Raw genomic sequence first — 121896 nt, 5'->3', positions numbered from 1 at the left:
AAGTAGATCGAAAAGAAAATCTATAAATGTTACATAATAGTCAGTTCAGCCAAACCTGATCGAATGTAATAAGAAGATATACAGTAGATCCGCCAGTACCCAGTACCATAATAATCGTAATGGTTGTACTTTGGTTTTTGTAAAACTCCCTAATAGATCCTACATTAGTAACTTTGTACTAAATTTCACACATAATTTATTCCTCTACAAAGTGTGTTCTCCATCGTTGTGAATAAAAATAATGGAACCCTTTAAATGTAGATATGTAATCCTTTTGAATAAACCCAACTCTTCGATCTGAATACAGTATGGAAAGCCTCGCTTTGTCAATATTCTATGATTTGCAGAGCACGAGTTCGTACTTTTCGTTCTCTTGATCTCAATTAACATTTTTCAACATTGTTTTAGATACACATCCACGCTTGAATCAATTATACCTTATCAAGAAGTATGTCTAGGTTAGAAGATATTTCAAATTACCTAACCATCAAATATTTCAAAATGTTTAATTCTTTTGATTAAAAACCTACTGGTCGATTTCAATATAGTATGGCAAGTCTCGCTTATTCAATATACAGTCGAGTGTACGTACTATCCGAGAGCTATCATGTTTTAATCTTCATTAACATTTTCGAGAAACAATGTTTTTGATAACGTACTAGGTAAGGGACTCGCCTGAGGGTTTGTGCCAGTGTTTCACCAGCCAATGGTGTTGAAGTAATTGATTGACAACTTTAGAATACTCCGCCATAAGCTTATTGTATTATGATGAGGGAAAAATCTGGAAATCGTACGGTAGAGAGACTGGGTTTTAATCATAATCCCTCATCCACCGTTGTCATTCTAGGATACGGTTACCGAGATGATATCACCCAAACGAAATTGTAATAAGGGTATCCATTCACTTCATTATCTGAAAAGTTGTTGGTGACCACATAATTCAAATATTTGTAGTAAAAAATATTAACCAATATTTCTTCCATCCCCGCGACTCTCACTCTCGATACCCAGGGGGTCTGTCTCAGCCATAATAAGGACCTTTGAGGAAAGTTGGGGGAAAATCAGCAGACGCCAACTTACAGTGATACAGACTGATTTTAACAGATATCAGCTTCACATTTGTTTTCTTTGCTTCACGATAGCATGCTGGTACCACCGGTATCCCAGTGACACTTAATTCACCTTTACCCTAAACCAGTTCTGATTCTGTTAATTTTCAATTCTCTTTAACTCAAGTCGATGAGGAGAAATCAATTTAGGCATTGGGTTGACAAAATAAAAGTAGTGAATGAAGTAGAAGGGTACGCAATAGTATAATCAGATCGCTGAGTTGGTTTTATTTTAAAGTGATGAAAGTATATATTTGAACGGTACCATCATATTTATTTAAAACTACGTAGAACACACTTTTGAAGGAATAAATTGTGTTTTAAATGTAGGACAAAGTTACTAGTGTAAACTTTATCGCTAACTTTTACAATAACCAAAGTATACAAAGTATGATTATTATCAGTGTTAGTGTAAGGATTAGCCGCTGTACAATTCTAAGTACTCGTTTGTAGTAAGTGTGGATTTTATCAGTTTATTATGAAATCCAAGAAGGAATGAATATACAGAACAGCGGAACACACATTAACTCCATTTACTTTAGATACAAGGAAACCCGATATTTGAAATCTGATAAATGGTCCTCAATTTGATGGGAGGTTAGGAATAATCACCAAAACACTTATACCTCATCAATCCATAAGGAAAACCTTGAACCTAACATGATGTTTAGTGTACAGTTAACAGACAAAAAGAAAATTCCCGCAAAACGCTGTTATATTTTAAACAAGAACGCATTATATTAACATTTTGTGGAATCCGTGATTATTCAATTTTGTTTTGTGTGAAGTATGGTATATTTATACAAGCTAAATATTGAAGAAATAATATTTGTCATTAGATGAAATACTGACAGAGGCACACAGAATAATTGGATTTTACTATAGTACTACTTCATCTTTAATAAACAAAATAATGGATAACATCTTTCTTGAAGAGTAACTAAGTCCTAAATGTAACACAATATCTCAAATTGTGACTTTATTTAGTATGTATCAACAACATTTTTAGAAATATTGTCAGTAAACATTAAATATATCAAAAATAACTATCAATTATTACTCCTTTGTAGTTTATTGTAACGATTATTCCTAACCTCCCATCAAATTGTGGACCATTTATCAGATTTCAAATATCGGGTTTCCTTGTAACTAAAGTAAATAGAGTTAATCTGTGTTCCGCTGTCCTGTATATTCATTCCTTATTGGATCTCATAATAAACTGATAAAATCCACACTTACTACTAACGAGTACCTAGATTTGTACAACGGCTAATCCTTATACTAACACTGATAATAATCATAAAAACATTACTTACAACGTGACTAGATAAATCTAAGTATCATCAAAAAGTTAGATTGTTATGTGAAATCATTATCATCATAAATTTTATGAGGATTTGAGTAAGGCTTTTTTCCGTACAGTATTTGAGTACGGTTTACTGTAAATTCATATTCAGGCACGGGTTCTGTCTTGGCTTTTTAAATGATTTGGATATGTTCACGGAAACACGATATGAAGTTTCTACCCTGTTGAAGTCATCTCTATCTTCTTCTTCATTTCCGTTGGGCTTCTGATATGAGTTAAGGTTCAGTCCTGTGGAAAAACCTCTTTCCCGAGATAGCTATTACACCCTTTGCTTGGTTGAGGTATATCAGTATTAGACGCATTTTCCTACCTACCATAAGATACCCACTCCTGTAGGATTGCTTAGGAACTGTAGTACCTTTTTTAGAAGAAACTGATGATCCCTTTGATGTGGTCACTTTCATTAGGAAAATAGACAGGTAGGGTTTTCCTCGACTATGCAACCATCACTTTTGGAGTAAACCTTACTATTTCGGATTTGTTAGGAACTTTGGAATCTACTTCTGCATCTTCCACTTCCTTAACTGGGAAACCCTTATGTTTCCTTTTCTTTCTGTTCTGGATTATCAGGATTGCTAGGGACATATTTTTATGTTACTAATCTCTTTACATTTCTTGAACCTTTGTCCATGTTTAAGACCTACCCAGAGTTAGTTTTTCTGTTTTATTTTCCATTTCTACTCAAATGTTTCAAAGAGTACGGGGATCTAAAAATCAACACAAGCAGCGTTCCGGGTACCTGAAGAAAATAACCAAAAGCAGCCTTCCGGTTACCTGAAGAAAATCACCAAAAGCAGCGATCCAGGTAACTGAAGAAAATCACAAAAAGCAATGTTCCGGGTACCTGAAGAAAATCACCAAAAGCAGCGATCCAAGTAACTGAAGAAAATCACCAAAGGCAGCGTTCCAGGTACCTGAAGAAGTTACATACGCTCCGGCTACGCAGGCTTCAACTAGTAACCAGAGTTAACATATTAGCAATCAAGCTCTCCTTTCTCCATGCACCCCTCGGTATATGCTATTCCAGATTAGCTTGGAAATCATGGGAAGGGTTTCCCAATAGATGAAAGTAGATCGAAAAGAAAATCTATAAATGTTACATAATAGTCAGTTCAGCCAAACCTGATCGAATGTAATAAGAAGATATACAGTAGATCCGCCAGTACCCAGTACCATAATAATCGTAATGGTTGTACTTTGGTTTTTGTAAAACTCCCTAATAGATCCTACATTAGTAACTTTGCACTAAATTTCACACATAATTTATTCCTCTACAAAGTGTGTTCTCCATCGTTGTGAATAAAAATAATGGAACCCTTTAAATGTAGATATGTAATCCTTTTGAATAAACCCAACTCTTCGATCTGAATACAGTATGGAAAGCCTCGCTTTGTCAATATTCTATGATTTGCAGAGCACGAGTTCGTACTTTTCGTTCTCTTGATCTCAATTAACATTTTTCAACATTGTTTTAGATACACATCCACGCTTGAATCAATTATACCTTATCAAGAAGTATGTCTAGGTTAGAAGATATTTCAAATTACCTAACCATCAAATATTTCAAAATGTTTAATTCTTTTGATTAAAAACCTACTGGTCGATTTCAATATAGTATGGCAAGTCTCGCTTATTCAATATACAGTCGAGTGTACGTACTATCCGAGAGCTATCATGTTTTAATCTTCATTAACATTTTCGAGAAACAATGTTTTTGATAACGTACTAGGTAAGGGACTCGCCTGAGGGTTTGTGCCAGTGTTTCACCAGCCAATGGTGTTGAAGTAATTGATTGACAACTTTAGAATACTCCGCCATAAGCTTATTGTATTATGATGAGGGAAAAATCTGGAAATCGTACGGTAGAGAGACTGGGTTTTAATCATAATCCCTCATCCACCGTTGTCATTCTAGGATACGGTTACCGAGATGATATCACCCAAACGAAATTGTAATAAGGGTATCCATTCACTTCATTATCTGAAAAGTTGTTGGTGACCACATAATTCAAATATTTGTAGTAAAAAATATTAACCAATATTTCTTCCATCCCCGCGACTCTCACTCTCGATACCCAGGGGGTCTGTCTCAGCCATAATAAGGACCTTTGAGGAAAGTTGGGGGAAAAATCAGCAGACGCCTAACTTACAGTGATACAGACTGATTTTAACAGATATCAGCTTCACATTTGTTTTCTTTGCTTCACGATAGCATGCTGGTACCACCGGTATCCCAGTGACACTTAATTCACCTTTACCCTAAACCAGTTCTGATTCTGTTAATTTTCAATTCTCTTTAACTCAAGTCGATGAGGAGAAATCAATTTAGGCATTGGGTTGACAAAATAAAAGTAGTGAATGAAGTAGAAGGGTACGCAATAGTATAATCAGATCGCTGAGTTGGTTTTATTTTAAAGTGATGAAAGTATATATTTGAACGGTACCATCATATTTATTTAAAACTACGTAGAACACACTTTTGAAGGAATAAATTGTGTTTTAAATGTAGGACAAAGTTACTAGTGTAAACTTTATCGCTAACTTTTACAATAACCAAAGTATACAAAGTATGATTATTATCAGTGTTAGTGTAAGGATTAGCCGCTGTACAATTCTAAGTACTCGTTTGTAGTAAGTGTGGATTTTATCAGTTTATTATGAAATCCAAGAAGGAATGAATATACAGAACAGCGGAACACACATTAACTCCATTTACTTTAGATACAAGGAAACCCGATATTTGAAATCTGATAAATGGTCCTCAATTTGATGGGAGGTTAGGAATAATCACCAAAACACTTATACCTCATCAATCCATAAGGAAAACCTTGAACCTAACATGATGTTTAGTGTACAGTTAACAGACAAAAAGAAAATTCCCGCAAAACGCTGTTATATTTTAAACAAGAACGCATTATATTAACATTTTGTGGAATCCGTGATTATTCAATTTTGTTTTGTGTGAAGTATGGTATATTTATACAAGCTAAATATTGAAGAAATAATATTTGTCATTAGATGAAATACTGACAGAGGCACACAGAATAATTGGATTTTACTATAGTACTACTTCATCTTTAATAAACAAAATAATGGATAACATCTTTCTTGAAGAGTAACTAAGTCCTAAATGTAACACAATATCTCAAATTGTGACTTTATTTAGTATGTATCAACAACATTTTTAGAAATATTGTCAGTAAACATTAAATATATCAAAAATAACTATCAATTATTACTCCTTTGTAGTTTATTGTAACGATGTATGGAAACCCAAAAGTAAGACCGAGCAGAATAATGCCTAGAAGATTTCCAATCACTATCAGATGAGGGAATATACTTTTGTTTTTTTGGGCCTAGAATCAGTACGTCACCTACGGACAAACCGCAAGGAGTACTGAAACCTAAACAGCTGCTACACGAAAGTAATTGGTCAGAAATGTTAATGTCAGAAACTACTATTTAATCAATCTGGTTGTAGTTGAAGACTCGCCCCAGGCCCCTAATTACGGTGTTAGCAAATTCTAGGATAAGCGTATTTCGGGAACATGTTATGTCCGAGCAGTCGATGAGGAATTTGGGCGACCTTCTAAAAGAAATAATTATCTTTCCGGAATTTTGTTCCTTAATTATTTTTGATACGATTATGTCATAACTATCTAGGGAATGAATAACGTCCAAAAATTTCATTTCCACAGGTCAATCAGTTCTCGAGATATCGTGCGGGCACTTAGTTTCAAGGGTTAACACAGATTAAGTCAATAAAGGGACAAGATTTTGCTCTGTTTTTTGTAGTTTTATGAATAAAGGAAATAAAGTTGATCTGAAGAAAAAATTACCAAAAAAATTGTAAATCAAGAAACTAAGATAAAGTGCCATTTGCACAGCAAGGGTTAACTTGACCAGATGTTTATTACTGTGTTCTAAATTGAGGCAAAAGATATATTGCATATTGATTAACATTATTAAAAAAATAGTTTGCCATATATAACTTAGTATAAGAGAAATTGTCTTGTAAGGCTATTGCAGTTTTAAAAACTAGGTAAGTATGAGCATATATAGTTCAACATCAAGTACACACGTTACTGAGACTTTCCTAGAGATACACATGTATCTAATTATTGAATAACATGTGCGTGGTTGTAAGGTTCATTCTTAATAACTGTAGGTCAGAAAACTTATTTGTACGTTGGTTAGCGGATGATGTATTTAATGTCACACGAGGTTGGCAGCTTATTAGGAATTTGTGATAAAATTATTCTATTTGAGCGTTGGTAAAAAACACACCTTTACTTTAGTATCCTCTATTTGTTATCGTCACAGATAAGCAGGCAAATATAAAATAAGTAAATTAGAAGTAAGGCAATGCTGAGAAAGCTGGAAATAATAGATGGTTTATCATGTCTCGCCTCAAGTTAAAAATGTGGGCAATTAAAGAGAAACATATAGGCCGTTGGAATAAAAAAAATCAGATAAATAGCAATTTGAGGCAAAACTTTGTTTTTGCACCGTGGTTTTCCAATGCTTCATACTATAGTGTATAGCCGGTCTCAATACAGAGAGTCCGAATAATACTTCAAAATATTTAGAAAATTCGGTGGTTAAAGTTGATACCTCTTAGTGGAACAATTTTTTTGGCAATTAGAAATATTTACTGGTCTATTATTGTGTATGGATTGGTATTAAAAGTTGTTATACTTTTTATTGCGTGTTAGTTCTCCAATGGTTTCAATTTTTGTGTGGTTTATTCAGTCTCATTGAGACAATGTATTATCACCACATTAACTAATATTGTTCTCGTATAACGTGTGCAAGTTCGGAGATTTAGGGGTACATATACTTGTGTCAAATTATTTGCTAGCTACTTATAGTCGATAAAACTGTTGTTTGCCCGTTAGTTTGTCAATGCTTGAAATGCAAGCATAACGTATCCAGTCTCGCCACGAGGAGGCCGGCAAACACGGAGACCATATACTATTAACAGAATTATAGGTATCGTTGATTAATGATGTTCACTCATATCGTGTACAAATTTGCATATTTAGTTGTGTAGTATATACTTGTGACAAATGGTTTGGTAATAACTTATTGTTATTGAAACTGTTGTTTGCCCGTTAGTTTGTCAATGCTTTAAATGTAAGCATGACATATCCAGTCTCGCCACGGGGAGGCCGGCAAACATGGAGACCATATATTTACATATTTACAGGAAACTTATTTACATCGACGAGGAGTTTTGTTTTGGCAGACCTTCTAGCCTACTGCCTTAGGAATCAGAACGGAAAGTTTTGTTTTGGCAGATCCCCTTGCCTACTGCCTAGTCAAGTACGACGGGGAGTTTTGGTTTAGGCAGGCCCCCTAGCCTACTGCCAGAATCAATCACAACGGGGAGTTTTGTTTCGGACAGGCCCCCTAGCCTACTGCCAATGTCAATTACGACGAGGAGTTTTGTTTGGGCAGGTCCCCTAGCCTACTGCCAGTGCCAATCGGGTTTTACTGTAGAAGTTCGCCGTACACGATGTTCTTCACGTAGGCGACTTCATCGCATACCCTATCAGGACGGACAAGGACAACGATGTCTTCTGGGCGTCGAACTCTACTTAACAGGACGTACAACTGGCCGTGGGTAAAACAGTCAGTGCGAAGGTCGACTCCGACAAGATCGATTGTCTGACCTTGGCTCTTGCGACCAGTCATCGAGTATGCCAGCATCAGAGGAAACTGACGTCGACGGACAAGTAACGGCGAACCTTCAACGATCGCGAACCTAAAGATTATTCTGGGAATGCCGATAGGTTGCGCGTCGTGAGGGCGTCTGACGGTAATCAACCGGTTGGTTATAGCCGTCACAATGACCTTAGTGCCATTAACGAGTCCGTCGGCGATGTTAAGATTTCTCATGATGAGACACACTGAACCGGTCTTGAGTCGCAGCACGTGATCTGGAATACCCTTGCCTGTAGCCTGGTTTAGCAGATTAAATTCGACGCCAAGATGATCATCGTTCTGTGTCCACAGAATCGGCGCTTCTCAACTCATGAAGGCGACTATCAACAGAGTCCAGGATGATGTCGTTGATTTCCTTGACATTCACATTCATGGTAGAGAGGATCGCGCGACGAGCACACTGATCGGGATCCTGGAGGACTTCGACAGGAAAGACTTTGGAGATTAGGGCTTGTAGAGAAGTAACGAAATTTACTCCGGTCAGAGGAATAAGAGCGCCACTCTCTTTGCCCTCCCCGAAAGTTGTGGACGGAACAGTGCCGTTGCCTACTACGAGATGGAAGTCGGAGTAGTCAACGGAACTGCTCGTCCTGTGTGGTGTGGTCAGAGAGAAGATGCGGAACAGTCGCCACAGACGCGAGGCCCGAAGAGAAACGCACGCAACGGCAGCTGCCGTCCGCGCTTTTACAACGACAGGCGCGATCTGCCGGAAGTCTCCAGAGCACAGAAAGATCTTGCCACCGAATGGCTCATCGCGGTTCATAAGATCTCGAAGCGAGCGGTCGAGGATCTCGAAGATGTAGCGATGGGCCATCGGGGCCTCGTCAAAGACGATGAGCTGTGCGGCTCTAATCAGTTCTGCGCGCTGGGACCCGTTGGTTATGTTCCACACGCCAGTTCCGTCGCCGAGATCGAGTGGAAGCCGAAACATGCTATGGGCTGTTGAGCCACCCGGCATATTCCCGGCAGCGATGCCCGAACTGGCGACGGCTAGTGCAACCTGCCGACCACTACGCACGTGTGCCAGTATGACACGAATTAGGGAAGTTTCGCCATAACCCCCAGGACCGTCAAGGAAGATGGCCCTAGAGAATCGGCGGTCGCCGGGGTTGTCGAGAAGGGAATGAACATGATGTAAAACGCGTCTCTGATCTTCTGAGAGCTTGGGTTCCCATTCCTCGACAATGGCCTGCTGTTGGTTCTCGCCGTACTCCAACAGTTCCCTTCCCAATTCAGTCGTATCATCCTGCACGTCGGGGAGACCACAATCCACCAAAGACAGTCCCTGTCGTCGTAGACATCGGTCAATTTCAACCAAGGACAGTTTATATGCTTTTTCTGGGTCAAGAGGGTTTCTTTCTAAGTGGTCCTCGCATAGGGTGTCGCGGAATGCGTCCCACAGAATAGCTGCAGGAGCACCCATGTTGCAAAGAAGCACAAAGAAGGAACGCAGCCTTGTAGCAATCATGAATTCAGAGGCTTCGCGCATAGCAGCACGGTACTCGTCTTCGTGTTCTACCAGGCCGAGCTGACGACAAACCTCCTGGAACGTGCGACAATCAGGACCACCGCGCGACAGGAGGTCAGAGTAGCCTCGACAAGGTATCGACATCAGAAGCATACGTAGGTGGTAGAGCTCTCCACGGTTGGGGGAGATCCAAAAGAGTCTACATACTTTCTCTCCACGCTGGCGAGCTGTGACGAAGTGCTTGCCGTCTGGAAAAAGACAGGTACGTTAGGTAGTTGAAGATTGAATTGAGTGGTCTATTGAAGTACAATATTAACTTTGAGCTTGCTCTATTAATCGCGTCTGCAAGGTCACCGGGGCGGAAAAAGACGTGTTGCCGCCCTTCAAGATGGACCGGTAGACACTCACTGTGGGCTCAGATTTAGAGATTGGAAAGTCTAAGAGACGCCAACATGCATCGCTTGCACCTACCATTCTCTTCGTCACGTAGTGTTCTACCTCGTCCTCTTGTTTTCCCAAAGATGTGACGGTGACATTTGAAGAAATCCACCCTTCATCAGATATTTAAATAAGTATTTGATGACACGACGAGTAGACGCAAGCTCCAAGTTAATATGTGCCTCGTATTTAAGCAACAGAGCTGCATTATACGGTACCACCCAACCGTCATGCACCGGTATCGATTTGTTACGAGATGTAATAGTACCTTTGTTTTTATAATCCCGTCTTTATTGCACGTAGCCTATGTCGTCAACGTGTGTGGTCTGGCAGGAAGGCTTTGGAAAATGTTTAGTGCAGTGACCTTTCGTGGAATCCCAGCAGGGGAAGTCGGTGCGATATTCTGTACCACAAGGGCCGTGAATCATGTGTTGCAGCACCAACTTCCTGAGTCTCCCACCGGCTTCTTCAATCAAAGGAATGTCTGCGCGAATAACGGAATCGATCTCGGGTGCCTGAACGGGACCGTCTCCGTCAATCTTGAATACAATGTGGGCGTGGGGAAGGCCCCTCATTTGCATCTCGATGACGTAGACGATATAGATCGTTCGGCCAAACATCGCTCCGCTGCGCAGATCCCGCAGAAGCTCGAGGAGTTTGATCTGGAAGACTCTGCAGGCTGTGCTTGGGTCACTGCGCCCACTGCCGTGGGAGTCTCTTATTTTCCTCCCAAGTCGCGCTGTAAGTGAATGTGAGAAAATACGTCGGTGAGCCCAGACGTGTTACGAGAGCCATTGCATTCTCGTAATGAATCTTCATGTATCTGGGCCCACCGGTAAACGAACTTGGGAGGTAAATTTTTCCAGGCTTTGCGCCACCCTCGCCTTGTACGGTTTCATCACGTGTGATGTCTTCCCTAACCTGTCTTCCTGCCGGAGCATTGCGTTGAGCTTCAAGAATCTCGTTTAGTTGGCCTATCCGCATGGCATTTTGGACTGACGACATTGACTGTGAGAATTTAATAAACCGCAGTCGCTCTTCTTCATACCTCGCAAACATCTCGACCTGCCAGGCCTGCGAGAGATGGCCGATATATGAAAAGCGAGGACTGGACAACAAGAGACAACGCTTGTAGTTGTACTGCGAAAGCTTATCCCGTTGTTATCAAGAAGGCCAATTTGCCAACCCAAAGTGCGATGTGGATAGAGCAGTGGGTACTGGAAGGGCTCCATCAGAGGACTGAACAGATCAATCGTTGACGGCCTTCCAGCTTTCACTTTCCAGACGGTGAGTCGTCGTGGTTCAGTAACTGCTTCGTCAGTGCTGAGCACAGCGTGCACCTCAACACCCCTATTCCTGTCGCCAAGAACATTACCATGAGTAGCACGACTTGTTACCTGGAACTCCAAATGAGCGTTTACCGATGGCTCATTACCTAATCGCCAGGAATCACCGAGAAAGGATTGATCGAATCCAAGTAATTGGCAATGGTGTCAATAGTTCCAATATCAAGTGATCTACCCATGGCAATGTTCCTGCGCTCTTCGCCGTCGTCAATGTATAGGCGGCACCGGTGAACAAATTGGACGTCCCCCACCTTAGTAGCAAACCGTTGGACGGGGGCGTCCAAACTGTACACCTGATGGTACATTCTTCCTTCGATCTTGAAGAAAGAAAGTCCATTAGGGTGCCGATACCCACCAGAAATTTCGAAGGCGCAAAAAGAAAATAGGTCGTTGTAGGCGCGCGCTCTGTTGAGGAAATGTCGATCTGAATAAAATGGTGCACTGAGAGGGGGCAAACGTGTTAAGGCGGCTCCACACGCTACGGAAAATCCGAAGGCCTGCCTCAAGGCGTCCGGCCTCCAGGCGAACCTAGAAGTAAAGGGGTATCCACACGCTGCGGAATATACGAAGGCCAGCATTGAGGCTTGCCAGTTAGTTCGCGAAATGGCGTCAAACAGATGATGACGATGCTCTTGCTGTTGTTGATTGCTCTTAGCTGTCAAAAGTAGTGAAAGTAAAGTGAAGCGAAAGTTGTGGACTAAAGACTGGTTACAGAAGAGATAAGTTTATTCCTACGTAAATTTATTAAAAGAGCTGAGGTTCAGCCCGAAAGATTGGCACAATTATTTACGGATGGATGAGGACACATAACTTAGATTAGTTGATGCAAACTATAAGTTTATGCTATGTGATTTTGGGACCAACGGTAGAATCTCAGATGGAGGAGTGCTCCAAAATACAAGTTTCTTTGAAAAACTTTAACTACATGAACTAAATATTCCGGTTGAAGAGACTGTCCGAAACGCCGCTACAGTTTTGCCTTATGTTTTTGTAGCCGATGATGCGTTTCCTCTGAGACAAGATATGTTAAAACCCTTTCGATTAGCAGATACAACCATCGATGATAGAAAAATATTTAAACTATCGTACATCAAGAGCAAGTAGTATAGTTGAGAACGCATTTTGGGATTTTGGCATCCCGATTCCGTATATTTCATACAGCAATAATTTTGGAACTGCAAAACATTGATTCGGTAGTCATGGCGTGTTGTTGTTTACATTATTTCTTACTGCAATATGTGCCAAATCGGTATGCCCCTCCTGAATGTTTTGATCGTGAGAATAGTGACGAAGGAACTGTGATTACGGGGTTTGGGACAGGTGGTTGTATGGAACGCTTGGAACGCAGGAACTGTGGAAATACTGAGAACTGCTAAAGAAATCAGAGAAGCTTTTATGGCTTACTTCACCAACGAGGGTGCAGTTCCTTGGCAAATAAACTACATTAACGGAAATCAAGAAAACTCGGATGACTGAAATAACATGAACGTATGTTTTTATGTAATGCTGAGTAATACTATTTTATTACATATGTTTAAAATCGATACTCACATGTGGAATTTCTTAAATGATTTTGATCTTAAATGTTTGGCATCTAAAGGTTGAAATTAAAAACTGAACTAACAAGTATAATTTATGAGTCTCTTATAGTAGAGAATTATAGCATGACCGGTGACTTCGAGATGCGCCGTAGGCAAAGACGGAAAACTAAAGTGGTGGGGGGGTGGAGCGGCTCAGTCTGTTGCCGTATTCAGCCTTGTGAACTTCGGTCTCCAGTCTTCTATACGTGCCGCCCTAAAAACATTCGCTTGTGCCAATTCACGAGTTGTAATACAATTTGTGAAATAATTGCGTTGCGCTCATTACGTTTTTAAGTAAAGAGTTTGAGATGGATCATAATGTTAAAAATAGTAAAAATTGGAGGTAGAAAAAGTTATACACGGCCCAAGCAAGAGAAGTGCTTCCCATTTTATGAAACGGGAAGCAGAAACCAACGCACTTATAAATTTGAAGAAAGTTCAACAGCGTGTCGTAGAGGCAACTGGAATTTCTGGAAGTACGCTGAGACGAATTTTTGAAGGAGGAAAAAAAATAAGTCCAATTGGGCAATTTCTTTTAGTACGCTTAACAAAGTAAGAAAACGCAAAACAAACTAAAAGTAATCTGGACAATTTTGATTTGGGTGTAGTTCGAAGAACAATAAATAATTTTTCATCGACAACGGGGTTTTGTTATGTTAACTACTGCGTGTGGATCGTTGGCGGTTATTGTTATTTTAAAGTATTCATCATTAAATTAACTTGATTACAAGTTGGTAGATAAAACTGAGTTTTTTCTTATTTCTACTGTGTTTATATGACAAATTAGTTTACCACCAGTTTTATATTAATTTTAATTTAGCAGCTAGGCTATGTCCAGTTGAAAATTTTGTAGTGTATAATTGTATCTACTATCGTAAATCCTGAAGCTTACACGGTTAGTATATGATAAATTGAATTTTAATGGCTAACCAAAGCGTAACAATTACAATTCTGAAACTGTTGTCGTCGTTGGAGATCAAGAATAATATAAATTCCTACCCCTTTCCCAATTTATGAGAACCCTTTCTTACCACCAGGTATCTCTACTGCGAACTTATTAAGAAGGGTGAGCTATGAACAACAGCACAGCAGGGTGAATTTCGGCAGAGACATGAGTCATTGTTAAGATCACGTACATCCGGTCCCAATATTTCCAAGGCTTCCTGTATTGAATTCCCCATCATTAAAAGTCTCCGTCGCCGTAACTTTCAAAAGAGTCTAGAAATGTTCAACTATTCTCAAGGTCTCCTATACAAAATTGCTCATCATTAAAAGACCACCGTGGTAAGAACCATAAGGGTCTAGAAATGTTGGCAAAAACACTACAATATTCCGGCTCCCGCCACCACTATGAGCCGGGAGCAGAAAACTCTCAGTAGGGTTAGTAGCACCGTATTTCACTCCCCTACTTTAGGATTGTGCCCCCCACGCGCTCAACTCCTCCACTCCTCACGCGCATCCCACCGGTCATGCTATAACTTCCCTAGAGTAACTTACCTCATTCTCAGAGTCATGATTATCTATATTGGAGATAGACTGACGAGGTGTTTCTTGGTCATTCAAGAAACGTAAGCTTTCAAAATACCACAACTTAGGCTTGTATACTTCGTATGCACCACTGCAGGTTTTCATGGACTCTTTAATTTTTTTAACCTCTTTTCGAAAACTACGCATATTATTAATTGTTTTTAATTACAGTCTTTGTTTGCTAGAGGTTCCACTTCTTTCATTTTTTCCAGTAAAGTGTGGTATGCAGCTTCCCTTTTCGGCCGGTCATGATATTCCTTCGAAGTAGTTTGCGACAAGCACGGCAAATCTCTGAAGAGAGCTATAAATTCCTCTTGATTTTGTTTTGCACGGGCCATGATCATCAAAACAACCAGACACGACACACTACGTACATGAACGACACACCCACTTTGTATGTAATGTTCACAAAAAAAAACTTATAACGTATAGGCCTACGTAGAGTGAAAACAAACTTCACGCGTTTGGACACAAACACTTGAACTGACTGCACTGGGGCGCCTCAAGGCCAACCTCCTTCCCCCTCCACACGTTCCGATACGGCCTTGAGATGCAAGGAATGAGAGGCAAACCAAATGAAATTTCGAATTGGGATTTCTGGCCCCCAGGCGTCGGAGTCACAGGTTTACCTCAACAGAATTCTCCATGAACACGTTGGGATTTCCCTCGAGGCCGGGCGCCTTGAGGCAGGCCTTCGGATTTTCCGTAGCGTGTGGAGCCGCCTTTACGTTGTACGCACCTTCACCACAACACCATTTTTTCCTATCCTTTTCTTCCTCGAACAGACGTGCTTCGCAGTGTGAACATACAAATATATCATCTTCAAAAAGGCAGGTTTTTTTCAAATTTGTAATGCATTTATGTCGCATAAAACAACTTTCCGCTCCAGTGTGCCATAGGCCCTTTTGCAACAATGTTTTCGAGCAAGTGAGTTAGGTAAATGTCAAAATTCGCTGATCTTTGGTTTCATCAGACGAAATACCTGAACCCTGTCCTGACCTGCGCCGGCATGTCGATCTTCGTAGCGCCGAACTGCGGCTCTCTTAACCTCGGGATGTTTCTCGGTATAACGACGAACAGCGTCACGATTGGTTTTCAGGATTTTGCTGAGAGTATCGCTTTTTCGCCTCTCTCACTTGCTCTTCTCTAGTATTTTTCAGTATTTTCTGGCGTCCAGGTTTTAATTTTCTTGAGTCCTTCCAAAATCTTTAGATTTTATTGCAGAATTGTTAGCAGTTTCGTGCATTTTGAGGTTCTGTATATTTTCACTGAATGTTGATTATCTAAATGTGAGCCTAGTAATAGAGTACTGTCTTACAGATCCATCAAGAGCAGCGTTGGACAACAACAACGAGGCCAAAGCAGGGAAAAGTAAAGCATCACACTGAAAGAGCCGTGCCAGGTTTGTTGATATCATTTTCCAAATCATGTGTTCGATTTTCGTTTACTGGATGTGGATCAAATAGGTTACAGTTGTTTGGGGGGGGGTGGGGGGGGGGGGGGGTGGGGGGGGGGGGGGGTGGGGGGGGGGGGGGGTGGGGGGGGGGGGGGGTGGGGGGGGGGGGGGGTGGGGGGGGGACTAGCCAGTTTTCCTGTCATTTTAAATTAATAATGTGTCATTTATTTTAGGTACCCTCTTCCAATGAAGAATGGTTAGCTGTAGCGAAGGAATTCGAAGAAAAGTGGAACTTCCCTCATGTAATAGGTGCAATGGGCGGGAAACATGTCCAGCTTCAAGAACCATGGAATAGTGGCACTGAGTATTATAATTATAAGGGTTTTTTTTTAGTATTGTGCTCTTTGCATTAGTTGACGCCAACTACAATTTTTTGTATGTTGATGTTTGCTGCCCCGGTAGATTTTCAGATGGAGGTGTGTACAAAAATACTAATTGTATAAACAGTTAGAAAACAAAGAACTGAACATACCAAAGACCAATTGCTAAAGGCCACAACGGATCACCCAATTCAGCTTCAGCGCATAATTATGCACTAGAAATATTACGAAAGATGATGGTAGCAACTGAAAAGATTTCAAAAACCGGAAGAAGATGAAACAACCACAAAGAAAGGACAACATAATAGTTATTAGACAGGAAGGAAAGTCATACTCTGAAGTCTTGAAATCCGTGAAAGAAGGCGTAAATCCAGCTGGTGAAAGGGTTACTTCTATTCATCGTTCAAAAAAGAAGATTTACTGATCAGAGTGAAGGGCAATGGTACAGCAGCGGACCCTTTCTAAAGCAGTGAAGGAGAAACTGCCTGGTTTTCAGACAAGCGTTAAAAGGGAGAGGAAGGCAACCCTCCACATCAGCGATCTTGACGAAGAAACAACCAGTGATGACATTAAACAGGGATCAAGCTAGAGCTTGCGCTTACGGATACAGATCTGAAGGAAGTAGAAGGAACATCCCTTCGACCAGCATTTGTAGACACCCAGAAGGCAACTGTTAAACTTCCCCCAAGAGCTGCTAACATGCTTGTTAGGAATAAAATAATTGTAATTGGATGGATCTCATGCAGAGTGAAGTTGCGGGAGGAGTTTATTACATTTTTGTTTTGAAAAGTTAATAGTTTCATATTATTTTATGTTTGTTTATAAAAGATTAATAAATAACTAAAGGAATTTATACCACATATGTACACACACACACAGGAATCCATACAAGAAGAACATGCACCCATACAATTTTGATAACTTACAATAAACATATATAAGTCAATAATTTTAAAATTAAGATAAACTAGAAACCTATTTTAGAGTTAAAATTAACATAAAACAAATTATCATACATATAAGATAAAAATACATAAACTGTTGTAAAATTGAATCATCAGATAAAATAAAGTAATTTCTTTAGACAAACACCACAGAATACATTAAATCTTAATATCCAAAACAAGGAGATTGTTATGCAAAGTAATTTTACAACACCTGGAGTTATAAAGTGAATTTAGATCAACTAGTGACTTTACAATAATGGAATTTAGTCTTTTGAATGAGGACAGAATAGGAGACTGAGAAGAACCTTTTTTCATCAAGAAATTTATTTAAAAACACAAAGTTAATCAACATTTGAGTTATTAAATAGAGTCATACATTTTATTATTTGTGTTAAACTGGTGAATCTCGATTTTAGTAAAAGAACAGAATAGACATTTACTAGATGATGACCATCCGAATATTGGATGGCAACCAGAATTCTCAAATCTTCAAGGATCAACATTGCCAGTATTAAATCTACACTAAACCGACAAGGATGATTGGAAGATGAATAACATGGAACACAATGGAACACACAAAGTAAAACTGGAATTGTACTCAAGTAAGATCTACCCAATTTATGATTCCAAATCTTTCAAAATTCAAACCTAACATGCACCAAAACCTTTTCTATGTTGGATATAATTTGTTTATGTGCCCATGGCAGTATAATTCACAAACCCTGCATCTTACATGTGACAAATAAACTCAATAATAATTTTAAATCAAACGTTTATTTATTGATATTAATAGCTAGTTAAGCAAGGGCAAAGAACGGGTTAATAAATAAATAAATCAGAAGACAAATTAATAAGTTCCAGCGTTGTTACAGATGCTGGGAAGCAGGGCATACAGCTTCAGCTTGCAAGGGCCCGGACAGGTCAGTACTTTGTTTCAGCTGCGGAAAACCAGGCCACCAGAAAGCTGCTTGCAAGAGCTTTCAAGACTAGGACTAAATTCAAGAGAATAGTCTAAATGAAGTTGCTTCAACTCAACGTCAACCAAGGCAAAGCATCTCACAGCCTTTTTTACGCTAACGCAGTCAAAGCTCAGACACACGTGTTAGTTGTGAGCGAGCCACTATTGTCGGGGATGACTGGATAGCTGACACAGAGGGAGACTGTGCTCTTATACTACTCAACAGAAGAAAAGCTACCCTTCAAAGTGAGACAGGCCAAGACATTGTCTGGCTAGAGCTCAAAAATATCTGGATTTTCAGTTGCTACTTCACCCCTAACAAACCATTGGAAGAGATAGCACAAGCTTTAGACGAGCTGGTGGACGTTGTCAGAGAGAGTAGGAAAGGGGCAATAATCGCTGGAGATTTCAATGCAAAATCCGCCAAAGTAGGGATAGCACAGAGATGCTCGTGGACGGCATGTGGCAGAATGGGCGGCTAGGCTTACCTTAACCTGCCTGAATAGTAGTACAGAACAAACATTCGTGAGGGGAGTAATCGTCAAGGCTGGATGTGACTTTCTGCACTGAAGGAATTAAAAGGAGACTGGAGGAATCAATGTATCGAAATAAAACCCATACACGAAGAAAGGAGGGCACCCCATCACTCCAAAGAATGGAAGGTAGACAAACCTGGTTGCAGCAGACTCAAGGGATAGAATCCAAAACGGTGGGTAGGATGGCTGAGGGTGACCTAAAATCACTAATCGAAACGCTAGTAGGTTTGTCCGAAGAGAGTTTACAATCTAAGAGTTCTTATCCAAAATGAAACCAGCTTATTAGTGGATATCGGAGATAGGAAAACTTAGAAGAAATTTCCTATTAGCAAGAAGACGTCTAGTAAGAGAAAACCGGCAGACTATGGGAATGGTTCCTAACCACCTCAAGGTAGCTCTGACTGACGCACGCAGGAGTTCTTCAGTCAATGGTGCTTCGTTGGAAGGAGGTTCATGACAATGTAGATGAGAACATACGGTTCGGCAGGGCCCCAACGGTACTAACTGGTGACATACTGCAACAGGTGGTTGACACGTTGTTTCCTATACACCCAGTTGTCAGATACGAGGATCTGGCCGTTATCGAAATTTCTCTTCACAGAAGCAGAACTAGAGAAAGCGTGGAAAAGACTGAAAACTAGAAAATGCTCAGGTTTGGATGGAATATCACCAGAAGCGGTTAGGACCAGCAGAGGTCCAGCCAATGACAGTGCTGCAGGTAATCAATTCTGCCCTTGTCAACGAGGACTTCCAGTAGAATGGAAAAGAGCAAGATTGATCCTTCTGAAGACAGAAAATAAGCCAGACAATCTGCTTTCATCATATAGGCCTTTGTGCCTGCTGGATAAGCTCGGTAAACTTCTTGAACGCCTTGAAGGCTGAATGAACAGGTTATATTTTATAGCGTTATATTTTAAGTAAACACCGTATCACATGTAGTGATATAGTGTAATGAAAACCCACATAGTGACACTCATTGATTTAAACAGGTTACCGATTTGAATACTTTAGTGTTCGGTGAGTGTTTGTTATGTTGAAGTATGCTTGAGTATTGCAACATATTTGTTTGGTTGAAAACATTTTTCCTGTATTTCTGTTAGTATTAACATCTTTGTCTTTTCGATCATTTCCTTGTTTTGATCCAAGTATTAAATGGAACACAAACAAGGTGGCACCCTTGAACAAAAATAATCAGGCTTCCACCCACGCCCCTTCAAACTGAGCAAATCAAAAACCGCTATTAAAAGCTGTGGAAACTTCACGTTAATCTTTTTTAAGTAAGAAAAAATAAATGTTTTAAATTATTGTTACAAATTCTAATGAACATTGTTGTGTCTCCAACTGGAATGTTATATTCTAAGCAGTGTCCCTCTGTAATCTCTTTAAAGAATAGCTTTGTGTTTTACTCCTTCCATGTGCTTTCGAGATGACTTATCTTATATAGTGCCTTTCACCTCTAGGTAGATTAGAAAAGAAATAACGTATTTCTTATTTGATAATAGGGTCCACTCTATCATGGTTCTTATGTTTGCCACTCTCGTCCAGCTCAATAAAACCATCTTTACTTTATTTCTATTACACTTTTAATGACTGTCATTGATATTTAAGGTAGATGTAAAGAATTGTTTGCAAACACGAATCTTTTTATCTTCAACAGATACATAAAAGCATGGTTCAAGTCTGGATTACTACCGTCTCTTTGATAGCCATAATCAGTTTTAATGGTTCAATATCGACAAATTAGCAATAGAGTCAAACAACTTCTACGAAATTCCAGACTGAGATACACACGTAAACTGTTTTAAAAGAAACAGTCATCTAGCGATTTGTGGCGCAATGTTAGGAAACTTGATTTGGGCAAATACCGCGCTTCTCCTCTGATCCAATTACCCTTAAATGATCTTAATAACTATTTTGTTTCATGTTCTCAGACTGTCAATACAAACCAAGTTACGGATTATGTTAATGAACTTCTAAATATGCTATCAATCGGCACGAACATGAAAAATTTATTTGCAAACCTTTAACACAATCAGATGTTTTGAAAGCTATTCGCTGTATTGGCAGTAATGCTGAGGGATCTGACGGCATTAAAATCCAATTAATAAAAAACATTCTTTTTGCAACTCTCCCAATAATCACATACATTTTCAACATGTCACTGAGACAGGGTATTTTCCCTTCACTTTGGAAGTCTGCTATTGTCCGCCCATTGAACAAGACCTCAGTTCCAAATCTTGCCAAGACTTCAGACCCATTAGTATTCTGCCTGCTCTATCCAAACACCTCGAAAAAATTGTGCACTGCCAGATTACTGATTACTTAACACGAAATAACACTCTATTTACAATCAGGATTTCGACCAAGACATAGTACTGAAACTGCTTTACTAAAAGTCACTGACGATATACGATTTGCAATGGACCAAAAACTAAGCACAATACTGACACTCTTTGATTTCTCAAAGGCTTTTGATTGTGTAAACTACAGACTACTATTGGAAAAATTGAAAATCATTGGTTTTTCAGAAAATGTCCTGCAATGGCTGAGGTCTTATCTGTCTGGCAGAAGGCAGTGTGTACAGGTAGGTGACGTAACATCCGACTGGCTGAGTGTTGAGTGTGGTGTTCCTCAGGGTTCCATACTTGGTCCTCTTTTGTTTGTGTTGTACGTTAATGACTTGAGCACTGTACTGGTACAATGCAAATCCCACATGTATGCTAATGACCTCCAGATATATGTCCACGTTAACACACACAGAATCGATGATGGCATTACCATGATCAACTCTGATATAAAGAATGTGCTGGACTGAACTAGTAAACATGGACTTAAACTAAAGCACGAAAAAACTAAACAAATTGTGATATCTCATTACCGCTCTTGATCTTTGATCAATTTTACATCTATACGTAACATTACTGTAAATGGAACTGTACTATGTTATTACAATAAAGTTAAGAACTTAGGACTGACAATAAATTGTTGTCTTAGCTGGACTGATGCAGTGACAGGGACTTGTAAGAAAGTTTTTGCATCAATATATTTCCTGAAAAAACTACATTTCCTGAGGTTTTAGCCGCTTCAAATAAAACTGTTGTTGGTTAAAGTACTCATACTGCCTCATTTTTCTTACTGTAACAGTGTGATGAACGACATGACTGTGGCTTTGGGTGAAAAACTCCAGAGAACCCAAAATTATTGTATGAGATATGCGTTTGATCTCAGGAGAGATGAGCATATAACCCTATTATATTAATTCAAATATCTTGAAGTTAAATGACCTCAGATCAATAAAAATCTCAACATTGGTCCATTCAATTTTAAATTCTGGCTTTCCAAATTATTTCTTAAACGATTTCCAATTTGTCTCTCAAAGTGGTGTGGATAGAACTCGTTCTGGTTTGTCTGTGCTCCGCATGCCGCTGCACAGAACTGCTGTATATGACAAGTCTTTTGTAGTAACACCATGTCGTCTGTGGAATTCCCTTCCTCGTAGCATAACATCCTTAGAGAGTCGTCCTCGGTTCGTGGCGTCGCTGAGGGAGCACTATTTGGGGCAGATGGTTGGGGCGGGGTCGGCATAGGTCTCTTTCGCTGCGGTTCCACTGGCATGAGTAGTGTGTGTGAGTGAGAGTATTGTGTTTCTAATATTCATTATATACAAGTATATGTTATTATTTTGTGTGAGTATGTGTTTATAAATATGTTTATATACCTTTTTAATCATTATACATTTTTGTTAGTTTATATTCTTCAATAAAGTTGTACTTTTTGTTATTCATATTAAAAATGTTTACAGAAAATATTTAGTTTTATTATTATTTAAAAATAAGAATATTTGTTCTAGCTTCTATATAAGGTTAAATGTAAGAAAGGGCCATGAGGCCCTAATTTCGCCTCAAATAAAGAAATATTTCATTTCAATCAGGTTTGACCTCAGACATCAAGCGTACTATGAATTCACGTTACTTATATAAATCACTTCTATTTTCCAATACTTCTTAAAAATAAGTTTTCTGTTATCTTCCAACATTTTTGAAGAGAATTTAAGTTTACATTATTTGTTACAAGATGGTTGGATAGATATTACTTCAATTTCTCATGGGTCTTTTGAATTGCTATTAATGTAGCTCTCTCTCCTTGGTTTCTTTTCTATTTTGCAACATTTTTTTCAGTTTCATGGATCAGCCTTTTTTGTCTTATTTATTTTTTTGTTTTAAACCACTTCGTGTTGTTTCTTCATCAGATGGTAAGTCTATATTTCTTTCTTCTTCTTCCCAACTTGAATTAATTAGAGAGGCTTTGTTTTGTGTTAATAGCTTGTTTATTGGAACACAAAAAAGTGCACTGACTAACTACACCACCCATTAGACCCAAAACAAAACATGAATTATACATCAATTAATTTCAAACAATGAATTTATGTATTCAGAATTAAACCTGAAGGTAAACAGTTCCAAAATCAAACAAAATAAATGTTTTCCTCTGGCAACTAGAACATGAGAGCTTCGTAGCCTTGATAGTCCTCCTAGAGGAAACTGATTCAACCAGGTTCCTAGGGATGCACCCAGAACGAGGGCAGACATTGGATAATCACATAGATAGCATCTGCTCTAAGGTTTCTTCAGGCATTTGTCTTACGAAACCTTGCCTGATTCTGCTCTGTCAATATAATACGAATGGCCTACTTATCCTTGTGTATCCTCATACGGCTTGAGGCTGTGAGGCAGCAAGAACAGCTGCCTCACAGCCTCAAGCCGAGTTTGTATTAACTCGAAAGGGTATTTTGAAGTCAAAATAAAGCTGTCAGAATCATTTCAAAATTGAACTTGAGATTCTTGTGCAGAGTGGATTTCTGACTTTGCCCTGCCTCTTTAAGGTGGCCTTGTACTGCTGATTTAAGTGTGACGTGGTCCAAGGCAGGAAATTTAACCAATACGGACAACTCCACAGCAACACAACTGCAACATTTACCATCTGAGGATGATGTCAAGCTGATCAATACACTCCCTGAAGAAATAAAACTCAGTTGATGAGTTAATAATGAGCTGCTGGGATGCAATTCAACGCTAACATGATCAATCCTCTGATTCTGATGTAAAGTGTATCAAGAACAGCTGGCACGAGTGAATGGCATGTGAGTGAATGAGACAATTTATGTATGCATGAGTGAGTGAGTAGCAGTTATTTGTAAAATTGTATGAGATGCATTCTGTATTATAAAACTGACGTTAGTATGCAATTGAAAAATTGTTGCCACACTAAAGATTTGATTACTGTTATTATATATAGATTAATATACAATTTATAATTATTTTTCATATTATAAAAATTGTGTACTTTTAATTTCAATATATGTCAGGGAGGGATTCACATTAAATTACAAATTTGTGTTTCAAATTATGAGTTCTATGAGGAATGTTAGTACAGTACTACCTATTATTGTGAGTAATATAAAGTTCATAAACACGAAAGAAGTTGTGCACTTGTACAATATGGTATTTCTGAGATCACTAAAATTGTTTTTTTTCATCGATTTGACCAAGCCAAAGTTTAACACATTGAATACATAGCCAAAGTATAGGCCGGGTTAGCATGCACGCCGTTGTATACGGAGCCCGACCTATACGCGGGCTCCGGTATTTAATTTAATATGTTTAGGTATTCGGGATTAGTTGTTTCAGGCCATTTCCTACGTTATATTGTTTATATTTGTACGTTTTTGTATGACAACTAACAGTTGTGCAACTGTAAAAATAGTATTTTGAACTATATCACAGCTGCTTAGTTACGTAACTGACTGACACGGTGACGCGAGCCTTGATGTTGTCTGGAGTGTGTTTGTAAACGAAGTTCCACTATTATTCAATAAAGTGATGTGGTAAATATTGGTTTAGTGATGGTTTAGTTTATTTCTGATAGTTTTCGTAGTGATACTAGTTTTTATTGTTCATTGTGTAAATTAAATTACCATTTAGACAAAAAAACTGTGCATATGATGCGTGATATCCTGTCAGATTCTGAGGATGATGATCCTATTTCTAATAAAAATAAAAGATGATCTGTGATTCAGTTTGAAATAATCTTGGACCAAAAATAATCTTGGATTGAAAAATAAAACTTTTATACAATGTTACAATTTAAACAACTTTATTTTTTTCCATAATTATGCTTACCTCATAACTTTTTCAGATAATTATTTTATTTTCTAAAAGTGCGTTTCTCCACTTTAATATTTGATATATAATATGTTAGGTTTAAACAATGTCTTCATAATTTTCAAAATTTTTTAAAATCACAAAAGGATTCAATGTGTTATTAAAATACTTCTAGACTCTTTTCTAATAAAATAATTACTTTTAATTATACTTAAATCTATAATATAATTTAGTTATTTCACTCAAAATGACTTGTCAAATATCTTATTCACCTTCAAAATCCAACATGCTCACTTCTTCCTCACCTGAAAATTGTACAATTACTTTACTTGGATAGACTGATGAAGCAAACAGAAAACGACATGAATCAATACTTTCTAAGTGTCCTAAGTCCCACAGTTTTAAGCCAGACTCAATGTCCCAGATATTTACATATATACTACTAACATCCAAGGTAGTTAAGATGACTTTTTCACACAACAATAAAAATCTTGGTTCAACATACCCAAGTATAAACTTATCTGTGTTGGTAGTGAAACTTCTTTCACACACATTCTCTGAGTTAATAATATCCAGTACATGAATCATATCATCAACAATGACAATAACTTTCGTGCTTGTCATCCAAAACCTATTATTTAGATGAGGATTAAGTCGTAAACCAGGGAAATCCAACTTAGCCAAGAATTTGCCTCTGGTATTGTACACAGACACTTGGTACCAATCGCTTATATATAAGATAGAGATCGTATCTCCCTTCATGAAACACCAAGCACTACCACTCTCTATGCGAGCCACTACATTGACAAACTTCATCTCATCCAAACTAAACAAACTTATTTCACATCGTTTATACGGACAGGCCATTGTATTGACCAGAAATCGTCTGGAATCACTTTCAAAAAGCAACAAACCTCCTCCATCAAAATCTTTAGTGATGTCAATGCCAGTTGATGATAACATGTAATCAACAAATGAGTGCTGAAAAATACTTTGTGTTGCTACTTTTTCACCTGAATCACAGTCCCAAATGTGAACATAAGTGTGAATGAAATCTGTGATATTTTCACAGTAACCGATTAAGAAATTATCAACAATAATGAATCGTTGACTGCAAAACATACTCATTTATAAACACATTATCTTTAGGTATGATAGTGTCTTCATTGAATTTGAACCTATACTGAAGCAGGAGCTCATTTTCTGGAGGTTTAAACTCAAAAATCTGTATATAATCTGTAACGTGTGTTAAAAGTTTATTCTTAATAGGCACTATACCAAACTGATCTTTTTCGTCAAGTTTACAATGAAAGTCTGGGATTTCATCTATTTTCCAAACTGATATACCATCATCATAATTGGAATATAGTAACCAATAATTTCCAAAGTTATCAACAAAATAAACTAAATAACTTAACATTGACAGACACATATCAGTCTTTTTCTTTGTAAATCGTCCCTTACTCCAGTTATCCCAAAGCAACTTTTGACGATCATAACTTTTCTTCCAAAAACATACCTCTTCATAGTCTTTGTTACCTCTAGACCCTAAAGTACATCCTGCAGTTTTAAAATACTTTTCAGGATAAACACAGAGTTTTTTCCAAAACTTGTTTGAGTTTAAATTCCTTTCCCAATCCCTAAAGACACTGAAACAACTATGGAGATCGTCACCTCCCAGATAAGTTGCAATGATTTCAATTATTTCTGGAGGTAGATCTTGTATGGACACAGCAACTGTAGACTCCATTTATAAGAGCAGAAATTGGTTCTTGGAATGATCACAAAATGATGTTCAAGATTCCGTTGTTTACAGATGACAATCAGTGCCCTGAAGAAGTAATAGTCCACAAGTGAAGATCTAATGTGGTCACAGTTCGACAGTCCCAACTAAAACATAAATAAATGCTTAGTCTTGATCTAGGATTCCAATGACGATTAGTAACCTGAAGAAGTAATAGCCCACAAGTGAAGATATAATGTGGTCACAGTTCGACAGTCCCAGCTAAAACATACATAAATGCTTAGTCTCGATCTAGGATTCCAATGACAATTAGTAACCTGAAGAAGTGACAGTCCACAAGTGAAGATCTAATGTGGTCACAGTTCCAAAGTCGCAGCTAAAACATACATAAATGCTTAGTCTTGATCCAGGATTCCAATGACGATTAGTAACCTGAAGAAGTGACAGCCCACAAGTGAAGATCTAATGTGGTCACAGTTCCAAAGTCGCAGCTAAAACATACATAAATGCTTAGCCTCGATCCAGGATTCCGATGACAATTAGTGCCTTGAAGAAGTGACAGTCCACAAGTGAAGATCTAATGTGGTCACAGTTCCAAAGTCGCAGCTAAAACATACATAAATGCTTAGTCTTGATCCAGGATTCCAATGACGATTAGTAACCTGAAGAAGTGACAGTCCACAAGTGAAGATCTAATGTGGTCATAGTTTCGACAGTATTCTTCATATAAACTGAAACAAATTGTTAAAGTCAAATTTACCAAACTGTTCATTTTATACTCCTTATGTATATTAACATGTAAAAATCATATTTCACTGTTCCAAATACTAAAAACTATCCCAAGGTTAATATAATTCTGATTTTATACTCCTGATTCGCTTTTAATATTACTATGACTAAGATTATTAATTTTGGCTTTATGAATGATTTTGTTTGAAAACTACTTGAATTATTACACTTGTAGATTTTGTACTATTTACAAGATAGTACAAGTTTCTGTGGCATCAAAGAAAAGGTTTAACAACGTCTTAAATGATGGAATCATTCTTTGATAGTAGAGGGTCATCCTATATCATATCATCCAGGGGGTGTAATCTACCCTCACAAATTTCAATGGGCTGTTGTATTTTTATTCTATTTATGGATATTAGATCATTCTAAAATTTGACATTGATTTGTTGATTAATTCTTAAAATATGAATTTTTAAAGTTTCATAATATATTACTATTTTTGTACCATTCACAAAAGTGTAGACTAACATAATTTTGCGGTTTTCTTTCTCGAATGTTTATTATTTATTCAATTACTTGTAAATTTGGCTATTTTGTCAAGGATTTCACACATATTCTATTATTATATAGAACATGTCTGCGGTGCATGAACTCTCAGTATGAGACCACGATTTTGCCAGAACACAGATCGGTTTGGTACAACTGTGTTAGGCCTTTTAAAAATAAACAAGTCTAAGAATCTCATGATACTTCAAAGGAATTTGTAGACTCAGGGAACTGAATACATTTTTAACTACAAGTCATATCCTCTTACCTTCTGCTTTTAAATAATAGAAATGGTAGCTTATAAAATTATCTTCCCGAATATATTAAATTAATGATAACATGTAACGATTTATATTCATAGATAGTCTATGTACAACTACACAAAGTATGACGTATGGATAAAATACAAATTTGCAATTGCCACTGAACAGCTAACGTCTGCGTATAGAAGCAGCAGACACGCTGGCATTGACAAATACAGGGTGATTCATGAAAGTTCTCCCCCCACTTCTACAGCACATTGTACTAGTAAAAATAATGAAAAAATTATATATAAAACATAGGTCCGAAAACGCTTCGTTAGCGAGTTACAGCTAGCGAAAGATTTCGCCTGAATTCCTGGGTAAAGAGTAAAATAAAGCCATACTGAACTTTTGGAAAGGTTAATTAAGTAAGAAATATCGTGGATTCTTATGTATTTTTTCCTGATAAAGCTAATAAAATAGGTTTCAGAACTGTACCTGTAGTAGTTTTTGAGGGATTCAGGGTTAAATGCAAAAAATTGGGGCACGAAACAATGTTTTTTTAAGTTTGATGTACAATAAATTTGTTAAATTGGTAATAAATACATAAAATTCAACAAACATTAATTGTAGAGAATTTAATTCTAAAAAAATTTATATAATCAAAGTCTAAAATAAAACCGAAATAATAAGTACAAAAAAAATCGATTTTATTCAGTATAATACATTACTAGCTGTAAAGAAATACCGTATGGTATTTAGTTAAAAATAAAACAAAAACAAAATGTTTGTTCCTTAATGATGAGATAAATTGAGAAAACAAGATTAACTGTTAAATAAATTTGTTTGTAAATAAAAATATCATGTTTTATTAACGTTGTATTTTTTTTTTAAATAAAAATTTACATCAAATGTTCAAAAATAAATGAAGCAAACGTTTTCCCATTATTGTTTATTAATCATCGAAAATGCAGTTTTTTGTTTTATTAATTTCTAAGTTGGTAACGCACGAATAACAGCTGATCAACAATGGTATTCTGTACTGTTACGTTTAGAACTGTGTATTAGTGGTGTTTTTGCAAGCTACAGCAGGAGATCGGGTTCTGTGAATCGTGTTATTAAAATGCAATTTTTCTGTGAGTTATAATTCGATTGTATTCAGCGAAAAAAAAAATGCCTTACTTATTTACATCAGAGGAATACGCTGATATGGTTTCTATTTTGGGTTACTGTAATGGTAATGCTAGAGCTGCTGTAGAAGAATATGAACTACGTTACCCTAATAGGAGGATTCCAGATACCAAAACAATTTCAGGAACTTTTCGTACTCTTCGGGAAACAGGATCCACTACCAAGTACTAGAACCAATTATGAACGAGCTGTCCAACTTGATGATGATAATTGTTATTAATGCTGTTCATCGCAGTCCAGGTGTAAGTACACGACGTATTTCTAGGCGGATAGGAGTTTCGTAGTCAACGGTGTGGAGGTCACTTAATCGAAACAAATTTTATCCGTTTCATAAACAAAAGGTTCAACATCTTACAGCTAGGGGGATGGTCCGCTTCGCTTGGAGTTTTGCAACTTTTTGAATATTAATAATCAACTCTACAAGCGTATTTTGTTTAAGGATGAGGCACAATTCACTCGGGATGGTGTCAATAACTTGCACAATGAACACTCATGGGCAGAAGAAAATCCACATAAGGTAGTGGAACAGAACTTTCAACACTGATTTAGCGTCAATGTCTGGTGTGGCCTTTTGCACAATCGCCTGATTGGACCTTTCATATGGACGCCTAAATGCTGAGTTCTATTTGCATTTCCTTCAAGAAGAGTTGCCGCAGCTGTTAGAGAATGTTCCTTTACATCTCAGACAAAATTTGTACTTCCAGCATGACGGAGCACCTCCCTACTTTTCACGTGCCGTTTCTGCTTAATTAAATCATCAATTTCCTGGACACTGCATTGGTCGTGGGGGAGGACCTCACCCTTGGCCACCAAGATCACCAGATCTATCTCCATTGGATTATTGCATCTGGGGATGGATGAAAGACATTGTATTACAAGACAAAAGTGAATTCTCGTGATGAATTAATTGCCCGTATTATGGATTCGGCTGTGCAGATACGGGGAAGTCCTGAAAAAATTAAGAAACGCAACAAAAGCAATACACAAACGTGCTGCAAAATGTATTGATAATGATGGCCTCATTTTCGAACTATCTATTATAAAAAGATGCGTGCGGTTGGGCCCAAAACCTGATTAATTTTGCTTAAAACTAGTAATGTATTATACTGAATAAAATCGATTTTTTGGTACTTATTTCTGTTTTATTTTAGACTTTGATTATATCAATTTTCTCAGAATTAAATTCTCTACAATTAATGTTTGTTGATTTTATGTATTTATTACCAATTTAACAAAGTTATTGTACATCAAACTTAAAAAAACATTGTTTCGTGCCCCAATTTTTTGCATTTTAACCCTGAATCCCTCAAAAACTACTACAGGTACAGTTCTGAAACCTATTTTATTAGCTTTCAGGTAAAAATACATAAGAATCCACGATATTTCTTACTTAATTAACCTTTCCAAAAGTTCAGTATGGCTTTATTTTACTCTTTACCCAGGAATTCAGGCGAAATCTTTCGCTAGCTGTAACTCGCTAACGAAGCGTTTTTGGACCTATGTTTATATAACATTTTTTCATTATTTTTACTAGTACAATGTGCTGTAGAAGTGGGGGGAGACACTTCATGAATCACTCTGTATAGAAATAGAACATATGAACTGCAATTAAAGTGTAATTTATAGATCACGTTGTTTTGTTACTGTATGTTTCTAAATAGTTTTTATAAACAAATAACTACAACAGGATTAATAAAAACACTACTTTTTCCAATTGTTTATTTTTTGGACAAGGCCTTTCGAAACCAAAGGTTTCATCTTCAGGCAACTCCACAAATAAAATATATTTGTGAAGATGAAACCTTTGGTTTCGAAAGGCCTCATCCAAAAAATAAAACAATTTGGAAAAATTAGTGTTTTTATTAACATTTAGTAATATTTAAAGAATTTTCCAATTGCTTCAAGAGTCTACAATCTACAAAAGGATGGTTAAGCAATCAATAATTTGCGTACTGTTGATCAGCCGTCGTCCGTGAATAGATTTATTTGGATTCAAGATCGGATTTTATCTCTTAAATGATCATAAAGATTAGATTTTGATAAAATTTTGGAAAAACTTTATAATTTGTCCATTTTTACAAGTTTATATACAATATTGTATTGTATTAATTAATACTGAAAAGATATCTTCCTTATTAATGTTATTTAATTTTAGTAAAATTATTACATTTTTGTAATATTAAATTTAAATATCAATATCTTGATTTTATTGATTATTTACTTACTTAAAATGTGTGGATGATGTTTGAACACTTGGTGGGTGAAACTATGAACATTTTTGATAAAATATAAAAATGTATTATTTTTAAAATACTACACTCTTAATTGATAAGCAATTGAAAATGATAGTACAACATAGGCGTAATTTATAGTGTACACTTTATACTAAAAATGGTGTCGGAAAGATGAAAAGAGCTAATAATAAATCGAACAATGTAATCCTCTGTACCTATCTACTATTTGTATTACGGAACTTAAATTAGTTTAATACTGTAACATATTATAAAGTAAACTTTTTTACTAACATTTGAGATGATGAAAGTTGTTGGAAAACAAAATAAACTAAAGATAATGATGAAAAATACTGACTGGAGCTAATATAGTAATCCTGTGTTAGTAACTACTAAATCAATTGTTATTACATAATATAGCTAGGTAGGTAGAACTGTACAAATAAAGAGAAACATCCCTCAATGGAGCACCTAAATTCAAGCTCAGATCACTACGCAATTAAAAAGGTTAAATTAAACTTTTTCCTTGATAGCGACAAATGAAAAAACATCCCTCAAGATAGTACTGCCCAGTACAATATAAAATTCCATAAGGCTGATCACTAATGCTTGAGAACAAAAATATTACAATCTCAGCTAACCTAACGATATCATTCAACCCAATGATGGCTGTGGTAATTTGGAATCATCCTGATATTGTATTAATAAAGCAAATTTAAAAAATTGGGTTGGTATTATTTAAAATGTGTTTAAAAAAATGTTTAATCAGTTATCGTTTACTTTCTTTAATTTATGAAGTTTCACTTCAAGGCTATTGATATGGTATTTTTACAGTGGCTTAAGGATAAACAAAGAGGAATTAATGGACCAGTTTTTCTTACCGAGACTTAAAAAACTAGATTATTAGAACGAACTAAAGTCTGTTTGACTTAGTGTGAAATTGAATGTCATTGGGACAATTGGTTGGGCAATTTTCTACCTCCCCAAAGGAAGCAATGTCGGCGAGAAGTAGGCCACTCTGTCCCAATCTAATTCTTGTTATTACGCTACATGTATAAGTTGTTTAAGATTAGGTTATTATAAATATGTTACTAATAGTATCAAAGATAAACTTTACGAGCTCTCATGTAATTTGGGTACTATCTCGAGGGATCCTTTTCTTTTTTCGCCAGAAGTGACATGTGGTGCCGTGCCAGCAAAGCTCGCACTGATGGCCAGGGCCATTTCCGATCCGTGCTTCCCTGAACTAATGTCCAAGATCGTAAGACTTTTCTTTCGGTGCCACTCCGCACATCTCGTGAAAAATTGAAAACACCTCTTCAGATAATACCTAAATTCAAGCTAAGTTCACATGAATGATCGTAAATGTCGACTTTAACTTTTTATATTTATAATACATACATATGCATAGTCTATTAACAGATAGTAAATAGGAACATAGTGGCCTCTTTCCCGCTGACATTGCTACCTTTCAGAAGGAGAAATCAACAACCAATCGTCATAATAACATGTAATTTCACTGTAAGTTTAACAAAATATGCTCTTACAAATAATGTAGTTTATTTTAGGTCTCCAATAAGAAAAAGTTTTCCAAAAATAGTAGTCTCCAGATAATACCAAAGTCTTATGGCTGCTACTATAGAATTACACAACCTATTAAAATTCCTATTACGAAATATAAGAAAACAACACAATATTAATTATAATTAGTATACTGTCCATTTGGACATAATAATAGTAGTGTACTTTAAAATGAACTGTCTACATTGAACATGTAGAAAAAATCACTCACACCACAAAAGAGAAAGTACAACATCTCTTTGTTAGCCAACATACAATTAGTCTAGATAGTTTTTTATTCATCATTAAATTATTTAATTATTCACATATAAGAACAAATGAACTATATTGTAAATTGAAATATCTATAACACAGTTCAGTTCGACGTTTTGGTCTCGTTGTTAAGATAATCACAAAGATCAACGATTCATTTTTGCGGTGGCCCCTTATTATAATACAGCCTCCCAGTTTTAGGATTAAGAAATTACTGTTAGAAATGTTGGGTACAGTACGATAAGTGGATTCGGTTTTTACATTGATTAGTATAATCAGCGATACGTGATATTCATATATCGAATATGAGTCAACCTTATCATCACATTATATAGTCATAATAAACAATCATATTTAAAATCAAAATATTTAATATAATACACATAGTGACAATCTCATAAATAATAAAGGAGCTCTAACAATCAAACAATTAGAACTGGAAATACGAAAAAACTCAATAACGAAAATTTATACCAGAAACTACAAAATATGCGTAACTATTTGTTTTCTCCTGACTAGCAATTATTAACCGCTTTCAAGAAGTAGTTGAAAACATCCACTCTAGAAAACCGTACTTCCCTTCTGTATAAATACTCACATAGATTATCTGCAAGCAGCTCAGCTGATATGCCACTTTTTAAATTTCGTTTCATGATCCTCTACAAGCTTTTGACTGCATTATTGTCTATAAAAGAAAATAGGTTTATTATATGAAAGTGTTTTAAGTTGATACAACTTAATTATTGTTAAAAAATCAGTATCGGTTCATTATATCGAAAGTTATAATTAACCGTTTCAGTGCCGCAGCATCCCTAATTTTGAAGGTACAAAAAATGCATAAAGTGCCGGCATCTCTAATTTTGACGTTTTGTATTTTGATATTTTATAACGTGTAAGGTAATCTAGCCCAAATAACCAGATAGCTATATTCAATAGGTTCCAAACTATCGATAAATATGAGTTTTATGTTGTTTCCCCACTCTTTGATCTGTGAAACATATGTTGTTTGGGTACTTATCAGGAGGCCATTATTTTTGGACGAGTTTTTCCTTATCGGGGACAAAATTAATTACATTATTAAAAAGACAGACTTTTTAACCTATTTGTAACTTGTAACTTATTACGACAATCAATGAAAACGAAAACTAAAAGAACAACATTTTATAATTCTAAAGTGACAAGTGATTCATGCGTCTAGTACTTAAAAAGTCGCTCGTCTAGCAGGCGATTTGGCGATACGAAGTATGGCTCATCAATTATTATGGTGAAAGGAAAATATTAAGAACGTATAATAAAGTTTATATTGATGCCCGATAAGGAAAACTTGTCCAAAAATAGGGGGCTGCAATAATACCGAATGAGAACTTTTTTAGGGGGTGTAAATGACAAATAACATGGTTTTAGGGGGTATATTTATAAATAGTTAATATTTTAATGTTCTGTTTGCTGTGTGTCTCGATATCTGTGTACTTAAATGTTATCAGCAGCCGGGTCTGATAGCTTATCTGTTAACTGAGCACTTTGGGGCTGTGGTCCAGTGCTTCACAAGATATTGTGTACTGTAATTTGGATCGAGTGAGTGATTGTCAATCGTGGATCAACCATCCACTAGTCCGACGAATTAGTGAATTGTGTGTGTCGGAGTGTTTTGTCGGGTATGTTAGGAGTTTATGTTTAGACCGAAACGAGATTATTTCCTTTTAATGGTAAGTGGCTCTATTACTGTCCATTTATATATTAATATTGGGTTTTTACATGATTTATTAGGTATTTTACACATTAAATTTCTTTGCATTATTTTTCAATTTTTATTTCTGATCAGCCTTCATATTTTACTGATAGGTACTATCTCAAGGGATGTTTTTCTTTCGTTGACATCAGCACGGCACAGCACCTTCGGAGCCCAAGCTGATGGCCGGAGGTACTCGTCTCAACATAACAACTAATTAGCTGAAAAATTTCCTAGCTCAAAATTAAGAAAAACATCATTCAGTCATGTAAAACTTCTGCTCATTTCAGTATTATTTTTTATTTACTTTTCCAAAGATGACAGCACATCCGATGACGTCATAACGAGGTTGAATCACAAAAGGTTACGTGACACCCGACGCAGATGTACAACATGGAAATATTGCTCCACACATGAAGAGTAGTTCCATTTTTTATGTTCTATAACTTCATTATTTCTCATTTCAACCTCGTGAAACCTTATATGGTTTTGTTTCATAGGATGATTCCAATAAGTTAATACTCGAATTTTGCCGATCTGGCCATTAATTTCACAATTACCGTAACAATGTCTCATATTCTTAATTTAATTATAAAAAAAACAAAATTATGAAAATATGTTGGATAGTTATTTTACAACAGCTATTATCCCTAAAGCTTATAAATACGAAAAAACAGCTCGGCACTTTATGCATATGACTTAGGAAAATTCCAGCGGCAAATGATTAAGTAATATCATTTGTCAATATCAATATAAAAAACTGGGTCTGCTATCATACTCTACACAAAATGTCTTTTGATCCTTTTAGGTAATGAGCTATCAAGTAACATTATCTGAAATTGAAGTTCATATAACAACTTAATTGTAGAACATTTAAAAAGATAGGGGACACTTTAGTAAGCAGCCTACACTCGTTATTCGATTGCTATTATCGAACAATTCAATATATTATCCAACTTCAATGTATGTAAAAATCGTACACTATAAGAGTTATGATAAATTACTGTACCAAGAAGAATCTTGTACATTACAATTTTAAATAGCCTACATAAATTTTTACAATAATATTACAAAACAACAAAACCAACTTACTATGTACACTTAGATATCAAAGAAACCTTACAATATTTATAACTTGCCCGACTTGATATCAGTAATTAACCGCCTTTGTGAAGTGGAGGAAAGAATTCTACTCATGTGTTAGCAACCCACACGTTGAAGCCACTTACACTTGTGAGATATTCTTGTAACACATTTTCCTCATATTTATCCCCATTTTCAGCCTCGAAATATTAGTTACTTCTTGTTGTTTATTGTTTACAATAAAATTACGGGTAAGGTACGATAAGCGGACCAGGTTTTTTATATCGAAGAATGTAATCATCGATACCTAATATTCACAACTCAAATCCTAGACTATCAATTGATATCAGTCTCTATAGTCTTCAATAACAATTGTATGTTTTAAATTAAAATATAAATTTAATATTTACAGTGATCAAACAAATTATTATACCTAACTAAAATTAGGAAAACTGAAGACGACCATAACTTACTTGCTCTTCTCACAGTTACAGTTGTTTCTTTCCCACAAATTTCACATTTAATGGGTTTTTCTGTACAAGTCTAACATGTTGAAGCCACGAAAAACATGTCTTATCATCTTTCAAAGCAATGCCCTGTAGTTTTTTTTAATTGACTGCCATTTTTAATAATCAAATGTTACTTATATAAAATTGAAATGTTACCCTACGTGTATTATTTGAAAGTGTTTACAGCTAGGCCTATAGATTATTTCAGTTAATTGTTCAATCAGTATCGATTGATTATATCGATGGTTATGATTAAGTAATATCGTTTGCCAATTTCGATATAAAAAACCGGGTCCGCTTATCGTACCCTATCCAAAATAATTACTACCACTAATAAGGTGAAATCATATGCTAAGTTAAATAAATTGTAATACTGAATTATCCTTCGGATAAAATCGGTCGAACCATTCGATAATAGCGATTGAAGGAGTGTAGGCCGCTTATTATTTATACTTAGGATTATAATATCACTAATCTCAGCACTACACATAAATATCTGCTATCATCTAGATAAAAAATGAAGCCGACCTCATAATGATCCTCTCAGCCTAAAATCAAACATATACCTAACTAGTTTTATTCAGGACAAGTTATATAAAGGCAGCAAAGAATATAACAAAGTAATTCATTTCAACTCTGACAATTTCACTGATACCAGCGCATCTAACATGTCACAATAACACTTACCTTACAACTTAACCTCAAATCCATGCGTCAACATAATACTCAATTAGTGCGTATTCACCTTTAACTTTGGTAACAATACGTTATAATAATCGATAGTACGTATTCCGTTCTACCAGTCCAGTATAATTACCTTAACGTTTCTCACTACGAAGATTGGCAATAATTATAATTTGTATCCTGTCAATTTACAAAAGTATTATTCCCTCCCTCAATCTCATCCTCACCTCAACCCATTTCACTTCATTGCCTCATTATCAAAACGTCACAACCTCGGTTGGTCGGGTTGGTCCTCGGTCGCCTTTGGCGGTCTTGAATCTTGACGGTCATACCACACCCTTTCATCCATCAAGTAAATTATCCCTCGTAGACATGAAGGTTTCATTTCAATTGTTTTCTTTCATACAGTATAATATAAAAAGAATATCTAATGTTTACAGATAATCCAATAATAACAGCAACTCTTTATCATGTGATTATGATATTCATTTATTGTTTCAAAATATGATTTATATTACTCAATTATAATTACAAAACTACGTTTTCAAATGCCGACGCGAAACTTGCCATAGATGCCATCGAAAGAATAGGTAGTTTCTTACTGAACCCTTATCTAGTTTCTGTACAAATCTATATTAGTTTTTATAATATGAAGATAAATACTACAAATACAAAATAGTAGAGTTCTGTAGAGTCTACTAAAATAGTTTGTTGTTTTAAGTATTTGTTTGCTTATCTTTGTTTGCTGGGCAACTGGTCCTTCAAACTGGGCTTCAAACATTGAGCAATTGCGCTATAACAATTAAAAAAGTCTGAGCGCATACTTCTTAACATATCAAGTGAACCAGATATTTAATAATTTTTTAAGGAATACATTTTTAACCCCAGAGTAGACGGGATGGGTCTGTGAGACCCAGGCGGTTTTGTTTTGTTCAGAGCTTCAAGGTCAAAGTGACTCACGGTGGCGAGATTCCGTGTAGCTTTCCAAAACACTCCACAGAGTGCTATGCCGTAATTGTTTTTGTTTCCCACGTCTCAGTCTTTGCGTAGTAAGTGATTAGTTACGTTTTGGGGCTGGTAGGCCCAGCCCGTCCGTTGGCATCACGTTTTTACATATATTTCGAATTGTTCTTATTTTATTTCATCGGCAATTTTACATAGGAAAAGTGTTTATATACGATTTTTTTATTGTAATTAAGTTTTAGACCATTTAAATAAATATGGCTCATAGACATAATGACAGAAGCAGTGAAATTGACAGACTATTGTTACGAGACAGTGAGAGTGAATCTGATGACGCTGATCCAAACTTTGAAATATACAGTGACCATAATACAGAAAGTGAGTTCGATTTGGATGAAGTTTGTGAAGCAGGACAACATGAAGAGGAAGTGACAACGAAGCTGGACAGCAAAGAGAAGACAATACTGACGATCAGGTATGTGAAGAAAGTAGAGATATCAATATAAATTTACCAGGTCCTTCTACAGCGCGTAATTCTGATCCAGTACGACGACGAAGGGAACCCAAATTTATGGGGAAAGATAAAAAATATAATGGCTAAAAAATCCACCCAATCAAAATGTGAGAACAAGAGCACACAATATTGTTACTCTTCATTTACCGGGAAGCATACGAGAGGCAATGACAGTACAAAATCCCATCGAAGCATGGTCTTTGTTTTTTCAACGAACCACTAATTGATTTGGTTGTAGGGTCAACAAATATATTTATAAATACTGTAAAAGAAAATTATGTTCATGATCCAAATGTAGCAAGACTTACTACAACTGAAGAAATAAAAGCTTACTTTGGGATTTTGTACATTAGTGGGGTTTTACATGGAAGTAAAATGAGCATTGAAGAGTTTTGGAGTACTGATGGAACCGGAGTGGAAATATTCAGGGCGGGAATGTCCTTGAGACGATTTAGGTTCCTGACGATGTATTCGCTTTGACAATATTGAAACAAGGGGGTTCAGAAAAAGCCAAGACAATTTAGCTCAACTCAGAGAATTGTGTGATATGTTCGTTTTGAACTGCAGAAAATATTATTCAATTTCGGAATGTGGAACACTAGACGAGTCTCTTGTTCCTTTCAGGGGAGGCTGTAAATTTAGGATGTATATTCCAAGTAAGCCAAAAAAATATGGTGTAAAGGTATTTACGCTGGCATGCTCGAAAACTTACTACGTAAAAAATCTGGAGGTGTATTGTGCAAAACAACCGGATGGCCTAGGGGCATAGGTGCAGTAAGTAACAAAATCAAGGATGTTGTTGATAGGATGGTTGGACCTATCGAGGGAAGTAATCGGAACGTTACCGTAGACAACTGGTTCACCTCGTATGAGTCTGCCAATGAGCTTCTGAAAAACCAAAAACTAACAATTGTTGGGACTTTAAAAAAAACAAACCCCTGATACCCCCATACTTTGTGGAAAAAAGGGGAAGAGAACAATACTCCAGCATTTTCGGATTTCAAGACCATATGACCTTGGTCTCTTACGTACCAAAACGTAACAAATGTGTCATGATGTTGTCAACGATGCACCACAGCAATGAAATAGATCCAACTACTGGTGACCAGAAAAAACCTTCGATAATAACATACTACAATTCCACCAAAAGTGGTGTAGATGTTGTAGATGCTATGTGTGCTGAGTATACAGTTCCAAGAGGTATACGACGTTGGCCACTATGTTTATTTTATTTCTTTATGAACATAGCAGCATTGAACGCCTATGTGGTCCTAAAATGGGATCAAAACAACATTGTGAGACGTAACTTTATCAAGGACTTAGGACGGTCACTCTTACAACCTTACATTTCACTTCGGGCACAACAAGGCAACTTACCTAGGGACATTCGAGCCTTAGCTGCAAAATTTTCGCGAACTCCTATTCCTGCAAAAGAAAACCCTGAACCAGGAAAACGAGGCAGGTGCTCTCTGTGCAAAGACAGCAAAACCAAGTATTTTTGTAAGCAGTGTAAAGCGTGGCTGTGCTTGTCTCACGCGGAACTGCTGTGCCGGGATTGCGTTGGGTAGATCTAAGATAAGGACACAACCAATACCTACAGCTTGTATCTATGAGTGTGAACGTAATTTAGTATTTTCCCCCCTTTTTAAGTTAGTTATACTGATAAAATGATAAGTTTTATTGTGTAAATATCTATTTGTAGAGTAAGAACAGTACTTGTCTTCATTTTGCTTTTCTGTATACGGAAGTGTACATTTGCAAAAATAGAATTTTTACGCCTATATAATAAGAAATCGGTTTTATTTCAGAAAGATTTTACATTTTTATTTTATTATTTAGGCCTTTCTTATTTCAAAAATATGTATAGTTTAATTTTATATACACATCATGGTAAGGATAACGTGTTTTTGAAAACATTTAATATTTTAAGTCAATTCGTAAGATCTAATTAGCTATTTTTTAATAAAAGCTCTTCATTTAATTACGACATTAAAACTAACCAATACTAATACAGTCATGCCTGTATTTTAATGTAAAAATACATCTGTATTAATAAACTGGTTTAAACATATTTTTTTTCATTGTTTTTATTTGGGTCTGTCAGACCCAGCCCGTCCTGAAACGTAACTTTTTTTGCCCGTCTACGCTAGCGTTAAGAGAAATTGTAGTTGTACCGGTACATTTACAAGTATCTTTACTTCTTGCTGATCCTAAATTATTTTGTAAATACAAGTAGTACATAACCTGGACACACTCTAGGGAGAAAATAAAAATATAAAATCGTTAAAGATTTGTTGAGGTAATACACACACACACATGTACAGTATATAGTCTCATTTACTTATGCTGTATGTGTTAAGGAAATAAATCACAAAACACTACTAGTTGGTAAAGCTTAAGGTTTCTTTAACAAAAAGTTCACTTCTAAGTAGAGGTAGGAAATCGGTAACCTATTACCAAAATAACGTGGTTAGTTGATATTACGTCCAATAACCTGTACCGTGGTAACATGTTTCCAATCGACCACGCTCGGTATTAGGATCATACTGTTACTGAACTGATTTTTTGAAGTTGTTAAAAAAACCTGGGTCAGACTAAATCTGCATGTGTGAGCTATTTAAGTCATTACAATTTAATATTTAGTCTGTTAGACTACTTTGAAATAACTAATTATAAATTGGTTATTTAAATTTCACTGTACTAACTCATAATGTAATTTAGATTAATAGACTACTTATAATGAATGATTACTGAGAACGAACAATTGAATTGAAGTTAGGTTTGTTTTCATTGGTTAAGAAAAATCTGTTTCTGATTTAATAAATAAATATATATATAATTGATTTATTATTATCTATTTCTATCTGATATTTTATTCCCTGTCCTTCCCACACCTTCCAGATAACTCCACTGTTACTGGTTTGTGAGTAACCTAATACAAGGTCGTAGCCAGCAAGGAGGGTCCGGACCCCACAAAATTTTCAAATCACAAGATATTTCATCCAGACTAGCTGAATGATTAGATTTTATTGAATTTTGTATTTCCTCTAGTATCGTGGAAAGAAGTATTGTTGCCAGTAATGGAATAGTATTCATTTGTCTGCGTTTGACAAAGATATTGTCTATTATGTTAGAGAAGTATTCGTTATGGTTATAGCAAGTAATTCTATTTCGTCTTCATTGTCATCAGTCCCCTCTGCTTGGGGTTTTAGATCTACATTATGGGGGGCATGCTGTTTTTACGGGAATCCGATAGTGGCAGAGTCTAATACGTCCGAATTCAAATTTGAGACAGTAATAGCACACATTCAAATCCTGTGTGTGACTGTAGCACTTTTTATCAGCACCTTGTACTGTTATGATTCTTATACTACAAATTAACATCTACACTGCGGGTATACTAATCGTTCTCTCCAGGCTTCTGCAGTCAATGTTTAAAAATTCACTGGATTTCCAAGTCTCTATAGATACAGCCTAACTCCCTCTAGTGTTGATGTTAAGAGGGTGAAGTGAAAGACAATAATAACAATCATGATGTTTATTTTTCAGTACATACTAAGAATTCATAATTTTACAAAATAAGTAGTTTTAAATTCACTGAATTCACTTTTATTAGGCTACAGAATAACACTAATAAATAATAATGGTTATACATTTTTTAAGATTCGTCATTTATTTTTAGACATTTATATAAATGCAATTGACTAGTCTAAATCCTTAATATATCATAGTATTTATATGGTGTCATGTCTCAAAAATACAACAGAAAAGGACATTGCCTTTTATTGCTAATATAAATAAATATAACAATATAATTAAAATAATATTGCTAAACATTCAAAACAATAAAAAATTGAACTTAATAACAATGCACAATATTGAATACACTATATATAATAACAATAATTAAAAAACTAAATATAAACAGTGAATATATATAAAACAATAATATAATATATAATAATGCTATAATATAAGCTAAAAATATTAACAGTGGTCTAAATTCGTACAACACTAAGTTAGTGTCTCAAGACAATTACTCATCAAGTGAATAATTTTTTTTATAGTTTTAACCAAATAATAAAGAAATTTTTAAATTTAACAAAATTAACTGACCATTCAAAATTTCGTAATTTATTGAACAAATTAATTTCCAGATAAATGAATGTTACTAGTTTTTTCTGATCTAAAATTTACAATTATCCAATTTACTTTTTTCCAGTATTATTGTTATGAATATTGTGTCAAGAATTATACTTTTCAATTTTTTTTTAAATTTCAGCATGGTCTTAAGTTGACGTTCTTTGAATAGGGATAGAAGATACAAGCTCTACTATCAGCTCACCTTTGATAACTCTTACTCTTAATGCTTTTTTTGCATTACTACTAATTATATTAATAAATGTGGGTAGAAAAAACCAAAACAGGCTGTCGTTAGCATATCCTTGCTGACACATCATTTCAATTCTATTAATAAATATTACCAATTTATTACAGATTACCTAAACATGTACATTCCAGCGTAACTTATTATCAAGTGTATACCTTAAGGTATTGAAGGAGGCAAAAAGAAATAATTTTTGGAAGATATAATAAAAATTTAAAATTTAGGAATATAACAAGATAAAAATAATAAATTGAATATATTGTTAAGAAAACGTATGGTAAGTGAAAATACACAGAGTATAGATTAGAATTCAGATATTTTAAAATTCACATAAAGAGGATGCTGAGAATATTTTTAATATAACTAAGCGATGTAACAATCTCTGTTATTATCCTCTGTCCGACAACTGTGGCTCATAAAGGATAACAAACCCTCGCTAACCCCCACGCTCTCACTTTAAAATATTATGTTTATGTCGCATTTAGAATAATCTTATTTATTTTTCATGGAGATAACAATTTATTTAGTTAATTATAATTAACATAATTTCCGTACTCCATGGTACCTGTTGGTAGCTCAAGGAAGGGATGCAATTTTTATAATACTATATCTGACCCTTTTGTTACTCAAGGGTCTGCCCATCACTTTTTTTTAAATCTCATTTAAGCCTCAGCGTCTTGGCTATGCTGGCTTCGTTGTGCACTGGTTTTTATTGTCAAAGTACATGATTGGACCTCCCCGGGATTTGAACCTGTGATCTCTCGGTTAGAGAGCCGAGACCATAACCATTAGTCTACGGAGGAGCCAATCACTTGTTTGTACCTAGAGATGTTGAAAGCTGTTTTTGGACAGGTAAAAGGGGAAAAATAGAGAAATCTGCAAGAAATACAAATTCTCTTTCACCAAGAGGTTTGTCTTTACAAATACTGCAATATAATTAAAATCAGATTGTATTGGAAATTAGACAATCTTTATCCAGCTACAAACAAGGGGGTGGTTATGTTCTTTATAGCACAAAGAAATGATGTGCTCAAACCTCTTCTTAATATGCACTGTTTGCAACATATTGTTGTTTATAAGAGTGTCAAGTGCCAGCCGCACCGAATGTGTTAATAAATTATTTTCAAACTCTTGTGAACAATAATAACAAATGATTCTAGTGCAAGAAATTGTGCACCTTTACTTAGTATGTAGCTACATCAAAACTTAAAATTAAAACCAAGTTTTACAAAATTTCATTTCAATACACTTAACATGTAAAAAGAATGTTGGAAAATAAAGTACAATGTGAATTAAAGTATTACAGATAATTTTGAATTGGTTTAATTGTATGTAATTAAAATAACAGCTGATGCACTATGGCAAAGACAACTTTGAATAATCAAGCAACTTTTGGGATCAGGTAACTTTTCCCCGAGATAAAAAATATAGTTTTGTGATATGAGAAAATTATAAGCGAGTTTCTTTACCAGTACACCACTAGTTGCAATAAATATTTTTATGCATCATTGTTTTCATAACTAAGAGTCGTTCGGCTTGGAGTTAATTTTTTCCCATTTTGATACTTCATAGCACATGATATGATAATTGTCATGCTGCAGAAACAATATAACTCAACTAGACAATAAAATTACAATATATAAAGTTGTACTTTTCCTAATAATTTTGCAACGAATTCAAATATCAAAACATGATTTTTACCATTGAACTCAGGATAAAGAAAGAATATTAAATTATACATCACATAATCCCATTCGTGTATGAAATATTAAACTTACATTAAAGGCAGCAGATCAAAGATGGCCACCAGAACTAAAACTGGTTAAACAAAAGTAGCTTTTTACAGACAAATAATAAAGCATTAACAGATAATTCGGTCACGTATATTCCATATTTTATGCACACTGTATTCAATTCCGTTTATTAGGAATGTGTGGAGAAACCTGTATGCATTATTCAACTATTATTATTCATATATTCAATCTGGTTGTTTCCAAATCTCTCTCAAAGCTTTTCTTTTCTAGAAAACCACAAGGCCACCCTCTTTGTAACTGTTGATAACATATTTCTATCCCATCCTCAAGATTCCAGATCTTTATTGGTCATTAACACATTCAACAACCCAATAGCCTTTTTCAAGTTACTAAAATATTCTAAACTAAAACTAAAATTTAAAAAATTCAGATTTTACCTACTCAATCCAGCCTACCGGTAAATATGTAGATCTATGTAATTAATAACAGCAATAACCAAACAACCTACATATATATATATATATATATATATATATATATATATATATATATATATATATATATATATATATATATATATATACATACAATAATAACTAAATAACTATTAACATATTTAACATGGATAAAATTTTAATACTCAACAATAGCAGAACTGATAAATACATTGAGAGACAAAATTAAAATAATTAATATTGTATTATCACAATTAAAGAATTCATGCACACAATAAAATATATTAACTTTTAACCAGTACTTTAAAACTGTTTTAACCCTTTCAGTGCTATGGAACGATATATCGTTTATCGACTATTTCCTTAAGAGTGCTAAGGCACGATATATCGTTTCTCGACTTATTCCCGAAAAGTGCTAAGACACGATATATCGTTGTTCCGTTTTTTTTTCTTTCGTAACGCTGTTTAGCGTAATATTTTTATTATTATGTCTACTTGGATGAACGGAGGTCAATGAAACACGTGAAAAAAGTATTGTTTAATGTTATTGGCGTATGATACTAAATTCATACATATTGTATAAATTGAACACTACCCATGGAAGAATGGAAAGGGCTGACTACATGATGGACATAATTGAAGATCTTTCAAACGAATATCTTGTAACAAAATGTGTCCCTGCAAACATTGTGGGTGGGGGAGATGGCCCACAGAATGGTTTTGGACTGAGGAAACTTCCTGAAAAGAAGGAAAAAGTTTGCAAGTGCTGCTCTGGAACCAACCACCCAGAAAGAAAAGTCCGAAGATCCCGAACCGTGTGTGTGCGTTGTGGGGCTGGGGTACATGCAGAGTGCCTTGTAAAGCATGTTTGCAAATAAAAAAATGAAAACCAACTGTACATAGTGTAAATATGTTTTAAAATATACAATAATTAGTGCTATTTAGTTTTTATAAGACAGTGTGTTTTGTGCCAGACAGCAAGTAGCCACTCCTTTTAGCCACCAGACTTGAAAACGATCAGGTAATAAAATTATATTTTTTTTTATAACTATTGTAAAAATAATCTAATTTATATGAAGTTTTCAGGACCTATTTATCATAAAGTATACTTTTAGGAAACAATGCATTTGATATTAATATTTTTTATTTTTTGTATTTTTTACAGGCTCAAAATCAGAAAAAATATATGAGCATAAGATTTATGTATATATACATGTATATAATTATTTTTAAAATTTGGCTAAATATTTTTTTAGGTAGGCAGTACTATATTACACAAAACAAATCAAATTTCAAGTTATTTTCTTGTATAATAAGTAAAATATGATTTTTTAAGTAAAAGCATGCAAAATTGCCATTTTTACCCTAGCACTTTTGGGATAGATCATATAAAAAATTTTAGCACTTCTAGAAAAAATTCAGAAAAAATGGCCAGCACCGAAAGGGTTAAATTGGACTAAAGATACTGACCTAGAGTGTAATGGTAACTTATTAAACAATTTCATTTTCATAAAAAGATTACTGCATTTTGTTTCGGTAAATTTAACTCGTAAGAGTTTTAACAAATGCTTTTTCTAGTAGGATGATCATGAATATCCTGTCTAGTTATAAAATTTTCAAGTTGTTCCTTTACACTTAAGTAGAATGTGTACATATTAGAAATAGTCATTATTTTTTAGTTCTCTAAAAATTGGAACACAGGTCTCTCTTTTTGAAAAATTGTTCATTCCCATTTCAATACTTTTACTGCACCACTACTATTCCCCCATAGAGTTATACAGTAACTTAGGTGTAAGTGGAGAAATGCTTAATAGGAGGCTAGAAGCTTATCCATAGCTATACAATGTTTCAATGTACAAAGAGATGGACTATGCTAGATCACTTTTTACACAATTGATCTATGTGATGTTCCCAACATAGTTTGCTGTCTGACTTTTACTCAATGAACCAATTTGATTTTAATGTTGGACAGTTCTTAAAGATCTTATGCAGTTATGAATTCTGACTAGCTTTACTATCACATTTTCATTGGAGATTTAAATGAGACCATGTCTCTATGTAGACACATGTGTATACAGACTCACTATCATCAACTACATTCAATACAATAACATCACACTATAGTGAGTTTACACAAATTTATTGGTCAAGACTATTATTCACATTCAAAATCTAACAAACTTACTTCCTTCTCGCCTGTAAAATGTACAATTACTTTATTTGGATACACTGATTCACTAAACAGAAACCTACATGAGTCAATTTTATCTAAATGCCCCAGGTTCCAGAGTTTTGAGCCCGAATCAACGTCCCAGATACTTACTAACGCACATTCCTTCTGAGAAAAATCGAAAGGGTCAAGCATATCATACAACAATAGAAACTTCGGCTCAACGTACCCAAGAGTTAATGTATTTGTGTTGGTATCGAAGCTTCTAGCACGTATGTTCTCCAAATCAGTTATATCAAGTACATAAATTGTATTCCTAACTTTGAGGATGACCCTGGAGAGTGTTAACCAAAACTCACGATATATATAATGATTATAGGCGTGTGCGATGTCCAACTTAGCTAAGAACTTGCCATTGGTATTGTATACAGATAATTGAGACAATCTATTATATGAACACACGGAGTGATAGATGGCAACCGTATCCCCCTTCATGATACACCAAATATCACCACTCTCTATGCGAGCCACCACATTGACAAACTTCATCTCATCCAAACTAAACAAACTTATTTCACACAATTTATATCGATGAGAAGTCGTACTGACCAGAAATCGTCTGGAGTCACTATCAAACAGCAATAAACTACCTTCGAAGTCTGTAGTGATGACAATGCCAGTTGATGATGACATGTAATCAACAAATGAGTGCTGAAAAATACTTTGTGTTGCTACTTTTTCACCTGAATCACAGTCCCAAATGTGAACATAAGTGTGCAGGAGATCTGTGATACTTTCACAGTAACCGATTAAGAAATTATCAACAATAATGAATCGTTGACTGCTAACATACTCATTTATAAACACATTATCTTTAGGTAAGATAGTGTCTTCATTGAATTTGAACCTATACTGAAGCACGAGCTCATTTTCTGGAGGTTTAAACTCAAAAATCTGTATATAATCTGAAATGTGTGTTAAAAGTTTATTCTTAATAGGCACTATACCAAACTGATCTTTTTCGTCAAGTTTACAATGAAAGTCTGGGATTTCATCTATTTTCCAAACTGATATACCATCATCATAATTGGAATATAGTAACCAATAATTTCCAAAGTTATCAACAAAATAAACTAAATAACTTAACATTGACAGACACATATCAGTCTTTTTCTTTGTAAATCGTCCCTTACTCCAGTTATCCCAAAGCAACTTTTGACGATCATAACTTTTCTTCCAAAAACATACCTCTTCATAGTCTTTGTTGCCTCTAGACCCTAAAGTAGATCCTGATGCTTTGAAATATTTTTCAGGATAAACACAGTATTTTCTCCAAATCCTGTTTAAGTTGAAAACACTCTTCCAACCTCTACAGACTCTGAAACAGGCATCAAGATCGTCACTGGATAAATAACTTGCGATTATTTCAATTATTTCTGTAGGTAGATCTTGCATGGACACAGCAAATGTAGACTCCATTACAAGGGTGTAAATTTATTCTTGGAAGAATTACAAAGCCATCATGTCCAGGGGTTTTACAGATGACAAGTAGGTTGATGAAATGACATTCAACAACAAAAGATTGAAATTTGCTCACTGTTTGTCAGTCCAACCTGAAACAGAAATGTAGCAGGATGAGATATCCATAAAATATTTATAAACAAATCTTCAAATAATTTCCGTACCTTAGTTGAATTAACTTGTCTTAATTATCTTTACCAAATAATTTATTTTAACTATTGATTGAATTTCAGGATGTCGGAGTCTATTTAATAGACACTGTTTGTCGCCGTATGTCGTTATTCAGATGTGTCGAATTAATTATTTGCCTCCCATTGGTAACTCCATGTGTCGAAGCTCAAACATGGATGTGTCGGATGTAGATCGTCTTGTTCATTTAATATCCCCCAAGGTTGGTTGTCATATGTAGAAAGTCTGGATATGGGTTATAAGAATAGCAACCACACATGTTCTTGTGAAATAAGTTCTGATATAGGCCAGGTTTGTCAATGTTATAAATCATCACACGTTACATGTAACATGGGAAGATATTCAGATGTGTGGGTTAAATTTAACTGACCAAATTCGTTAACATAATAATATGTAGTTTAAAAAACTAGCCATGTGGTATTTTGTAGGTGGTCATGGACGTGTGTGTTTAGTGTGTGTCAATCTATAAAGACCTAGCACAGTCTCGATATTCTAGCATACTCACCACCATCAATATATACTTTGGGGTTTTTAAAGTTATCCGCAATTAGTTTATATTATATTTATTCACGTACAAATCATAAGCACGTGTTATTCAAACACACCAGTTTTGAATATTTTTCGAAAGTTACCATTTATCACAAATAGAATTTAGATATTAATATCTGTACACAATTTGTAACGTTAGATCACTAATTGTAAAGCTTATTCAATACTTTCACAAGAAGAGTGAGAGAAATTGTTCCTATAATATAATGACCAAATAAAGAAAGGGAAGAATTAACACTCGTAGTGATGGATGGGGTTGACAGTACCGGAAGTGGCAAGTCTAGCCTCCAACCCAAACTACAACGTTTAAATTTAATGTTTGTTAATACCACTTATAAATTATGGACTTTTTTTAGCTACCTGTTATAATTAAATAATTTAAATTTAGTCTAATGTAAAGTTGACTTATCTTTTTCTTAATTAATAATTTTAATCTTACATGTAATTAGGCGCTTACAATGGACGATTGTATTTCCATTTACTGATCTTGCCGCTAAATATTTGAAAATTTGAATTTGAATCAAACTCAAATCAAATATTTTTTATTGCTGTGACAATAGTACATTTTACGGCAAAAGTCAATTCATAAGGATCTCCTAAAATTTCAGTTATTCATACTACAATACACATTCATACATATAATCTTTACAATTATGCCTTTTTCATTCATCGCCAATGCAACCCACTTAAAACAGCAGGGTCAGACTGCTCTTTACAGTTGGTTAAAATCAACGGAGTTTGAAATTAACTCAGACATTTCAGCTCTGGCTAATACCTCGGATCTGTGCCCCGTATTCGGTAAATCATGAGAAATTGTTCACCCGGAATGGGATTTTCTTCCACAAACCACAAAACAAATGACAATATTGAATAATGTTCATTAAAACAACTAAGTTCTAATTGCTGCTTAATACAAGGAAAACCATGTCAAAGGGTGCACAGCTATATTCAACCAAGTCAACCTCGCTAATGAAGTTGGTAGTATCCTCTCAGAAATGCGCAGTATTGAAAGCTTGTACGTGAAATGGCAGGTATAAAAATCTGTATAGGCAAGAAGGAAACCTTATATGTGCTTGGTGTTTATAGACCTCCCTCTGCCTCACTTGAAGATGCTTTCGCGCAGATGATTTGTGCACTGGAGGAGATGCCAAACAACAACTGTGTAACCTGTATTCTACGTGACCTAAATGTTTATAGCTTGACAAAATCGAGAGAGAAAACAATGCAGTAATTGAAATGCTTGCCACTTTAAAAATCACAAGGATTCTTCTTCTGTTTCAACCTCAACCACTGCTACTTCAATATATGTACTGTAGTATGCACCAATTTGAACTTGGACAAAATTAACATTAGCGTTGTTCATACGTCTCTCTCAGATCACACTGAACAGGTCTGCAAGCTCAAAATAAATTGTAAAATCAAAAAAGCCTACTTGCATGACTAAAAGGCATTTTAACCTTAATCGGCTCTCAAACCTATCTTTTGTGTATTGAATTCCTGGGAAAAAAAGTACTACCGATATCACCTACAGTAGAAGAGAAATACTAAATATTCAATAATATACTTAAAACAGTACTAGACATGCCATGGTTCTTTAAACAAATCAAGCAAAAAAACCAGAAGATATAAAGCACAGACATAGGAAAACTATGAATAGACTTCATAAAAACTAATGAAAAATACATAATCAGCAAAAGCGAAGAAGACAGAAATGTAGCCTTTCAAAAGTAGAAAGAATATGATATGAAGTGCGAGAATTCAGTAATACAAAAACAAAAATTTAACAAAAACCTGTGACAGAGCCCAACAGAGAGAGCAGCTGCCAGTCTCTGATACGGCACCAACTAATACAAAGACAATTTTAAAAGGTACTGAACATGACTCTATAAATAAGAATAACAACCTGGTAGGGAACGACACTAGAAAATGCAGACAAACTTTTGGCAGCACTCCACCACTAAACAGTTTTAAAAGGTCACAAAATGAAAGTTACGAAGTTTTTCGAAAAGCACATAGACTTCTGCAAGAACCAACTAAAAAACAGGACCAACTACTGCAACAACCTAAAGCCTTCTCTTCCTCTGGACAGACTTAAGGACCAAGTCTGACCAAGGAAAAACATCAACATTGAAACAAAATAATTTTTTAGACAAAACACATCCCAAATCAAAGCGTTACAGAACAATAGTATTCATGCCCACAACAATACATACTTAAGTAATAAAATGCTTTCCATACTACACCACAACACTGATAGGATTTCTAACAAAATCGAGCAAATGAATGCACTCCTTGACACTACAACCCCTGATATACTAATCGTAACTGAACATGGTCAAAGGAAAGGAGTTTTGGAAAACACAAGACTAATTTATTACCTAGTTACAGAATACAGCAGAAATATTTTTCTAAAAGGAGGTGTAGCCTTATACACAAAAGAAGCACTTCGGAGTCACATTGAAGCAATCAGTGTTTACGATCTGTGTATTGAACTTGTGTGAAGTAGCGGTAATAAGAATTAAACAAGGAAAAACTGACACCTACATTATAGGAGTATATAGAAATCAAGGCAATCTGGCTCAAAGCCTTGAAGTCATAGCACAGACCCTAGAAAAAATACAAACAGGGACACATAACACCATCCTCATGGCTGACATAAACATAGACTGTCTGGATAAAAAGAACGACTACAGTCATATGGAAGACATCCTAAAAAGTCATAATATGGTGAGACTTGACTTACCGCCTACCAGAATTACACAAACTTCCAGAAACTCTATAGATTGTGTCTGCACCAACCTTCAGCCAGAAGACCTACATGTTCAGATAATAAATACTGGGATTTCAGACCACACAGGCCAGCTATGCCCAATAATAGAGGAATTGTGTACCACCTCGCACATCTAAAACCACGGAACGCAGACATATGAATATTAGAAACCACCTAAGACTGAAATCACGACTTGATATACTTCAGTGCAATATAGACGAAATTAAACCTGATATCATAGCACTTACGGAACATAATATGTCAGATGCTGAATTAATTCTTTTAAATATACCAAACTACTTTAAATCCTCTCATTTTGCAAGATGCTTAAGCACTGGAGGTAGTGTTGTCATTCTGGTACACAGAAATTTGACTTCAAAAAGGGTCACTTTACTGGCAATCCAGTCATTATTAATTGAAAAAGAATTTGAATGTTGTGTTTCGGAGATTAGAATAGATAATTAATCATTCACACTTGCTTGTGTTTACAGGAGCCCTAAACATTGTTATGAGGACTCCTTTTCGGCTAAGTTTGAGTTATTATTGGAGATATTAAATAACAAGTATGAAAATGTAATTATAACTGGTGATCTAAATATAAATGTTCCAAATGTGGATAGTTCCATATATAAACCGTTTGTTAATATTCTTAGGGTTTATAATATGATTTACACTGTAGATTTTCCAACAAGATCTTCAAATAAGTCACAAACAGCAATAGATAACTTCATAACTAATATAAAACAAGAGTATTTAAATACATATGGAATTATAACTCAATTGTCTGATCATGATGCACAGTTGCTGGAAAATTTTGGAATTTTTGGATTCTTAAAACAAATCAAAAGAATCTTGTTTTAAGAAAATTAACTAGAAAATTCACAGCTAATAATTATAATGTGTTTTTAAGACAATTGTCTCAGTTAAATTGGTGTGAAGTTTTCCAGGCATCTGTAATTCGTAAATATGATGTTTTTAGCACTTTGTTTTGTTACTACTTTGATGTAAACTTTCCTAAAGTATTTATCTCTAAACAATTAATGGAAAGTAATAAATGGGCATCTGAAGAGCTAAAATGTAGGAGAAAAGAAATAGTTAAATTAGAGCATGAATTTAGAATTACTAAAAATAATAATATTAAATCAACCATTAAAAATATGAAAAAAGAGTTGAACCAGTCTATTGCCTTGCAAAAGAAGAGTTATTATGATAGTAAAATTTCTAAAGCTACTTTAAAAATACTACCTAAGCTACCTTTTAACTACTTGGAATTTAATTAATTATGAAGTCGGTAAACAGAAGCTTTCAATATCAAACACATCACTTGCAGTGGACAGTAAAATATGGACAGACCCAACCTTGGTTGCTAATATTTTTAATAATTTTGTTGTTGAAGCAGTTGATAGCTTAATACTTCCAAGCATTTCCTCCACAAACCATGAAAGCAATATTGAATTTCAGCACTCAAACCAAATTTCAACTACTTTTAAATTTAAACCAGTAAATGAAGTTGACTTAAAAAGCATAATTTCATAATTTGAAAACAAATATTTGTCAGAATTTGATGAAATTTCAATTATTGTTCTAAAGCAGTCTTGTCCACTAATATTAAAACCCTTAATACATTTGGTTAATTCTTGGTTAATTCTTCTTTGATATCAGGAATTTTTCCAGATAAGCTCAAAATAGCTAAAGTAATTCCTATTTTTTAAAAGGGAGATCCAAATGATCCTGCCTGTTATAGGCCAGTGTCTCTCCTCCCAGTTTTATCAAAAATATATGAAAAAGTTGTTTATAACCAACTTTTAAATTATCTGGAATCTAACAATTTCTTAAACAGTCAACAGCACGGTTTTCGATCTGGGCGATCTACAATTACCGCAGGTATCGAGTTTATTGATTCAATAATCAATTCAGTGGATGAGGGAGAACACGTGATTGGAGTATTTCTGGACTTGACCAGAGCATTTGACAGTGTGTCACATTGTAAATTAATAAGTACTCTTAAAATGTTGGGTGTTATGGGAAAGGAACTTGCGTGGTTTAGTTCTTACCTTCAAAATAGGATGCAATATGATGAAATAGAGCATGTTTCAAACAGTACTCGGTATTGTTTTAAAAACAAATTCAATTCAAAACTATGAACAGTAAAGCATGGAGTCCCACAAGGATCAATATTAGGTCCACTTCTTTTTCTTTGTTATATAAATCAGTTGCCTTTATTGGTTGGAGAAAGCTCTGCAGTCTGTTTATATGCTGATGACACAAATGTGGTTATCTCAGGAAAAAGTGTTGAAAGTGTTGAGATGTCCGCTTTTATAGGTCTCTCAATAATAAAAGACTTCTTGATAAGTAAAATCCTTTTATTAAGCTCAAACAAATAAAATTTTATCCCTTTTTCCACAAAACAAGCTCTAAACAGGGTTCAACCCAATATTTTCATTGAGGAAGAAAAATTGTTAAATGCTTACAGCACATAATTTTTAGGATTGATTATAGATAAAAACTTAAGTTGGAATGAACATGTGGACTAAGTTTTAAATAAAATGTCCAGTGGTCTATATGCACTGAGACGATTGGCTAAGGTTTGCAGTGTAGAACCTTTAAAATCAGTTTATTATGCTCTTATAAATTCCCACATTGCTTACGGTATAGCTATTTATGGAGCTACCACATCACATAATTTATACAAAATTCTAGTTAAACAAAAGCACGCTATTAGAATTATAAAGAGATTAAAGAGAAGAGATTCAGTTAAGCATATTTTTAGGGAACTCCAAATATTTACTGTCTACAATCTATACATATTTGAAACTATAAATTACGTTATACATTTCTGCAATCTTGCCTTAACAGAAGGAAAATATAAGTATAATACACGGTTCAATATATCTAATGATTCTCATCACTTGGAATTTTATAAAAAGAAAACCTCGTACATGGGGAAAAAAGTTTCTAAATCATTTATCGATTGAGTTGAAAACTAACTACAACACTAATAATTTCAAAACTAAACAAAGAATATCTACTAAATAAACCTATATATTCATTCCAAGAATTTTTTGAAAGGGCTAATTGACTGGTTTTGCTCAACATGTCTATATGTATTTACGTATGTATGTGTCTGTGTATATGTATTTATGTATGTATGTGTCTGTGTATATGTATTTATGTATGTATGTGTCTGTTTATATGTATAAGATAACTATTTATTACCATAACTTATTATGAATGAATGTTTATTCCAGCAACTGTACATAAAATACACTTAAAAATTATAATAGTAATCCTAGTACTAATGCTTATGTTGGTTAATATTTTATAAGTTGATGTTAGATAATTTTTTTATTAACTATAATTTTCTTGATGTGACTCTATTCATTGTACATTCTGTGCATTTGTTTTATGAATAAAGAATTTCTGAATCTGAATCTGAATCTGGCCTACATGACTGGGCAGACGTGTACAGTTCCATTGAGATAAATGACACCTATAACAAGTTTCTTCAAATGCTAACTCACACACTCAATGAAACCTGCCCTTTAGTCAGATCGAGAATGACTCAGAGACCAAATAAACCAGTACTAAATGACCCCTTAACAATTCACCTAAAAGAAATGCTAGTTAAGGCTCAAAACCAATACAATGCCTCAGGTAGAGAAGAGCATAAAAGAAATGCATCACAAATAAAAAAGAATATGTCCTAAGATTACGACAATTGAGACAGCAAGCTGCAAAACACATTATAGCTGAAGCTGACAATAAGACTAAAGGGTTATAAACTCTGAAAGGAAGTAAAAAGAACAGCCCAACCTACCCATCGAATTAGACCTTCAAGATACCTCTACCTCAGACCCGACAAAGATGGCAGACTGCCTCAATGGTTTTTTTCATGAACACAACTGAAGACACAATAAAAAGAAATGGACAGATTATCAATCAATTGCAGGAATGCCCTAGCAGAGCTGGCAATGAATAACAGAGTAACACTCGGTTGGGTACCGGGTCATGAAGGTATTCATGGGAATGAAAAAGCGAACATCCTCGCCAAAAAGGGAGCAGAATCCACATTGGTGGAGCCTGAGCCAGGTTGTGAGATAGCCTTCTCCAACATTAAAGCTCTGGTTAAAGATTAGGAAAAGAGGATAAGACACAATAATTGGAGTAGAGCCTCAGGATTAAGACTATCCAAATTGTTTATCTCTCGTTACGCTAAAGGGTGGACAGCTCTCCTAGACCAGAATAAGGAGGATATAACACTGATGTTAGGAATGTTGACAGGACATGGCCCTCTGAGGAAGCACCTTATGAAGATAGGGCTTAGTCAGAGTAACGAATGTAGACTCTGTGGAGAGGAGGAGGAGTCAGCGGAGCACATTTCTTAGATTGTCCTGCCATCGTAGAGACTTGGAAAAGATACCTGGGAACATATCTCCTCAGCCCCAGAACATTAGAGAACAAGAGCCCTTAAATCTGATTGGTTTTTGCAAAAGCCTTGGTCTTTGAGGGCACAAAATTAAAGCAAGGGAGGTGCAAAGGCAGTAGCGTAGCCAGAAATTCAACAAACGATTTTTTTGTATCATTACACTGTAGACGAGTATATAATTATCGGAAAAAAAATCAATTTCGGTCGGAAATAAAATACACTTGAAAAACTCTAATGATTAGAACTTCAACTACTTTGAACTTCAGTTATTGAGGTAAACGTGGTATTTTTTATTGAGTTAGGACGACTTTTGTTATCATTAAAATGTACTCGACTCTATATATAGTTATCGAGAAAAAAAATCACTTTTGGTCGGTAAATACCGAAGAAATGCTCTCTACAGATTCAAGTTTTGACGATTTTGGATTTCACTGGTTGAGTGGTTGAGGTAAAGTGGTACTTATAATTATGTTAGGACATTGATTTTAGATATTAATCCAACGCCGATTAATAAATATATAATTATCGAGAAAAAAAACTAAAATAATCACTTCCGATCGGAATATATTAAGGAAAATGAAATAATACCTTAGTCAGTGAAATCCAAAGTAGTCGGAACTTCTTATCAGTTGAGTTTTTCCTGTGTATTATCCGACCGGAAGTGATTTTTTCAATTTTTCTTCGATAATTATATAGGTATTAGTCGGCATTCAATTGATGCCTAAAATCAATGTTCTAACATAATTCTAAGTACCACTTTTATCTCAATGACTCAACCAGTGAAATCCAAAATCCTCAAAATCTAAATCAGTAGAGCTTTTCCTCGGTATTTTCCGACCAGAAGTGATTTTATTGTTTTGTTTCTCAATATTTATATATATATATATACATATATATATATATATATATATATAACTCGACGTTGAATTAATACCTAAAATAAATGTCCTAACATAGTTATAGTTTTACCTCAACCAATGAAATCCAAAATCGTCAAAACTTGAATCTGTAGACTTTTTCTTCACACAAATACTGAAAAGAACATGGAAATTTTAGATATTGAAAGGAAAGGAGAGAAATTAAACACAAAAGAAGAATTACATATTTATCTAAATTATAATAAAGATCCTAATAACATTTTAAATAGTAATCTAAAAAATAAGAAAAATCCAATTTTTGAAAAAATTTGAAATATTAAATACAGATTACTAATAAAAACATTACAACTGTGTCATTTAAATTTAACATATGTTTAAAAGGTCCACATGTGTATATCTAATTGTTTATTATTTATTTAGAGGTTAATGTACACTGATGATGGTTAAAACCGAAACACGTGTATGTCAATAAAAAGATTTTTAAAATGGTTTTAGTTACTTTTCATTACATTAACTTAATCAAAATATATAAAATTGATAATTATATCTTAATAAAAATATATTTCTTGTGGGATGTTTTTCTTTTATCACCAGAAGTGCGGGATGGCGCCATACAAGCCTGCATTGATGGCCAGGGGCATTTATAATCGGTACTTTCCCAACCTCAAATCATGTCCCAGATCGTCCAGCTGTTCCAGCGTCAGATCATATTGGGCAAAAGAAAAACATCTCTCGAGATATGCTGCTGCTAGCTAAATTCAAGCTCAGAATCACATTAGTGCTCATAAATTTTGACCTTTAATTTTTAATATGTATGTATGGCCTATAACAAATAGTAGATAGGGGCAGAATAGCCGACATTACTTCATTTCAGTAAGCAGAAAACAAGAACTGATCAACATAATAACAAGCAATTTTTACAGTACAGTAAGTGAAATGAAGTCTGTTCTTTCTAATAATGTAGTTTTTGTAGGTCTTCAGTGAAAAATTATGGCCCCCGGATAGATAATACCAAAGTACCTCCTTTTGTTTTGATAAAGTTTTCCTGTAGAATTCTCATATTCAGAAGCAAACAAATAGTGAAAGAATAGGTTTCCCCTGACTGTAGTTTCCCCAGTACCTAGTTGGTAATCATGGCTGGGATTCTATTATTTTGATAACTTTTATCCTGTTTATAAGAAAGCATGTTATTGAACTGATCATAAGTAAAACAATCTCATCAGTCTAATTCAAAGTAAATAAAAATTATTTGTGTTGACTATAACAATTGTACACTGTTGGTTTGGTTTATTGTTAATAAGAATAAGTAAAACTACAGTAAATGATAATGCATGCTGTTATAATGTAATTAATATTGTATTAGTAATCTGTAATGTCATTGTATTTCATGTATACCGTTGCATAATAAATTACTAATTATTAAAACAATACCATATTTCATTAGTTCAAATAAAATTATTAAATTTAATTAAGTTATGACAATACATTGTACTAGACTCATTACTGACTCAGTCTTACTTCAGCAACAGTCAAAACAGCATTTATCCGCTTCCGGTATCTACATTATTTACTATTCTCTGTTGGCAGTTTTTCTTACTATTTATTACCTGACGTATTCTGTGGATTGTCTCTGCTGGTCATCCACGAATAGAGACATATACAAGTATAGCGAACATTTTGATCACAATATACTTTTTACGATCTTACATATTCCTAACCTCAAAACACCATATTTGCAACGTGCTACATTATGGGAGATATATCAGGATTGAAATGACGTTATATATATATTGTTTTTTATTACGTTTTGCTGTATGGTGTGTTTACTAATCTTCCGATACAGGTTGTCGTCTGCTAACTATTTTCTGTTTTACAATATAATATTTGGATTACAAGTTCTCAATTTCCTTATATTTAATTAATTTACAGTAAAATTCGAGAAACCCTTCATTATTCAACACTCCATTACTGTTGATGTTACTAACAAAACTAGCTAGTTATTACTGAATTAATATTACAGGCTGTTGACAGAGTAAAATCGTACCGTATCTGTTTTCAAGAGGCACGTTTATTGTTTATCCTAAAGACTTTCATTAATCTTATTTCAACTATAATACTTCTTACAAAGAAAGAATTACTAAGACTGGAGTAAATGGTTCACATCTCAGTAAAACATGGGTGGTAACTGAACAATTTATTCAGAGACAGGCCTAAGATCACTGTATGAATAGTTATAAATAGAATTTAAAAAATAATATTTATTACCCAAGCGTACTTCCTGTTATAGAATTATTGCGTGTAATTTTATCACAAATCAGACAAGGGAAATAGTCTCTTCATTAAGGATGAAATTCACTACGCTGAGTTGCCTCCCCTTTGTTCTAAGTCAACTTTCTCTGTTTTTTTTCACCCACTCAGTTATGCCTTGCATAATATGGTGAATTCTCTTTGGTTTTACTTTCCATTGTGGAGGAGATGTTTTCCCTTCACTCAAACCACTTTATACTCCACTGCAGAAGAACTTACTACTCAATGAATAACACTTCTCAATTTGAAGATGCCTACTCAAAGGTTTCATGGCTCAAATTTCACTAACATTTGGGAGGGGAGATTAAAAAAATAAAATATAAGAATCTAGAAACAGAGGTAGAAATAAAACGTGTTGTACTTTAATTATTATTTTTTGGGAGAGACCACAACTATTATTTTCATATTATATTTATATGTTGTTTGTTTCATTCAGCCACCTCTCCTCCCCCCCCCCGACTTTAAGCCACCTTAATTTTAACTCTAAATGCTCGATAGAAAGAGATTTTAACTATGTTTAAATAAAAAAACAATTGGCCCCCTTATTCTAGGCTAAGCTGATACAATAAATGGATAACAATTTTTACAATACCATTTTTAAATAAACTTTAATATTTTAAATACACTTTTATGAGAATATAAATATACTTATTAATGCATCAATGTGAAATTTTTAGTACAAAGTATACTTTTCGGGATAAATAAAATTGTATTCTGACCTAACTTTGTTTTTTTATATACGGTAATAAAAAAAATCAAACCCTTGACCTCTACGACCATCTTTCAATAAATGGTTGTATTGAATATTAATAGATGTATCTACCACTAAATATTATTAATTGTATCCAAAATTTGCACCAAATTGCTCCAAGTTATTAATAAATTGTCAAATGGTAAAGATCAGGTTTGATTAATAATAAATTCGTAATAGGTGATTAATTAGAAGGAACATTTTTGAGTAGATAATTAAATATTTGATATTTAAACAGCTAAAGTTCATTTAATCTATCACAGTGAAATAAACTCATTTAAATAGGTAACATTTGTTGTTAAATAACTACTAACACAAATATCAAGGTTGACCCAACTGCATCGACTTATTATTAAATGCAAATAATACAAAGTAGTCTAGATATCACATGAAGAAGCCGAATCGTAAACAAATAAATAGCAAATAAAGAAATACGTCTAGAATAATTAGGAACGTCATGAATTTGCTCCTTAAATGTCTCCCATATGCTCCGCCCTTAATCAAAATTAGAACATTGTGCGTATCATATCTCTTGCGTTGTTGTTTACAGACACAGTGCGAAGTTGAAAGAGAACAATCACGTGATTCCTATTGCGCGTAACATTTGAAACTTCTTACCCTTTATTATAAGCCTATTACAATATATAATTTCAACGGTAAAGCTGTACTAAATACAAAATATTATCAGCTTATTTTAAAAGAGTTTTGAATTATTAAGTGCATACTCATAAACACTGTCACTAATTTATGCAACATAATATAAATCTTTAAATTACAATGATATTATTCCTCTGATAGAACATTTCTTCAGAAAAGTTATCTTCATTTTCACACTTATTCAAGACAACACCTTTCATTCATTTCTTTTTACACACAATCATGTTTAGTTTAATATATTTTTTATTAACTTCTAGAGAAATATATTTTAAAACTATTTCTGATAATTTTTACATGAATTTATAAACAAATTTGTTTCAATTCTAACTGCACTGTCATTTTTATATTTAAAATTTTCAAAAATGATAATCCTTTTAATTGTTGGTAATTTTAAAATTACATTTGAAATTCATTTTTAATTTGGGTGTTCTATATAATATTCAATTTGCGTGTAACAAATGTGTAAATACCAGTCTGTAAAATCAAACTTCACTTTGAAATTCAAATCCTTTGTCCATAAAAGATTAAGAACTTTGTAATTAATTCTTTTTGAATATTTTGTTATATCTTTAGTTATTTTAAACATATTTTTCTATTTTTACTTACCTTGATTAAACACAATTTGGACATCTATATGTGGCATTTCACTAATATTTAAATTCATATTTTCTTCTGAATAACTGCCTAGTTTTACCATTGGGATAGCCAAAAATAAGCTACGGTATCTATAAAGTTAAATATTTTGCTTTTATTTTGTAATATTAGAAAAGTTAATTTCTTGCGCTTTAATCTTTCTCATTCTCATTGAACTCTTTATAATGATATTATTGGAATTTATTTAATATTTTTCAATAAATGTTTTTACATTTTGCAGTGATTCTATATAAACTATACAAATTTTAACAACTTAAAACTTATACTTTCCATTTAGGACAGTAAATTAATTATTTTCTATTCATCACTAAACATTCTTTTATAATAAAGAGCTTATTGTAATAGTTTTAATAGTTGCAAATTGTTTGATAAAAAGTCTACAACTTGTAATAGTTCTATTGATGAAATAGCAGAAAAACTAGTGCAATCAAATGAAATGAAAATAGCAATATGAGAACGGAAAGATGGACAATCCAATGATCTCAACTTTCATACATAAGCACAAAAATGTAACAAAGAAAAGAGTGCAGCTTCTTCAAGCATTGCTGGGGTTTAATATGAATAGCTAGGCAACTGTAATATTACTCAGACACAATTTCAACACTGCTGATACAGCCATCAGATGGACTTGGTAGGCTTATTAGGGTAAAGAATAATAAAGTAGGCAACAAATCTGGATTGTTTTTATTTTAAAATAAAGAATTTGTATTTTTACAATAAATCACATTAAAGTTTTAGTAACAATAAATAATATTTACAGTAATATCACATCGTTTAACAATGGTCAAAATGTGGATTTAAAACTTTGAACATAACATACTCTCATTGGTAAGATAATTACCAAATGCATGTTTTACATGTCATTGTAAGAATATAAGTACGATACTAAAAAAGGTTTATATACAAAGGGAAACCATTACACTTGAGAGGTGTCAACGGTGGTTTGCGTGTGTCACTACCAACTTACACCTTGTCCCGAGGTCTGTCATTGGTTCACAATAATTGTCAACATGAATTATTCACTGCTCATATGTTCAAGTTATCAGTATTTTTGTTTGCAAATACTCAAAATCGAAACAAATATTTAGTTTAAAGATTAATGATTATGTTTACTACAATATTTTTAATATGCAGTAGGGAAGTTTACCAAAGTTATAGAAAAAATATAATGGTAAAGAATGTCTTATTCCAATAGGCGATGTTAAGGCCGAGAAGCCCTCTCTAAAACTAAAACTGGGGACCAACGTCTAATGTGCAAACCACTTCCAATGGCCGGGTAGGTGGGCTGCTTGCAAGGACAGGATCGATTAGTGGTCACCCATCCACAAGCAGCAGCCATGTTCGACGTTGCGATAACCGCCGTACCCGCTACACTACGCCATTGGCTAAGTTGTAAGGCTCTTTAAATTATACCTCATGCTTTTCTTTTGCTTATGTAAAATTTTTCTGAAAATATCTCTTAAATAATCTAAAAAGCAGTTGCCACCTAAATGTGTATACAAAGACGAACACGTCATGTGTAAGTAGGTTGAACATCGTTTAAGTAAATATGGAGTATTCGGATAGAAGAATAGAGATTTTGACAAAACGATTTTTTAATCTATTTCAATACCAAACATCCATCAATGGAAAGATGTCACTTAACCTTTTTATTATGTCTACCTAAAACTAAAAAATTGAAACAAAATTGATATGGATTTTATATGGAGACAGAACAAAATTTGCACATACTTTACACAGATGTCAGTGATGGGTTTAACTATTAGTTGAATGGTCTAAGGTTGTCCACCAGCTGTTTATAATAGAGGAACAGAGTTATAATCATTGGAACAAAAATGGTATACTTTGTTCTTAAACATTTGTAAAAATCATCTTGATTTTTGTTCACTTAGAACTGGAAGAAGAGAGAAACCCTCTGATTGCACTTGTAAGAATCTTTGCGTTTGAAAAGGATATTCAAGATGGGTAGTATCAGGAATAGGGCCACCTCCTATTGAGATCCACGAGAGATAGTGGGGACCATATCTCGGTCATATCAAAATGTAAGAAGGGGAGGCACGTTTAGACTTGGAACAATCTTGAACACTAAGGTAACTCCATTACAACAATAATCCACTGTAAACTATCTATCAACTTTTTCCCACAATGTCTGGACATTTGCGGTTAGTGATGTGCTATCGCACCTGGAAATCCATGGGGTTGCCCAAAAGTGACACTGTGAAGGTTCGACTGGAAAGTACAAGAAGTGAACACATCTATGGAGATCTTTCATCTTATTCCAAAATGAAAGATTACATTCGGTGGGAGATGTGCATGTAAAAATGTATGCCAGAAATAGTGAGCTACCAACTCCTGTGCAAGCCCTAAGTGTGGCAAACGCTTGCACATGTGCTCATTGAGCTCAGAGCGAGGTGTTACATATTACAGTGGGTTTTGTAACACTACGATGAGAGTACTAGAAGTTTTTTTTATCAAGGTTATTTTGATTCCATAACATCTCTTGGAGGAACTGATAGCAATTTTCGGCCATATTGGATTATTTTTTTACATTTAGCACTCATAATAAATTAAATTCAAACAATTTTATAATTATTTTAAGAATTTTGGAATAATTTGTCAAGTATGATTTGCATTGGAATCCAAATAACTTTTATCATTTTAATGGACTGCTTTTAGATTCATTTAAACCACTTCCTCGAAGCTTTGATTTTATGCCTTAATCCACAAAGTACCCAATCAATGAGTTGCCATAGAAAAATATACACCAATAAATTCTGACTGTCTTTTGAACCAAGATGGTTATAGAGATGGTTTTGGGAGCTTCCAAGAAATAACCTTCTTTGACTATTTGAAAAGAGTACAACTATGCATTGCTTTTTGATTTACTGATTGATTGAAAAGATAAATAAATCCACAGTAGGCCTGTAAAATCCTTCTCTGTCACTAAAACACACTAGATCAATTCTGTGGTGTTGTAAGAAGATGGGGTTTCCAATGAAATTCTCATCTTACTATCCATTTCTGCTGTAACAAATAAGAATGAAACATCTTTTAATTCGGGTTTGACTGCAGCTATTATTTGAAAAGGATAAAAAAATCGGAGCAATTTTGAACAAATTGTGTAGTCCTGAAAAAGAGACCAAATTGAAATATATACTTAAAGTATTCACAAAATTTCAATATCTTTTAGTTTTTGTTCTGTTTTTCAAACCACCTTCTTCTAATTGTTGTCACTTCTTAGTATCTGACTATGTGTTTCTGTTAACTTTTTAACAATGTGAACATCAAAAAGTAAGTTTTGATTTTTGCACATTATGTAAAACACACAAATCTGTGGCAAATATTTCAATTTGTAAAATCTAGTCTTCATTAAACTGCAGTTAAGAATAGTTACAAATACATAATCCAGAGACAGCTTAGCTATTAAATTATGATAATAATATTGCAAAATACAACAATAATACATGTATGAAGTCTTGTATACATTTGAAATTATAACTATGTTCAGTTCAAAGCTAATACACAAGATTCATTACTACTTCCCAAATTATATACACAGCTACTAAATTACGTGATGTAATATTGTATAGTTCTTCAAAGAAATTTTACAGAAAAAATATATAATACACATATATAATATCTGTAGCTTATTTACAACGCCTGTGAATTTTCTACACTGAATATCACAGTAACTATATTAAAAATAAATATATTAATATTTATAGACTACGATACATAGGCTCATTGGAATGTAAAAATTGTATTTAACACTTTTGGAAAAGATCGAGATGTTAAAGAGCTCGAGAGAGAAAAATATATTCTCGTTTTTAACCCCACTAGTTCTAAAAATGTGTCTGCACAAATATTTTACTCTCGAACTTTTTATAGGCTGAGGTCAAAAAATATGTGTTAATATTGCAGGGTTTATACACATTATTAAAACCTTGTATCAATATTGGTGGTAAACGTCCTCAAATTTTGAAATTTGTACCACATTACAGTAGTATAGTTTAATTTCAAAAACCTGATTAGATATAGTTTGTAGTAAAGGAGTGTATAAAAATATACGTAATCTTCTTTATCTGAATAAAAACTAAATTAAAGCCTTCTAACAATAAAAATGTTATTCCTTTTTCTTTATACTAGGTGTCCCAGTTGTCTTTAAACTTCAATGGTTGAGACTTTTCAACTATTCTTTGGGATATGAAATAACAATACCTCAGAAAATGTTAATTTTCTAAACAACTGGTTAATTGTTAGAGGACAAAAATCAAGATGGCCATCAGAAAAATAAAGTGAATTTCTACAAAAAATATACAAACAAAAATAGAATATGCAATGGGAAACTACCTATTATAGAGTACAGGTTCAACACAAAATAAAAATGAGAGTTAACTATAACATATGGCAATGGAATGCACTAATTTATCTTAGGCTGGAAGAATAATAATATTAATATAAATGGAATGATAGTGAAGTTTCTAAAGTAATAACAGTAAATGTGCAATGAAGCAGAATCTTTCTGTTCTAATTGATCTATAAAAGGATTTTTATGCATTTCATAATTAAACGGTCATTAGAATACTTTATATGCTTGTAATAATAATGGGATGTTTAACTCAATCTTAGACTATGTACATTAAAATATAAACATGAATAAATAAAGTGCAATAATTCTATTGTTCTTAACCTCAAAATACGTAACTAAGTTAAATATTAAAATTGGTGGCACGATAAATATGTTTGTATTTTTCACAAATACAATTCGAGACGTTCATCATGATAAAGTTTAATTTCTTTTTAAATATTTATAAAAATGGTAAGTCTTTTGGGATTTGGTGAAACTTTTTTAAAATTACGGATTAAAACTAAACTAAACTTAACCGATTGTATATAATGGCCCTCTCAAACGAGGAGAGAAATCTTTCGTGAAGTTCTCAGGATTGTTGTAGCCGAGCCGTTTTAGCACAATCTCGTCAGGTAGGGGCTCACAGCTGAAAATAAAAGATTAATTATTGACAGTCATTAATACATTTTTATATCGTATTAATTCACGAAAATGTAATATTTGACAAGTACAGGTATGTAGCTTATTGTATAGCTATGGTAGATAGTTTAACTCCTAGAGTATAAAGTTGGAAAGTGAGCAGTTCTTAGAGTCATCTTCAAGAACCGTGAGATATCTATCTGATAACTAAAATGTTTAAAATGATAAAAGAGAAAATTTAACTTATTTTGCTAACAAAAATAACCGTCGCAAATGCTACAACAATATTTAAACAAAGAAAAGATCTGAAAATATTATTATAGAGCTGATTGTTTTTTCAGTACCCACTGTAGGTTCAACTGGTAGGTACAAAACCAGCCAGAAGTGAACCCTCCTGGGCAAATTAAACGTGACTTTATTGGAGGCGAAGTTAACACTACAGAGCTCTTCCACTCAATACAGTTTATCATATGAAAGAAATGTATGACTTGGAAATAATGTAATAACTAAACAAAAAAAAAACAACTCATTTTTACAAACACAAGAATGAGTTTTATGATGGTGTATGTCCAACCATGGGATTTGACTGTGGGTCTCTGAAGGCTATGATTCAGTAGGGTGACACAGTTTCTCTTTTGTTTGCCAGAAGAGGTGTAAAACTTCCTTTATGATTGTCCATCTTTCAATCTGTTCGTCAGATCTCTCAAAAATGGAATGAGCCATAGTTTTGAAAGTAAAGCATCCAACCTCAGCAAAGCCTGTACGGTGACACGTGGTGTGATGTATTCTTACTTTAAGAGTGTCATAACTTTTATAACAACTATAGATACAGGGAAGAGACCATTGGGATCAGAAAAATGTCTCTCCATTGGTTTTGGATTTTGGAGAATGAAAGGGCTGATGCTTTAGAAAACCTGAGCTTGGCGGCAAATATAACATCCGTTCTGTGGATTCCAAGATGTGAATTCTCTAGGGTTGTCTCGAGGTGGGTTCATGCTGAATATGTGAGAAATTGGAGATTGCAACAGGGTTTAGGGATGAATAGGCTGGTTCTACAGTCACATTTCTGCAGGTTAGCATCATATCTCCTCGAGTAGATTGTGTGTGGAATCTAAAATTGTTGCCTTCTCAATTGGTGGGTCTGGTCAAAGGACACTGGCATCTAATGAAACATCTTCTTAGAGTTGACGTTTTTAGGGATGATCCGCTCTGTAGGCCACGTAATGACCAGGAGGGAACTGGTGAACATCTATCGTTTGATTGCCCTGTGATATTAAAAAGCACTGCGGCATTTCAATTTTCCCAAGAGGATCTGATTGGTCATTTTCAGCTTTACCATACATTTCTGGGGAGCGCAAAACACTCCTTGAGGCTTCAGTGCATGACAATAGGCTATCCCTTAAAAAAAGAAGAAGTGTTTCAGACCACCCGTCTGAAATGACTAATGGTCAAATAGCATACTATAAAAGAGTACAGTACAGTAGTAACCGGTGAAATATACTAAATAACTAATACAAAATTCTCCAGGAATGACAGATTTAAATAAATATTACCGAAAATATATAAGTAATATACAAGTAAGTAAAATCCTTTGATAGAATTTTCTCATATGAACAAGAACGTAGCCAGGAAACATTTTTTGGGGGGGGGGGGGTCCAGACAACTGATATTTTCCCGTAGTGGACATGGAGTAAGGTCCGTTTTGTTCCTTAAAAAGTTCTTGACCGGTTTCTTTGTTGAGAACGATCTTTCAGCAGTACGTGTCAGTAATACTGAATTATTTAAATAATAATAATAATGGTTTACTAAAAAAGTAATTAAAAAATTGTATATTTAGGGGGGTCCGGACCCCTTGTATCCCTCACTGGCTACGTCCTTGCATGTGAACAAATATAAAACACAGTAAAATTGTACCACAATGAACACATTAAATTACTGCCAACATGATCAGTAAAAACTGTAAGGAAGGAAGATATTACCTGCAGGAGGATTGGTCGAGGTAAGTTCCATCCGAACATTCAACCGCATCAAGACATTCGCAGGTGCAACTTGAGGCATTCCAATGTCTGAGGCTCTCTGCATTACACTTTGCTTCTGCATCTTTGTTTGTGCAGACACACCGGCATTCCCCCTTGCGGTATTCTTGCAGAGGGCTGCAGTCCTGCAGGCATTACAATATCCCATTGGTTACATATCATAAATATAAAACTTAAAATGTGTTTTAGCACAGACTGCTTCCAACAAATCATAAAACTATTGAATTGTGTAGGCATTTTTATTCTGCACTTTTGCACACATGGGATAATTAAAAAAATGTATAAACAGTTGTTTAATACATTTTGCCATTAGTCTTGCCATTAGAAGACCCTTCCTTCCACCAGGACTTAACAATTGACCCATGCAATAGTCAATTAACTGCTACTATACTAGTGCTAGTTGAGTCATACACTGGAAATTGAAATGAGATGATACTGACAGTCCGTTGATCTTGGAGTGAATTTTTTTTAAGCTGAAACCACAGTGAGAATATTTATGGATATACCAAAAGCATATGCTAACCAATCCATACTACTTATTAAATTACAAATATCAGTTAACAGAGTTATTGTATCACATACAATACACTAAAAATGAAAGCAAGTGTTCAATGTTCAGTGTTTGTGGGAGTGCTGATGGCCGAGTGGTCTAAGACGCTGGACATTGAGTCTGAGTTAGAGATAGCGCAGGTTCGAATCCTGACCGTTGCACTTTTTATCAGTACCATCGACCTTGTACTGTATCGACTCTCTGTATAAGGCACAAAGGAGGTTGGCCTCTCCTTAAAAAAAAAAAAAAAAAAAAAAAAAAAAAAAAAAAAAAAAAAATAGTTATAATCATGTGGATATAGCAATGGAACCAAACAAGTAAGTATTTTCATTTTGCTTGGTTGGCAACATTGTCAATGTTCTAAATTCAAGTCTCGCTCGTGGTGAAACCTCGTTTTGTTTCCTATTTTGAAAATCTCTTCTCTCTCCCAAATTTTAATCCTTGGCTGACTCGTTTTCTGTTTCTCTCCATTCTTATTGTTCTTCTTCCTCACCTTTTCTGGTATCAGTGTCTGAGAAAGACATTGGTGGAAAATGTCATGTGTTGTGGCAAGACGTATGGACTACAATAGCACTGGGCTTGGTAGGTGATCATGTGCGACTCAATCCTGGTGATAAGAAAAGTAAGACAACATTTTTACAAAGTAGGCATTGTTTAAATAATTTCATCCTTTTTTTAATCTCTTGTAGGTTAGCCATTTTTCATATTTAGAAGCAGAAGGAAATCTGAAGAATCCAAGTCAAGAGAGAAAGGGAGATCCGATTCATGTTAGGATTAGGAATCCAACAATTTCTTAAACAGTCAACAGCACGGTTTTCGATCTGGACGATCTATAATTACTTCAGATATTGAGTTTATTGATTCAATAATCAATTCAGTGGATAAGGGAGAACACGTGATTGGAGTATTTCTGGACTTAACCAGAGCATTTGACAATGTATCAAATTGTAAATTAATAATTACTCTTAAAATTTTGGGTGTTATGTGAAAGGAACTTGCATAGTTCATGGTTTAGTTGCATGTAATACATTGAACTAGAGCATGTTTCAAACAGTGCTCGGTATAGTTTTAAAAAAAAAATGTCACTCAAAACTAAGAACAGTTGAGCATGGAGTCCCACAAGGATCAATATTAGGTCCACTTATTTTTCTTTATTACATAAATCAGTTGGCTGTAGTGGTGGGAGTAAGCTCTGCTGTCTGTTTATATGCTGATGACACAAATGTGGTTATCTCGATTGTAAAAGTGTCGAAAGTGTTGAGATGTCCGCTTTCATAGGTCTCTCAGTGAAGACTTCTTGATAAGTAAAACTATTTTGTTAAACTCAAGCAAATCAAATTTTATCTCTTTTTCCACAAAACAAGCTCTAAACAGGATTCAACCAAACATTTTCATTGAGGAAGAACAAATTGCTGAATGCTTTTAGCACAACATTTTTAAGATTGGTTATAGATAAAAAGTAGTTGGAATGAACATGTGGACTATGTTTTAAATACAATTTCCAGTGGTCTATATGCACTGAGACGATTGGTTAAGGTTTACAGTGTAGAATCTCTAAAATCAGTTTATTATGCTCTTATAAATTCTCACATTGTTTATGGTATAGCTATTTATGGAGCTACCACATCACATAATTTAGATGGAATTCTAGTTAAACAAAAGGAGGCTATTAGAATTATTATAAAAATGTAAAAAGAAGAGATTCAGTTAAACATATTTTAGGGAACTCCCAAATATTTACTGTCTACATTCTTTAGATATATGAAACTATAAATTACGTTATACATTTCTGCAATCTTGCCTTAACAGAAAGAAAATATAAGTATAATACATCTAATGATTCTCATCACTTGGAATTTTATAGAAAGGAAACCTCATACATGGGGGAAGAGTTTCTAAATCAATTACTGATTGAATTAAAAACTCATTAATAATTTCAAAACTAAACTTAAAGAGTACCTACTAATTAAACCTCTATATTCATTCCAAGAATTTTTTTGAAAGGGATAATATATTGGTTTAGCTCAATACATGTATATGTATTTATGTATGTATGTCTGTGTATTTGTATATGACAACTATTTATTGGCATAATATAGAATATTTTATAAGTTGATATTAGATAATTTTTTATTAACTATAATGTTCTTTATGTGACTCTATTCATTGTACATTTCGTGAATTTGTTTGTGAATAAAGAATTTCTGAATCTGAATCTTATCTTCTGCAGTTTGGGGGTCCGAGGAATAAGCCTTATGTTACTACAGTTGCATACTCTGTTCTTACCTCCTTCTTGACCTTGCAGTCACACTTGCACTTTGTATGCCTGTCCACAGTCACGATCTCCTTGCCCTTGTACTTGAGCTGGTTGTTCACTGTCTCCGTCACGATCACCTGTCACAAATAATGTTTTCTTATTATTAAGTACAAGACTCATTCATTACCTTCTGCATCTTAACGTTCAGTCAGTTAGATATTAAATACATAACCATGCATTAAGTAACATGTGTGCATGTAGTGTAGTAAGTTAAGTAACATTTAATTTTATACTGCAGTGGCGTATCTATGACTTGGCTTTGGGGGAGGGGTGAATCTGATTGAAGATCCCGCCACACCGGGGGCGAGGATATGGAATAAATTAGGTAGGCCTAATTAAAAATATAATGTTTAACTGCTAAATTAAAAAAACAAGTTGGATCTTTCTCTCCCTTAGTTACGTCACTGTATATTGTTAATTTTAATGCAATTCTAAGTGAACACTAGTTGTGCCCTATTGAATCAAGTTTGTACATTTCTACAGGTTTCACACTGGCTGGTTTTTAATGCATAGAAAATCTATTGCATTTAAAATAATAGGATAAATTTCCCAAACACCTTTAGGGTAAATTTCATCAATCACAATTCTTGGCTGTCCACTTTGTTTGTCATCATGCACATTAGTTCGGCCATTTTTAAACCTAATACACCACTGACGTTCTCCACCTTCAGTAATCACATCGTTCCCATAAACTTCACAGAATTGGTGATAAGTCTCAATTGTTTTATTGTACTTAGCCAACAAAACTGTATTTCCGACCGTACTTCACGATTCACTTGATTTTCAATTGCGTCACAAATTTTTAACTGCTATTGTAAAATAACAAGAAGTGTCAGTAACCTCTCACTAGCACGGCTGGAAAACCACTGAACAGAGAAACGCCCTGACATAAAAAAGGCCACGATAGTCCCGCCCCTAGCAGCTACAGTGCAAATGTAATCTACTTTCTTGATAACCCTCATACACATATATTTTAAACATTGGTTAGGGCTTTTAGGGGAGTCCTAATCTCCCTCATTCCTCCTCATCCTTATTTACACCACTGTAACATAAATATAAGGGTCACCTAGAGACTAGGCAGTTGGTTTGTACAACAGGTCAAAATTAAATATAGATGGAAGTAACAAATGAGGGAATTTAATAGAAAAAATATATAAAAACACAATAGAAGACTGAGAAAATTCACTTAATGGAAATCATACTAAGCAAAAAAATTTTAACATGATGGTGCATGTTCATGAAATAACAGTGAGACAGGAAAAGTGCCCATTAATATGGCAAAATAAGTTAAAGTAATCAACATTTAATTAAATAAGAAAATATGCTTTAAATATTTTCATGAAGTTAAGAATTATCATGTTGCCTTCCTAATCAATGTAGCCTAATAAATACGTATTTAGGAAAACCTTGTAAAATAAACTTTAAAGAAGGACAACCACAATCATAGAGCCATAAACACACCTTCATACAGGTAACATCACAAAACAAAAAAATCTAATTATTATGTAAATTGAACTGTTTAGTGCACTTCAAGAGGAAGCTAAGATAGTCATTATAAATGAATTTACACCTACTTCACCACCTTCACTTCTGGTCTATAATGAATAAGACCGAGCAAGACCTGCTACTGTGATTGTGCGCTGTAAGGCGTCTGCCACATTCAACGTGTTGAATCAATAAAATTACTTAATATGTGTACTTAAATAATTTAATTCTAAACTTTTTGTTTTAAAGTATAGAGCCGCAATGAAGATGTTAACTAAATGTAATATAGGTAGACAGGTACTGTACAGTACTTTGACAGGTTGTCTGCGGCAGATACAGTAGTGCACCATATAATCTATTTTCTATCCCTTTACTTCTGATACCTGATACCTTTGGTAATAAATATATTTCTATAAAAGAAATGTCAGATAAATATATTACAAAACAAAATAAAACAAAGGACTAAGTAGAAATGCGTACCTGGAAATTTAAAGTCTCAACCTCCACAGGCTGACATGACAGGAGGTGATGATTACAACATCCTCCACATTGCTCTACTCGTGTACAGGGAGGCCAGTAGTAGATCCATGGATTATCAGACAGCCGCAGACTCACGGACCGGTTCTCTGGCTTACAGCCTGCTGGCTGCGGCTTGCTCACTGCTTCTACACACACAGTTCAGCATTAGTCTCATCTCTGCAACATCTCCACACTACACCATCTGTGTACAGAGAGAAGAGTAGTAGATCCATGGATTATCAGACAGCCGCAGACTCACGGACCGGTTCTCTGGCTTACAGCCTGCTGGCTGCGGCTTGCTCACTGCTTCTACACACACAATTCAGCATTAGTCTCATCTCTGCAACATCTCCACACTACACCATCTGTGTACAGAGAGAAGAGTAGTAGATCCATTATCAGACAGCCGCAGACTCACGGACCGGTTCTCTGGCTTACAGCCTGCTGGCTGCGGCTTGCTCACTGCTTCTACACACACAGTTCAGCATTAGTCTCATCTCTGCAACATCTCCACACTACACCATCTGTGTACAGAAAGACTAGTAATAGATCCATGGATTATCAGACAGAGACAGACTCACGGACCGGTTCTCTGGCTTACAGCCTGCTGGCTGCGGCTTGCTCACTGCTTCTACACACACAGTTCAGCATTAGTCTCATCTCTGCAACATCTCCACCCTACATCATCTGTGTACAGAGAGGCAAGTTGTAGATCCATGGATTATCAGGCAGTCGCAGACTCACGGACCGGTTCTCTGGCTTACAGCCTGCTGGCTGCGGCTTGCTCACTGCTTCTACACACACAGTTCAGCATTAGTCTCATCTCTGCAACATCTCCACCCTACATCATCTGTGTACAGAGAGGCAAGTTGTAGATCCATGGATTATCAGGCAGTCGCAGACTCACGGACCGGTTCTCTGGCTTACAGCCTGCTGGCTGCGGCTTGCTCACTGCTTCTACACACACAATTCAGCATTAGTCTCATCTCTGCAACATCTCCATACTACACCATCAGTGTGCAGGGAAGCCAGTAGTAGATTCATGGGGTGTGCCATTCACCGAACACTCACAGGCTGGTCTATTAATTACAGTAGAACCCCTCATATCCGGCCTCGGTTTTACCGCACCTCGGTTTATCCGGCTACTTCCCGGAAGCCAATATCGAAATTTATTTACCACGGCTTGCAGGCGCGCAGTTGCACGCACTAGTCTCCCACGACTCTTGCGTTATTTTGGTGTATCTATTTGTTTACATTTTCCGTGTTGTCCTCAGTTGAGCTAATAGGTTAAACCTGTAAACAGTTCGTTGATTATTTCCAGTGAGGTTAGTACAGTACAGTACAATTGTTTTGTTTTGTCAAGTGCTGTGTACTGTAGGTTGGTTTATCCGGCCGAATCGTTATCCGGCCAGGGGCTTCGGTCCCGTGGTGGCCGGATATGAGGGGTTCTACTGTACATCGTTACAGTTTGCGTCTAATTAACTACAATACTGATTATATTTACTACTGCATAGTTGAACCCCTAATTGTGTTTTTACAATTTGTTTTCTCAGATAATAGTTTTACAGTGTTTTCTTTAAATTTTGTTTGTGAAAGAGAACAATTTATATTTGTTTGTATTTTTATATCTATCAACTTGTATTATAATTAGATCAGTACTTTAAAAAAGGACATTTATTTTACTAAAAGTATTCAATTCCTCCAGAATTTTTATGTCATGAGTTACTTATTAGGATACTAAACTTCCAAACTTACAAAAATATAGTTTTATTAAATGTGTAGCTTTCTTAGACATGATTAAATGGATATTATACAACATGGTGGATATTACTTCAACACAACAAATAAATTACCTTAGCTAATGGCTAATTCCTTACAACTTCTGTTAGGTCTGCTACAAGACTACCAGAACTGAAACCTACTAAATGATCGAGTTTTTGACAACGTACAATACCTTCTCTATTTAATAATTTTTGTGAATATTTTGAATAAAATCAAGCCACTTACAACATGCATTCAACACGTAACACATCTTTTAACTTGGAAATAATAAAAACATGATTTATGGATCAATTTTAAGGCTCATATATTTGACAGTTAAAACACATGAATTATTGTTTGCATATTTATGACTATGTACATGAACTGGAAATTTACCATTTCAAATATTATAATATTCTTATAAATTAAGTGAATACAAGTGAATTTACTTACTGCGTTCAAGCGGCGCATCAACCTCATCATGAAGCGTCACTGAAAACCATAACATCCATTGTTAATATTTCTTTCACAGACAATTTGGTATTCTAATGCTAATCAGATCTATTTATATCCCGATTACCTCAAGGACACGATATATATTGCTATTCAGGATACCACAAGAAACAGTGGTTCATGGAATTTCCAGCTAAAGTAGTACCTGTGACTCAGAAGTTGCTCCCAACTTTCCTGGCAGTGGCGTAGGTAGGATTTAAGTTTGGGAATCCCGAATTCCATAGAGGTTAGTTAAGGCATTCCCTTGTTCATATGAACACAGGCATACTATGTTGAACGAAAGTGGTTTAAGGAAAATTAAGTGCTGAAATAAAATGTACTAGATGGTTTGGAATAAACTATGCGTATTTTTCAATTTAGCCTCTTCTCAGGATTGTGATTTGTTTAATGCTGTGTTGCAATTCATTTATCTTTTCATAGTTGAAAGACTTAAGGAATTCAATGTAATTACAGTACAAGGTATATCTGTTACAAGCCTGGGTTGGGTTTAATAAACTTATTTAATCCATTTAGGCCTGAGATATATTGTTTCAACTTTGCATTAGTATACAAGGTTGGTTTCTGCAATATCACTAGTATTAAAATTATTAATTAAGATCTATTTACACTATTAATTACCTTTGGCTGTATTATTATTAATAAATAATACAGCCAAAGCTCCAGGCTTGCAATGATGTCTTGTACTTAGCAGGTTTTTAAGCTTAACAAAATTTTATTTTCAGTGGTTTTAAAGTGTTTCTTAGGCCTAAAATTGCGCAATTGTTTAATCCTACAGTTTCAAGGGTAGGAGCACTGTTATTAGTAATCTTCGACAATCAATTACATTTTCATAAAAATGTATCATAACCTCAGGCCTATCCCAACATTGTGCAATTATTTTGATATGAGAAAGGTTTCTTAGCAAATGACATTTGGGCAGTGGTCGTGTATGGTATGATCTTATCACTTTTTATCTGCACTGTCAAAATTGTATTCAACCGTCTCTCCCCTTAATTCTGTTTGATGAGATCCTCGTATAGGCACGGCTGATGTAGATGGGCAGAATAAGGTTAAAAAGGGATTGGATTCTCATATTTTTGTAAGTGGCTCTACAGGAAATACTTAATGTATTTCATGTATCTTTCTTCCCATCCCACACCCCTATAAGGTGCTTTACCTTTTTACTCAGTGGCGTAACTAAGAAGGTGTGGATGAGGGGGATAGCACCCTCCCAAAATCTCTAAAATACCCCCTCTTACCAATGTGGTGTGCTCTTCAATTAAATTCACACCATCCCTCAAGCAAAGACCTAGTTACATCACTATTTTACTAATCAATTTTCATGTTTGTCTGCTTTTCATTACTTTAATTTAATTTTAACACACTTAATTCTTTAGAAAACAGTTTATGTAAAAAAATATTTTATATTGTTGACTAAAATGCATTTATGTTAATACATATATTGACATCCTGAGTCCAAGGCACCCTGATGCTCTGGTGCACGTTAAAACATTTGATGTGCAATAAAATCATCGCCTGGGGTCCAGATAATTATACGATGATTACAAAGAGCTAAAATATCATTTAGTGGATAGGGAGTAATTTATGTACTAGCCTATATATATATATATATATATATATATATATATATATATATATATATACAGTAAAACCGCCAGCTGGGATCCAGAGATTTAACAGAGGGTAATCCATATCTAGAAATGTAACACATTATACTACAGTAATATAGATTTAAAACAGACAGTTATGTTGTGAAATGGTATAAAAGAAACATTGTTTGCTGAGCACGATCTTGGAAAAATTAAAATGAATCCCTTGTACAATTAACACCTTCAATGCGGCTCTACATTGAGTGATCTTGACCAGTGTCACGAGACAACTGCACTGTAAGGAGTCTCCCACAGTCAATGTGTTACATTGTTTGGAAATTAAAATGAAAGACTCAAATGAAAAATAGACTTTTTTGGAATATTAAAATATATTTATAAGAGTTTAAAGAGGGAATATGATACGTACACATTAGTCAATTAAGTTTTAAAGTTTAAAAAAGGAAATTTTGTAAGAAAATAAAATGGCTGGAAATGTTTTGTTATTAAACTAAAAATCTGAAATTATTTGGTTTCCAAGTATCGTCAATCAGTCATATCTTGTGATCAGCTTCAAATGTCTTGGAAAAGTGTCAAATTGGCTGACTGTGGTTCATTGTTACAAGATTTAGTTCGCTAAATAGTTATGAAATATTAAATGACGTGGAGGAAATAAAGATGCCCGAAAGCTTTTCCATGACGGATTTCCCTCCACACCCTGATCACAAAAGAGGAAAATCAAGAAATGAATCACAATATGTATAACAAAACATAAAACGTAGGAAACAGATCCTCGGGGAAGACGATCTTTATGTATTCAGTAGCGGGGGAAATTCCCATTATGGCCGATAGCCAAAGGCGTTCCCTATAAACAGAGCTTGAGGTGAGAATAAATTAGAAAGTAATTTGTATAATGCTATGTAATTCATGTAAATCATGTTGCAGAGAATTTCACTGTGTGATTCATAATACACGATGCAGTGGTTGTTATTGAAGAGGAAATAATTATATTGATAATATCAGCAAAGAGAAACTCTTAATTGCATCATAAAATGGAAGATATAGGCTATCACAGTACAATTATATTATTGGAACTTTCTTATTTTGACCAAACCTGAGCCTGATGCAAAATTTCAAATATGTTTGAATCATCAGAAGAAAAGACGAAAATGCTAATTAATTAAAACCTTTTTGTGGGAACAAAATATTGATTACCGTACAAAGGATAATTGTTCTATCACACTTAAGTTCTTTTTGGAACATTGTAGCAAAGATTGTAAAAGATAATTTAGTTTTGGAAATAGTTTGAGTAATTATTAATGCTGTTCCAGAAAGAAAAAGAAAAATGGTGTAATGTAAGCTTTAAATTTGTAATGTAATCATTAGTGTTAATTTTAAATATTTCCTAAATGATTCTACTGTAGATTATATCTTTGTAATTGATTGATTCTGAAACCAAGAACATTTTTTCTGTACCACAAGAAAAAAAAACCACTTGCTGCAGGTATACAGTTGTATACAAAATTGCCACAACATATTGTAGGTATAATAATGATGATTTTACGTTTAAGGAAGAATTGAAACGTTACCTCATTGAAAAGGTTTTATATTCTTCTGATGATATCTTATGAAATTTCATAGGATAGTCATTGTTAATATTGTTTATTATAAATATTTTACACAAAAAATTTGATGACACCATTCAATGTATGTTTATTGTTTATACAAATTGTGAATGAAGTATGATTTGATTTAATACCTATATATTCCTGAAAAATCAGCTCTACTATTTGTGACATACAGCACTTAAATTGGAAAAGTAATAGTTGAGAAAACATTTCATTGGCAAATTCGTTTGAATATACTCAGGGAGATTATTTCACGAATTAACTGAATCAGAAACCTTGACCAGAAATAATAACACAAAAAAAATTATGGTTGCCTGTAAAGTCGGTTTTACGGGCGAAGATTTTACGTGACAACGTCTTTTTCTCGGTAGAATATTTATTGATATGAATATTATTAAATTGCACAATAGGAACAAGAAATTGAATGAAGATAAGAATTGCACAAATTTTAACTATAGAAATATATTTTGTTTACTAAAACATTGTACATAATTTGAAATTAATTAAAATTTGTTATTGTAAATGGTAAAGTTGAATAAAACATTTACTAAAATTGGAATTTGAAATTCTTGCTAAACACAGTTAAATTCTAACTCCGCGCGTGGTGATTGGTTGGTTTAGTTCGTTTGTTTGGTCGCACTGTTATGACAGGTTAGAGGTTATAATTTGTTATTTTAAATGTTTGACTAGCAATACGCGCTGTTTCTTCTCAATCGACTGAATTACGATTGATTGCAGAGTGATTTAAACTAATAATTTACTTAACACTATCAACATTTGTCAATAGTATGACATAACCTATAAACTCAGTTTCTCAACTTTTGTGTCAATCTAACAATTAATCAATCAATCATAGTTTACGATAATGAAATATCAGTGTACAATTATTTACCTTTATTGTTGTAGTTGTTGTAAATGACGAATCTAAGCACTCCACATTTTCACACGAATAAACATAGTTATCTGCTTTATCCCGTGCGGCGGACCCACAGTTATCTGCTTTATCCCGTGCGGATCCCGTGCGGCGGACCCACTGGACGGGCATCGTAACGTTACCGGGCGTTACACTTTTTCATGAGTGACTCCGAGCCGCAACCTAATTTAAGACGTTGTCACGTCAAAAATATTAATGTACTGTCTGATCTAAAATACAATTGGGGAGACATTTAAACTTTTTGTATTTACATGACCAGTTCAATTAATTTTAATAAGTGACTTAAATATCTATAGTACAGAATGTTCAAAGTTACTTTCTGGAATATTGTAGTAAAGAGATTGTAAAAAATAATTTTGTTTTTTTTTGAAATAGCTTGAGTAATTATTAAGGCTGTTCCAGAAAGTAAAATAAAAGTGGTTTTATCTTTAGTGACTGACACAGAAAATAATACTCATTTGAATAATTCTAAGAACACATTGTACTAACTATTTATTGTTTAATAAACTTATTAATTTACTTGTTAATGTAATGTAAACAGTTTTTAAAATCCTATTCTGCAACATACAGATAAGATTTCAAATAGAAATGCTATGTACTCACAGTTGGAAATCTAATTTATATCAACTCATTTTTCTATTGCATGACTATAAACCTAATAAGACCTGGATTACACCAGGGTTGAAAGGCTTCTGCAAATACAACAAATAACATCATTTCAAAGCTGTAACAAAGACCAAAAATAAGAAACTTAAAATATTTAAAAAATTCTCAAAATGTTTATTTTCAATCTGATAATCAATAATTACAGTTTTAAAATTTCAGTCTGCAACATAAACTGTTGTAAAACTTAGGAAAGATCCTCCAAACTTTCTCTAAACTTTAAGATAATTTAAATTGTAGATTAAAAAATACTTAAAATTTACAACTTATAAAGCTGTTACTAACAAATATATATATATATATATATATATATATATATATATATATATATATATATATAAATTATATATATTATAGACCTATATATATATTTATAGGTCTATGAGAGATCACGAGTTTGATCTCAGCTGTAATGGGTTTCCAAAATGTTTATTATAATAAATTAAAATGCCAGTAGCAGAGAAAGAACCCACTTTAAAAAAGAGAAGTCTCACTTGTATTAAGGGCTTTAAAGTAGAAGCTTTTATAAGACATACCACAAAACAAAACGAGAACCGTTATTATCTTAACAATAGAGCTGAGATACAGCAATGCCAACTGTTAGACAGGTGATATGCTCTTGAGCTAAATGGGCCATTACAAAAACATTAACTCTTAGAGAGAGAACTAATGAAAGATACGATAAGTTCCTCTTTACGAAAAGCCTTTTAAACATGAAATCCCTGATAAGCACTGCATTAGCAGATATCAGCAAAGTGCACTTAAAATGTTTTATAAATAATTATTGAAATCAGTAATGTAACTGCGGAGGGGATGAGGTACCCCCCTCCTCCCCCCGAAAGTCCTAGTTATACCACACTATTGGTTGGAATAAGTAAAGGTATGACACATTTTTGTAATTAAAACTATATATGTGGGATTAGTTAAAAGAGATTTAAATTTAAAATAAATCTAGAATATGGTTTCTCATATTTTACTCTTTGCAATACACCATCACTATGGTTTCTCCCAAAGCAAAAAAATAAACAGTGTTGATAATTCCTAGGTTTTGTTAAGTAAATAGTCAATCTGTAAATGCAGTAAATAGAGGGATGGTATTTGTTATATCTCAGGATTATGATCTTATACTATTCCAAATCATATAGAAGGTATTAACTGTTCTTTTAGAATTTTGTTAAGATCAAATTTATTGACGATATTGTACTAAAATAAGAGAAACCATTATAGATATAGTGAAAAAAATTGTGAATATGTGTTAAAACAATACTTCTATGAATTTTGTCTTAATTAAGACATAGTAAAAAAATAATATATTTAATACAGTAAAACTTTATTATAATATAAGTGTCTGATGGTTATAAGAAATTCCAGATCTGTATTAATATCAAAAGAATAGTTACAGTTGGATATATTAAAATTAAAAGGATTCAAAATCAACAAGTTCTAATTTTAAAGTAAGTACTTAAAAAAAAAAAAATATATATATATATATATATAATAGATTTCAGTACTTATTTAAAATGTATATATATATATATATATGTATATATATATATATATAATATATATATACTTATATATATATTATATATATATATATATATAATATAATAGATTTCAGTACTTATTTAAAATGTTATATGTACTTTAAAAACATGTAAGATTTTTCCAACCTTAAATAAAGTAAATTAATTTTGAATTAATATCCCGAGGATTAAACAAAATTAAATTTCTCATGGGGGACAATTGTAATTTTCTAATCTTAGTGTCAACATTATTGAATGTAGGAGACAACTACTCAATATACACTTAATTTTCAACCTACCAACATAAAGAAGATATTAAGACTGCAGATTTTCGTGCTACAAATGAAAATCAATGGGTTGCATCATACACTCAAGCCATGGGTATATATAAGGGGGGGTCTTAAGGCCCCCCCAAACCCAAAGAATGAAAGACAAACATTAAAATTGTATCCAGTATTTTTTTTAACTATAACACATTTGTGAGGTCTTAAAGTTCAAAAATTTTCTGATAAAGGATTCTCGAGCCCCTATTTTAAGTGGATATTTTATACTTCCTAAACCACCCAGTGTCATCCCCCATAAAATAATTCTCCATATACGCCACTGAACCGAGTTTCAAACCCAACATTAACAGCTTGAAACTGTCTGAGCAATGTGTATGTTTTAGTAATCAGCTGATTTAAACCAAACAAAAATGCTCTCATATGATTAACATTGGAAATTTGGATAGAGCCTTATTTTAGGTTGGGGTGTATTTTAAATACGCAAAAGGCCATCTGGATTGTAAAAGCTTTTGATTAATACCAAAAATAATACCTACAATAACAGAACAAAAAACCAAGAAATTCTTTTAATAATGTAAATATGATTGTACCAGAATAAAAAAAGGTTCAGTCAAGACAGAGCAAGAATGCAGAATTGGTGTCTATCAAGGAGGAAACATCTCTTCCGATTTCGTCCTTAGGCTATGAACGTTTTAGAATAAAGAAATGTGTACGGAAACAATTAAGGGACTTAGATTGTTATAAATCAAACTTAAGAACATTGCATCTCGCAATATAAAACGTAAAATAAAGGACTAAAATTTTGTAAGATATAACATTGCTCTTATGGGATTCAAATCAAGAAAGCTGCCAATACAGACAAATTTAACAAAAACTGCCATAAGAGAATGAATGTCACGTGAAGCAAAAGATGACTCAAAAAGTCAAAACCGTTAGTGCCTTATTGTTTAAATCAGAAAAGACAAGACTTGTTATGTATGAAATCACATTTTAAAACGACTGCCTTTAAATTGTATTAATTAAATATGCCTTTATATATTTTTACAATAAAATCAATAATTGTTCTTCTTCTAATTTTACGACGTACTTTACTGCGGATTCAGGATGTGAATAGCTTTCGAGTTGATAACTGCCAGAACAATCGTAATCTTGAATGACTAATTGCTGAATGAATCACAATACTACTTATGTAAACACTTTGATACCACTATCAATAATGGACGTATATGATATTGCATCAAGATAAAACCGAAATGTCAACAGCTGGTGACAAAGACACCTAATGTTAGCAAGGAAGTAGTGATTGTTTGTCACTCAAATAATACAGGCAAAACTGGCAATAATGGTCATATATGATGATATTGCATCACGATAAAACTGAATTGTCAACAGATGGTGACAAAGATACCTAGTGTTGGCAAGGAAGAAGTGATTACTTAACGAGAACGTAGCCAGAAAAAGAAATTTGGGGGATCTAGACAACTGATATTTTCCAATAGTGGATAGAGGAGTAAGGCCCCATTTTGTTCCTTAATAAGTTCTTAACCGGTTTCTTTGATGAGAACGATCTTTCAGCAGTACATGTCAGTAATGGACCTCTTGGATCCCCCTTGCTGGCTATGTCCTTCTCAATCACTATGTCATGATCATAATATATGATCAATATTGCCAGTTTTGCCTGTATTATTTAATTGAGAAGGACATAGCCAGCAAGGGGGTCCAAGAGGTCCATTACTGACATGTACTGCTGAAAGATCGTTCTCATCAAAGAAACCGGTTTAAGAACTTTTTAAGGAACAAAATGGGACCTTACTCTCTATCCACTATTGGAAAATATCAGTTGTCTAGATCCCCCAATCACCAAGTGTTGCCAAGGAAATAGTGATTATCAATTAAATAATACAGACAAAACTGCAATTAGTAAATGGAAGATATATTTATTTATTCAAACAGCCAATGCCATTTACACTTATTTTCTTTTAAGAAAAAGTTTAAAAAAATTAGAAATAATTATAAATATTCTCATACAGCTACGAGATTAACAACAAAATTTTATTTAAGCACTAACATAAATAAATTAACCCACAATCTACCAAAAATAAACCTAGATTTAATCTTGGATTATGTAACAGATTAATATTAAATCTACAAGTGGATATATGTATGAGTAAATATTAGAAAAGAAAGGTTATGATGTTGTTATAGCCACTTTTAAACCAGTTTGGTTTATAAGTGCTCTATGTATTTGTTAGTTTCGGAAGGAGTCCAATCCATTTAATATGAAATACTTCTAACAATTTTGAAAATTCAGATTTTAAAAATGGTCTCATAAAAATCAGTTTTGATGTTAAAATCCTGAGGGGATATTAAAAGTTTTAATTTTATATTTTATAACACACCAGTGACCTGTAAGTTACCGGTAGAATGGACATGTACGTAAATGTTGAAAAAAGACTCATAAAATGAATTTATATGGAATTATTTTGATTAAGGTACTAAGTTTGTTTTAATATGTCTGCTGTTGGAGATATCAGTAAGTATTCATTTTAAAATTATGTTGTAGGCATTGTAAATGGTTGTTTTCTTATGAGAACTTAACTTTGGACTTAAAATGAAATATTTCAGTACTATTTCACAAACACCTGTTCCATATATAAATTATTATGAGGTGATCCATAAAGATTTACAAGATTTTGTAAGTAACACTTCAAATATAAGATAACGGTGGTTGTGAAGTAAAACCAACAATGCCAATTAAAATTATACTGATTCCTCTATCTAAATGGCATTTGACTTACTTAGCCATTTGTTTCCAAATGAATAATTAACTTTTAATTAGGACAGTGTGGTTAGAAATAGATTGCTTTGTATCTAGTTTTGTTCTTTTATTAAATAAGATATAGAATAAAAGAGAAATTTTGAGTTATCATCGCACTTTTTTAATTGTTTCAAAAAGTTTACAACAGCTGTAATTTAGGATAACCAAAAATTGAATTTTCAATGTTGTACCTATTATTTTAAATGTTTAAGGTGCCTAATGTCACCATTTTAAGGAGTAATAACTGATTTTGAAATGCAACATAACCGTCTTCAGATGATGTTCCAATAACATCTGGCTGACACAGTGGTGGTTTAGGAGGTATGAAAATACCCTCAATAAAAGTGGTTCGGGAATCTTCTCCCGGGAAATTGTTGAGCTTTAAAACCTCATAAATGTTCTGTAGCTTAAACAAACTATTGGATACAATTTTAGTTTTTGTCTTTCAAAATTTCAGGAGGGGGGCTTGAACCCCTGAGCTCCCTCTTATATACGCCCATGCCCTATGACAGCATGAAGAAGATTATAGTCCATACCTCCGTACCTGAGTCAGGTCCGAAGCCAAGCAACGTCTGGGCTACCTTGATGATGGGAACTTCCACATCGGCCGGTGGCTTGACGAACTCACGGAATAGCTGATTTTCATCCGTGATAGTATTGAGTCTTAGAGCCAATTCCAAAGGGATCTGAAACAGTGAAGATTCTTTTGTAAGAAAATGACACAATATTCCTCCTAGCTGATAAAAATCAGTTTCACTGAAAAAATTGTAGAAGTCTGTAAGAAAAGTTGTTTTTAATTAACTTAACAATTATATCATTTACAAGCAATTGCCAGAGTTGGCATTTTAGAAAATACGTAAGCTGATGGCTACAAAGAACTATTAGAATATTTAAAAGATTTTCCATACTTTTCTTCATATGCCTTTTTTTAAAGTTTCTCTCGTGTCTAAAAAGGAAACAAATTTGTCTATGGGTCTGACTCACTGGACTGATGAGAGACTCTGAGACCTTTAAGAAGGAATAATTTCAGGAATAAATACCAGAAAGTCTTGTAGAAGTTATGGTGTTACCATAAACATCTTCACTTTGCCTCATATTTTATACTGTATGTCATAAGGCCAGATAAATAAATTGAACTTATGATCTAATGTAAATTGCTGCAACACAAGAAAACAAAATAATTCAATTATATGAGGGAGGAAAAAAGAAAAGGAGCCTAATTTATCCAAGATTTGTTAATAATGCACTCTCTTCTTCCCATTTCTTCAGAAAATGTATTTATTTATTGTCAAATAATATGATTTATAGGCCTATAAATATGACGAGATTAAAATTTTAAAAGTGATAAATTAAATATGATGCATATGAGTTGCTATCCATAAACACCAGAAATTTGGCTTGTTCTGATTATATCAGTTGTGCAATCAGATATCATAAGTTAGCAGTTAGCATAACTCAGCTGCATGTTGTAACAGCTAGTGTTACACTTCTTTGTGACTAAATCATCAAAGCGGTGATCACCAATAAATCCTATGTTGTCAACACTTTAGTAAGATACCATAATCTAACTAATAATAGTTCTAACACCTTCTACGACATTTTCTCTTCTATAAATGTGAGTTTTCTGAGAAAAAGATTGAATTTAGAATAACAAATTTTAAAGGATTGAATTCAGAATAGAAATTTAAATAACACTATTCCAAACCATTATTTCAAGGCAGTCACAGATATAAAAACTATTTTTAGGGGGCATTCTCAGGAACTAAGGAAATACTAAAGGAAAATATGGAAAATAATGTATCACAATTCAGGGGGGGGAGGTGTTTATATCCTGAGATCCTTTCCACCGCTAGGCTTTATTAGTTCACAAGCTATTTCCAGAACATAGTGAGAGCTGAAAATCAAGGATGGCTCTTGAATATTTCATCTTATTATCGTATGTTAATCGAATGTTGAGTTCAGATCCTTTTCACCTTCCGCTTATTGCAGCTTCTGAAAACCAACGCTGTCACAGACTTAACTCCTAGAATCTGGAGTCAGTGTCCATCCGAAGAGATCCAAAATGATGAGGAAGCTCAAAAAGAACTTTTTGCATAATTTCTACACCAGAGACACCTAGACTACAAAATAAATTGTACCGTCAGGTCCACAATTGAGTGCAATACAATGTTTTAGACACGATCCTAAAGCACAGCAGAGCAACCGAGTTTACTTCACGTAACGTTGATTTGGTGTGAAGGAAGGGTTGATTTATGAGAATGAAAAGGAGCTGAACTCAACATTCGCATAAATCAACCCTTCTCAACATACCAATATTAGATGTTACTTTCATGGGTGAATATGGTAAGAAAAACTGTTTTGTTTAATCAAACCCTTTTAACATTTCTCTAATGTTAGTTTGTCTTGTCCTCATTTAAAAAATATCCTATTTGTTTCATACATAACAATGACAACGAATTTACCCTTCCTGCAAACTATAAAGTACAAGTTTATTGATTTTATCCAACCCCAACTCAAATTCTAGATAAGCCACTGAATGCCAAATTAACTAAAACGTGCTTAACGTGTGCTCAAGACAAAAATGTGTAATTTAAACATGAGTCAGAAATGCTTAGTTAGCCTTTTGGTTGTCTACATGTGCTTTTTAAACAATTTTACTAGAATTAAAAAAAAAAAACAGTAAATATACAAAATTAAAATTTGGCAAAATTGTTCTTTATGCAGTCTCAAATTAAGAGATAAGTATTAGATTATCAAATCACATTTCTAGATGCCGAACAATAGAAATCATTAAAGCTCAATAACGTAAAAAGTATTAAGATTATAACATTTTACAAAGAAGTACAAAAGTTGCTATATTTAATTACAATCATTTTGACACCTAGAATATGAACATCAGTCACAAAATAATGTAGATATAAGCTTTTAACTATTGTAATAAGAATAAGAATAAGAATTCGTTTATTGTCATAGAGCTTACACGAGCATCGACACAAGTCATGTATAAAATATAAAAATTAGCACGAGTCCAGACAAGGAAAATTCAGTACCCAAAACATGAAGTTGCCAAAACAGTCACGCCACAATTTAAATTATTTTAAAATATAAATAAATAAATAACAAATTAAAACAGGTATGTAACAAATAAACAAATAACAACAAGTAAAACACAGCCTCAGAAATTACAACAACAGAATTATATAACATTGATAAATTTTTTAATATAGTTTGTATAAATAAAAAACCATGACATTAACATTTAAAATCTAATCATTAAACTAAATAGGTTATGTCTAGAAACTAACAGTTCTACAGTTAGTTGCAGGCTAATGAAGCAGTAAACACAAAACAAAATTTAGCGTGCATTAAAAAATGTCAAAGCTTATATCTATATTAATTCCTGAGTGATTTATTTTTTCTAGGTGTCCAAATGTTTGTAGTTAAATTTAGAAATTTTTCTTATTTCTTAAAAATGATCTCTCTTCCCTACTTTTTTATAGGTTACACTAACCACTTTTACCGAAGTTAAAGTTGTTACTTTTCATTACAAACCATTTGAGTGATAAAACCTGTGATGGTTCCATAAATCACCACCAAACAGCTGATAGTGAAACTACGTTCAGTGAAATGTCAGGTGTTGTAATAATCGGCCAGTTGCACCAACCTCCTGAACTAGTAAAACAAATTATCATGTCAAACTTTTCTTGTTGTATAGCAATATGGGGAATTTGAATGTTTGTGCTTTTATTAATGCATTGAGCGTTGTTAACACTAACCCTGCATTCGGTAAATTCTAAATTTAAAAGCTCTAATACAACTAAATTAGTTACTTACGTATAATTAAAATACAACGATGAAAAGATAAAACGGCGGAGTGCAAAATCATAATATAAACAATACTATAGAACTTTTAATTTAGATTTGTACGAATAATAAGTAATATAACCTAAGTGAATTTACATCTGGCGTTATCCATTGTCTACTTGATTAATATACTTTGTATGTGTTAAGTTTATAAATTTTTATCTCAACTGGAACCCGACTTGGGAATTCTCCAGATAAAACTGTGACTCATATTTGCATAATGGATAACAACATACCTTGATGTAAGTTAATAAGTAGATCATTATAGTAGATTTCTTGAAAATCTAGTCTATACTTTTTTAACACTCTTGTTCTTTAATACATAATATTAAAAGAAAACGAAATACATCTACATCTACTCTCTCCTCCCCAAGAAATAATTTTGTGAGTTGGCCCCCCAAACTGAAATCTTGAGTACATCACTGCCAAATGCCAGTGCTGGTGAAAAGTCATCGTGTAGACATGTCTTTGAGTGACCCAATTCCTAATCTACAAGTGTCAATGTGATATTTAGAGACACTACTTTTGGTCTACAAGTGTTTCAATAACGAAAATAACACTGATACATGCTATAATAGATAACAATGTTTCATCTGTTATAATACACCTGGCGATGTATATTATAACAGAAAAAATTCTGGAACTTTCCGCGTTAACGTGAGCCACTAATTTATAAGTATTATTTATTGTAATAACGTCTAAAAACTTACAATTAACTTTATTAAATAACACTTTGATATTTGAACGGTTTAGTGTAAAAAATTGTTTTAAAAAAATTGTTTTTAATCACGTTTAAAATAAATGCTTCAACATTTGAACAAGCTATTTTAAATTATTAATAAGGTAAAATCAGGTTTTTTTGTATTTCAATTATTTCCCTTACAGGCTTTTTTCTGAAGTAAAAAAATATGCAAATGTTCTAATCACTCCATGGTAGTTTTTATAGGTATTTAAAGTAGGAATTCTTGAAAATTTGTAATTAGGCCTTAAATCTGTTCAAAATAATGTAATAGTACTGAATGTAATTTTTATAGTATGTATATGAAGTGTCACTTCAGGGAATGATTCATTTTTAATTATTTATCAATTAAGGAAGTAAAATTGCTTAATTAAATAAAATTACATGGTTTAAAATATTTTACTTAAAATCTACATTAATTTGTTGTAATTAATAAAAACATCAGTCATATATTTTCATAAGTATATATAATGTAAACAATTCATATCTTCATATTCAACTGTGTTTTCTATGGGCATGATTACAACATAATCTCAAACATGAATACCCACACATGTTACCCACAAGTGTTAAAATCAGTACACTTTTTTAGTTTTTATTAATTTCGTGTCGCCGACAATGCATAGCCAGTCAAAGCACAAATTTACAGGTTCGGACATTTATAATCTATACGGTAAATATGATTGGACTATTAAGTCACTCGATTCTTAAAAAAAACTTAATAATAAAAACCGTTAATTATCAATTATTTTTATACTTTACATTATTTAACGTAACAGCAAACTATCTAACAAATATATTAGAAATATATAAAAACGTGTACTGTAAAATTTAAATTTTACTGCTATTTTTTGTATCCTACCTACTGTTCCATTTAAAATTATTTCTAAGCCTGCACAATTCCTTGTAAATTTTGCCAAAATACAGTATTTAATGTAATTGTTACTTTGGCGATGGTACTGGATGTCACTAAAATTAATTAAAATATATGTTTATCCACGTACATATAACATTTAATAAACATAATATTTGTATGATGGTTATTGCATGCGTTCAATAATATTACAACTAATTATTACATATCTACTTAAACGTTTTGATTCCCCAATATCTATCTACACGAATGAGTGAACAACACATTAGACACATAAAATGTCACGATACAGAAAAAAGGGCACAGTTTCAAAATTTGCTAAAGAATTCAACAAACTAAATGTAATTCCCATTTATTAGCAAAGGATAATAAGATAAACCTTAAAAATAATTAAAAGAGACAATTATTATTACAACAAAGAAGACAGCATAAAATTGTCGAAAAGCAGGCAGCCTATAATAAAGGCATATTGAATACTATTAGTCATACTTGTCGTTGGTTGATTTTCAGCCAATTACGATGAAATTGCAGCCTTTCCACTAATCTGTACATGTGGTGATATTATTCTATAATATTTTGTTTTGGAAAATCAGCTAATCGTATTTATAGACATTCAACGTAGTTTACCTTGTAACAATTAAGAAAATAAGTACAGCAGTTTTCCGCTAGTTTTCCACCAAGTGTCGAATATACTGTATACAACTAATATAATATCTACATTGCTTGACTCGGCGCTCGTTACTCAATGGTCGACTTCATTATAATAACTGAAATGAGAGGCTACATGAAGAAAAGTGGGAGAAGGCCATCCAGCTAGCCAGTGAGCAACGACTAATGTTACAAAACCACTATAGGCTGGGTGCCAAGTCAAGGAGAAACCATTGACTGGATACACTATTCGACACACGAACCAGATGAGAGTGAAGACTGTTGATGAGGTTAGGAGGAAGCGAGCAGGAAGACCGAGGGCTGACATTGAGAATCATATTTTTCGATACCATACACTTTCATATTCTTTGAAGAGAGATACATTTCTGAACTGTTACACAGTTTAATAATAACTTTCTACCCTATTGACTCTAAATCTTTATTTATATTTCATGTTGTAGATGTACCTGTTATAATATTACATCCTTATATTTTAACCCATTTAACCATACCAAAGGCTATAGGAATAACCCTATTAACGTATCATTTTCCAAGGTTAAAAGGATATAAGAGCGATTTAACATTTTTGCTTAGTAAAATAAGTCAAATATGCGCTAAATTCCTTTGAAATGTGATGAAAACTTTTAGTTTCACTATTCATATTCTGTTACCACTAACTTTAAAGTGAGGTGTCATTTGATTGGGGGTTTCCATGCGAAATATTGGGTTACCCACCAAATACCCCGTTTTGAGTTTCAAAATTCACCAAAAAGTGCATGTTTATATACCCGTTAAGGATATGTGGCTCAACATATACATGGGCGTTTTCACACTTTTGCCTAATCCGTATATTAACGTGAACATTTTGTAATTTTATTTCTCTGTGCCAAGCTTCGCCGTTAATACCACATTGTATACCACATTAATACCACCTGTAGAACTCTTCGTAGAACAATGGACTTTCAATTATAACAATAAAACGAAACAATCGTCCATTAAAATTTTAACATTCAGGTAATTAACCAACGAACTGTTTGACTGCGTTCTGACAATGCCGTTAATTTTTCAACCGGTGCGGTGCCCGCGCGTGTGCTGGTACGGGCGCGTGCGGACACTCGTGTTGAGAACTAATGCGTACTGGTATACACAAATAAAACATCCGATATTCGTTTTTAATAAAACAGCCTACTTCCTCGTCTATCGAGTCTTGGGAATGCCTTTTAAGGATTGGTAAATTTCATTACGACAGCTTACATAAATTCAGGCTGACTTCTCCCCCCCCCCCTCTGTATCCTCATTAGATGTACACCTTACTTTATTATATTTGTATTTATTATTATTATATTTATTTGCTGTTATTGTTTTGTCTAGTTATTTACGTGCTATTATAATGTAACTATTGTTATACTGATATAATATCTATTTCTGTTATTGCTTCATTTAAAGATTTATTATTGTTGTATTTATTATTTTTGTATTGAATATTTAAAATTAAGTCCTACTTTCTCATTATATACTATATGTTGTTATACATACTTGTATCTTTAACCACACGTAGCATATAAGTGCAGTTTGATAAGAGGAGAAACGAACTGAATTTATTTATTTGTATATACAGTATATTTGAGTTATTAGCTTGAACAAAAGTAACAAACCAATTTTATTGTAGACCAAATTGGATGGGTTTTCATTGTTTTTAAAGTGTAATTAAAATATGTAATCAAAAAGCACGCTTTGAAGAAAATTTTCTAAAAATATCTTTCAACCAAATTTTATTATATTTTCACCACTGTAGGCCAAAAGATGCTATACAAAATTGCACTATCTGTTTCCATCTAATTTAGTTAAGTTAGAAATTATACAAGAATATGTTTTCAGTTCAGGTAAAAGCTTTTTTTACTATTTATTTAAAACTTCCAAGTGCATTTTAACCACATAAATCACTATTATACTTCTACAAAATGTCGTTTAGACAATAAAGAAAAGACTTGTTTCAGCCTTGATGTTCATTGAATTTTTTCCATTTATAAAATATATTTCGTTGGGTAATTAAAAATGACATCACCCTTTCTTCAAAATGATGGCCGCGAATTTCAACTACAACAATATAAATTATTTAGTAGAAAGTAGGTAAGGGTTTATACTCATACTGTATGTTATATTAATTGGAATAATATACAATTTGTTCAGTTGCGAATCAATTTCTTCTTGTAAAGGATAGAATCAAAAGTACGGGGGAAATTATGACAGTTCCAGAATTTAAGTGAACTAGTAAGTCATGGGAGAGTTAGTGTGGATATAATGACCTATAATTAATCGTCTACCCATTATATTATAATACTGATAAATTAATTTAGTATCATACAATCGCAAAGATTAAATTTAATAATGGTCTTAAAGCACATTAAAACCGACTACTCAGAATTGGTATGATTTATCCTTGGCTATTATGTTGAAACAGTTCTAAATAGTGGATCAAAAAGAGTACCGGAACATGTCATAATAATTGTTGATGACGTCATCCTTTGTTTGGTTTGCAAAAACGCAATTCAGAGGGCGTTGAAAGACAAAATCGAGGAAAAGCCTGACAGGAACCGGCTCTGCGGGGGAGGGGATGGAATGTGTGGATGTGCTATTTTGTGCTTTATTATGACAAGGTGAATGGTTGGGAGGATACGACCTTGAGGGTGGCCTTGAGTCAGCTGACGCGGTCAGCTGTATATCCTGACTGGGCGGTATCGGAAACGGCATTCATTGGCTCTCTAGCAGAATATTAGTTAACCCCACTTTTAGTTTTAAATTTTTATTAAATGCCTATTTTATTATAAGAAATATAGTGTGAATTTATTTGTTATCTTATAAATCAAACTACAGTGTTGAAATAAATTTTATTGTTGTATTTTTAAGTGTTTGTTTAAAAAAAGTAAATATTTAATAAACAAGTATATAGTAATGATTATTACATTCCATATGTATATTCCACTTTGTGTTTATTCAGTGATAAAAATCAATATAAATATTAATTATAATCATACAATTTTACAAGATATCACTCGAATCTGAATTTGGCATAGATGGCAAAATATCGACTACTCATAGTTTATTATTTAAATAATTATCTACACAATTAATTATAACATTCATTATAAAACGACATTGGAAGGAATTACTATATCGTGTGTGAACTAGTTGTGTACATTACTTGATATACGATTCTATTATACGTTCTCAAATTGTCCCCTGAAAGTTATTAATACTTTGTAAAACAAAATAGTTTTCAAAGAGTGTGTTTACTTCACAAACATTGCGATAAATTCAATCCCGTGGATTAACATGGGGTTAGTTATGAAGTAAGTTGTCTTCAGTTCAAAGATTTAAAAAATAAGAATTTGTCTTATGTACTCAAAATAGTTGGTTTATCACTGATGGTTTGACTGAAGGGAAAATACACCATGTGTGTATCCTAAACCATACATTTTTCGTCATTATGAAGAAGACATACATAATTCGGAATTCTCTGTACATTAATGAAGGCTACTTTCGGATTTCGTATGCTACTCAAGCAGATAGATAGGCCTAAACCATGGGTATGTCATAACAGCACCAAAAAAGGAATACCCTTGTTCAAGATAGATGTTAACAACAAATACGAAAGTAAACACTGGGTACCGGAAGTGGTATAATGACATGACCTCATGAATGAGGTGCCGTATTGGAGTAACATAGTGTGAAGTCGAGAATAGGATATTTATTCAGCGTTGAAGTTCCCATCAGCTCCTTGCATCTGACCTTGGGACTATTTTCATCTTATGGGCTATTTCTGTAGACGAGTTCCTGACCTTGTAAATTATCAAAAAGGTATGTTTTATGCAGGAAAAATCTTCATATGAGACGACCTGAATCCGGGTTTTTGTCAATATTCGACAGTCTTGCCACAGGCTATAGATATTTCTATAATCTATAGTCTGTGGTCTTACGTTAAGTATAAACGTTTCTTTGTTCAGGAAGTCGTTATATGGGGCACAAGGCTAGGGACGATACACGCACACTAAATTTAAAAAAAATTGACACACTATCTTATTACATATTTTTGGTAATAGCTTCGTGGTTATTAATGTTTTATTGAACCTATGGTCTTTATCAAATTCTATAATTCAGAAAGGACGCTTAATGTACGATTTAATAGAGCGTTTTATGAGAGTTACGTTGTCAAGTCAGGAATGCCCCAAGGATCTAATTTAGGACCTCGTATTTTCCTTATTTGGTACAAACAACATTTATCTGAACTACAATGTGCAGCTTTATGCTAGTCTACACATAACCGTAGCTATAGTGGGAAGCGTTAATTCAAAGCGAATATTCACCTTCCGCTTAGAGCAGCGGTATAAAAATCTGACACCCATACAGATTGACTCCTGGAAGCTCGAGTCCACGTGTGTCTGAAGAGATCCATAAAAATCGGCGACGAAGATGTTCAAAACGAACTCCTTGCATCATTTCGACATCAGCGACACCTACGTTACAAAGGAGCTCAGTCTGGGTACCCAGCAGCTATTCGGTGTAGTCTAGCTAGATGAAGAGGTATTCTCATTGTCTCATCAGGTGCACAATTCATTGCTCTGCGATGCTTTAGACTCGATCCCAAAGCACGGCGGGACAACCGAAGGATAACGGGAAGGGTGATTCAATGTGGATATTAGACGCTGCACTACATGGAAGGTAACACGAAGCTTAACTCACCGTTACCTGAAATTCTCGCATAACTAGTCAAGATTGCAACAGAATTTCAAAGGACAGAACAATATATAAATTGTTACAAATATTAGTTATGAGCCTCTCTTTTACACGGAGGTATGGCAAAAGATGGGCGTATCGTACAAAAGGAATATCCAGTAATTTATAGCTCTAAATTTTCTGAGTATATCACATTGTAGAACCCTATAGACAAACGTCAAAACTGTAACAGTCTGAACTAAAAGACCATAAAGCCAAAGTTCCTTTCGCACATCTACCCCCACCAGTTCTGGAACCTTCCAGACCATCTACAAAAGTGATTCCTGTGCACACCCTCGACTTCTCTGCATTATTGCAACTGCAGTTCCTATTCGTGACGTAGTCGAGAACGTAGCCAACGAGAGGGTCTAAGGGGTCTGGACCCTCCTCAAAATTTTTAATTTTGTCAATTAATTTTTTTAGTAAACGAATATTATTATTTAAATAATTCAGTATTACTGACATACACTGCTGAATGATTATTCTGAACAAAGAAACGGGTTAAGAACTTTTGAAGGGACAAAATGGGGCCTTACTCTCTGTCCACTACGGGAAAATATCTGTTGTCTGGGCCCTCCCCAAATGTTTACCTGGTTACGTTCTTGGCTGTAGCATGTTCAAAATGGATTCGACTAAGATCTTTAATCATCAGAAAAGAATCTGTTTCAAAATCAAGCGATCCACACGTATGACAAAACCCGATTTCTTGCAACTTTCGAAACACCTCTGCTTACGTGTTCTGGGAAGATCAGCATTACATGGATATCCTGCACGATGCACTTACTCTCTCAGAGCATGTGGCTTGTCCCAACTCAACTTTATTACACAATCGCTGGTTGGATAGTAGGACTAGATGGCCTGCAAACGACTTATCTTAATATCATCAGCATTTTGGCTGTTTACGGACAGATGATGACAAACAGCCTGAAAAACAAACTTCCAAATTAATGCCCTGAAGCATACCTGTTTAAGCAGCGAACCTATTAAAATCCAATCACAATATTATACTTAAAGATCCCTCCAGCGAATAAGACCGTGAGGAAATAAAAATACGGAAAACTTTTCCCAAAAAGAGTTTTGGAAAAGGGGTTTTCAGTCGACTTTTGGAAGTCATCTCAGGCATCCAGATGATATCTACCGATATCCAGAAACAGCTGCACTATCAGCCCTCAATATTGAATCAAACCGACCAAACTGACCTTGTCGCCCAACCGTAAGATTTGCCAAAGCCGAAAGTTTGTCCTTATAAAAACATCCAAATTACTGACCTGTTAAAATTCACATCTCTTGCAGATACGTGAAACAATTTTGATTGCTACCCTACGTCATCAATTAGTGAATATAACTTGTTAACAATTCCGTGCGGAATAATTAGTCCGTATAAATAAATAAATTACCTGTATATGTATAACAACATTATGATGAAAGGTGATAAATAACTCAGTCACGTGTATCCATCCACAACACGTCACCGTCCTGGGATCAACTGGAAGAAAGAAGCATACTCGCCTTCGACTCGCTGGAGGCTACGCCCCAGGCCTTCAATTTCCTTGTGGTCACACAAGGTAGCGATTCCCATAATATCTAATAAGTTCTAGAAGATGATTTCGCGCACGCCATTGCTGTCATAGTAAGGAAATTGTGATACAGTAAATGGAATACAAAACGCTGTGAGGATTTCTATTGCAGTTACTCAGAAGTGACTTAAAACTTGTAAATGAACATACTGATGAACAAACTCAATGCATTTGTCAATCTAACCGATTCAAAATATACCCATGCAATTACTCAAGTTCAAACTTTTCCTCGACGGAAGAACTTTAATTATTTTGGTGCAAAAGGCTAAAGCGTAGTTCGTCCATCTGTAGAGTAACTATTAATAGAAATTTCATAGAGACTTGAAAATTAGTACAAATATTCCTTTTAGTCCAAGGAAGAATTTTTATGGTTTTGGGGAAAAGGTTCAAAGGGTAGTTCATCCTTCTGTAGAATAACTCTTAATAGAAATTTCATAGAGACTTGAAAATTAGTTCATACGTCCTTCTTAATCCAAGGAAGAACTTTACTGATTTGGGGGCAAAAGTTCAAAGTATAGTTCGTCCGTTTGTACGATCTCTTGTTTAAATATCCCGGAGAGTTTGTACATAGATTCCTGATGGTCCAAAGAAGAATGTATTGATTCTGAGATCAAAAGGTCAATGGTTATGTCCTACCGTGTCCTTTGATACTCCGTAGTATTTAACGTCACTATAAAAATAGTACCGTAATAAAATTGTAGGATACTCTACAACCATTAGAGTCCCTAGACCAGTACAATAAATATTAATTTTTTAAGCCAAAACTGTACTTTGTCATAATGAATGGCGACTACAATTTTGAGAGACTAATACAGAAAAACGGAAAATATCAAGACCTTTAAAAACAGCCTTATCATAAGTTTACATTTCCATGGTTTACTTATTTATCTTTGACGTAAAACTGCGCATGTTTTGTAGTAAAATTTACGACCAACGTTTTTACGAGTTTACCAAGTAATTCAATTTATGATGGTCCTTAACTGTGAGACAGATGAGACAACTCCGCAGGAGGTAAAAAGCAGTGTGATTTACTCTTGCACAATATAATATCTGGGGTTTTCAATGTCGCGGAGTTACGCCATGCCGTGTGGGTTTTATTGTTCTTCAGCGGGTGTAAGGGCGTCGTCATAGACCTACGTGACTATGCTATGCTTGTTTTTGGCAGGCCTAATCCTAGAACTGATGTAGCGTTTGGATATCAAGTCCTGAATCAAGATAATTTAAATGGCAACAAAACAACAAACAAAATATTAGCGATAAGATAACGAAATTCCAGCGATAACGCATTTTTCCAGTTGAAGCGAATAATCAGATGAGTTGTTTGCACACAGAAACAATGTACTAAATCTGAGCACAAACATTACTGGGAGATTAAAAAGATTCACCTTCCTGAAACTCTGTTTTGGTCACATTTTTACTTTCAAAATACCAAAAGTTATGTTTAAAGTTTCTGATTGAAGATGAAAGAATGATTTTAAAGGTAAATAAGGTTTCGGATATTTAACATCGCTGGCTAAACTGGATTTTAGTGATACCTTGTCTAATTAAGTCATACATATATAAATATATAATATTGTAATAAGAAGTTCATATTCACAAAATACAAATAAAATTACAATATATAAAACCCCCTTACGGGTCCGAAGTAGATTCAAGCAAAATGTACTGGTTTTTGGTGTTCCAATAATTACGTTTTCACGAAAAACAAGACAACGCTAGAAACTTCTAGAGTTACTCGTTTACTCAAACAAAGCAGCTACGTCATAATTATTATAACCTTCACTGGTGTTCTGTATGACGACGTAAAACGATGATATTATACAGTACATTGCCCCCAGTCAACTTGCAATGTTTTAATTGTATAAGAAACAATGAGTCAAAGTTGTGAAAACATGGGGTTTTCATTTATTTATATAGACACCCGCCAGTCAAACTCGTTAGGTGGGGAAAACCAGATTTCTATATATAATTCTATAATGAATATGTATTGCTCTAGATTGTTGATAATTGAGGAAAACAAATCATCGTGTTACTGAATACAGTCTCTTACAAAGATGAATACCTGTTTGAATATTTATTTCTTAGCCATTCCACCACGCGCGGCCTTCCCGAAAACCCACACGCTCCTTAAAATTGAGGCACCAATTAAAAAATGTGATTGTTGGCTAAAACATCACATGTTTAATATTTACAGAAACAAAATTGCAGCCGAAAGAAAATTATTTAAAAAACATACAGTACTGCGTTTATTAGGTTATAAAACTTAAACTACGGTATTATAGCCACAAGTGTAATTTTATACAAACTAACTTAAAACGGAAACGTAAATAGAAACGAACATTTTATTTTAAAACAGTTCTATTAACCCTGAAACCCATTAACAGTCATTCAACACTCATTCATAATTGAAACAGTCGCACATACGCAATTAAAACATTACTTGAAGAATGAGCCGTAACAGTTTACTTTCTGATGGTGAACACGTTCCACTTGTACATACCGGCAGAACGCGACGGCGCGTGGGACGGCAGACAGACGGAACGCCGGAACGGAACGGACGGGTACATGACGCACATACAGGTAGATGACTCATGCTGCTTGGTGCGGCAACATAACAACAACCGATACCTCCTGAACGGCCGACGGGCGCCGAGGCCGGAGTCCCGGAGATCATATCGGCCAGCGCATCGGCTCCTGGACACTCAATTATTTGTCAATGAATAGTTTCCGGAGGCGTGAGTCACTCGCTACGCGAACAATCTCCGCGACCGACATTTTTGCAACGTCTACTCAACTCAGCTCTGACTGATAACACAAAAGGTTGAAATGCGCCGGTACAGTGATACAAACGTGTTCTCTGTATAAACAAAAGAGTTGCAGGGACAATAGTCTGTTACCTACTGTGACGTCATCACAGCAACTATATCTGCAAACCATTATTAGCCTGTCTACGTCAGTAAAGTTTTCAATGTTCTCGTAATTTTTACATTTTACTCGGTTGTTAACGCAGTTTTTGATCAAATAAATACGTATATAATTATAAACCTTTTAACACTGTTTAAATTTTTATTTTCATACTATGTACATTTCGAATTCTGGGAATTCATCTTCAGGTACTAAGGTTAAGTTAAATTGACTAAAGATGTAGTACCTGAAGATGAATTCCCAGAATTCGAAATGTACATAGTATGAAAATAATCTAAAAAGTGTTAAAAGGTTTATAATTATATACATATTTATGAAACACTTTTCGAGGCTACATCTCTAAAATAAATACATTTCACCTACGATGGGAAACTTAAGAATTCAGAACTCTTGCAAACTTTTATCGTACTGCTTATTTTAATTTTTAAAATAAAACTCATGCTGCAGAAGATTTTAAGTTATTAATTATATTCTACTATTTCGTGGGAATAATTTTATTTCTTGTGACCCTTTGATATAACTGAACCTGAATGATTGACTAACACTGTAGCAAGCGATTTCCTAAATATAGTTAGGTTACTATGGCTTCCTAACTAATACATTTTCTTAATTGGCTGAGCCTTAGTGGAGCCTACCATTCATGGGCTGGTAAAATTTCTCTTCTGTCTCCTTGTCTGTCTGTATTTCTGCAGGATATCTCGAGAATGGATTGAGGTATATACTAAGGATTTGCAAGAAACTTTACTTCTATGCAAGCAAAATTAGTTTGATAGTCGTGAATACCCTCCCGTGGGACATCCCTTATATGGTCGGAGTCCCGTATCTATACACGCAAGAAACTTTACTTCTATACAAGTAAAACGAGTTTAATAATTGTGCATACCTTCCCATGGGACATCCCTTATTTGGTCGGAGTCCCGTCTCCACACATGTAAGAAACTTTACTTCTATACAAGTAAAACGAGTTTAATAATTGTGCATACCTTCCCATGGGACATCCCTTATTTGGTCAGAGTCCCGTCTCCACACATGTAAGAAACTTTACTTCTATACAAGTAAAACGAGTTTAATAATTGTGCATACCTTCTCATGGGACATCCCTTATTTGGTCAGAGTCCCGTCTCTACACATGTAAGAAACTTTACTTCTATACAAGTAAAACGAGTTTAATAATTGTGCATACCTTCCCATGGGACATCCCTTATTTGGTCAGAGTCCCGTCTCCACACATGTAAGAAACTTTACTTCTATACAAGTAAAACGAGTTTAATAATTGTGCATACCTTCCCATGGGACATCCCTTATTTGGTCAGAGTCCCGTCTCCACACATGTAAGAAACTTTACTTCTATACAAGCAAAACGAGTTTAATAATTGTGCATACCTTCCCATGGGACATCCCTTATTTGGTCAGAGTCCCGTCTCCACACATGTAAGAAACTTTACTTCTATACAAGTAAAACAAGTTTAATAATTGTGCATACCTTCCCATGGGACATCCCTTATTTGGTCAGAGCCCCGTCTCCACACATGTAAGAAACTTTACTTCTATACAAGGAAAACGAGTTTAATAATTGTGCATACCTTCCCATGGGACATCCCTTATATGGTCCGAGTCCCGTCTCCATACATGTAAGAAACTTTACTTCTATACTAGCTAAACGAGTTTAATAATTGTGCATACCTTCCCATGGGACATCCCTTATTTGGTCAGAGTCCCGTCTCCACACATGTAAGAAACTTTACTTCTATACAAGCAACACGACTTTAATAATTGTGCGTGCTTTCCCATGGGACATCCCTTATCTGGAGGTGGTCCAGTATCCAAAAACAAAATTAAAGTTTTTATACATAAAATAAGATTTTACTTCCTAAAGTTATAACTCACATACATCACATATCAACTTCACAATTATCTTCAGTCATTTTTATTTGGACATGATTACAAAAGCCTGCAATTCATGTGAAGCCATAACAATTGATTTTTATACTTTCTGTATTTAGTGAGGTTATCGTAAAAAGCTATGATTTAAACACAAAAAGTATTTTCCAAAACCACAATCGATTGCGCTATCGGCTTGGATTTAACGATTTTTTTACGTACACTTGTATCGAATGAACGAAACGCATGGGGTTGGAATCTCAGGTCGTAGTAATAAATGGTCGGCATTGCAAAGTTTACTTATAAGTTTAATTGTGACAAATAAAACCCACAAGCACCACTTGTAGATGTTAAAATGAAAAAAGTCTTGCCACGTTTCTGCCAAAATAGAGTAATGGTGAACTTAAAATGATATCTTGGAGTGGGCCTGGTTGTGCCAAAGTTCTTTGGATTTTTGCCTACGAATATATTAACTGGAAGTACTCGAAGTTGAACAAGAACTTGATCTCGAAGTTGTACTTAAAGTACTGAACTCAAACTCATGGACAAAACGTGCCAGGAGCTGCTTTGCAGCAAGATCTGCAGCTACAGTTCAAGAAAGAAAAAATTACCACGCGTGCCAATTAGGTTATTATTCCACCAAGAATTAAGTTCCAAGAACATCGGAGAAAAATAATACTAACCAGTAATGAGTAATTGTGTTGCGAATATATATATATGTATATATATATATATATATTTTCGAGTTCCCAGAACCCTCATCAGAAACACGCTGAATTAATAAAACATAGAAACATAACCCAAACCAAGAACTAAAACAAAACCAAAAAAAGATTTTTTACAAATAAATACCATAAACAACAAGATTACAATCAGATGTATGTAGAATATTTGTAAATGTTTACATAGACCTAAAAATTTATATAAGAAGGAATAGAGAATCATCATAGGTTCAGCCGATCTGGTTGCCTTGATTTTAAAATTAATTTATAAGAGATTTCATCAGATAAGTATTATCAGTTATAAGTATTAATGGCTATTTGGTTCTAAATGTTTAAATTTTTTTTTTAGGCCGAAGCAGTTTTCTGATTTATTTTGATTGTGTTGAATCACATGAGCAGATAATGGTCTCTCATAATAATAATTATAATATATAATGGCACTAATTAACGGTACACACTTACAGGATTGTCTTGTTTTTACAGTGCTTCAACTTCTAATTATTGTGAAAAGTCTCACGGTCCATTTTGCCTTGTTGAAACCATTCAAGAGAATCAGAGAGAAAGGAGGAGGATCGCTCTAACACAGACAAGCGCGTTGCCTATGCGATGCGAGAGCAGGTGCTCAGCTATGCGGAGTCACATATGTCACGTTACTCATTAAGTCCTTGGAATGTCAACAGCGACGAAGTGACAGATTTGTTGTCACACTTTCATACTTGATCATAACGGAACACCCTTCGTCCAGGGCCGTAACTAGAAATGCCGTGGCCCTTCTCACACCCTCTCAGAGGTAGGGAACTCTGTATATTTCTGTATTTGAAGCGTGGCGTAGATGAACGTTCTGTTCACGATATTTATATAATGGCTTATATTCTAAGTATTCATTGTAAACAGCTAATTTCTCATTCCTCTCTGTCGAAGAGAGTACATAGTAATATACAAAAAAATGTCCGGTGGAGGTGGGTGTAGTCAATGTCGGTTTCCAAAAAAGATGAATAATTTTAGCTTAAATACTAGTTTTAGATACTACTTAACGTTATACCCCCTATCTTGTATAGGTACAAGAATTAAGGTCAATCAATCAATCAATGTTTATTGCAGAGACATGATACACATGTATAGCAACCGTCAATATCAAAGTATCGGAGCTAAAATTTTGTACGTTCTCACCACATCAGAATCACATTCAAACATACAATTCAACATTCATGCAACTTTCATCCGTTTGCCAATTTTCCACCTACATCGACGAAGCCAATTTCCTGATTGTTGTGTAATCAGGTAGTCTATTATTTAACTCAATGGTTCGCTGGACGGAGCTTGTCGTTCGAAAATGTTGAGTTTCCCATTTTCATCTGGGGAAAAGGAAGAATACAAAATAGTTTTAAGATAAAAATGACAAGAAAGCTTTTTAAAGAAACTTTATTTAGTCTAATAAATAACCTTTACAACCTTTAGTTTAATTTTCATTGTTTAGACAGTTAAAAATGAGGAATTATTTTTTATTCCTAATATTTCCAACATAAGGAAAGGTAATTAAGTAAGTATTCTTACCTACGTAAAAGCTAAAAACAACCGTGAGATGTTGTCAAATAAGAATGCCTAATTCATTGTCAATTTAATCCAAAATATGCATTACCGAAGAATTTAACTAGGGAAAGGCTCTACTCGGCATGAACAGAATATGTTACAAGCATTTACAGTTATGTACACAATATTTACTTTGTCACCAACACATTTGAGATAAGGAGATTAAAATGCTAGGCATTTATCACATTCCTAGGTTCGCAGGAGAAGCTGAAGTTGTTCAGCTAAAAATTATACTTGAAAGACATAAATTATTAAACACGTTATTGTAATTAAAGAAAGTTCTCTATTGGCTGAGCGTTATGAAGTCTATCCTTCGAGAGGCTTGATAAATGTGATCTGTCTGTCTGTCTCTCCGCACAATATCTTTAGAACAAACTAATCTATGGATTTAAAATTTTGCATGTATGCTTTATTTCTATGTAAGCAACATCGAGTTCGATGATGACGCATGTAACTCCATGGGATTCAAACTTCCAACATTCTATAGTTTTACACAATCGAACATTACTGTTATTAGTGTACATTACATTATTAAACCATTAACCACGAACATCTGCCCTAACAGGCAGATGTTCACTTCATCAACAAGCTGCCCAATTGGATAAAGAATGCCGCAACACCCAATATGCAAAAAAAAACTCATTTTTGAAACGCTTTTTAGCGTCACAAGGATTTTATGTTACCGAGTTCTTGACATTTGACTGGGAGATCGCCCAATCGGGAGATTGACTTCAACGCTGTAGGTGGATAATTGGCAAGGGATGTAGATGCATGAATGTTGTTAAATTTTATGTTTGAATGTAATCCTGATGTTGGGAAATTGCGCAAAATTTTATCTCTGGAACTTTTAATATTGACGTTTGCTATAAGTGTAAATCATGATTTTGCAATAAAGATTGATTGATTAAAATATGAATAAAAACGACAACGAAAACTATTAACAGAGTAATTAATAAATGTTAAGCTCATATTTAAATAATGACGAGAGATTCATGCAAGCTGTAAAAGATGTCCAACCGCATAACGTCTTAATCTGGTCCTTAATATTACACACATGTTTCTCTTTCAAGTGGCATTAAGTTAAGTAACTTAGGGCCAAAACAAAAAATTGAATTAAAAAATGTTTAACTTGAAATTTCTCCATTGTTTAGCTGGTTTTTCTTTCTAGTGTTGTAGTTGTGACCTGGAATTTTAAGGAAACTGCGATGATTAAAAACAAAATCAACACAGTGATAAATTACTAAAGAGGGTGGGGTTAAGACGAAATATGAACGAAAATGTTTTCTGCAACTCTTCCGCAGACGATCTGTAACACCTCATCTGCAGAGTAAAAATTCGATACAAATCCCAGAAAGCTATGCCATATCTCAGCCTTGACTCAAAAAATATTTGGCTGAGCGTTCGCAAACATTTTTATAATGTGTTTTTGGTAAATTTGACGGCGAAGAAAAAATCGCAGAATAAATAAATTGTAAGAAAACTGAGTACAATTGATAAAATATGAAATTTTAACATGTGATTCAGTAATACATGTAGCCTGATGAAATGATAATAGACTTGAAATTTTCATAAGCCTTTAGAGAAGCCTGTTTAGCGACACGTGGTGTGGCGTACACCTGCCTTGTAATAAAATGAATGAGTCCTCTGTTCAAAAATAATTAGCACCAAGGGATACTTTGGTGCTTAGAAAGTTATAGCCTACCGGCTAAATCAATAACGAATTTCCTCGAAACTAATGACTGTTCCTATTCCGTTTGTCCGTCTGTTTCATTCCATGTACACTGACACCAGGAATAGGGAAATGTACTCATACACATACCGAGTGTAGATAGATAAGCGAACATTCCTCTATGTAAGAATTCCGTAACTGTGGAGGGGGGGCGGAGACTTCAAGGTTAGGTCAGGCTAGGCCGCTACCTACAAAGACTTTCCCCCCAATTCTATTAGAATATGTTACTGCGATCGCAATAAATTATTCTAAATAGATTTTCAGTTTTAACAAAACACGTTTATTAATAGAGTCCTCTACTCGACTAGAGTATCTATATGTATATTATTTTGGCTAAAGTGATACTTATGTAAATCATTATAATTGAGTTGGTTAAACAAGTTAATTTGTAGTTAATTCTGTAATATTTAATAATAGAACTATCATTGTGGTTAGTTTTAATTTGAACGCAAAAATTCTAATCAATGTAAGTAAAGTAAGTAAAAGATAGTGAATAACAAAACACAGAAGAATCGCAGATTGTACGAACACGCAAAAAAGGAGATGACAGGAGTGTTTGTGGGATTATTTAGATCCTTATTTATAAAAAAAAAACATATATCATGCTCCCAATTATAGTCTACTGCTGAAAACCTACAGCATTATTACTTGGAATACCTTTTAGTCAGAAAATGTGTGTTTTGTTGGTGTAATTGTAATAGTATTTATTGTATTTTGTTGGGGTGTAGTTTTGTTCTAAAATTTTGTATTTGATAGTATTAAATTGTTATTATAGATTGTTATTGTTATCATTATTAGTTATAAAAAGTAATTTCATTCTAGAGTAGACTTTTCCTATATTGGAGAATTGCACTGTATAGTAGCCGTATAAAAAAATTGTATTAAAGATGCTTGTTTTTTTCAGAATCCCGCACGTGCTGTGTCAGGCACATGGGATCATGTATCAAATAAAAAAAACTGTTAATAAATAAACATATTTGAACTGTGAACTGTGAAAACCTAATTACTGAAAGTGTAATTATGCTTGTATGCTGGGGAGGTAGGTATATATCCACACTTCACCCTCTCATTACGTTTCTAAAATCCTTTATTCGCATATATTTATTCCTAAATCAAATAAGACCGATCATTCCTGGCCAATATTTTTATATTTAAAAATACTCTGCGAAATCTTCACATATAATATAGCATTGAAACTATTTTTCATAAGAAGCTCAAACCCGGCGCTCACACGTAATATCAGATATAACTTCAGAAGTTTGCTTGATCCGGTTCCAAAGCCTAATCTAATTATTGTTTCCAAACATTGTTTTACCTTTAATGCTTCAAGATTGTTTAATCTTATTTTCGTTAAAATAGATCATAAAAACGTTTTTTTAGTATAAAAATGTGTTTATTTTCGTTGGATAATTCCGAGTGCTTTCTGAGAATTGTTCAATAAAATAATTAATAATGTGTATATTTTAGTTCGTTATTATTACATTTTATAGTTAACTAGCTGTTTCCCGCGGCTTTGCACGCTTTTCGTAAGCTTTGCCCGTGTATGTGAACTTCTGATGTAATTGAATTATATTTACAACGCCGATGTAGATATATTTGCCTTGTTGCCACGATCAAGAAAATCTGTTTATGTTTATAGCCATTGTGCACGTACATGTACTTTATTATAAAGTGGTCTAACACCCAAACTTTAAGTTCAATCAGAAATGTATCTTAAAGACAAATATACATAATAACTTAGCGCCTTCAAATAGTGTTTGGCAATGTAATATACGTAACTGTCTCGTAATTGCAGTATATAGTGTGCAGGCGCTTTGAAACATTTTATCTTTTGCAGCACCGCTTGGTTGCGAGTTACATCAATGAGCATAGCATATAAACCTTCTCCGTGGAAAAATACGTATACATACAAATTTTTATAATAGTCTGTCTAATATTTTGCGATTCCATAAAGGACAAACACACAAACATTCATTTTTATATATATAGATTCCAATTAATCTTTTTTATTTTTACATCCATGACTTGCTTTATAGATTTTGTGTGAATTTCTTATTAATATATTCTTCATGTAGCGGTTCCATTCTTCTTCGAGTTTTCGTTTACCATATTAGTTTTATCTTATGTGCATCCTTTATCTGGCTTTTGCCTATTGGATGTTCCAATTTATTTCACAATTATTGAATTCTGTTGATGTCGTAAGTTCTTTTTTTTGTCAAGTTTACATTTTGTTTGTCTGAAGTATTATTGTTTATTTCTATTTAAGTTTGTAGATACTTCATGATTGATTGTTTTATATTGTTTGATGCTTTTGTTTCCTATTAATCTCTTGTACATTTTGTTAATACTGTGAAATAAAATCTTTTTGAAATGAAAAATGAAATGAACGAATTCAAATAGTAATTTATTTCTGATTCATAACATATCTAGTACAAAAAAATAAACGTAAGTAACTGACATGTTACCACCTTTGTGGCTAATAGAAAAAAAATAAGTGTAACATCTTATAACTGTGTTTCATACGGAATTATTTCATTGTTGTTACTGTAATGAGTAATGGTTTTATACTGTTTTCAATATATCACCAAAATATATTCAATACATATAAATTTGAGGTGAATTTTGACCAGAAACCCTCCCAAGAATTTTCAGAATGATCTGAATGCTTTTGCACTACTTCAAGTTTAATTCAATTTGTATGTTGTTTGAATACAATATGTTCTCTATGGAAGAAGATAATTATACAAAGGTTTTTTATACTTTTTTCCGATTACCTACTGATATAGTTAACATTAACATCCAACTAAACAAATGCCACAATTTACACCTTAATCGTTTGTAATTAGTTATGTTTATCAACTGCATATTTTACTGTAGAATATAATCATAGCAGAATAATTACAGAGTTAAACATTGTTGTTGTTAAAACAAATACGACTGATATCTTTTATTAATCTTTGTCTACAAAACGGGCGTACCGTAGTAGATTAAGAGATTTATTTTTATCTACAATGAACTACTGTATACTCGTATAAACTTCATGGTAATGCCAACACGGAAGTCTAGAAGTACTCGTACTCCACACTAAGTTTAGTAACAGGCTTGTGAAATGTTAAATCTATAATTTCTTTCTCAAGATAGCCTTAGGATATATGGACAGAAAGACGATCATACCAAAAAGAAGTTGACACGAAAATTACGCCTCATAGAACTCGTTCTTGTAGAAATGAAGTTTCGTGCAAAATTTTTTATGTCTACCTATGAAATCATTCTAGGCGTTCTTTGCCGTTTATGATAGATTCAGATTGTTTTCATTAAATTGGGTTTCATATCGGTGTTTAAAAAATAGAAGTCTACACACGAAGTTACAAAAAACTTTACAGTATATGTATATGTTGGAATAGTTAAAGTACATGTGTTCACACGTTTAAATATCTTATGGATGTATTGAGTTTGTTTACAAATTTATTTCTTTTGTTTTGTCGCTGTTATCATGGTTGCCCATAAGACCAATGTTATAATATTCGCTAACGCTCAGACCAATCCCATGGAGTCCATACACCATCATCGAACTCAGTGTTCCTCATATAGAAATGAAGCTTTATGCATAATTTTTAAATCTATAGGACAGACATCTTACGGACATACAGGCAGATCGAAATGAAAATTTTCAGCCCCACAAGTGATAAATAGGCTTCGCTAAAGCTCAATGAATTAATTCATTTGTAAGAGAATCGTATGCAGATAAAAATATGTGTCTTTTTGACGAAATGTATGTGGATAAGTATGACTATAAACTTGTTTTTGTCTTTTGTCGTACTGCGAGCTGAGTGATAAATAGGCTTCGCTAAAGCTCAATGAATTAATTCAATTTGTAAGAGAATCGTATGCAGATAAAAATATGTGTCTTTTTGACGAAATGTATGTGGATAAGTATGACTATAAACTTGTTTTTGTCTTTTGTCGTACTGCGAGCTGAGTGATAAATAGGCTTCGCTAAAGCTCAATGAATTAATTCATTTGTAAGAGAATCGTATGCAGATAAAAATATGTGACTTTTTGACGAAATGTATGTGGATAAGTATGACTATAAACTTGTTTTTGTCTTTTGTCGTACTGCGAGCTGAGTGATAAATAGGCTTCGCTAAAGCTCAATGAATTAATTCATTTGTAAGAGAATCGTATGCAGATAAAAATATGTGTCTTTTTGACGAAATGTATGTGGATAAGTATGACTATAAACTTGTTTTTGTCTTTTGTCGTACTATTAGCTTTTGATTTGGAAATTACATACATAGTGAAATTTGTATAAAATTGATGGAGCAGCTCAGTATTTAGTGAAAAATCACGAATTTAAAATTGTATATATAAACTTATTTTGTGGTCTATCAACCACACCTGAGGGCTATATCAGGGCTATGGATCCCCGCCCCCCAAAACTGTTGTAGAAATTAATACAATCTATTAACAAAAGTATTCAATAACCCATTCTGATAACTTTGCTTCAAACCAAATTATAAATTTCAATCATTTTTAGTTTTTAAATAATTATAAAATAAAATGCTGCTGAGACAGTAACGTATTTTCATTGCTTACTACCGCACCGAACTGCGACATCGAGACGTAATAGTTGTGTGTTGTGACTTTAGCTAAGGCTTGACATCGAGACGTAATAGTTGTGTGTTGTGACTTTAGCTAAGGCTCGACATCAAGACGTAATAATTACGAATATTGTGACTTTGGCTAAGACTTGACATCGAGACGTAATAGTTGTGTGTTGTGACTTTAGCTAAGGCTCGACATCGAGACGTAACAGTTGTGTGTTGTGACTTTAGCTAAGGCTTGACATCGAGACGTAATAGTTGTGTGTTGTGACTTTAGCTAAGGCTCGACATCGAGACGTAACAGTTGTGTGTTGTGACTTTAGCTAAGGCTTGACATCGAGACGTAATAGTTGTGTGTTGTGACTTTAGCTAAGGCTCGACATCAAGACGTAATAATTACGAATATTGTGACTTTGGCTAAGACTTGACATCGAGACGTAATAGTTGTGTGTTGTGACTTTAGCTAAGGCTCGACATCGAGACGTAACAGTTGTGTGTTGTGACTTTAGCTAAGGCTTGACGTTGAGACGTAATAATTGTGTGTTGTGACTTTAGCTAAGGCTCGACATCAAGACGTAATAATTACGATTATTGTGACTTTGGCTAAGACTTGATTACAAGGGTAAATGCTACCAAACGAATAGTAGGCTACATTCTCTTGAGATCCTCTTCATGGAAACACTTCCCTAATCAGTAACCTAGCATAAGTTATTGTTGACTTGACTTATGTAGAGTAAATCGAGAAATTATGAAATTTTAATTAATACTAATTTAACATTTATTATAATTATATACATCCATGTAAACTTACAAGTGTTGTATTAAATCGCTTTTGAGTTAGGGATTTTAACAAATCTTCTCAGATACTGAAAAGGTAAGAGATTGATAGAACTATGAGCAAAGAAAAATTTTCTTTAACATTCTTATCACTCTCAGAGGTTTTATTCACATTTACGTAGATCTACCTGTATTGCTGTATACCTGTTTGTAAGATGTTTTTTACCTCCTCAAATGAAATACGAGATCTTGGACTGAGACTCCCAACAAAAGACAGGACTTAGACATAAATCACTGGACTACGCCCAATACGTACAATTTAAGCAAACTGACATTTTCGTGAAATACGTTTTGCTCGTGTGGTCCTAAAAACATTATTTCAAATTAAGCACAAAATCTGAAATTTTGGACAGTAGATATTTTTATACAATGGGTAAAAGAAAAAATTGTAAAAATCTGTCACATAATATATATAAGATAAGATACTAGAACAGAACAAGCAATATGCTAATTTTATTTTGTTAACAGTATTTCCACTATCTTTTTTGATCCACCTAAAAAGCGCGCTAAAACAATATTAAAATAAAAATTATAATACTATCTCATGTACTAATATAAATTTATAAATACAATTAAACATAACATACTACAAAGTATGATTTAAGGGTGTTAGTTAATTTTCCGTAGTAAGGTTACAAACCGATATTAAATTTCTAATTGGACATTTACAATTATATAATTTTTCCACTTAAATTAGGCACTAAAACTAACTAGATAATTATGAAGGTTACTTATACAATCAAAATTGGAGGGAGATTGTACCTCAGTGTCACAGTCTTCACACGTGTTTTCCTTCTTGGTGTTGAGGTCTCCGGTGGTTGCGGTGACAGCGAGGATGACGCACAAACACACGTACGCGAGCGCCATGACGGACTGACTGCCACTGACTTGGAAGTGACTTCTCCCGTACTCGAGGTCGTAATGTCGTGACTACAGCACTGCTCTCTACCGGAACTTGTGCGCGCCGCTCTGACACCTGCTGACTGTTGTCGCGCACAACTGTTGATTGGGAGTGACCTCCCCCGTACTCGAGACAATAACGTCGTCGTGTCTACAGCTCTGTTATATATCGGAACTTGTGCGCGCCGCTCTGACACCTGCTGACTGTTGCCGCGCACAACTGTTGATTGGGAGTGACCTCCCCCGTACTCGAGAAAATAACGTCGTCGTGTCTACAGCTCTGTTATATATCGGAACTTATGTGCGCCACTCTGACACCTGCTGACTGTTGTCGCGCACAACTGTTGATTGGGAGTGACCTCCCCCGTACTCGAGACAATAACGTCGTAGTGTCTACAGCTCTGTTATATATCGGAACTTATGTGCGCCACTCTGACACCTGCTGACTGTTGTCGCGCACAACTGTTGATTGGGAGTGACCTCCCCCGTACTCGAGACAATAACGTCGTCGTGTCTACAGCTCTGTTATATATCGGAACTTGTGCGCGCCGCTCTGACACCTGCTGACTGTTGTCACGCACAACTGTTGATTGGGAGTGACCTCCCCCGTACTCGAGACAATAACGTCGTCGTGTCTACAGCTCTGTTATATATCGGAACTTATGTGCGCTCCACTCTGACACCTGCTGACTGTTGTCGCGCACAACTGTTGATTGGGAGTGACCTCCCCCGTACTCGAGACAATAACGTCGTCGTGTCTACAGCTCTGTTATATATCGGAACTTATGTGCGCCACTCTGACACCTGCTGACTGTTGTCGCGCACAACTGTTGATTGGGAGTGACCTCCCCCGTACTCGAGACAATAACGTCGTAGTGTCTACAGCTCTGTTATATATCGGAACTTATGTGCGCCACTCTGACACCTGCTGACTGTTGTCGCGCACAACTGTTGATTGGGAGTGACCTCCCCCGTACTCGAGACAATAACGTCGTCGTCGTGTCTACAGCTCTGTTATATATCGGAACTTGTGCGCGCCACTCTGACACCTGCTGACTGTTGTCGCGCACAACTGTTGATTGGGAGTGACCTCCCCCGTACTCGAGACAATAACGTCGTCGTGTCTACAGCTCTGTTATATATCGGAACTTGTGCGCGCCACTCTGACACCTGCTGACTGTTGTCGCGCACAACTGTTGATTGGGAGTGACCTCCCCCGTACTCGAGACAATAACGTCGTCGTGTCTACAGTTATGGCCTGGAGCTCTGCCTCATTGGCTCTAAAGCTGGTAATGAGCTACCCTTGTTATTATTTGTTTTGCAGAATGTTCATGTAAATTTGGACTAAAATAGATGCAACTACAATGCGGCTACATTAATCGTTTATAAAATGAATTTAACCCTAGAACCCAGCCTCCTTTTTTCATAAGTGCTCAGAAAACCTAACCAAGGTTTAACATTATTGCATAAAACACCCGTTGCAATTTTGATTAAAATGCAACCAACAGCATGGCGTAGAAAATTGTTTAGCACGAAATTTGACTAATCCGTTCGTATAAACTGTTTAAGAAATTTCTGAATGTTTCAAGATGATAATTACACCCATCTACGAGTACTAACCAATAACAGTAATTTCATTCAATCCAGGAGTTGAAGGATGACAATTATTTTATGATGCAACACAAGGATAAGTGACTTAAGGTTACTTAAACGCCCATAAGAGTCCATGTTAATTTTTTTCTCATTTACTCTGAACTTATTATAGCTAAATTTCCCAAATTTTTGCTGTATATTTTTAAGTTTATTTAAAACGCTGTGAACCAATAAAAATATTAAAAACCCCCAACTAAAAAAATCTTTTCAATAAAAAAAGTATTGATTTTTTGTTTGTTTTTAAACTTATGTTATTTAGGTTAATTCTGTTAATTATGAGTATAATATGATAAATGCTGGTTCGACATCTCCACTGATATGTAGTTAACCTGTGGTAAAAATTTGGTTGCGATATCTGTATTAGTTCCTGAGATAATAGGAAGAATATGTATAAAAATACGGTTTCCGGGAAAACCCACTTGAACATGAGAAAGGATATTTATTCAATAAACAGATTAACAATTCATCTTACAAACATTTAAAAGGCTCCAGGTGCATACTCCATTGGATCATCTGGTTCCTGAAGTAGGCTGGCCCTCTTCTTACTAAGTCTGGCTTCTTTAGTTGCTTCTAATGCTACTCTGTCCGAAGTTTGCACACGCTCCGCGTCAAGTGATTTCAAGGCATTGATCGTATGTTCTCCATAGTTGCTGAACCCAAGTTATTAGCACTTTCAGCCTTGATATGTTACCATCATTGAAAGATATGACTGCCTCTAACACTCCAAGCTCTAATGTTAGTCTACATATAAATACGTTTTTGGTAGCCTATTCCATACTATATGGTTGAATGCTTCGTTCACATTGTGATTGTATTTATACATACGAGATGAATACTTGGGTTATTACAGGTTTTCCAATAAATGCTACAAAACTCTAAACATTTTAAAAATATAGAGAAACGCGTTACTATGATATACACATATAGTAAATTCTTGCTCAAGCATAATAAAATTGAACTTGAATATGACATAAACAGCGTGATACAGCTTTTTAACGAAAGGATTTAAGTATAAAGTCACAGTGCTAAATGTATGAAATTAGTAGACCATCCAATTGAGAGTAAAATACGTGCTTTGCATATAATTATAGAATTGACCAGGAAACTGAATGATACATTAAAGAGAGCATTAGTTCTTTTATAGGAAGATAAGGCTACTATCTATATTAATCGGATAACGACGTATTTTCATCAATTATACATTAAAAATATATGTTTTATATTATTGGTTTGAAATTTATTGGATGGAATAATTATGAAAAGAACAGGATTTTATGGACATCTGCCATCGTTCAGTGATATAAAAAAATTCTGAAACACTGCGTTTCGATACTGCTATCTAATCTATTCCTCAGGTGGATAATTAACCTAACACGTTTAAACTTCATTGGGTTAAAATAAACTAACCATGCCAGAGCGTTGTATCACGCATAACTTAGAAACCACACCAAACATGCTGTATGTCAAGGCCAGGCACTAACTAAAGAGTACAAGATCACAATAGGTCTGTCCTGATCAACCAATCACAGAGAACTGATCAGCAGCAAATAGTAAATCGCAATCGTAACGGCAGAAACAGGATGGTGAAAATCAGGAAACGGAATTGGATTTTAATTAAAGTGATCTAATTTTGATTAATGGTTGTCTGATCAGTTGGTCTGCTAATTTAAATGTATAAAATTTAAAATAAATCAATCTTTTATTCTACATGAGAGCAATGCTGACCCATCATACAACAAAAGACGTGTTGTTTAAGAAAATCCAAAATTGAATCTGTCGAAGTACTAAGTTTTTTTTTACTCTGCTTGTTCTTAATAGGGTACTACTATTAATAATATATATTAGAGAGGCAAATTTTCTGAATTAAGCTTCAATGTACCCCCGAACTATTCTTATTTAATTATTTTTTTATGACATGAAACTCTAGTCTGGAATAGTTTGTGGCTTTATTTCATGATTATGTCTTAGCGTACAAAAAAGGCCATGCTCAGACCAGGATTCGAACCCGGACTCCTCGGATGACATCCTGGAATGATAATTACTAGGCTACCAGGTCAGTCCCTTCACACTACTGGGAGAAGGTAGTGACTAAGTTCGTTCAATGTTTCATCATTTTATATGTAAGTTTCTTGGCGTGAATGATCGACGTCTACATACATTTGGCGAATTATTGGAAGAAAAAATAAAAATGTATACAGTTTTTAGGTTTCACCCAGTTTAGAGTATACTGAAATACGGTTTGATGAAATGGAAATGTCGTTCCCTATCATAAGGCAGACAAAAATAAGGAAATCATCAGGCAAAACTAAAAGGTTCTTCAGAAGCCAGTGTCCAGTATGGACACAGTACATAAACTAAGTTCACAAATGAGTTTTAATCGATTTTACGTGTTTATGAACTTTATATCGTTATAGACTAGCTACCAATATCAAACGCGAAGATGATGTGTGTTATCAAAAAACATATGTTGGAACAAGAAGCAGCGAGCCTTAGTTTAAGTCTGCTACACAAGAATACTCTGCAAACAGTATACAAAACATTATTATTTTCTGAATTTCCTCTTGTGCTTTTTTTTACTTACATGCAAGAAGTAAATAATGAGTCTTAGCAAAAATGGAGTGATTTTTATAAGATATGGCAGACCTAGGCAAAATCGAAATAAGGATAAGGCGTGTTCTTGTACCCTAAAATAGGTCAGATTGGACTCATTCAGGTTTTGCCTACGATGAGGTTTTATGTGCATCACAAGACGTGGTGAAATGAGGCAGGAAATAAATCACGCGTTCTTTCTGGTGACTCAAAACAGAGCGGTGATTAATTTATCAAAATACGTGACGGCAACTAAAGCAATCGTATGTCATCATTGTTGGCAATTTTCAAAATTTAAATTTTACATTTCACACTGAAATATGTTTACCTTAAAACTATATAACCATAGTATGTTATATGCTATATGTTAACATTTACATGTATTATAATATATACATTTATCATCTAATTAGAAAACGAACATACCGGCGGCGCATAGTTTTGCAAAACGTTCTAAAAATGCAATTCTAAACGAAATTAATGGTTTTTGAAATGAAACATTAAATGAAATAAAGAATGCCTTAATTTTGAGACGGGTGGATTTTTGGAGATGGTGTTAAGAATATTATTTATCTCTTTAAGGCTACATTTAATATTTTTCTTAGAAAAGAGGTGGAAATATATATTTTTATTGATAAAAACTACCTGAAATAAAACTACCACTTCCCTTGTAATTTTTTAGTCTGTATACCTGTCAATAGTATACCTGTACAACAATCAACATTACAAAGTAGCCTTATGATAACTTGTTTACAACCCCCCTTACAAACCTCCTGAGGAGGGGGGTGAGACAGGTTTGCTTATAAAAGGGGTTGGATATTCCTCCTTCCCCGCTTGTGCAGGCTGATCAGGATCTCTGTGGCTCTCTGGTATGTTCCTCTATCCTGTAGAGCATCCAGGATGATGTTTATACCGAAGCTAGGGAGGTCTATACTGGATCAGCCTTTAGGCCGGTATGTTTTTCACTGCATCGGGTCTAAGGATGAGAATAATTGCCCTGGAATCCTATTTTCCCTAGGGTGAGGTCTGAACTTTTCTCCTTCAGTAGTGTCTTCTCCAACGTCAACATTTTCCAAAGGGATTCGCTCTGTAGATTGTGTGACGAGCTGGAGGAACTGATAAAGACCTGCTCTTTGAATGCCCTGTAATAGCAAAGGCAGCGCTACGCCATCTTTGGTAGTCTGGATAGGGGTAACAAAATTTTAAACTTGTTTGGTCTCATGGTATACCACAGGGGTGAGCAAAAGTCACTCGATGCTTAAGTGCAACAGGCCGTCCATTAGAAGAAAAAGCCTTATCACATTACACCATACATATGAATCCTTTGTTTGGGACTGAAACAAATTTTGAAAAAAAAAACTCCTTTATAGTTTCATGGCCAAGCAGCTTCCTGTACCTGCTAGTTAAGAGATTTGACTGGCATCACATTAAAAACACTTCCAGGAGAATAAGTCTCTCCATTACCACTTCTATTGTTTGTGGTTTCCTGTGGTTGTTTAATTTTCACAATATGGCTCGTTCACAGCAGCAACAAATGCTTCTGCCTTTTTTCTTGGAAACGAGATTTAACATGAGCAGTTTAAATTACATTTTGAGTTTAGCTCCGGTTTACTTTCCCTTTATTGCAGCGTCTGGTATCTGACACTGTCTTAGTTTTGACTCCTGGAATCTGGAGTCATGTTCGTCTGAAGAAATCCAAAGAAAGTTGACGACGAAGAAGCTCAAAACGAAACATTTACATCGTTTCGACATCAGAGGCGCCTGCCTATACTATAAATAAGTGAAGTGGTGGTCTCATTGTCTCATCAGGTACACAATTGAGTGCATTACGATGTGATAGACACGATCTCTAAGCATAGTGAAACAACCGGGTTTTCTACATATAACGTACCTATGGTAGGAAGGGTTGATTCAATTGAATTTTGAGTTTAGCTCCAGTTCACTTTCCCTTTATTGAAGAGACACCTTCGTCGTCGGTTTTTTTTCGTGATTGTGTAGTATTTGTAATATAAATTATATAAAATTAAAATTAAAGAATGTTGATTATTTGGAATGCTTGTATGTTAAAATTTAATTCTTTAATTTTGTCAGCAGTATTAACAAACTGGTTGTGTTTGTCTATTATTTAACATATACACATACGTAAATATGTGATTAATTGTATACGAAAACCACGGTTTATTATGAAAAAGGTTAGAAAGGAATATATCCTATCAGGTTTAAATCGTAAAGTATACAAAATAAGTATAGTATCGTAAAGTATGCTGATGATCGATTTCTTTCGAAAAAACAGGTTGTGTGTTTGTACAACTGGAATTAGTTCTCGGCTCCTAGACTTTAAATTATGATTCAACAGTTATATTATAAAAGGTGTATATAACTGTGTTCTACTAATGCTCTGCTGTAATAAGATGACCGCAACTCAGGTATGTATTGTAGTGGTATCTAACTATTGAAGGGGCAACGATGAATCAATCATAGGTATGTGCAAAATAAAGATGGGTTGCTGATGATCGATTTCTTTCGAAAAAAACAGGTTGTGTGTTTGTACAACTCGAATTAGTTCTCGGCTCCTAGACTTTAAATTATAAATCAAGGGTTATATGATAAACGGTATATACCTTTTTCTGCTAATGCCCTGATATAATGAGATGACCACAACACAGGTAGGTATTGTAGTAGTATCTAACTATTGAAGGGGCAACGATGAATCAGCCATGGGTATGTGCAAAAGTAAAGATGGGTTGTTTCAAGTAGGTTATGGAAACGAGACAACGAGGTTATACTGGAGCTGTTCCGACAACGCAACCGTTTCAAAGAATTCTGGGCTGATACTGGAACGATGAGATAACAGAGAGGCTATATTTTTTTATTCCCGCATTTTCTCCTCTTGCACCAATGCTATTTTTATCGATTGGGAATTTACTTCCATTCAACGCTCTGTTAATCCGTAACAATGTTATACAGCTTACATTTATCAAATATTTTAATCCATAAAACATGTTTTAATATTTTATACTTTATAGTACCTATTAACTACATTTAATTTGTATCTAAATCAAATTATACATTACGGTAATATTTTTGATTTACCATATTTCATGCAGTTCGTAACGTTGAATTCAAACCCTAACACGAGATAAGAATTGTAATACGCAAATTTTAAGTTCTTGCTTTAGTACCAAGGGCGTAGCCAACGAGGGGGTTCAAGAGGTCCGGACATCCCAAATTTGTAATTACTTTTTTAGTAGTCGATTGTTATTATTTAAATAATTCAGTATTACTGACATGTACTGCTGGAAGATCGTTCTCAACAAAGAAACGGACCAAGAACTTTTTAAGGAACAAAATGGGGCCTTACTGTCTGTCCACTACGGGAAAATATCAGTTGTCTGGATCCCCCCCCCCCAATATTTGTTCCTGGCTACGTTCTTTGTTAGAATTTAAACGATTGATTATTCATTTGACCATATTTTAGCCATGTTGTAAATTGAAATTTTCCAGATTCAAAATACGAGATGCGAAGGGGCATAACGAAATGAACATGGCATTCCGTACTGAAATTAATGTTAGTCGGAAACGCTCCAAGGCTATCACGACTCAGAACGGTTCCGCGCTTGGAACGGTTTGGCATGCAAAAGGAGTCTTGGTAGATGGGCAATAAGAACTAGTGTCCTGGAGGATATGTATCACGCCTTGCTTCCTGTTGTGGTACGTTACTCCAACAAAATTTAATTATTAGTCTTTTCCACCAAACTTGTGAGATGTGTTAACGTTTGTTTCCTTCATTGGATACGTCAGTGCTGACTCAAACCAAGGAAGCTTAAGTCCAACCTTCCTATGAATATCTCTTGTCACTAAATATATCAATGAATAATCAAAACCAATTTTTTACAAATTGATAATAATTCTGACGGTTTCCTGAATGTCATATCCTCAGAAGGCCAACCGGCGACATAGACAGTCACAGATAGACC

The 121896-nt window shown here is 34.2% G+C and overlaps 2 protein-coding genes and 1 long non-coding RNA gene across 3 annotated transcripts; all 3 read right to left on the bottom strand.

Annotated features, from left to right (window-relative positions):
• Positions 1-24906: 24906 nt before the first annotated feature.
• LOC124357887 lies at positions 24907-37602 on the bottom strand. Its single transcript, XR_006922001.1, has 3 exons — positions 37466-37602; positions 34056-34142; positions 24907-26828 (listed from the first exon to the last, which is right to left on the bottom strand). It is a non-coding gene; the product is annotated as an uncharacterized LOC124357887 (long non-coding RNA).
• Positions 37603-47656: 10054 nt separating this feature from the next.
• On the bottom strand, positions 47657-60107 carry LOC124357886. The gene is made up of 2 exons (XM_046809975.1): positions 59646-60107; positions 47657-49318 (listed from the first exon to the last, which is right to left on the bottom strand). Exon 2 carries the CDS (start codon positions 49182-49184, stop codon positions 47691-47693), a length of 1494 nt encoding a protein of 497 aa, XP_046665931.1. The 5' UTR covers positions 49185-49318; positions 59646-60107; the 3' UTR covers positions 47657-47690.
• Positions 60108-63077: 2970 nt separating this feature from the next.
• Positions 63078-113840, bottom strand: LOC124357885 (platelet-derived growth factor subunit A). Its single transcript, XM_046809974.1, has 7 exons — positions 113540-113840; positions 86559-86700; positions 76516-76554; positions 74263-74447; positions 72267-72374; positions 69374-69555; positions 63078-67401 (listed from the first exon to the last, which is right to left on the bottom strand). Exons 1-7 carry the CDS (start codon positions 113642-113644, stop codon positions 67287-67289), a joined length of 876 nt encoding a protein of 291 aa, XP_046665930.1. The 5' UTR covers positions 113645-113840; the 3' UTR covers positions 63078-67286.
• Positions 113841-121896: the final 8056 nt, after the last annotated feature.

The sequence above is a fragment of the Homalodisca vitripennis genome, chromosome 3, assembly GCF_021130785.1.
Source record: "Homalodisca vitripennis isolate AUS2020 chromosome 3, UT_GWSS_2.1, whole genome shotgun sequence".
Taxonomy (NCBI): Eukaryota; Metazoa; Arthropoda; class Insecta; order Hemiptera; family Cicadellidae; genus Homalodisca; species Homalodisca vitripennis.
This window is presented reverse-complemented; position numbering and strand designations above follow the sequence as displayed.

Coding starts and splice junctions, on each gene's coding strand:
- LOC124357886 (XM_046809975.1), bottom strand. CDS start 49,184: ATGGAGTCTACATTTGCTGTGTCCATGCAAGATCTACCTACAGAAATA.
- LOC124357885 (XM_046809974.1), bottom strand. CDS start 113,644: ATGGCGCTCGCGTACGTGTGTTTGTGCGTCATCCTCGCTGTCACCGCA. Junction 86,701..113,539: donor GTGAAGACTGTGACACTGAG/GTACAATCTCCC, acceptor TCACTGTTTCAG/ATCCCTTTGGAATTGGCTCT. Junction 72,375..74,262: donor TTGAGACTTTAAATTTCCAG/GTACGCATTTCT, acceptor TATTTGTGACAG/GTGATCGTGACGGAGACAGT.